Source organism: Gymnodraco acuticeps, unplaced genomic scaffold (assembly GCF_902827175.1).
Source record: "Gymnodraco acuticeps unplaced genomic scaffold, fGymAcu1.1, whole genome shotgun sequence".
NCBI classification, from domain to species: Eukaryota; Metazoa; Chordata; class Actinopteri; order Perciformes; family Bathydraconidae; genus Gymnodraco; species Gymnodraco acuticeps.
In genome coordinates this window covers 969,112-1,113,290 of record NW_022990743.1, presented here as the reverse complement: position 1 = coordinate 1,113,290, position 144,179 = coordinate 969,112, and the positions used below count along the sequence as shown (strand labels likewise).

Below are 144,179 nucleotides of genomic sequence, written 5' to 3'. Positions count from 1 at the left end.
TTCCTATTATACACACATGCATTTCCAAACATTTGGACTACCTATGTTGCAAAGTATTATCTTTTCAATTTACACACGGCATCTATTGCACGTCTGTCCGTCCTGGGAGAGGGATCCCTCCTCTGTTACTCTCCCTGAGGTTTCTCCCATTTTCCCCTTTAAACTGTGGGTTTTCTCCGGAAGTTTTTCCTTGTACGATGTGAGGGTCTAAGGACAGAGGGTGTCGTATTGTCATACTGATATTCTGTACAAACTGTCAAGTCCACTGATACAAATGTAACATTTGTGATATTGGGCTATATAAATAAACATTGATTGATTGATTGATGTTATAGTTAATCTCAGAGAAAGTCAAATATCAATGTTAGTCCCTGCATGGATAATGTAAAGTAATCAAGAAGAAGCACACATATTAAACAAACAAGGTTTAACATGTTAAATGAGCTTTAGATGTTCTGGTAGGTAGAATTATTTTTATTTTATTTAGTTCCTAATCGTTAAGCTAAGCTAACCAGGTAGCTTCTTTATATGTGTATATGTGTATGTAGCATAGTAGGCTACATAAGAGAGTACTGTCAGTCTTGTTGGAGCTATATATTAATTTGTTATTAAATGGTTAATATATATTTTCTAGCTTTTTTGTTTCTAATAAATGTACTATTATGTAGTGTAATTATTTAAAGGTGGGGTAGGTAATTTTAGAGAAACCAGCGCGAGTGCGCTAGAATTTGAAAATACACAGCCGGAACAAATCTGCCACTTCCTTACAGAGCCCCTCCTCCAACACACACGAAGGCGCACATGACCAATGAGGGCACGAGATAAGTTTGAAGGCTTAGGCAGAGGAAGGCTGACAGGCAGGTAGGCCATCCAATTATTATCTCGAGCCGGTTTCTCAAACTCAAACTCTCAAACCCCACAATTAAAGTAATTCTTTATGATTTTATTTTGAAGGCGGTTTTGGGAACTCAGTTATTTGGGCACCAGGTGATTATTATATATTTGAGACAGGTGGTGGTGCATTTGGCGCACCAGATGAACATGTGTTTTTTTCTAGGGAACATATACAGGAGAGCCACAGGAAAGGCATCGGTAAAACCATTGTTCTGTATATGTGTATTATTGGAATACAAGAGAATAAACAAACAAACACAACGTTCTTGCCTGGACATTGACTATTCACCTGCGTTAGGATTTGCTTTCTGGTTCCCCAGAGGCAGTTTTAGTTTAAGTTACATTTTCTATTGAACTTCTTTGTTTAGCCTTTACAATTGTCATCAGGTCCCCAACACAAAAACTGAAAATGAAAATGCACCTTGTCAAAATATTTCTGTCCCTGTTGAATCAGAATCAAAATCAGATTTGGGGTTTTTTGCTTAGTAGGTTTACCATACAATTAATTTGCTTTGGTGTTGAGAAACCACAGCAACATAATAGTTAAGATTCAGTTGAAATGTAATACTAATCTGGACAGAATTTTCCAGAAAGTCCATATTATAAAATGCATATTATGTGCATTGCCATCCACAACTTTAATGCACATATTAGGAGTTGGTTCACTGATGGTGCCGTTACAGAAGAGTAAATTGAAGTGTGTCCTTATTAGTGTATGAACTGTTGAGTTATTGCCAAAAGAAAGTGTTGTTTTAGGTCACAGTGACCTCTGACCGCCACAATATAATCAATTTGTCCTTGAGTCTAAGTAAACGTCTGTGCCAAATTTGGAGTTATTCCCTTAACGCATTCCTTAGATACTGCGTTCTTGAGAACAGAGTGGACTGACGTGTTTCCGCAGCTTCTACGGAAGTTATAAACAGCCATGGTTGAAACGTTGTGCCTCAAAGACAAGATATACACATTTTGGGATTTTCTTTTTATTTACTTGAAAATAATCAGTTACCTGAAGAAAACAGCCCTTAAATGAAATTAACTTATTACATGAAAGTGAGGAAATAAATGACCAAATAAGCCTTGTTTAGAAAAATAATATAAATATGGCATTTATATTTGTCTCATGCATATCATTTACCTTACATTTAGTTTTTAAATGATGTCTACATCCACCTAAACCAAGCAGAACAAAATCTACTTTCTAACATTCAAAAATGTCACTTCAACAGACTTCACGAGTCAGCGCTCTCCTACCTAACTGTAGCATCTTTAAATTGTTTCCGGCTGGCTGTTTATCATCATAAATGAGAGATTATTTTAAGAAAGGAGCCTCTAGTTCTTGTGTGTTACACCTGTAAACATGCTCAAGTGCCTGAGACGATTATTCCTCTCAACATGAACTCCTGATCCAAACAAACAGAAGCCCCGCCAAATCACAGTGCAGTCGACCTACATTCACACACCACTGGAAGGGGACCGGGACCCCGGGGAGACAGGATCACAAGGATGAGCCGCTGCTGGTAATGCTGCTCATTGTTCCATTAAGACGGGAACAGGCCAACAGAGTGAATGTTAAAGGAGATAAAGGGAGGGGTGATTTGTTCTTCTTCTTTGACTCTGTGACTCCAAGAGTCAGCTAAACTTAAGTTGTGTCATTTGAAGACGCTTTCAAGTTCCTGTGACAATTGTTTATTTTAGTGACCTTTTTGGTGCTTTTTTGGTTCTAATAAGAGATAGCGTATAACTTAAAATACGCGTTCTCTCTTGTTCCATGAAATACCCATATTCTTTGCCTGCAGGAATCTATTGCCCAATTGAACGGGGCAAGTAGAAAGACACATCGGGATAATGAATCTAACTCAAGTGGTGAAAAAAAGTATAAAACACAGTTTTGTTTCTGAAGCTAATGAGGGAAATAGCTAAGGAATTAGCTATATTGCTTTATTTACATCTCTGTTGTTGAGAGTAGCCAAGCATGTTACTGGAACATTAGCAAGAAAATGGTGTTGATAAAGACAACTTTTAAGAGCCAAAATGCAAGTAAGCATTCCAGTTATTTTAGTTTAGTTGGGCTATTTAGGATGTGGGCGAAACTATTGCAAAGATTTCCGTAGTATGTGAGCAAAGCTTAGGTTAAATACCTAAAGAACAATATTAAATTATAGGTCTACGTGTTTAATGTGAAGAATAAGCAAGGGATATATTAGCTTAGCTCAGTTTAGCTTAGCTAGAAGACAAGGAAACAAACAGCTAGCTTGGCTCTGTGAAAAGGTTAACACATTATACACCTACCGATTTAAAGCTCAGATTCCACCTCAACATTATTTTTCATATTTAACGGACAGACATGACAGTAGTTTCAACCCTCTTATTTAACTCTTTCTCTTCCCAAGTGTCTTCTTACGCTAGGGATTATAGATGGAGAATATAATATGTCTCTGGTGGTTATGAGGTCTAATACATTCATTGTATTTCATAGAGTTTCTGGGAAACAGCAACCTTTTCATATCGCTTTCTAAAATTGGAAGGTTTTCCCATCTTGTTCTAGAGACTGCAAGAAAAAAATAAACTGCAGATGAACAGGGAATACTGCCGTCAAAACATCCTTACGTCCTTGTCAGGTGTGTTCAGTCTTATGTAATTCCAGAGGATAAACACTAGGCAGAGCTCATGAGCTAAGACATGAAACCAGAGGAGTAAACACACCATCTGCCTGTCCCTAAACGCCAGACTCGGTCTCTCTTTCCATAAACCCCTCAGTCACAGCTACCCTCATTAATATCCCAGCTTCTGACAAGGAATAAATATTCAAATATACAGCGCTATCAGTTTCCTTGGACGCCTGATTTAAAATTCCTTGCCCTGAGGCACAGCAGGCACAGCATGCACAATCCTTGCAAACACACAGGGGCCATCTGATGTCTGTTGGTGGCGTTACTGGGATTGCTCACTGACACCAGGGTTCTCCCTCTAAAGGTCCCTACACACCAATCCGACACCAAAGAACGCGTCCCAACGGACCCAACTGTTGTGTCGCCTCACGTCTCCTGAAAATTATATGCCCTCTCTGTAGATTTGTTCTGGTGCCGGGTCTGCTCCTGCGTCTTGGCCAACAGTCACACTGGAACACACCGCAAAGACTTCAGCCGACGGCCAAGTAGCACGTACGAACTGAGTGGCAATAACTCTCCTTACCAGCAGGCGGCGGTAGTGTGTATTTGTCATTCAAAAGAGGCAACAACCGGAAGACAGACTGCGTGATACACCGAGAGAAGAAGAACAGACTGCGTGAAACAAACAACAAATAGCGTGTGCGTTCTATTTTCACTCTACAACGAGAAGCTCATGGGGCTTTCCCGAACCTGTGTCAAGAGCTGGAGTTAAATTAAATCTCAGATTTGTCTCCTTAATCGTTTGTTTGGGTCCCTCACTTCCGTTTAGCTTCTTATGCACTGATTCACTAAGCTGAACAGCCAATCAGAGTGATTTCTTTAGCCGACGGCCTTTTACCGACAGCCTACCGATTCAACATGTCGAATCGGCGGCGGAAGATGTTGGCACGGCCAAAAAGACACAACGGTGCGGGACACACCAATCTGAGTAGGGCGACAGGACGCTCATCGACGGCCAGACATCTATCGATAGATGTCTGGCCGTCGATGAGCGTCTTTTCGCTGCCGATTCACCTTGTTGAATCGGCAGCGGAGGCTGTCGGCAAAATAAATCACTCTGATTGGCTGTTCAGCTTAGCGAATCAGTGCATGAGAAGCGAAACGGAAGTGAGGTACGGAAACAAACGATTAGGCACACACAGACGGCTATTATTTTTCATTTTCATCTCACCTGGACGCAAGAATTTATTTTACATCATGGCGATCTGGAATGAAGAAACCGAAGACCAACTCAGTTGCCACGTAATTTGCTGCCACACTTCCTGCATGAGGTGGACAATAGCTTCTTCAAGTATTTAACGGACAGGACCCTGGACGATGTGGCTAATTTTGATTTTTATTGTATTATTTACTATTTTTATCTTATTGTATTTTAGTCGATTCTTTACATTGTACAGTTCTACATTTGATAATAAACCACTTTTTACGGCTACTGCAAAATACAAAACTGTATTTCGTACCTTCATACTATAGCCATTAGATAACACAACATTAGAATGAGGATAAAATTAGCTATACTGCAATAAAAGTCAGAAGATACAGATGTACATGATGATAGGCTACATCATTTGCCTGTCAGTGTTATGATGTTCTATATTAATATAATCTTGGATTATAATTACTGATGCATGGAATGTGGTAGCTGCAGTCAGGGCCGCCCCTGGCCAACTTGGGGCCCCAAGCGACATTGTGAGATGAGGCCCCCCCCCCCCAACCGACAGGAGTGAAACCATTTTTTTTTGGAAACAAAGTAGGCTACTTAAATATACTCAATATAATTCCTGTTTATTATTATTATCAACACTTTTTTATGCAGTGAGGTAAATGGTTATGCATGTATGTCGTTCAGTATGCATTTACAGGTGAATACGTCTGCATTTCCGGCCAAATACTAGCCTCAAAAAGATTAAAATATAATTAATGCAAATAAACAACTTCTACTAATAATCATAATCAATTCAATAATATAAATACTATATTATTTTATTATAATATAGTTGTATAGTCAAGACAAAACATGCTTATGACATGCTCAAAAACTGATATTTCTTGTATTCAAATGTAGTTCCCTCTGTCAGCAATGTATCAACAACTACACACACATTTCGATCAGTATTTCTCTGTGTTGTGGTTGACATGATGACTGTTAGGAGTTAAGGGGAGAGGCTGAGCATCACCATGAAATGTGCAAATTGACATAAAAATGAATATAAGGGGGAAAAATGCTCCATGTTTTTTAGGCTGTAAACTTTAACTGTTATGTAAGCCAACTAGACAGACAGTTTATCACTCTTCCTCCTGTAAATTAGCAGGTAAAAGGCATCACATACTTGAATGAATGGTAAATAAAGAATGCTGGAAATAACTGCATCTCAGCCTATATGCTATGCAGAGACTGCCTTCTTCATGTCGTGAATTGCAGCTGATGTTTTAATATGGCAATTGGCAATTTGACTTATACAACATTCGCAAGTTGTACATTTGACAATAACCCACCTTCGAGTGATGCTCTAGTTTCTTCAAGTTTTTTTTTTCTTTCCTCTAGCTTGCGCCGGACTGAAACTGTCTTTTCACCGACATCTCTTCACCTGCACTCGTGGCCGTATCAAAGCCGTGATTGGTCAGATGTCGATTCATTGCAACGGTGTCGGGTTACAGACGTGCTCCCCTTGTCACCTCTCACTCTCGCGGGGGGTGCGCGGAGAACTGAGCGGAGAACTGCGCACAGCAGCTGAGGCCCTCTGGGCGGGGCCCCCTGCGCAAGGCGGGGCCCCATGCAGCCTGCGTGATTGGCCTGTAGGGAGGGGCGACCCTGGCTGCAGAACTTTAAGGTTGCCAGCCACAATGCTTAAATAGTTTCTTTCTGCTTCAGAGAGCTGAAGTTTGCATCACACAGTCTGTCTTCCGGTTGCCTCTTTTGAATGACGAATACACACTACCGCCACCTGCTGTTAAGGAGAGTTATTGCCACTCACGCATGCGCAGTGTGTACGTGCTATTTGGCCGTCGGCTGAAGTCTTTGCGATGTGTTCCAGTGCGACTTTTTGGCCAAGACGCAGGAGACGTGAGTCGACAAAACAGTCGGGTCCGTCGGGACGTGTTCTTTGGTGTCAGTTTGGTGTGTCAGGGCCTTTAAACACTAAGGTCTGAAGCTGCTGTTCTGCACTTATGTTTAAATGTCACTCTCCCATTTTTTTTTTAAAAGAGTGAAAGGGATATAGGATAAAGTGGAGAGAGGTGAAAGACTGAGGTGGAGAGTGGGGATAAGAAGGAACTGATGGAATGAGATATTAGATGGAGTCAACAGGGAGATATGTAGAAAACTTTATGGGAACTGGGGGCTGAAGTTGAGTGTCTGAAGAAAGAGAATAGAAGATGACAAGAAGAGAAGGGATTGGTAGGAGAGGGGAGAGGATGCAACATATGTCCTGACTCTCTGCTGCGCTCCAATTAGCATCCATATGAAGCCTCTAAGACAGTGGTTGTCAACCGCTGTGCCAAGGAAATGGGCTGTGCGACAAACGGTTATTGGCCCTGACATTTTTTCCCTGTGAGCAGTCTAAAGCAGAACGAGGTGACTATGGAAAAAGTGTTTTTGTTGATGTAATTCTAGTAAATATTAGCCAGTGAAATATACACACTCAGTCCCGTAAACTAAAACATGAATCTGAATCTCAAGCAGTCTCAAACTAATTACACTACATCTCAGGGGGCTTCAAAGACTGTACAGAATACGAAACCCTCCTGAGATCCTACTGCCAACAAGAAAAAAACTCCCCCTAAACTAAAGAAACCTTACATTTAAAGGGAGAACAATTGAAGAAACCTCAGGGATCCCTCTTCCCTGGATGACATATGTGCAAGATATATACAGCATGTTGTGTGTACCGAGAAAAAAATCGAATAAAATCACGACATAGACAATCCAAGTTGCAGTTTACATCCATGTCTGTCCAAAATGGCCTAAAACATTTTTTGTGAGGTCAGGTCATAGTGACCTTGATGCTTGGCCACCTAAATCTAATCAGTCTATCCTTGTGTTCAAGTTGATGCTTGTGCCAACTTAGAAAGCATTCTGAGATATTGCATCCACGAAAATGAGGACGGACAGACAACTGCAAAATAAAATGACAAGGTAGAGAGTGAAAGGGAACATTTACCAATTTTACAAAGGAAAGTCAGTTTAACTAGCCATGCTACTCTGGCTATGAAAACATTTGAAAACAGCCTGAGTGCTTTGTCAAGTAAACCTAATGATGGTATAGTGATGTCATCAGGGTGAGAGCAATTTAATGGATTCACTGTTTATCCGACAATAACATTTGAGAATAATTAGCTAGCTAGCGCACACTAACCCACGTCACTCCCCGCCGCTAGGAGACTAGTTCGTTAATAGGAGACAACTCAGCAACTCCATACTCTCCTAGCAGTGAGAAGTGACAGACTAGCAGTTTAGACGGACCAAAAAGCTTGCTGTTCAATATATCTCCTGAAACCAGTATAGTAGTGTCTGTGTGATGCTAGCTAACTAGCCAATTCAACAACTGAATGACCAACAATCATACCACTTTTCCACCACATGACTTTTGTTCACAACTTCTGGACCGCTTGAGTTATGCCTTTGTAAATCAAACTGAACCAGTTGGGAAGTTAAAATAAGGTATCCTCCAATACATGCATTTGTTTGATGAGAAAGCGGACGATTAGTTGGGAACGGGCCCATAGGGAATCTAGTTGGCGTAACATGCCACAACACTTTGGATACGTTTACTTTATTCTTTTCCTGTTATTGGTCACCCATATGTAACTAAACACACACACACCCACCCTAACCACGTCTTCACCCTAAAATGAATGATTCCATTGTGTCCCCATAAGGGAAGCCAGTCCCCACACGTGACTGTGTAAACAGATTTAGGTCCCCACAAGGATGTTAACGCTAGGCCACACACATACACACACACACACACACACACACACACACACCCACACACACACACACACACACACACACACACACACACACACACACACACACACACACACACACCACACACACACACACACACACACACACACACACACACACACACACACACACACACACACACACACACACACACACACAAAGTGCTTTATTTCTGTGCTATGCTGGTGCAGCCCTAATATCTGAGTCAGATTCGTCACTGTACTTGACATATTTTTTACTAAATCTGTCTGAGCTCCATATAATCTGAGAGTTTGCGGGAAAAAAACTCAGAAAGACTAAGCGCACTCACTGTCTCTGAGTAGATAAGCAGCCACCTGCCTGCCAGTCAATCGAGGTACCTCCTGAAAGAGAAATTAAAGAGTTAAGAGCTTATTCTCAAAAAGCATTTTAGTCGTACTGCTAAAATTAGCACTTGTGCCACTTTCACAATTTCTTGTCAAGAAGACATTTTACACTGTATGGCTTCATAGGTTCAACCCCACAGCGGCAAAAATACTTAGGAGGCAACCGTAGGGGTTAGTAGATCAACAAAACACAACCACCAACATTGTGGTCTGTTTTTCTCCTTCAATGTGTACACTACACAGAAAAACAGATCCACACAGTCTAACTCTTTCCCTATCTCAACCAATAAGAGTCACATGTCTTGTGAAGGCATGAGGCTTCATATCACGCAGTAATCTGCTGAGGGAACAATCATACCACTGTTGCTGCAGACTGTCAGAGGTGAGAGGCCAATCACAACTCTCTTCCTCTTTTTCTCTTGAAAGACACACACTCCGCTCCACTAGTACAGTCTGACACAACTAATGGCAGCTTGCAAGGAAACTAACATTTCAAAGAACATGCATCAACATAAGTGTGATCTTGGCTAAAGTCTTCTGATTATAACCTACTTATCCCATTCAGAATGTGTGTGTTATGAAGACAGCTCATTGTATTGTGAAACAAAAAAAAATACTACTTGTCATGCAACAGAGAAGATCAGATTTGTGCACATCAATAGGGAGCATTAGGAATTTATATTTTATACAATGGTGTCTATAAAGTCTATAATCCACCCGTTAGAGGTGCGCAGCTCTGAAATGCAAACCAAACAAACCTGTATTCATTCAGACAGAATGACACACGCAAAGTTTGAAACCAACCGCATTTGGTCCACTATTAACAGTGGAGTACTCAGTGTAATCAGTGGCGTTTTTATATGTACAAAAGTGGTGGGGCACAAAAAACGTAGATGTGTATATAAGCTTATACAGTGACATGCAGTGAGGTTCATGCTCATGGCTGGTGAGGCACTGGCACTGACTCTTCAGGTTTACAAATATTATATTTTGACCTAAATCAAAATATTATATTATTTTCAAATGCTTTTTTAGTCTAATGCTTCGATTAATTTTAAACGGACAGTTCAACAAAAGGATACCCAAAAAATGTAATGTTATCATATTGGATTGTTCTCTCTTACTAAGATCCCATTTTCATCCATTTTGTGGGTAGCTCGTGACGTCACTGTGTGTGAATGATCATATAAAGATGTGCCTTAACCTCACTGGTTGTAGAAAAAGCTTCTTATATTCGTTAGCATAGCTAGCTAACCAGATGCTAATAACAACAAAGTTATTGACTGTATGATCAGTATGACAGATGAACAGATCACCACTGGGCTTACAACTAAGACACAGCCACGCAAAAACTGCGGCATGTGTACGGCTACACATAAGTAAGTGCAATTTCTGAACTGCCGGAGCCGCGTTCTGGTGCTCTCCGTCAGAACTGCACCCGTCAGACGAGACATATACAACGTGTTGTGTTCAAGGACCCTGACCTTGGCCAGGAAAAACAGGCACTCGCTTGTTTAATTATTTTGCGGTCTAGATTTCTTTAATTTTTTTTCTTTTTTGCGTGTGTTTATAAATTACCTCGAGGGCCGTACCAAATGGTCTCGCGGTCCGTATACGGCCCGGAGGCCGGAGGCTCCCCACCCCTGCCCTATAGAGAGGCGAAGTCCCGCCCATCTACTTCCGACCCATGGGACCTTATTTCGGAAAAATTATGTATTGAAGTCAATGGGGAGAGAAAACGTATATTTCGATCCCGTTTGAATTGTGCCATGAATTACACATATGATGTTTGTCAATCTTTAAAAAAAAATTCCATGTAAAACTTTTGAAATATAAGACTATGAAAATAAACACCTATCATGACAGGGCACCCACAGCCAAGTAACAATTGCAAATTAATGAAGTCGGCACGGCGGCCCACATTGAAAATGACTTAGGCCTACCTTTGATGATAAATCACTGAAACACAAAGTCCATCCTCCTGTCCTTTTGGATGAAGCACTTGATGGCGGGTCATGCAGCTGATCCTTTGCCACTCCAGTTTATCATTGTAACTCAATCTTGAAAATGACTCGGTTAATAATTTCGCAACGACGTCATCACTGAAGTGAGCCATCATGAACAAATTTATGCTAATCATAAATCTATCGATCATAAATCTATCGATCATAAACCTATCGTTTCGATTTATGATTCGAAAATAATAAAAGTAGGGTAGACATGTGGATATTATCCGGCTGAACAAAACGTGCATTTATCTAACAGGTTCGTTTTCCACAGACCTTATTTCGAGCTATTTTCCAAAATCCTATGGAGAAATCCCATTGCTTTCTGACGAGGGAATCCGAGCGAAGCTTACTTCCGGGTTTTAGGAGGCGTCACTGCACCACTTGCATAGACCTCACAGCGGGCGGAACTTGTCATAAAGTCCCCGAAAATAAAGCCCGCCCATTTAGAGGGAAGATATGATTGGTCAATTGTACTGTCATTTGACATTACTCTCTCGTTGAGTTACGATAGCTGGCCCTCTGTGAATGTACAGAGGGACCAACAAGCTCTCCCGTCTTCACATAACTCGCAGATACGGCATTTAACCAATTCAACATGTCGAATCGGTGGGCAGACGGCCAAAGGCTGTCGGCAAAAGAAATCACTCTGATTGGCTGTTCAGCTAGCGAATCAGTGCATGAGAAGCGAAACGGAAGAGAGGGACCCAAACAAACTATTAAGAAGGCAAATCTGAGATTTCATTTAACTCCAGCTCTCGACACAGGTTCGGGAAAGCCCGATGAGCTTCTCGTTGTAGAGTGAAAATGGAACGCACACGCTATTTGTTGTTTGTTTACAGTATATCACGCAGTCTGTTCTTCTTCTCTCTGTGTATCATGCAGTCTGTCTTCCGGTTGTTGTCTCTTTTGAATGACAAATACACACTACCGCCGCCTGCTGGTAAGGAGAGTTATTGCCACTCATGCATGCGCAGTTCGTACGTGCTTCTTGGCCGTTGGCTGAAGTCTTTGCGGTGTGTTCCAGTACGACACATGGCCAAGACGCAGTGACGCGAGGCGACACACAGCCCGTCTGTGTCAGTTCTTTGGTGTCAGCTTGGTGTGTCCGGGCCTTTACGCTATGTGATTAAAAGAATAAACACAAATAGCAGGATAGGCACACATATTTGCTATATCTTTCCCCACTGAAAAGGCACCAATACTGTTAAAATATTGGCATAGTTCATCCCTATGCTGCTTGGCTCGAGAGTGCGCGGGACTCTATGCCCAACATTCGTTGTGTCCAAATGGCGGTACTTCAACTTCCGTATCAGTCCGTCACGTCACCCGGCCCAAAACAACTTTTTCCCATTGACTAACATGGGGAAAGAGACGTCTGTAAATCGGTGGATACTTTTTTTTTCACTAAATAAACTACCCAGTATTAACTATTGTATAGCCCTTATTAGAATAATTCAGTCCTTAAAGTTGTAAAATGCACTAAAAGCCAAATCTAGATTTATTTTCTCTCTCCATTCATTCTAATGAGCCGAGAGTGGGAGCTCGTGGGGCGGGGCTTAAGGGGTGCATGCTCTGTGAGCGCACATACGGGTCCTTCTGCTCGGTTATGGCTAGAAAGGATCCGTCTTGTGTAAATATGACTTCACGTTCTCGTTGTAACTCTCGTTGTAATCGGAGCGGCTCGGAAATACATCTACAGCAGTAACATGCAACATATACATTAATGCAGCAGCAATATTAATGGAGAAACATCAGACATAATAGTAAAACACTGAAAGGGAACATTTTATTGCACCAGGAGCTATCTTGGGACTTTTACTGTGACAACGTTGACTTGCCTGAGAATAAAAAATAAACCAGAGTGTTGGTGATCTACAGTGTTGTCATTGTTCTTTGAATAGCAAGACCGCTAACACCCTATTTCAACAATCGATAGTTTAGCTTCTCACCATTATTTGCTTCTCACCATAATTTGCTGTGGCCCACTGATGTTAACGATCGTAACTGAAAGGCTGCCTGCCAAACGTAAACATTCAGCCACGTGACTTGCAAACTCTCGCGAGAGTTTTACACAAGACGGATCCTTTCGAGCCATAACCCTTCTGCTCTGGCAGATGACGGGTAATCTGTGACGTTTCGCTCTCTCAAAAATTGGGCCATTTTGACTTCATGCGCCAATGAGCAGTTCTCATAGGAAAGAACGAGACCTCGCCTCCCACGCTGTATCCAGTTATACATCCATGGTCCCGCACCGTCGTGCCGACACCTTCCGCCCTCGATTTAACCAAGCCCCCAGGAAGTGCGCCGGAGTCTGATGAGAATATTCGTGCTGGCCAAACGGCAGTACTACACTTCCTTTAGGTAGCTGGGCCCGGAAACACTTTTTCCCATTGACTTACATTGGGAAAGAGTGGTCTGTAAACTCGTTGGATATTTTTTTTTAACTAAATAAACAACCCAGTATGAACACTTGTATAGCTCTTATTAAAAACATTCGTTCCTCAAGTTGTAAAAATGTGCTAATAACGTTATTCTGAGAGTTATTTCCCTCGGCATTATGAACGCGCATCTAACCCACGGGACCGCGCCGCCCGGCACGTTCATGTTACATGTTCAGCACTACATGCGTTTATCTTTACCCACCCATGGATGCACAATAACAACGGACCCATATCGCCTTACTGCCAGCCCACGGAGCTGTAATAATGGATATATTGCACGTGTTTGCTGTAATTCATCATTTGTAAAATATTATACGACATGGGCTGTATGATGTAAATCTTGTACCGTAAATGTTGTATTAAATAAAGTTAATATTACCGACGTAGATTAACGTCCCTGTAGCTTATTATTGCACTAAGAAGCTTATTGCACTGTATATATATATATATATATACAGTGCAATAATTATTTCATGCTAAATGAAGCTCTGTTGCTTGGATATCACTAGATCCTGTTACAGCGTAATATAAGTAGCCTATACGATTTATGAGTACATTAGCATAATTACTAGCTAGCCGCTAGCTGCTAACTGCCGCCTCGTTAATATCAAATCCATCATAATAACAAATCATTACCATGCGGTCATGAACGCACGGTGCTGTTACGTGTACGCAAATTAACGTGCTTGATGTGAACGAGCATTTTGGTTAAAGTTGCGCATGCGCTATGAGCGCACATACGGGTACTTCTCAGTTCTTATTATACATCCATGCTCCCGATTCAACATGTTGAATCCATGGATGTATAATAAGAACTGGATACAGCGTGGGAGGCGGGGCCTCATTCATTCCTATGAGAGTTGCTCAATGGCGCATGATGACAAAATGGCCCAACTTTTGAGAGAGCGAAACGTCACAGATTACCCGGCATGCCTGAGAAGTACCTGTATGTGCACTCATAGAGCATGCGCAACTTTTACCACGCCGCCCAAAAGTCTCGTTCACATTAAGCACGTGAATTTGCGTACACGTAACAGCACCGCGCGTTCATGACAGCATGGTAATGGATTTATATTAACGAGGCGGCAGTTAGCAGCTAGCGGCTAGCTAGTAAATTATGCTAAATTACACATCAATCGTTATGTACTTTTATATTACGCTGACATCAGGATCTAGTGATATCCAAGCAACAGAGCTTAATTTAGCATGATACTTGTGTGGGTTGTACATGAAACCTCTTGGTAATATATAAAAATGTATATGTTGAAGCCTGTTATGATCAATTGTGAGTTAAAACTTTATCTAAAAAGTAAAGCTGATGATGGATTACTGTGGTGGAGTTAAAATAACAATAACCTATTTCTTTTTGAAATGTGATGGAGTAAAAGGATAGTAACTGTGATTATTCATGTTAAGTAGCCCACAAGTAACTAAAACAATTGCAAGTGCAATAAAAAGCTACAGGAACGTTAATCTACGTCGGTAATATTAACTTTATTTAATACAACATTTACGGTACAAGATTTACATCATAGTAGTATGTAGTATAATATTTTACAAATGATGAATTACAGCAAACATGTGCAATATATCCATTATTACAGCTCCGTGGGCTGGCAGTTAGGCGATATGGTCTGTTGTTATTGTGCATCCATGGGTAAAGAGAAACTCATGTAGTACTGAACACGTAACATGAACGTGCTGGGCGGCGCGGTCCCGTGGGTTAGATGCGCGTTCATAATGCTGAGGGAAATGACTCTCAGAATAACGTTATTTGCACATTTTTACAACTTGAGGAACGAATGTTTTTAATAAGGGCTATACAAACGTTCATACTGGGTAGTTTATTTAGTTTTAAAAAAATGATCCAACGAGTTACAGACCACTCTTTCCCAATGTAAGTCAATGGGAAAAAGTGTTTCCGGGCCCAGCTACCTAAAGGAAGTGTAGTACCGCCGTTTGACCAGCACGAATATTCTCATCAGACTCCGGCGCACTTCCTGGGGGCTTGATCGGGAGGCTGTCGGCAAAATAAATCACTCTGATTGGCTGTTGAGCTTAGTGAATCAATGCACGAGAAGCTAAACGAAAGTGAAGAAGGCACACACAGACGGCTATTATTTTTCATTTTCCAGTACCGCACTAAACATGTTTTCGTCGTTATGTGAAACAGTCTGTGATGGACGAGAGTGAAAATGGAACGCACGCTATTTGTTGTTTGTATATCACGCAGTCTGTCTTCCGGTTGTTGTCTCTTTTGAATTCAAATCAAATCCAGTTTTATTTATATAGCACATTTATAAACGATTTTTGGTCGAGCGAAAGTGCTGTACATATAATAAAAATAGCCTACAGTAGAGACATTTTACAGCAAATACAACAGCACAGATTGTTCAGAATTAAGAATACACACTACCGCCGCTTGCTGAGTTATTGCCACTCACGCATGCGCAGTGCGTACATGCTACCTGGCCGTCTGCTGAAGTCTTTGCGGTGTGTTCCAGTGCGACTTTTTGGCCAAGACGCAGGAGACGTGAGGCGACACAACAATCAGGTCCGTCGGGACGTGTTCTTTGGTGTCAGTTTGGTGTGTCAGGGCCTTAAGAAAGACTGAGGCACCAGAGGTTGGGAGACTTCATTGATCTCAGAGAAAAAGCCCTTTGAGCCATGTTACTGAATCGTTAAAGGTCAGTATTTATGTTATTTGTTTTTCCCTCCTATTACTTTGCATTCAGCAAAACATACCTAGATAGGTAAACTACTATTGATGTATTCTCCTTTTTTATTCATAAGTTGTGCAGTGCAAATGTGTTCTTTTCATGTTTGTTTTGTCATTTACATGTGTGACAGCTAAAAATAATCTCACATTTTCACATATGACTGAACTACACCTGCTTTTGCAAAAGTAAATCAATAGCAGAATGATGTTACTGATCTTTTATGCATTCAGTTTATTAAACTCCCCTCAAAGGAATGTAGAAACTGCCCCAACATTTGGTTTGTATTTCTTCAGTCCCACATGATTACCATCTGGGTCAGGCCAATCTCACTACTCTTCACCCAGGCTTGTAGTTAAAAACATAAAAGTGCAAGGACAGCAAGAACATATATGTGGAGCATTACTGCATAGCCTACAGTTTAAATACTTTAAAACACATGCTCAAGCCAAGGCTTAGTCCACACCAAGCTGCAACCTCCAAGTCTGAAAAGGGAAGCCAATGCAGAAGTCTCTTACACTTACAGTATAGTATTTTTGATGGCTAGCAGGGGGCAATTTAACTAGTTGCCAAATAAGTCTGATTGCATAGAAGTATATAAGAAAAATAACCTATTCTCACTTGATTTATTACCTCAATAAACAAATGAAATTGCTAGTCCGAAGCTTTCTTGAATTCAGCAAGATGTTCTTCGAGTTAATTATGGTGCAAAAGGTAAAAGAACAGGATAAAGCATCATCTGCTGTAGGACCTTTTTATCTGGCGATAGACAGGCTGTACCAAGGATTGTCCGGTTTGGGTGTTCTCCATGTTTCATGTGTTTTCAGGTCTTCAAATATAATTGTAACCTTTTGGGTCACCTAAAAAGACTTGTTCAGTGCATGGTTGAACAAGTCTTTGAACAAAGTAGTTATCATGCTCCGGTTAGTACCATAAAAAAGGAAAAGCTGCGGGCCGTTCTACTCAATGTTGCTTAGTTAGCGATTTCCCTGCGCTTGTTTATTTCCATGTTCACCCCTTATTATTGGGTACATTTTTTAACTGTGAAACCAAACCAGACTTAAAAGAAAACTATAGTATCAATTTAGCTCTCATGGACTAGACTAATAGACTCTGGCTTTTGTAAGAGCCCACTTGGGCTACCCATTTGTTTGTAGCGAGGACGACAGGGAGTACAGGGAGCTGACGCAGGACTTCACCCTCTGGTGCCAGAGGAACCACCTCCAGCTCAACGCAGGGAAGACCAAGGAGCTGGTGGTGGATTTCAGACGGCGCCAACACTCCCCCCCCGACACCAGTGAACATCCAGGGAGCAGACATTGAGATTGTGAAATCTTACAAATACCTGGGCGGCGTTCATCTGAACAATAAACTGGACTGGACTGATAATTCTGCTGCTCTGTACAAGAAGGGACAGAGCAGACTCTTTCTGCTGAGGAGGCTGAGGTCTTTCGGGGTGCAGGGGGCACTCCTTCAGACATTTTATGACTCTGTTGTGGCATCAGCCATTTTCTATGGTGTGGCCTGCTGGGGCAGCAGCATCTCGGCTGCTGACAGGAAGAGACTGAACAGACTGGTAAGGAAGGCCTTGTCCTGGGGAGTCCTCTGGACACTGTGGAGGGGGTGGGTGGGAGACAGGAGAATGGCAGCCAAGCTGTCCTCCCTGCTGGACAATATGTCCCACCCCCTCCAGGACACCCTGTCCTCACTGTGCAGCTCCTTCAGCGACAGGCTGCTGCACCCCCGCTGTCTCACAGAGAGATACCGCAGGTCCTTCCTTCCTGCAGCGGTCAGACTATACAACGAGCACAGCCCCTAGTAGAACCCCCCCCACACACACATACCACAACACAGACTATATCACCCATTGCTGCTAAATACCAACCAACTATGTGCAATGTGTGATATATATATATATATATATGCCGTTAAAACTGTGCTATATATACACCTGGCTGCTAAATCCTAAGAACTGTTACAAGATGTGTATTTTGAAAATTATGTAACTTTTTTTTTTTTTATTATATTTTTTATTATATCATAACTTAGTACTTTTTAATGCATCTAACATATATAACATATGTAACATTAAGCTGTCTGTGGCTCTTTTTTCTGCTGTAACTACGTACATGTCCCCTCTGTGGGACTAATAAAGGTATTCTGATTATGATTATATATAGAGAGTGCTATATTGTTGTGTTTTTCTGCAAAGGAAGGTGATAGCATGATGAATGACTGTGCACAATGTGTGTGAAACAGAAAGAGAGAGTGACAGAGGGGGAGAGGAAGAGCCCCCTTTGTGGCATACTACATGTACTAAGCTGCTCACTGTGCACTGCTTACACCATGTGCACACTATCATGCGTTAAGTTTCACTGCAGATGAATAGTGTTATAATTATTTTTGAACCGCCTTAATTACTGTGAGGGTGTCACTAAAGGACAAGGGACAGAGAGGGAGAAATTGAATTAGGGAAAGTCACATTCCCCCATAGATAATCCTTTATAAGGATTGCAAGTTCAGAAGACGTTGAAGCAAAATTGCTGTTCCACTGCTTTCTCCCACCGGATGACTACTACATCAAATCAAGTTTTATTTATATAGCACATTTATAAACGATTTTTGGTCGAGCCAAAGTGCTGTACATAAAATAAAAATAGCCTACAGTAGAGACACTTTACAGCAAATACAACAGCACAGATTGTTCAGAATCCCTTAGACCAGGGGTGTCAAACTCAAGGCCCGGGGGCCAAATCCGGCCCGCAACTTCATTTTATGTGGCCCCGCAAGAGCTTGCAAAGAATATAATACGGTTACATGCCACTTTACAGAAGCAGGTTGCCCATAAACTACATGTCCTACAATGCATCTCGTTTTGTGACATGCGCACTGAAGAGACTTGCAATTATTTGCCCTGGACTTCTGCTTTCAGACGTAGTTAATTACTATGTTATTATCCTATCCGATAATAATCCAATTCAGGGGCAATAATATAATATAATACATTATTTTATATATTTATATAGTTACAACCGGCCCTTTGAGTGCAACCTTTATGCGAATGTGGCCCGCGATGAAATTGAGTTTGACACCCCTGCCTTAGACCCTCACATCGTACAAGGAAAAACTTCCAGAGAAAACCCACAGTTTAAGGGGGGGAAATGGGAGAAACCTCAGGGAGAGCAACAGAGGAGGGATCCCTCTCCCAGGACGGACAGACGTGCAATAGATGCCGTGTGTAAATCGAAGAGATAATACATTTTACAGCATATAGACCGAATGTTAGGAAATGCATGTGTCTGTAATAAGAAGATGAATCCACGAGGATGTCAGCTACAATCCTGTGGAAGCCATCAGGGAAACAGCATGACGAGACACAAGGCAGGACCGCAGAGACAGGTTCAGCCACGACCCGATGTCCACGACTTAATCCAGAACTCAGGATAGAGGATCCAAGACACAGGACTACAGCAAGAGGATCAGCCTCGACTCTGGTTCCCGGCGTAGATATAGATACAAAACAAGAAAAAATATTTGGTTGGGTTAATCGGAACAAGAGAATACACAGACACAGACAGAGAGGGGAAAAGGTCATTGGATAAAAGTTATTCTTGATAACCCTCTAGAAAGATCTCATTATTATCTTTTGCAAAGATAAGCACGGCTTCGGTGGTGATCCTGACCCCGTCCAAGGTGAAAGTGTGTCTTTAATAATTTCACATGCTGGTGGTGCTGTTATGTGCCTGTGTGAGGCCGTTTACTAAATGAACACTCTGATTTCCAAGAAAAGAGGGCAGTTTAGATGAATAATTTCTTTCAGAAGTGAGGGAGTGAAGAAGAAGAAAGACATGAATAAGGGAGGCAGGCGTGTTTCTGTGAAAGAGTCCATAAGATGGAGTACACAAAATCATGTGTGGAGGAGAGACCTACAAGAGGAAGGAGACTCATTGTGGGAAAAAAGACCTGCGTACTGTTTGAACCCCTGCAGACAGGTTGTGTTAGGACGATCACATGGACATCTAACATCCATACTCAAAGCACATACGTCATACACATGCATGCAAAACACACACCATGTGAAAGCTGATAACATCAGATCAGAGCTTTCTAGCACATGTTGTCCGAACAAGCGTGTTTGAGCGAGTCTCTCCTGCTTCTGTGCAACCTTAGCATGTTATGCACTCAGAGTAGCCGTGTTCCATGTGTAATATGTGGGAAACTTATACACATATCATATACAGTATGTAGGTCATGTCATATGGCTTCTCTGAAGATTCTTTAAGAAAATTGTTTAGTGGTTTTGTTATTTCTCTAAATAAAAAACCCTACCAGAAGAGATCAAGAAGAAATATGCTTACTTATTCCTAGTAATAAGGGTACGGGTAATTACACAAACGACATGGAATTGGTCAAGATCATATTATCAAACGCTGCACTTGCTTGCGGTTTGCAGGGACAGGCCATTCAGAGACATCATTAACCTTAGCCGGATCCATCAAAAACATTGCCCACTGACACAATAAAGCCCAAAAATGAAACCGTGGAAACATCAAACTCACACTTCTCGGCCTTGACAAAGGGGTGGTAGTCCAGGAGACGCTGTAGGACACGGCGTACATGATCTCTGTGGGTCGTTTTGTCAGGGGAGAAGATGAGGATGTCATCCAGGTACACGAAAACAAAGATGTTAAGCATGTCTCGAAGTACATCATTGATCAAAGTCTGAAAAACAGCTGGGGCATTTGTGAGGCCAAAGGGCACGAGATACTCGTAATGCCCACTTGGGGTGTTAAAAGCAGTTTTCCATTCATCCCCCTCCCTTATTCTCACCAGATGATGAGCATTTCTAAGATCTAACTTGGTAAAGATCTTAGCACCTTGTAACTCAGGGGTGGGGAACCTCCGGCCCCCGGGTCGTATACGGCACGCGAGACCATTTGGTTTGGCCCTCGAGGTAATTTAGAAACACACGCAAAAAAGAAAAAAATTAAAGAAATCTAGACCGCAAAATAATTAAACAAGCGACTGCCTGTTTTTCCTGGCAACGGTCATGGTCCTTGAACACAACACGAGCCTAACGTGTCATCACGTGGTATATGGTCTCGTCTGACAGGGTGCAGTGCTGACTGAGAGCACCAGAACGCCACTCCGGAACTTCAAAATTGCAGTACCCATAATAAGTCCGTAGGCTACACATGCTGCAGTTTTTGCGTGGCTGTGTTTTATATGTAAGCCCAGTGGCGATCTGTTCATCTGTCATACTGATCATACAGTCAATAACTTTGTTGTTATTAGCATCTGGTTAGCTAGCTATGCTAACGAATATAAGAAGCTTTTTCTCCGACCAGTGAGGTAAAGGCACATCTTTATATGATCAATATAGTTATCAAAAAACAAGAGACTAAAGTAAACCTGTCATCAGATTGTATTTGTTGTTGCTGCTGTAGCGGAAGTTTAGTACAATTATTTTTTGATGAAATACTCCAAATCTCCACCCTACATAATTGCACTTGCTTCAGTTGCTTGCTACTTTCTAACGGCGGTGAGAGTGATGCTATCTATCTTCTATCGATTAGATTTATGATTCGAAAATTATAAAAGTAGGGTAGACATGTGGATATTATCCGACTGAACAAAACTTGCATTTATCTAACAGGTTCGTTTTCCACTGACCTTATTTCGAGCTACTTTCCTAAATCCTATGGAGAAATCCCATTACTTTTTTGTCGAGGGAAATATGAGGGAAACCGAGCGCAGCTTACTTCCGGACTTTAGGACGCGTCACTGCAACACTAAGTTGATGCGATTTGATTGGATTGTGAGGCAAGGGAAGCCAGCCGCCTCTGGCTTCCCTTGGCATGGCCCTGACCAATCACAGGTTGGCAGGGGCATCACGTGAGCCTCATCTGATTGGTCAATCCCTCCATTTTTTTTCACCAAGGGAAGCCAGATTCGGCTGGCCTCCTCTCACAACAGTGAGTGCAATCTACTGTTTCACCATAACATCTAGAGGGGCGCTGTTTGTTTCATTCTTTGTAAAATACTCAATGAGAATGGGGGAGAGACGGGCCGGCAGCAACACACAGCAAAGGAGAATTATCGAAACAAAACAAAGTGTTTTTATTTATTTATTTAAATTATAACTACAATCCGAAAAAACAGGGGAAGCCTGGCTTCCCTTGGCCTCCGGGAGAAAACGCCACTGATAAAGACGACCCCTGGGTGGTGAAGAGCCTGGTAACAAGTCTATAGCACAATCGTACACACAATGAGGGGGCAGTGAGGTGGCTCTGGTCTTGTTAAAAACCTCCTTAAGGTCATGGTAACACTGAGGGACCTTGGAAATGTCAGGGTAATCAGGATCTGACATGTCTTGAATTACAGGGACAGCTGGAGGAGCAGTCAGGGAACATTTGGACGGAAAACAGGTACTTAAACATCCCTTACACCAAGCAATAATCTTGCCAGTCGACCAGTCTATGTGGGGGTTGTGTAGGGTAAGCCAGGGGTACCCCAAAATGATTGGGTGTTCCGGGGACCGAAAAACATGAAAGACGAGAAGCTCAGTGTGACCGTCCTGGAAACTTAGCTGAAGAGGTTGGGTGTGGTGAGTTACCCTACAGAGAAGACGGCCATCCAAGGCACTTGCTTCCATTGGTCTTGGAAGAGGAAAGGTCTCAAGGTTCAGCTTCTTAGCCAACTCAAAGTCTATAAAACTGGCATCTGAGCCAGAGTCTACCAAAACAGGATGCCTAAGAACCACAGAAGACGAAGACAGTGACATTTGGGAGACAACGTGAGTGACTAACATTAGGTGTAGTGCGGCTCACCAGTGCCCTCTTCTTTACTGGCGAGCCAGATCTTTTAGTTGGCGACTGAGTGTCCCCGTTCACCACAGTAGAAGCACCTGCCCTCCCGCAGGCGGCGCTGTCGCTCCTCTGGAGTCAGCTTGGTCCTGCCGAGCTGCATGGGCTCCTCCGGAACAGCAGGGGGCGACAGAGGCCCAGTAGACGGAAGCCAGGGCCTGGGGTGATTCCATGAGGACGAAGACTGCCTCTTGTGGGAGAAATAGGGAATCGCAGTGTCTCTCTCTCTCGCTCCCTCTCTATCAGTTGCTTGTCAATCTTAATAGTCAATGAAATTAGGGAGTCCAAATCAGCTGGAAGCTCAAGGGGAGCTAACTGATCCTTTAATGTGCCGGACAATCCATAAAGGAAAGCATCAAACAATGCTGATTGGTTCCAGTCACTGTCCGCTGCCAGGGTACGGAACTTTATAGCATAGTCAGAAACCCTCTGCTTACCCTGGCGCAATCCAACGAGTGCTCTGGCTGCCTCCCACCCTGGTGGGATGTGCTGGAAGATCTTGGTGAAGGTCTCAGAGAAGAGATCGAGGGAGTCACAAACAGGAGACCTTCGCACCCACTCTGCCGTTGCCCAAGCCTCAGCTCGGCCAGAAAGGTGGGAGACAATGTATGCCACCCTTGAGCGCTCAGATGGGTAGCATGCAGTGGAGCTCAAAGTGGAGGCCGCACTGAGCCAGGAAAGCCCCACAATCACCGGAATCCCCAGAAAACCGCTCTGGTCGGGAGAGGTGAGGGGACAGGGTCGGAGTTGGAGACTGGACTGGAGTAGGATCCACTGGGAAAACAGGCAATGGGGGAGCTGGAGGACTTGGCTGGAGTAATAAATAACAGACTTGCCCACCAAAAGATGATAAAACAGACTCCTGTCTCTCGGCCATCAACTTTAATTCCTGGCGAAGCCCGGTTAGTTCCTGCTCTTGTGGTGGTAAATCCTGCTCCCTTGACTCTGAAGAGCAGTCCGCACAGAATCCTGGTCGGCTGAGTCCATGCTGGCCAGTTCGTACTATCAAGCACAAGTACGGGCACGAGCAAAAAATAGGACTCAAGAGCACAACCAGGCAATAAGGTCTTTTAGTCAAGCGTTTAATCCAAAAGGTAAAAATAAAACAGGCAATGATCAAAAAAATGTACTGACTTGAAGTAACGAAAAACAACCAACTAAGTTGGCTGAAAACTACTAGAGAAGCAACAAAAAAACAACCAACTAGGTTGGTACAAATGCTAAGCAGCTAGAACAATAGCTTACGTCAGAAGAGAAACATGGAGCACTTTCTGCTATACAGACAAGACGAACTGGCACTGACCAAGGAAACAGCACAGACTAAATACACAGGTGAGGAGTGATCATTAGGGACAGCTGAGGCTCATTGAGACCAGGCAGGTGATTAACAGGGAGCGAAAATACACAGGTGAGGGAGTGAAGCGATCAGCCAGGGCCAGGATGTGACACATATCTAAACTTGAAATGAATGGCTCTCTTAAATGGAATGAAAAAAAGTTTCTAGGAAGATTTGAAATCAAGTTTATATCTTTGAAGAAGAGAAATTAAAAATGTGATAACAAAGGCCTTTTCAATCCCAAAAAGGGCAGTTATATGCTCATTTTAGGTTTATAATTGAATGTGTGCCTTTACTGTGAGATGTTTACACATGCGTAAATGATCAAACAGTGCTTTTTCTTCTCTGGAGGATCTTTGGGATTTTAGCCTTTGTATTTATATGCACGCAAACCTATAGAGCACACTACAGGAAGAGAAACCCCAGAAAGCATAATAGAACCCCTTCAATGAGTAGCGCTAAATAAAAGTGTCTATTTCTTTTCAAACACAACAATTTATCAGACATCAATAATGGATCCAAAAGAGGAATCAATCATTTAATCTATGCATGCTTCGATATGACGTTTCATTGTTTAAAGTCTAATGCATTTTCATGCTGTTAAAAGAATCTAGGATGCTTTAAAGTGATTATTGTGTAAGATGCCCAATACATTAAACACTTCAACATGAAAGTGAATCTATAATGTTGTAGACATTGCAGTTGCATGAGAAAGCACTATGGTGTTCATTGGTTTTTAAAGATATCATTTACTAAAATGCCTCATAATGCCTTCAAAAAGAGTGTCTATCTAAACGTATCTCCATCTTTTCCTTTTTCTGTGTTGCTAATGAAAAACTATGTCTGTTCTCTTTTTGAAGATTTAGGGAAAGGACTTTGAGACATTGACACGCATATAAGAGTGTATTGTGTTGATTTCTTGACTTAACTGCTAGGACTGTCTTAGGGAAGATAGCTTTTAGATGCGCAGCTCCTCTGTCTTGGAACAGTCTGCAAAAGTAATGGAAGCTGAGCAATTTGGTTCCACTAAATGTTTTTAAAGCAAGGATAGATACTATCCAATCGGAAAGTGTTGGAACCTGTAAATGTTACTAGCTATGTAAACTGTAGTCGCTGTAAATATGCTGTATGATGTCTTTTTTGTTTTTCTGTTATGTTTATATGTATTCATGTGGAACCTACTTGCAGCAAGTCACCCTTGAAAAAGAGATCAATGATCTCAATGGGATTCACCTGCATAAATAAAGGTTTGAAATTAAATGAAATTTCAAGAAGGGCTCAGAGTCAACGGCCCATTATCACAGGAGGACAGCCACACAGAGAGAAAAGAGAGAACAGAAGATGGCCTGAGGGGGAATAAACCCGCACAATGACATACATACACAAGCACATGCAGCGTTGCATCCTGGGTACAGGGGTAGCCCGAGGGCTGCAGCTAAGTCGTTTCATTATGTTTCATCGTTTAAATGTTGATGTGAAGAGCATCGGAGGGGCACAACGTCTCCTTTTTGTCTCTCAACAGAGGGGAAAGTCAAATTGGATGATGAATTGGAAATGGGGGACCCTGATGTAAACAAGACGAAAGTCTTTCTCTGGTCTGCATCCCCTTAACAATTGTATGTTTTGAGCTGTACTGTACTGTACCCAATATACAAGCTGTTAATAAACTTTTCAATCAATCAATCAATCAAACCGTGGAGATGGTAAATGACATTTCACAACTACCTGTGGGGACTGCAACTGCGCCTATCATTGTAAAAGAGCTTTAATTACCGTCTGTTAGCCTTTCAAGTTAAATCATTCGTCATTTAGAGAGGAGGGGACTGGCTCCGTCTGTGATGTATGTATCAGTTAACATGGTGAAATCTACCTACATCCAGGCCTTTTCTTTCCTGCCTACATCTGGCAATATTTCTTGGCACTTTGACTGTGCAAACCCCTCTCAGAAAGACTCTATGATAAAAAAAAAGTACTGCATTAAGTACTCATCTTAAAAGGGTATATGAAGAATAAATCACACACAGTATAGTGTGGCGCAGCAATTACATATTTTGGAAAGCTAACCCAGAAGATAGCATCGTAGTGCTCCCTCGAAAAAAAAAGTGATAAACTCTGCCGCAAACACACGTTTTTTATATGTAGGCTAAATTAAATCCACTTTACGATTTTTTTAAAAGCGTAAATGCAATAGCCTGACGTAAATAATTATCGTTAGGCTATAACCAAACTAAATCCCCACGGCTAAGCTAAAGGCAAATTAGTTTCGGTGTGATGATGCTTATTCGTTTATTTAGCTACTTGTTGGTAACACCCGTTTTTAAGACACATTGAAGCTTCAGACATTCACGGTTGGGGTTATTTACTGATGCATTTTATGTTAAAACGTTAATATGTCTTAAGCCTGCATTAACCACAGATCATTTCCGACACCTAACGAAGACCTAGTCAAAAATCTATTGACTTTCGTAACGAGTAAACGTAAAATGCTAACTAATTTGCGAATTGCAGCACTTAAACTGTGATACTGTCCTTCAGGAATATCGTGTGACATACTTCAAAGGATTTTTATCAAGCACTGCTGATTATGCCGGAGAACAAAACGTGAAAAACTCAACAGCCTTTGTTAACTAAAAACACGTTGACTTTGAGACAAGGGAACCGGGAGTGAGAACCGCCAGAGGGCGCTGTATACCTAAAACCGCCAACGGGTAAAATGTACCCGCTATTGATTTTCAAGGTACAATGTTCTTTTATTTATCATGTTGAACAGTGAGTTTTGATCTCACAGGGATGAAACGTATACCAATAGAATCTGTGGACTCTCAGCTTTTTATATGATATAGTTTGTGCAGATAGCATGAAGTATAACATATCACTAAGAGTGCTGATTTAAACGCTTGATGTTAGATTTGTTTAGGTACAAATCTCTCTATCTATATCTATCTATCGATCTATTTGTAATGTTCTGTTCTATGGACACATAATTGTCTACATAAACAGACGACGCGGACTACTTCTCTCATTCCGAGTGACCATCTTTATTCAACTGGCACGTAACCTGCACACATGCATTGCGTCTCTCAGGAACCGCAGTAGACAAAAGGCGTTATTATAGCAACACGTCATGTTTACGCTGCATTTTCTATGAGGTAAATATACCGCTGGCTTTTTTTTTGGCGATTTTTTCAATCTAACTTCATATTGACAATTGTTAACAACAGACGGGTGCTACATAACAGACTTTCAGGAAAAGTAACGGACTGGGAGACTTAAATATGTTATTGAAAAAAAGTTACATACAATCAAAAAACCAGCTGCGGGTAACATTTAGGCCTACCCGTTTGGCGGTTCTTGTGTTAAAATGCTAACTCAAATTTTACAGGTCTTAAGACTCATTCCTGTATCACTCTATGCTGCTTTTGCACTACACTCTGTGGGTTTAAATTCAACACCTTTCACTTCTGCCCGTATTGCAGGCAGTGGAAACAAGTGCTCTGCTCTTGACGCAGATGTTAAACACCTTGAAGAAATTCACTTTTATATCAGAAAGATTGATATACTGTAGGCTATGTAAAATGTCTGAGCACGTTTTTTCCCCGTCTTTTGCCCGAATTATTTTACAGCTGTGTGATGAAGATGAAGTAACGTTCACATAAAGCACAGAACCTTCCAATAATTGCGATCACAGGGAATCAGGGGTTTATTTTTTCCAGGATTAAATATGTATTTTATTTTTAAACAGAAGCTTCTTTCTTCAATATGCAATTCAATTCAAGGATCCAGTGGAAATAAATGAACAAAGGCACTTCGGGAAGCAGAGGGAACAAAGGATTAATGGAGTGAAGAAAGAACCAGGACTGGAGTTCCTTTTTTATGGATGTAATCAAGTGGAAGCTAATTAGTCTCTATTAACCCACCGCCCAGATTACAAGGCTACAGGGCAAACTTCTGCCTGTTCTGACACTCTGAACAAGGACACACACAAGATGTATGCATAACAACACACCGGCAGGCATAATTCAGTATGTCCTGTGTGTAACAGGGTGAACTCAGAGGGTGTATTGTTAGGTGATGTGTCCTCTTGTTGACACCCAGGGTGATGAATTCCCGCTTGTTCAAAACAACTCAGCTCTTTGTGCTCGTTAGATATAACTGAAGATAAGATGCTGCTTCTCCCGTAAAATAGAACAAAAAAACTTCCAAAAAAAAACATAAGAAGAAAGCGTGAGCCCCTCTTAGCTTTAAATTGTAAATGTCAAAGGAGAGCAGTAAAAATCGTTCACAAAAATGGGAGATAGTAAAGCATTGGTTTCTGTGACAGTTAACCCATTCATCTTAGGCTCATTTTAAGGTAGTAAACTGTTTCAGTCCCGTAGGCCATTGTAAGCAGTTAATTAGAATACATCTAATTTCATATTAGTCATTAGTATTAATTAATAAAAACATTCTACAGCAACAGCATTAGCCCCATTGCATGAAGTCCCGTCAAACATGGGTGTAAACTAAACCAGATGATGTAGCGTTACAACGGAAATAAATTAAGGGCGAAAAATTAAAGGAGGAAGTGTTGACATTCTATTCTGAACATTTAGATTTATCCTCAAAATGTTTGATTTATCCTCGAAATGCAAAGGAGAAAAGATCATCCCCCTCTGGTCTATGGTAATGATATATGACTTTATTCTTAAAGAATATCTTCCTCCTAACTGAAAACTCATCTCTTTCGACTCCACTTCGAGCGTTAGAACTATTAACGAAGCACTTTTATACTAATAAAGGACTGGCTTACCTAAAGCCAGTTGAGTAGCACTTGAAATGTTTGGCTCTATGAAACCTGATGTACTTATATGATTCTGTTTTCTTCAAGGTTGTGTCTTCCTGGTCGAATGTACTTATTGTAAGTCGCTTTGGATAAAAGCGTCAGCTAAATGCAATGTAATGTAATGTAATCTAATGGTTTTACCCTTATTCCTGGCCCTATTTCCCTTCCATGCTTTACCTTGATTATAGAGGTAAGAGAACATGAAAAGGGACCAGGCTAATTTCTGTTCTTTCAGTTGTTACTCCACCCCTTTCAGCCCCTGGACTAATCTAGCATATTTCTAGTGGACATGTTAGACTTTTTCTGTCTTCAAATTATAATCTAGCACACTCAGTGTTACTGAAAGAAGTTACTGCAACGCATAACAACGTAATGCACTGCCGTCCAATTCTGCTCCAGGGTAAGTAACATCGAGCCCTTGATACCAAAACATGTATGAAGTGATTAAAAAAGCCCTTTTTACAGTATCCAACTCATTATTAGAAAAATAATAACAAACTGTTAACAACATTAGGTTTTTTGTCCCATTGGGTCCCATTACTGTTAACTCTATTAAACCCCTCTCACTCAATATCCCTTTGTTGTGTGCCATTTGTTGGAGGTTTTTTTAGTCTGTATATGATCCCCAATCAAAAACGTTTCTGTCTCCATTGCAGACCAAACTTTTAGAGTCATGTAGGGTTTCAGTGTTCGATGTTTGATGCCTCCGGGGGCTTGAACCTGAGCCAGAGGACTGTCTCAGTACTCACAAGGCTTGCCTACTGCTCCTCGCATCTTAGGCGTGATATTGAGATAGCTTTGCCATCACATGGCATGGGGAGCATTTCACAGTTCTACATGCCATTTTGGGAAGAGAGGCACACGTGTGGTCGACGGACAAATAGGGATATTGTTGTCGAAAGGAAGAAGGGCGGGTATGAGGGAACGTTTTTGACTAGCTGTGGGATGTAGTTGATCTACAAATCTTAAAAACTTCCAATACAATTAGAACGTAATAGATTGTGAAGGGTCTGAAATCTTTCTCCATTTTTAAGCATTCAGCCACATTTCTGGGTTTAATCAGATAATTGAGTCTTCAGATTTGTTCGATAAACACCATTCAGATATCAATAGCTTACATCTATACTGTACCAGGCCCGGACTGGCCATCGGGAGGACCGGGAGGTTTCCCGATGGCCTGGCCTGCTAAGTGGCCTGCTGGCCTGAGGATTTTTTTTTAATGTATGTATTGTGAACGCAACGCTGCGCAAATGTGGGTCTGACTCTGCCTCACAGAGGGTGACTGGCTGTCTACATGATGTGGCCTGCCCACATGTCCACTTTCATACAGATCATACTAATACCATCGATTGGTCTCTGTGTGTCATTCAAGCTCCGGCGGGTGTGTGTTATTTGTGGCGCGAGCGAGTGAGATAAAGCACGCGCACCGGTTACGTGTATTGTTGTTGTTAGCATCTGGTGCTAGCTAGCTGCGCTAACGGATATAAGGAACTGTTTCAACAACAAGGTGGAGGGCGAGTCCTCTCCTGTCAGACTGAGAGACTGATAACTACAGCTCAGGTGAGGTAAAGGACTCTCTGAGTGTTTAGATAGTTAACTTAGTCTAAGTTATCTCAGTGGGTGTCACGATTATCATGTCATGTCACATTTCTATGTCTAGGTTTGGGTGTTTTTGCTGTTCTCTCTGTCATGTTTTCCTCCTTGTGTATGGTCCCTCTCCCTGGGTTTTTCCTCCCTGTCGTTAGTTTCCCTGGTGTGTCTAATTGTCTGATTGTGTTCACCTGTGGCCCTTGTGTTTCTCCTCCCCTGCCCGGCTGTTTCTCGTCTTGTGATTACCCCTCCCTGTATTTAGTCTGGTCTCTTCCTGTGTTCAGTGTTGGTGCTTCTTTTGTTTGTGACTGAGTTCACCGTGGAGTGTTTTGTTTGTCCATGTTATATGTTAAGATAAGAGCCCTTGAAATAAAGGTATTATCAATGTTATCTGCGTTTGGGTCCTACCTGCTTCACTCCTCGTATCAGTGGGTCTCAAACGGTTTGGTCACCATTTATGTAAACACATATTTCCATTTGAGGGGGGAGTGATTAGTAAAATATGCATGAATAATAATTTAAAAAACGTTAACTAGGTGAAAAAAGTTAAGATAAACTATTAAAACTTGTTGAGAGCTAAAACTAGTCTTTGCTGCTGCCTCAAAGAGGAGCAGGGGGAGAGGAGGGAGACAGGAGAGGCTGATTCAGGAGCCCAGACACACTCACAACTATAAATGAACCAAAAACAAATAAATAAACACGTTTCAGTGTTTTTCATATTGGATATAGTATGTTATTGGTTATGGCCATGTTCTTATGATTTTATGATTATTTAAATGTATACAGTTATGTTTCATATGCGTGTAGTCTCTTTATTTTTCCCTCAAAATGCACCAGATTGATGCATTTAAGTCCAACATTTAAAAAAAAAAAAATGCCCCGGACCCTCCTATAGGATTTGAGGTCCACCCCCACTTAAAATATGTTCACATAGGTTCCTAATAAGATTTGCAATTTTTTTTAAATAGTAACCCATGTCCATATGTTTATTTTTGGGTAGTAGATTTAGAGGGCTATCACTATGGGCAGCAACGCTGTAAATATTGACAAATAAATCCAGGAAAATGGCACAAAAGAAAACTGGTAGTGGCCTGGCTGGGTGTATAATTCCCGGCCTGAATTATTGTCCCAGTCCGACCCTGCACTGTACTGTATATTAGACAATAGACCAGCAAGTGTTATAACATTTTATTTATTATTAATGCATGAGGAAGTACTGTAGTATGTTGTTGGTCTAGCCAGTGATAATCCTAATTAGTTTGTATACGGTTGGACAATTAAATCTATAACCTGTATGCATATTATAAAAAAAGTATTACATACTGCATATTCAATATATATATTTCTTAAGGTACCAGTAAATACAGCTGTCAAAGGAATGTAATATATTCAACTTTTCTCGTAAAATTGCAATTCATCTTTCCCTGTACTGCCCTTACATATTTTCACTGTTACATTACTTCCCCTTTTCTAACCCCGCAATCATTTTCATACAGTCCCTTCATTTATATCATCAGCTGTAGAGGGATCAAGTTGAGCATACCATGCAGTTCAAGTGAGTAGAACACCACTGTAACAACGATAAGAATCACTTTCCCCTGAACTCTCCTGCTGAAGTGCCAGACTGCAGTCAAACAGAAGAAAAATACATAATAGACGTTTTTAGGGCTCCACTGAGATGGTAATCTATCACCAGAGAAACACATCTGGTGCTGAAGGCTGTCTGGCCTGTGAGTAAGAGTTTTCAGAGAAAATATGTGCCTCACAGGGAGGATCAGCACAATGCCAGCACAGGTGTGGTCCAGACAGCTTAAAGGACACACCTAAAATCATTAATATACAGTTATAACACATATTTGTAGCAGAATTACTGTCATAAGGCAAAAACAAAGGACTAGGCAAGAGTGCTACTGTCATGTAAACTGCATTTTACACAGTGTGTCATTGGATCCATATGTGACCAGAAAATTGCTAAACGATGTAGAGAATGGAAGAACTTAAAGGGTGACAGCAAAAACATACAAGCATGTTTACCATTGTCAGTACAGTCAAAGAGAGAAAACAAATGCACGTGGAAAAGATCAGGGTGAAGAGAGGAGAAACCACCCTTAGGAATCGAAAGCCCTGATCATCTTAAACCAAAAGTAACAACGTCTAAAACTCCACCAGTTTGGTCCAGATTGAAATATCTCCAACAATATTGGATGGATTGCCATGATGAAAGTTTTGTAATGCTTATGGTCCTGTTGACTTGTCCTTTCACTTTTTATAGAAATTATTATTTTTGACAATGTTTGGTTTTAAGTAATGTGTTTCAATGGCATGGAAATTGGATATAAACTCTCATTGTCCAGCAAAGAATTCTCCAAATGTAGCACCTAAGTTTACATATATGTCAAATGTGGGTTCCTTTAGCTCAAGGTAAGTACAATTATAGAATTTGTTTTTTCTTAATGCCACTTGAAATCATATATATTTGTTATGGTAAATATTGCCTGAATGTTAATGGTAGCATAACAAATGTTTCCATGAACGTTGTAGCTAGCAGACAACCATTGCTGATCTTGTCACCAAAATGAAAATACTATTTTTGCTACCTACATTGTCTGGGCATTTTTAAGTTTGAAAGATTATTAACCATTATAGCCTTATTATAAGATTTTATGAATTCAATTACTTTTAAGGATCTGCAGGAAGGAACTGCTCTATATGTGTAATTATGAAGCCCAATGCTTTTATAGGCGAGTTACAATGCTACGCAGGGCCAAGAATAGCAATGGGATTTATAATAACGCATACATTATCTAAAGTGCTAATTAGCTAACGTTAACTAGCTAACAAGCTAAACTAAAATTCTTGTAAACATTCAATCTAAATAAATATTAGCTTGTTAGCAACCACTGCTGTGGCAAAGTCCTAGCTAGCTTAGCGCTTGTTAAGGATTCAAGGTGCACCAATCTTCACAGCTTTATATTATAAATGAGTGGACAAAGACATTTATTTTTTCAAATGTGTTTCTTCCCTAAAATGTTCAACTGCCAAACCGTTACTTTTTGAGGTTGTATATTCAAAACTACTTTTCAAATATTTTACTTTGACTACTCAATTTATGTTGTGTGGTCTCTTTTCCAGACATTTGAAATACATTTTGATAACAATTATTTGCAAATACTTAAGATTTACCGGATGAAATGTTCTAGTGTAAAGACTAATGTGTTTTCTGCCGCTTTCTTGATGTGATTTTTCACATTACAATTAGTAACAGCTTGGCCTATATGTTGCAACATCCTGCCTGCCTTCCTCTGTCTTCCTCCACCCCCTTCTCCCCATCAGACGAGGAGGGGGTGGAGGGCAGGGATCAAACTCAGCAGACTCTTGAGACTGTGTACACTGAGACAGTACCGGAGAGCAGTGAACTACGAGAGGCCGACTGGAGCAGAGAGCTGCAGCTTTTTCCCCTTTGACACCAGTGGCAGAGAGGACAGCTGCTGGTGGAGATGACTGCACTGTCACTTCAGAAACAGCATCCCTCCAATTTGGGAACTTTTCTCTGTCCTGAGAGCTTGAAAGTTACTGGGAGTGTTTAAACGAAGAGGCACAATTATTGGAGGATTTCTACCTCAGCTTGGAGTTAGGTAAGTAAGAGCTTAAACGGCGAACTGGAGAACATTGATTGACTGGTTTGGGGACTCCAATAAAATGATTGCGTTGGTTAGGGGGGGGGGGTGTTTCAATTTAACAAAGGTGTTTTCCCAAGTTACTTAACCTCGTAACCTTCTTCAGGGTTATTGATGTTTACTTTAACCTGTATTGACTTGAAACTGCGAAACCCAACCTACATGTCAAAGACAATATAACAGTGGTTACGACTTCTTTAATCATGTACCTATCTTATTAGAACTTCTAATGAACGTCATCAGTGTAAACATTAATCCAACTGTTATCAATACATTTAATTTGTTTCCTTTGAAAAGGTGCACCTTGACAAACTATATGAATGTGAAAATAAAATATTTGGATTTAATTTTTTACGGGGAACCATTTACTTAAAGGGAAGTTAAAATAATGAAAATAAAGATCTTCCCCAACACTCCCAAAAATGTCAAATATTTAGCAAAAATAAAATAAACGATCTTCCCCATTTTCTAATCCCCTCTCTTCCTATCAGCTTTCATATTTATTTGTACATTCCCTCAACGGCAAAATGAAAACTATGTTTAAGCAGGGTGTGTCTTTAAGGGTCACTATTTGATATAAAGCTATTGTGGAGAGAAGAAAATGTGGGAAAATAGAGTAGGTCTGTCCAGCAGGGAATCGGCTCTATGGTATGCACCAAAACATTTGTCCATGGTGTTGTTTGTGTCTTACGGCTCTTAATTTAGCGTTTAAGTGAGTTTATATAAGAATGTCAGCTGCGTTGGCTGTACTCACATAATAAACCCTTGAGCCTAATATCCCTACAACAGATTCAATCGTTTTTTTATGTTCCTGAAGACAAATTATAATAAAGTACTTTCTTGCCATTTGTGTTCCAAGCACATTCGAAGAGGGTCAGTTTCAGACGTGTTGGATAAAAACATATTGACAACCATTTTCCAGGATGAAGACTCATCTCCTATGCTTGGAGGTGCTCCTCTTGGCGGGTTATGTCCTTGTGGTCAGTGGGCAGTTGAAGCCAAAGGAAGTAGCGCCCCAGGACCTTTTTGCTGTCACCCAAAGACCTGAGCTTGTGGAGAGAGATGCACAAGGTGTGGTGAGGCCCAACATGACCATGCCCCGCCGCCGGCTACCTCCTATGTGCACCGGACCCACGGAAATCCGAGACACGTTCAAGTACATCAACACGTTGGTGTCCTGCCTGGTGTTTGTCGTGGGTATTATTGGCAATTCGACTCTGCTGAGAATCATCTATAAGAATAAGTGCATGCGTAATGGGCCGAACATCCTGATCGGCAGCCTGGCACTGGGAGACCTGTTGCACATCATCATCGCAATTCCCATTAATGTTTATAAGGTGAGCTGGGTTTATTATTTTGGCCTTAAAATGTTTTTTTTAATCCAGTCAGTTCAAAGTCCCTTGGATTTTCAATGGAATGTTGGTTATTTAATGTTCTTAAGTTCATTATAGTATATTTTAAAGTCATATGCAAATTATTGTGCTGCATATTGGATATTAAACCCTTAACAAACAGACACAACCTTTCCTAATGCACACAACATGTGGGTGCTCACACAGTCTTTGAAAGGGGGCTTTTGCAATGTTATTACTTTACTGGATTCTGAGCCCCTCCAGATCCCCTTATGTCTCCGGTATGTTATTATCTGTTGGGCTCATTTTGTGTGTGAGAGAAAAAGAGGGAGTGAGAGAGAAAGGTCCAAAGTATATTTGGGTAAGGGGGCAAGCATGTTAAAACAACTGGCTGCTGTTGCATACCAGAGCAGAGACAGGAGAGACACGGTGGTTTGGGGAGATACCACGCTACATATGATTCCAATTGATCTATACTCCCATTCCAGTCGCTCATCCAAACAAAGTAGACATGAAAAGTCTTAAGACTGTACGGGTTTAGCATCGTTTTGTTCTCGAGGACCTACTGTACCTGTCTGGGTTACCTTGCCTTGAGGCTAAACAGAGGCCTCACTTTGTTTTCATGAAAAGACCAGAAGTATGTAACCGAAAAACGAGGGAAAAAAACGTTTGTGGTCAACACTGGATGCCTGAGGGATGGGGAGAACAGTGTGTAGGCCAGACAATTTGCTTCACTCCCTCTCATGGTTTCAATCCATCATCAACTATTCATGCCTCTTTCTTCAGCTCTTGGCAGAGGACTGGCCTTTTGGAGTGACTCTGTGCAAGCTGGTGCCGTTTGTCCAGAAAGCCTCAGTGGGGATCACAGTGCTGAGTCTGTGCGCTTTGAGTATTGACAGGTAATCATGACACATGATACTTCCTCAGGTGAAATCAACAGTAAGGAAACATTGTCAGACAAATTACTTTTGACCTGATTTGTGACCCGAGTTAACTTTGCTGATCAATACATTGCCACTTATTTTATCGCATGTGTTAAGATTGTCTGTATTTGACTGTCAACTACATTCCTATAGAAGGCCTACTTTAGAAAAAGCTGGAATGTACAGTACATATCAGTTTTGTCTGTGGAGAAGGATGTCTGATGCTATAATTACTTAAAGGGGACCTATCATGCAAAATGCACTTTTGTACGTCTTTTATACATGAATATGTGTCAGGGAACTCACCAAGTGTCAGAAAACACAACCCTCTCTATTTTCCTCTATATCCAAATCTCTAAAAACGGGCCTGCAACGGATCTGATACAGATTTGAATTCTTCTGACGTCAGAAAAGGGGTGCTCCGCCTATATGGGCAACTCACCTATCAGGGGAATGGGGGGTTGGGCCACAGCCATTGCCGCTCGAAAGCGCTGGAGACGCTGTAGTACATATGCCAGGCCTGTAAGTTGCGCTGTAGTCTGCCACAAAAGCAGCGAAGAAGACTTCTCACAGAATCAGCCCTTGCAAAAACAGGGCTGGAAAAGAGCAAATAGAGCGAAATGAGGCATGGCTAAAATGCATGATCTGTTTGGTATTTTGTAAAAAAAACTTCACAGACATGTTTTATATAGGTACTGTATGGCCCTACAATATATTATTCAAATATAGCATGATAGGTCCATTTTAAAGAATTAGTGCAAACATTTTTTAAATACACAATACCTTTCCGACTACCCTCATGTCAGTATGGTACATTTAATGTTATCCTTTTTCGGAACATTGTCGATTGGTCTAAACGTTGCTGCTGCTAATAAACCATCACATTGTGCAAAAAAAGACCTCTGGGTCTGGTCCAAGCCAATACCACAAACTTGATATTCCCTTCACCCAGACAAAGGCAGCCTATACCAGATTCATCTCTTCCGTTCGTGCCTTTCACGAAAAAAGCCCAAAACAAATAAACCACACAACTGTTTACCAGAGGGAGCTCAAATTCACTCATATTTGATGTAGCTACAACAGTTAGCCTAGGACAGACTGCTCTGGGTCAATATGATTCTGCCAGTTGGTCAACTGTCTGAGCAAATCTATTTGATTGTTTAATTGAAGAAACTGTATGAACAGTTTTTTTTCGGGTTGCTTATTTGTCATGAAGTAATCAATCAATTCACAAATTGTATCTGGTTTCATAATCAGGGGTCCAAAAAAAGGAATAAATAGCATGTAGTGGTTTTGGGTAGCTTGAATGTGCTAGTTAGCTCAGTTAAGCTAACTCACTGCTGGTTTATGAAACATTTAATGTACAGAAATGAAAGGGGCATCGATCTTCTGAGTTATCTCTCATGAATTAGCTCAGAAGAGCTGAAATGATTATTGTTTCCCAAAAAGTCAAACCATTCCTTTAACTTGTAATATTTGGAAGGTTGACTGACTGCAAATGTTGAATATTCCAGGTATCGTGCAGTGGCCTCGTGGAGCCGCATCAAAGGGATCGGAGTTCCAAAGTGGATGGCTATCGAGATCACGCTCATCTGGATAATATCCATCATCCTAGCTGTGCCCGAGGCAATAGCCTTCGACATGATCACCATGGATTACAAAGGAGAACACTTGAGGATCTGTTTGCTGCACCCCATGCAGAACACGAATTTCATGAGGGTGAGCTGTGACACACAGACCCTATGAAGCTTATAATTCAGTGTGGGGAAAAACCGGTGTGTGTTGACACAGCTGTGCATGCCCCAAACCTGCACATGCACATGTAAAACATACTGACACGTAAAGACGCAAGAGGAGAAGTGCACCCATGCTGATTTGTGTGTGAATATATGTGCATAATAACTATACTGGGAAGGAGTTCCTGGCTAGATCAGGGTTAGACTGAGTTGAAAGACAGAGGACTATGTAACATAAAATAATGTATTCCAGCAGTTATCGCTCTTTTGGCTGACATAAAACAGTGTAGTTCCTGTGAGGGTGCGTAATGTGTTCAAGAGGCTTCCATCCAAAAAATAACAACGATGATCCACTGAGGTACTTTGATGAATTGATTTTTGAATGCAAGTGAATTTGAGATACGCCCTTGACTCCCTTAATGCGGCGCAGGTCAGACTGGGGATACACGCTGTTACATTTTCCTCTGACATGTTTCACCTTATGCTCCCTCCTACAAATGCTTGTGGATAACTCATTGCTGCTCCTATTTCTTCCCTGTAGTTTTATAAATCAGCGAAGGACTGGTGGCTGTTCAGTGCATATTTCTGTCTGCCGTTGGTCTGCACGGCTATTTTCTACACCTTGATGACCTGTGAGATGCTGAGGAAGAAGAATGGAGTCCAGATTGCTCTCAGTGACCACCTCAAACAGGTTCGCTGATGGCTTTTTATCTAATTTAGTCACCATTTTAGTCATCACTAACAGTCTTCATATCTTGGGTTAAAATATTACATTTATCAACTATAGTGGAACAAAAACAATCTTTTGTGTTCAAAACTTGACAGAAGACCATTCATACACTCTCAGTGTGTTAAATTAGAGCTACAAAATACAGTTGTGTCTTTTTCACTACCCCAGCTTAAAACTTTAATGACCTTTAGGCAAAAATATCTCAATGATGTTAGACTTCTTTGTCCCTACATTTCACCATGTCCCCATCTGGCTTAGAGCTGTCAGGACAAACTGTACTGATGTATGTGTGTTTGTGTGTGTTCAGCGAAGGGAGGTGGCTAAGACCGTGTTTTGTCTGGTTCTGGTCTTCGCTCTGTGCTGGCTGCCGCTCCACCTCAGCCGTATCCTGAAGCTAACTATCTACGATGAAAAAGATCCAAACAGATGCGAACTGCTCAGGTATAACAAGACAACACATAATCTGCAGTACACAAGAAAATATAGGACAGAGAAGACTGGAGAATTCAGTGGAATAATGATTCACCCTGCAGGAAGGCAGAGTTATGGTACACTAATTTGTCTCTGTAACCCTTTTAGTTTCTTTTTGGTGTTGGACTACATTGGCATCAACATGGCATCTGTAAACTCCTGCATCAACCCAATCGCCCTCTACATTGTCAGCAAGCGCTTCAAGAACTGCTTCAGGGTAAGGGTGTACCATATGCAATGTGCAGAGTCAAAACGTCCTAAAGAATAGATCGACATTTTGAGAAATAAACTCAAAACAGATTTCCTGCCAAGTTTGCCAACAGACACAGAAAAACAGAGGTGACTCTCTACTTTTGAGTTAAGTCTGAATATGTTTCCATGAGAATCCTCTTTGTAAAATAATCAAGCCATTTTTTATAACATTTAATCCAAGTTGTGAACATTGTCATGTGAAGTCCATTTCTCTCAGCTGACTGAAAGAAAAAAAAATACTCATTCTAGTTATTTTTTTAAAGTATATTCTTTCAGATTTTTTAGCGATGGAAACACATTAAATTATTTCTATGCTAAGCTAAGCTAACCAATTGCATGCCCTATATTTATTTTGAATTTTCTTGAAAAAACAAACAAAATACTTGTATTGGTAGCCTACTTTTAGCTAACCTTAAGCTTTCAAACTATTTCAACTACCTCTAGGCCTCAAACCACCAAGACACACAAGGTGATGTGGTGGTGTTTCGATGGTAGATGTGTTAGGTCTAGCCAGCAGCTAGCTTGTTAGCTGTTTGACTTTGCAAGAGCTACAGAGTATGAGATAGGTAATTATTATCTCATGTTGTGATAGTGTTGTTTGAGCCACTGTTGAGAAAGAAAAGGAGGGAAAGATAGAGAGACAGAACATGTGCACCTCGCTGCTCGGCTGATGCGCTTTACCAGCTGTACATGTTAAGAAATTACGTTTGTAGCGACGCAAGTCGGAGTAAACAGCAACAAAAGAGAAAAAGGAACCACTTGCTTTTCTATTAGTTCTGAACAATGTATGCTAAACCTTTCTCTCAGCCTATACTTCATTATTTCTCTATCCACGTTGCTCCCTCCTCTAGTCATGCCTGTGCTGCTGGTGCCTACCAGCTGAGATGTTGATGGATGAGAAGCAGTCGTGCATGAAGCTGAAAGTCACCGATCGAGCCTCCGACCAGAGCCACTCCCGCATGACCAACAAGTCCACTACGGCTCTGAGGAGGGACCGGTAACGTAAAAGAGGAGTAGATATGATGACAAAAATAAGTATGGCTGACTGAATGAGGATACATGCCTATTCTTGTCTCGTCAAAAACATCCTAAAAAGTCTCCTCCATTTTTAGAAGACATCATTTGGAAATCAGAGAGGGGAAACTCCTTTAAACAAAAAACTCTGAACACTTGCCATTATGGACTGCTGCACACTCTCCCTGTTCAAGAAGAAACATGTGCTCTCCAAAAGCGGTATTTTTGGATATAAGTGTGAGATGTGTATGAAGCAGGCAAAATAAGTGTTCGAAACGACAAAAATTGAAAACTAAATGGTGGGGGAAGTTCAGCACAAGTGTTGTGTAAAATGTGAGGATCAAGGGTCTATTAGCCAAGACAGCTTATCAGCCTTGCAGCTGAATATTACTTTGACGTTTTGAATCTTGCAATAACTTCTGCATTGTACGGATGACATTATAGTGTTACGCTGTGTTGCTACCACTCACTGCAGCAACTTTGAACATTTTAAACAGTGAAACTTTGCTCTTCTTCGAGATTTGTTTACGCTTTTTTGTATTTCCTTTATATTGAATACTTTTCCGCATGTGACATTATTGCCTTTAAATGCATCGTATTTGTAATTTTTCCACCAGTTATTGAACTACTGATGTTGATTTGTGTGACCATTCCGCTATTGTATGATACTGTTCAATATTTGGCCTGTTCTTGAGGCTTCATGTGTTTTGTGATTGCATTTGCTCCACATTATCTTACTCTGACTCCTAAACTATAGCTGGTACAAGACGTAAGGGTTTCTTTTTGGAATAAATACAACTGAATATAATAAAGAAAAAACTAGTCACTTGTCATTTTGAAATAAAGAAAAAAACATACATTTTCAAGCAGATTTGTGTTCAGACACACCATCGTAATCATTTATGACTGTGATTGTTCTAGCTTTGTCTTTTTATCTTGGCCTGACTCTGGTTGTGTATGAGAGGGTTTGATTTAAGTGTGACGGCAAGCGGCATCATGTGATGGTGCATGCTAACAGAGAACATTACTGTGATCACTCCATTTTTCTCCACACACACACACACACACACAGCTCTGACCTGGGAATGTTCCTTCAGGCTAAACCAGTGTCACACATGTCACTTTAGCTCAAAGAAGCTCTCTGTCCTGTGATCTCTAACCACCTCGCCTCGGTTCATGCCTTCTCCTTCTCTCCACATTGATGTCTTCACTCCTCCCAATAAACTCTGTTGCCTCCGTTCTTCCATTATGGTTTCAAACAATTCAGTGTGGTTGGACATCAAATCAAACCCAGTGCTGTAAGCAGACTTTAGTAAAATAAATCAAATTCAGTACATTCCTCCCTTAACTCACTCCTTTCTTCTCTCAACAGAGTTATTGATGTATCTGCTTTTGGATACTGGCATCGGCTCTCTGCTTATGTGATTGATTTTCCTCTTACGATCCCTGCTACAAAAAGAAACAGGCCTAGAAAGTTGCAAACGTTGCTTAGTGAGCTACTTACCGAACGGTCTATTTCAAAGTGTAATTAGTTCAGAGTCAATTTAGAATCTCTTAATTTGCTTTACAAAATGTGTGACTGGTGATTTAGAAAGCAGTAAGAACAGTTAATCTATTATAAATTAATCTATGATAGAGTGCTAATGCTTACAGATTCATTGGGTCAATTTGCATTAAATAAATAATTAGACACGTTTAGAAATGTGCTTATTTGCTTTCCGGACGAGATAATACATCAGATAATGGATACCACAAATGTATGTTCTGCTACACAGAGGAGCCATTTAGCCTATAAAGGTAACATATTTTTGCGTTTCATACATTTGAACCCTGATTAATCTGTACTGAAGACATGAGTTTGTGGTTTTAATGAGTTATGTCACCATTTCTTGGATGGGTGCAGTAACTGACCCTGAGCCGCCGAATCCCTCGGAAATCATAAAAGCCATTTTCAACGGTTTTCTGGTGAAAGATTAACTAGGCTACTGGATGAAATAATATGATTGGTATAGGTGCAAAAATTAAACACTTTTTGAAAAAAATATTATGATAAAATATTTTTATATATTTATAATTCTGCAAATATTACGATAAACTCACAGCTATTTCGCGGCCCGGCAGTAACACCTCCGCGGCCCGGTACCGGTCCGCGGACCGGGGGTTGGGAACCCCTAGAAGGCCCGCTAGTTAACTGGCTCGGGACAGAGGATCTACATGAATGCGACGAAGCAATTCATGCCGTTTTATTGTTTTTAACGTTAAAGTGACAAGTGCAACAGGTGAAGATGAAGTTGTTGCGGAATTGTTGTGAGTACCCTTTTCAAGACGACAATTCGGCGGCGGGGTGTGTGTGTGTGTGTCTGCAGAAGGTCCAGTTGTGATAGACACGGTTCGCCACTGGTAGCCTATACACTCTCCACAAATCAGCCAAAGCTAACATAATGTTACAGCAATCAATCAATCAATGTTTATTTATATAGCCCAATATCACAAATGTTACATTTGTCTCAGTGGACTTTACAGTTTGTACAAAATATCAGTATGACAATACGACACCCTCTGTCCTTAGACCCTCACATCGTACAAGGAAAAACTTCCGAAGAAAACCCACAGTTTAAAGGGAAAAATGGGAGAAACCTCAGGGAGAGCAACAGAGGAGGGATCCCTCTCCCAGGACGGACAGACGTGCAATAGATGCCGTGTGTAAATTGAAAAGATAATACATTTGCAACATAGGTAGTCCAAATGTTTGGAAATGCATGTGTGTATAATAGGAAGCAGTCTTTGTAGGGAGTTAATTTCACTTGTATTGCTATTGGGAGCCAGAAAATAGAGACGAGACCTTGCAGCGGATCAAAGCCAAAAGGTTAATGACATAAAGTGCTATATAATTAGCCATAAAAACTACTGTAAACTCCTCCCCACGGGTATAGAAGCCATCATAAATCACTCAAAAGGATTGGATGGTAGATAGTTGTGGGTTGTGTGTCTCAGGGGTTGGGGTGTGTACAGACCTGGTTTGGCCCTTTTCTCCTCTCTTCTCCAAATATTCTTTCATGTTATTGCACCACAAATAAAGAATTTCTAATATTTGGCAGTAGTTGCTCCTTCTCATGGAAAAATCCTGCATGGCAGACCCAGATATGCAGATATAAGACACGTATAGTTCTATCGGTTATTTAGGAAAATATCACATCCTTCTGGAGTCCTCATTTTTGTATTCATTTATTCTGGATTAATAGCACAAGGAGTCTGGATTAGCTTCGTTTTGGAAGGCCCTAAGAAAACATGCTTTAATAACATTGAAACAGAGTGTGTGTGTGTTTGGCCGTGTGTGTGTTTGGCCATGAAAAATCTTCATGGGAAAATGTCAAACCAAACTGAAGTGAAGACCCTCATGCTGCCTACAAGAAAGCAAAACAAATAGTATGCGAGTGGGGGTCTCTGTATCAGTGCGTCACTGAGTGTGTGTCGACACCAAGGTCTCTGTGCATGCTAGTGTGCACGTTTGTGAAAAGTCTTTCTGCGTATTTGCCTCATTTGATGTGCAGTTTATGGTCACACGCCATTGATTTCACACTTGAAGGAATGGCTGATAAATGACACAAAATCAGGACTCCTCACTTTCACAGATGTATAAATGTCACACGGTTGCATACATGGATAGACAACACACCCACACACACACATGGTGCAGCAGTAGAAGCAACAGAAGGTGAGCAGACGTGGCCAGCAGAAGGAATTCATCAGACTGATGTACCATGGACTCTGGAGCCTTTCTTTCATCTACTTCTCCCTCAGTTTTACATCCAAACGTGGTGTCACAATCCTACACTGTTACTGTTCCTTCTATGTATTGCTTGTGGGACAGTGTGATGACAAATATATGGAGCTGTGTAGTGTGTAGCAGTGTGTCTGTTAGTCCTTATTTACCAGACTTTGATCAGTAAAATCTGTTGAATTCCGACAAATTTAAATAGTTTCCCGTAAAAGAAAAGCACAGTTTGAATCATACTCAAAACATTATAATGTATTTTTGATTATTAACAAAGCAATAAATTCTATTTATTTGTATCTAAAAATATTTAGTACGGAAAGTTGAGGGAAATTATTTGTATTAAGAGTTTGGACGTAGCCCTTTGTAATATGTAGTATTTTGTAATATAATGTTGTCTTTTGGATGTTACAATCTAACCATTTACTTTATTGTAGGGAAGGTTAACCTGTTAAGCCCTGAGCCTGTTGTTCAGGTCTCAGACTCGAAAATGACATTCCCAGAACAAATGTCTATAACTTCACTTCTAAAAGGGGTAAATTAATAATATTTTTTCTCAAAGCAATGATAAACCTGTGAGTTGGATGTAGAAAAGTCAGAATCAATATAAATCGTTTTATTTTAAAGTAAATTCAGATTGAACAACATAGTAAAACAATTAAAATTATAGTATCCGTCAAAAAACATTACTCATAGTGAAAACCACCCTTGAATGATGGGATAGTAGACTAAAAGCTTTAGGAATCCAAACTATAACATATAATAACCCTGTATCAAGATTGATGCAAAACAAATTTGACCTTTTTAGAGAGATTTAGAAGAAGAAAAAAAACACGTTTGGGGTCATTTGGGTGGATTTGCCGTTTCTTTGGAACCCATTGGTCAATTTTGGTGATTGACATCTCTTTTGAACCGTTACAGCCAATAGAATCGAAGGGGGAGTTCCACTCGTTACCATTGAGGAGTGAGAGTGACGCGCACGCAGTCGAAAGCTATGTTACGCTCTGGAAAACTGAAACCTAGACTCAAACTAGTAAATATGAAGATGGATTATCAGTAATCATTATCAAGTGACACAGAGACATTGGATTAACCTTCAGCAGCGTTTTTATCGTTTTGATGCCATTGAACACAACTGTTGATCAGAAACAGCAAAAGGTAAGACAAATTGGCCGTTTGTGCAGATCTGATATGTAATAAGGGTATTTATACCTATAGAGTTCTGTGTTAAAAGTGTCTTGCCCAGGGACACAACGACATGCTGACTGCAGTGTTTGAACCTGTGCTCCCCTGATCCGAACACCAACGCTCTAACCACTGCGCCACACGCCTCCCTGACACATTAATAGATTTTTAAATGATAAGAAGCCCTGAGACACAGTTTCGTGCGGGGGCCTCCGGGTTGAACAGGTTAAAGAGATTACGAAATGAAGGACAATACTGTTCTTATTACGATAATATACACTATTATTAATGGAAAATCATTTGCCTTTAATGACAATGATACCTCTCTGACGAACCAGCACCTTACCGTGGTAGAGAGGTTTGTGTGCCATGATGAACCTGGGGGCTGTGTTATCTGGAACCTTGTGTTCCTGGTAGGGTCTCCCATGGCAAATTGGTCTCAGGAAGGGGCCAGACTAAGATTGGTTCGAAAGACGACACAAGAAGTGAGGATACCCGGCCCGAAGGAAGCCCGGGGTCCCCTTCTGGAGCCAGGTCCAGAAGGAGGACTCGTCGGTGAGCGTCTGGTGGCCGGCTTGCCACGGAGCCCGGCTGGGCACAGCCAGAAAAGGCAACGTGGGCAACACCTCCGCTTCTTCATCCCGTGGGCCCCACCAACTACGGGAAACAGAGATGGGGTCGGGTGCGCTGCCAGAAGGGTGGCAGTGAAAGCAGAGGGTCTCGACGGACCAGACCCGGGCGACAGAAGCTGGCTTTGGGGACGTGGAACGTCACCTCTCTGGGGGGGAAGGAGACGGAACTTGTGCGGGAGGTGGAGCGTTACCAGTTGGATCTGGTTGGGCTCACCTCTACGCACAGTGTCGGCTCTGGAACCTTACTTCTGGATAGGGGTTGGACTCTATTCTTCTCCGGAGTTGCTCAAGGTGTGAGGCGCTGGGCCGGTGTGGGGATACTCACAAGCCCCCGGTTGGGTGCTCCGTTGTTGGAGTTTACCCCAGTGGACGAGAGGGTTGCCTCCCTATGCCTGCGGGTTATGGGGGTTCAGAGTATACAGCCTTCTTGTAGACCCTGGAAAGAGTCCTGTATGGGGCTCCTGAAGGGAACTCTTTAATCTTGCTGGGAGACTTCAACACACATGTGGGCAATGATGGAGACACTTGGAGCGGCGTGATTGGGAGGAACAGCCCCCCTGATCTGAACCGGAGTGGTGGTTTGTTACTGGACTTCTGTGCTAGTCATGGATTGGCCATAACAAATACCATGTTCGAACATAAGGATGCTCATAAGTGTACGTGGTACCAGAGCACCCTAGGCAGAAGGTCCATGATCGATTTCGTTATCGTATCATCGGACCTGAGGCCGTATGTTTTGGACACTCGGGTAAAGAGAGGGGCGGAGTTGTCAACTGATCACCATCTGGTGGTGAGTTGGGTCGAGTGGCGGGGGAAGCCTCTGGACAGACCTGGTAAGCCCAAACGTGTAGTTTGGGTGAACTGGGAACGTCTGGAGGAGGCCCAAGTTCAGGAGGCCTTCAACTCACACCTCCGGCGGAGCTTTTCGGGCATTCCTGTGGAGGTTGGGGACATTGAACCAGAGTGGGCGGTGTTCAAAACCTCTATTGCCGAAGCCGCGGCAGGGAGCTGTGGTCTCAAGGTCTTAGGTGATTCTAGGTGCGGTAACCCTCGAACCTCCTCCTGGTGGACACCGGTGGTCAGGGAAAACGTCCAACTGAAGAAGGAGGCCTTCAGGGATTTGTTATCCCGGGGGACTCCCGAAGGGCAGCAGCCTCAGCCGTGGCCGAGGCAAAGCAGCGGGTGTGGGAGAAGTTCAGAGAAGACATGGAAAAGGACTTTCGGGCAGCACCAAAGTTGTTCTGGAAAACTGTCCGACACCTCAGGAGGGGGAAGCAGGGAACCATCCAAGCTGTGTACAGTAAGGATGGGACGTTGTTGACCTCAACTGATGGAGTGTTAGGGCGTTGGAAGGAACACTTTGAGGAACTCCTGAACCCGACAACTACGCCCTCTATGTTAGAGGCAGAGCTGGAGTATGACGGGGATCAACACCAATCTCCCGAGCAAAGCCACGGTGGTGGATGAGATCCGCCCAGAAATGCTGAAGGCTCTGGGTGTTGAGGGACTGTCATGGTTGACACGTCTCATCAATGTTGCGTGGAAGTCGGAAACAGTACCGAAGGAGTGGCAGACCGGAGTGGTGGTTCCCCTTTTCAAAAAGATGGATCAGAGGGTGTGTGCCAATTACAGAGGCATCACACTACTCAGCCTCCCCGGGAAAGTTTACTCTAAGGTACTCGAAAGGAGGGTCAGGCCGATTGTCGAACCTCAGATTGAGGAGGAACAATGCGGATTCCGTCCTGGTCGTGGAACGACGGATCAGCTTTTTACTCTCGCAAGGATCCTGGAGGAGTATGCTTATCCAGTCTACATGTGTTTTGTAATTAATAATAATAATTCCTTACATTTATTATAGCGCTTTTTCAATGACTCAAAGCGCTTTACATATACACACATTACACATATATCATACATGCAATGGTCAGATACTATGGACAATACCCACAGGAGCAAGTTCAGGTGAAGTGTCTTGCCCATGGACACACCGGCTTTACAGACGCAGCAGCGGCGGGTTTCACCCCTTGATCTGATGATCATTGCACAGTGCACTGGGCCGCACCGTCCATCTTCACGCCTTGAGGTTATCGAGGCGCTTTTACAAGTACACATTGGTATTATACATGTACTGTGGACAATACCCACAGGAGAAAATCCGGGTGAAGTGTCTTGCCCAAGGACACAACGGCCTGACGCAGTGGCGGCAGGAGCGGGTTTCGAACTGGAGTTCCCCAGCACTCCCCCTTGATCTGATGATCGGATGCACAGACCACTGCGCCACCCGTCCCCAGCAAAGTAGACTTGGAGAAGGCGTATGACCGAGTTCCCAGGGAGTTACTGTGGGAGGTGCTGCAGGAGTATGGGGTGAGGGGGTCTCTACTCAGGGCGATCCAATCTCTGTACTACCAAAGCGAGAGCTGTGTCCGGGTCCTCTGCAGTAAATCGGACCCGTTTCCGGTGAGGGTTGGCCTCCGCCAGGGCTGCGCTTTGTCACCAATCCTGTTTGTAATATACATGGATAGGATTTCGAGGCGTAGTTGTGGGGGAGGGGGTCTGCAGTTTGGTGGACTAAGGATTGCACCACTGCTTTTTGCAGATGATGTGGTTCTAATGGCTTCATCGATCTGCGACCTTCAGCACTCACTGGATCGGTTCGCAACCGAGAGTGAAGCGGCTGGGATGAGGATCAGCACCTCCAAATCTGAGGCTCTCAGCAGGAAACCAATGGACTGTCCTCTCCAAGTAGGGAATGAGTCCTTACCCCAAGTGAAGGAGTTCAAGTATCTCGGGGTCTTGTTCTCGAGTGAGGGAACAATGGAGTGTGAGATAGGCCGGAGAATCGGAGCAGCGGGAGTGGTACTGCAGTCTCTTTACCGCACAGTTGTGACGGGTCATTTTCGTTCCTACCCTCACCTATGGTCATGAAGGATGGGTCATGACAGAAAGAACGAGATTGCGGATACAAGCGGCCGAGATGGGTTTTCTCCGCAGGGTGGCTGGTGTCTCCCTTAGGGATAAGGTGAGAAGTTCAGTCATCCGGGAGGGACTCGGAGTTGAACCGTTCCTCCTTCGCGTCTAAAGGAGCCAGTTGAGGTGGTTCAGGCACCTAGTAAGGATGCCACCTGGGCGCCTCCCTAGGGAGGTGTTCCAGGCACATCCAGCTGGGAAGAGACCAAGGGGTAGACCTAGCACCAGGCGGAGGGATTATATCTCTTCGCTGGCCTGGGAGCGCCTTGGGATCCCGGTCAGAGCTGGTTGATGTGGAAAATAAAGTTTGTGGCTCTCTGCTGGAACTGCTACCCCCGCGACCCGACCACAGATAAGCGGGAGAAGATGGGTGGCTGGATGGACAATATGCCCGTTAAATCCGATCATGCGGGCGAGTCTAACGTGGTGGAACCATACCAGTTTGAGCCACAGTATTCAAGTAGCGGTAGAAATACAGACGGGAGCGAACATGGGGATGATGATCCTGGATTTGTCGGAGATCCGGTGCGGCAACAGAAAACAGACTGGTATATACAATTGACTTTAATTCATAGAGATTTTCAATAAATAGTAAATCAATAATAATACATCGTAATGTAGCAGGCACACTTGGCGCAGGCAACAGAACACAGACTGGTATATACATTTGACCATAATTCATAGAGATTCTCAATAAATAGTAAATAAATAATAATAACTATTTAGCTCTTAAAGCTTACATCAATTTAGCTGGTCAGGCTGGTGTAAATTGACCAGCCAGTAGATATTAGGCTTATTAGGATATGAGGGCTTTTGGACACTTTAGCTGGCCAGGATGGCTGGTTTATCCATCTATCACCAGCTTATGTTTAATAATAGTATTAAATACACCATGCTGGGAGCTTACCAGGATTCCAGGTGACCAGCATACATTAAATACTGGTATGATTATTTAAACAAGAGAACATAAATATATTACAAAGATTCATTGTGTCATGTCTTCTGATATCTACCAAAATAAAGACATTGTATAGTGTTCATTACAGTATTTTAATTTAATAAATAGCTAGTTAATATAATAAAATACACAGTACATTACATTGCATTTAGCTGACGCTTTTATCCAAAGCGACTTACAATAAGTGCATTCGACCAACAAGATACAAACTTGAAGAAAACAGAATCATATAAGTACATCAGGTTTCATAGAGCTAAAACATTTCAAGTGCTACTAACAATACAATAATTATACAAATAACAACCAACCTACAAATCAAGCTATACATCAAAATAAATATATTATCTAAAACTGGTGCATTTGATTTAAAATAAAAGTAACACATAGAATTCAATATTTAAGTGGTAACAAAAACAGTAACACTATGATAAGAAAAAGGCAACAAAGAAAGAGTTTTTGGCTTTTCCTTGTTCATGTCCATAATAGGGGTTTCACAACTACCAATATTTACTAGTCGACGCGTTTTTCAAAATAGCAGTCGACTAGTCGTTACGTCATAATAAAGACACACAAAGAGAGGTGTACAACTGTATTTTATATTGGAACTCATATTGGCCCACCACTCCAGTGGGTTATCCATTGTGGGGATATGCGGTGTCCGCTGGCAGTAATCCCGTAGCTCATCATCCGCATCACTGTTGACCCGTTTTTTCTTGCTGCTCGTCTGCCTCTGTCCTGTGCTGACGCCGGTCCGTTGCTCACTGGTGCTAGCATTACTGCTAGTGCTAGCTGTTGGCAGCGGGTGTCTCATCTTCAGATGGTTGCGCATAGCAGATGTATTTTTGTTGTACTTCAGTACAGCTGTACACCAGGGTTTCCGCTAGGATTTTTTCTCGCCGGTCAAATGTCCGGGCAGAATTAATTTTATCGGACAAATTTGAAACTTACCGGTCATATTTCACTAATAATAATAAGAGTTGTGTAGCAGAGTTTCCGTTAGCAGGTAATTACCGGACTATGAACGGATATGCTGATGTTTAAAACTCAGTTAATGGGGCTCGTTTTTATATTGCTTCAGTTTATAATCGTAACAGATCGAAAAATTCAGATTCATTTTCCAATAAATGATTCCACAAACAACAAACAACATAATTATTACATTCAAACAAACTACTTGTAGTAGATGAAGTACATTATTCAAAAGTTTACATCAACTTTGAATAATAACACGGGAGAAACGGATGCTCTCTTTTCCCCTCTCCCTCTCTCTCTCTCCTGACAGCCCGTCAGTTTCTCATGCAGCTAAACAGAGGCGGGGCTTCAGGTGATCATGCAGAGCTGCGTGTCCCTGTCTGACTCAGCAGCTGATCTGATCTCTCTCTCGTGTCCGGTTATACTTCACTCGCGTTTATGTCCATATCGATCAGATCCAGCTCTCCTGATCGTCCTTTATAGAGAGCACCGATCAAACTATTAAGAGTGAATATCGGCCGATAATGACCGGCGGCCGATCTATCGGAGCCTCCCTAATTATTACCAGACATTTTGACCGGCAGGTTTTGAATTTACCGGTTTTTAATAAATGTTACCAGCTAAAAACCGGTAATTACCGGCTAACGGAAACCCTGCTGTACACAACTGACACTTCACTGTGGAGTTGGTTACATCTTTGTTGAAGTACTGCCATACATAAGAATGTAGGACGTGTTTTGAAGCATTTTGCAGCACCTCGTTTTACCTCCATTTTTTACACTACTAGTCGACTAGGGCCTACAGCGCCGACTAGTGGTAAAGGTAGTCGACTAGTCGATTAGTTGGTGAAACCCCTAGTCCATAATGTTTCCTGTTGTATAGCGTCCAGCCTTTCCCAATCTGGCCTGCATTTCTGTCTGCTTGAAGCAAACTGAAAATAAATATACAGATATAAGTACACTTGACATTTACGTTAACATTTGGGCTGCTGTGGTTGCCAGAACTTGACCGTTAAAGTATAGTAAAATACATTACAAATTACAGTCGATTGCCAGAGACATTAGTCAACAATTGCTTATGGTTATTTACAATGGCAAAAAACAATAGAGCTAATGTACACTACACGGTGCAGCTGTATTATCTGGGAAATAGAAGAATCGGATCAGGATTCGGTATTGGCAGACAATCAATATAAAATGAATCGGATCATTATTAGCATCAGCACTTGATCACCTTTGTCGAGCCTAAATACAAAGATAACTCCACTCCTCTCCTACCACTCTTACCTCCAATAAGCCTTGGTAGAACTAGTGTCCGAGTCATAGGGTCCAGAACGGACTGAAGACATGTGGAACAGAGGACAGGCATGGTTCCATGTACAGGGAACTGGAACTTTGAACCTGCCTGAATATTCACAAGTTCTTGATCAGGTGTTTGATGTGGGCTGGCATGATCCTTTCTGCAGTGATGAATAAAGAAAACAAAGAAAACATTTTTAATAATAGTAATGATGGTAACAACAATAATATTAGTATAACTATTTATATAGCACTTACACAATTGCAAAGTGATTCTCACAACAAAAATAAAGAACAAAACAATATCAACAATAAAAAAACTAATTATTAAAGGAATGTTAAGAAACAAAGAAATGCTAAACATTCTGAGAGGCCGACTACAAAAGGTAGACTCAATGGCTTTTGATGACATCAATGAGCAGTCCCAATAGATACTGTGGTATAAAAATAAATAGGTCCAGATTTCTTCTATTTTGTGTCGGATGATTTGTTTTATTGATTGTGGATGGATGTTAAGATATGTTTTACAATTATAACACAAATATTATTGTAATTGGAATCAAAAAGATTGCAAATCATAGTTTTAATAAAATCACTAGCAATATAGGGTTTATTCAACAGCAGTAAAGCATTAAGTTGCTAAATTAACGTACACTGAACTTTCGAACAATTTACCACTATTTAGGAAAGACTCTGATCAGAAGGATTGACTAGTAGGACAGCAAAGAGATGGAGAAGGTCTCTGTCATGAACAACCATTGGTAGATGTGACACCTGAAAGAAAGATAAGGAAATAGGAGAAGACAGGAGGACAAACATCCTCTTAATTAAAAGAACAAATCAAGTCAAGCTTTAACCTGTTAAGCCCCGAGCCTGTTTTTTCAGTCATTACAATGCACTGTAGGAAATGACCTTCCAATGACTAAATTCAAACTCAATACCATAAATAACTGGGTACCAAAGTGCTTTACCTGATAGAACACGTTCCACACGGAGCAGCAACCATCCGGTTGGGCTTTTTGCTGCATATCATCTCCTCTCTCTCTCTCTCTCTCTGATGTTAGGTTCCAGTAGATCTCTACTGTCCAATACAACTGAAATTACCCAAAAAATCATATTAAAAAAGTTAAAAACAATAACTTGCTTTTGGCATTGAAATGGATTAGAATCTCACCTTTTTCCTTGATGCCAGGAAGGCCAGGAAGTTGTTCCCTTCAAGTCAGCAACCAGTCATATGAGTTCAAATGCAAAGCCTGAACGATGACAAGAGCAGGAGACTTACATTTTACAATTATAATTTTAACTCATACCAGAGCAGTGTGTACACGTACGACATGCAGAGAACAGATAAAATCCCCTGACAGACTCACACACTTTGGTGATGTCCTCATCTGATAATGTTTCATGTTTTAGCAGCAAAGTAACATTACTCAAAGTATATGTCGGACCCAACTCATTTACAGTATGTTTTGCATCTCCTCAACAATGGTCTGTATCATTGAGTAGAAAAAAAACTGTCCCCACAATTTCAGGTAGATTTGACACATTTGTAAGAAAAGTTTACAATGTGTGTTAATCGCAATGAAGCATAAAAACCCTCTTTGTATTAAGCGTACAGCTTAACATGCTAACCTTTGGTGAGCTACAGTAAGCCAACTTCATGTTCAACACAAAACCTTTAACGTGCATTACTGTACATTGACGATTTTAAACAAAACTTAACTCTCTCTACTTGTAAGATAACGTTTAGTTAACTTACCCTTAAATAACTACATCACGTTTTTCAGTGGAAACACAAACTGCAAAAAACGTTAGCCGCTAACTGTTGTTAGCTAAGACAGCTAGCTATAGCCTCATGGTAAACTTAAGGTTGAGTTAACATTAACGTAACGTTGTAAGAAAGCAAAACGAACCTTCGAGAAAGCTTTTACTCTCTCTCCATAGCGAGCATTGTTGATTGTTCGAAACACGATCTCTCGAAGTGCTGCCCACAAATCGTCGGTTTCATCGACCCCGGATTACCTGGTTCAGCACTTGTTTTGCAGTTTGCGAAATTTTACAATTTTTTGGCCACAAAAACATCCCATAGTCAGATGTTGAGACGGCCCCACATCCCCATACAACACATCGCTTGCCGATTATTCTTGGCGTCTTATTGCTGTGCATCCTTTGTCATAATATTGGGCCCTTTAATGCATTCAAACGGGACAGAGCTCAACTGTGTTCTACTCATGACGTCACCGCCGGAAATGACCGAAGTTGATGTTTCTGGCGCGACGAACGATTGTTACTAACTGACAACTTTTGTATGCTGTTATAATCGTGATTTATTAAAAATACATCAATAATAAAAAAATCATATGGCACATTTCACAATATAAATGCAACCTCTATCATATACCAAGCCCACTAACATGTGCTAATAGCATTTCGTAAGCTCTTTAAGGAATATACAAAAATGTTTTCGTTTTTCTCCCACCATGATCATTTTCATACAGTCCCTAATCACTTCAGCTTTACACATGTGAAATGTAATCACTGAATAAAACAACTGGACTGGATAAAGACAGATGTGTTTATACTTTATGTATCTGTCTTCCTGTAGATGACTTAGGTAGTTACAAATTCAAAGATATCAAGACTTTTTAGTAAAAAAGTCCTGAATTTCATAACAATGTTCATATAAAATAAAAAATGCTACAGAAAAATAATGTGTTGTCAAAAGATCAGATAATATGCAAGTTATTGAAAAATATATAAATTAAGGACAAAGAATGTTTGTATTTTTTCCGTTTTCTGAATACGACAATCATTTTCATAGAGTCCCTTATAGAAATGGCATGTGAAATATAGGGTCTCTAAATAAAAACAAGCTTCAGAATTGTGATGATTACCTAAACTGAATATAATGACTGGACTTTAACTTGGGGTCCATTGGATTACTTGCAGGAAATTCATATTTTGTTCAGTGATAATACCTTTCTCCCTTGTACTCACACATACACACATTGCAACAATAAAATACCCTCTGCTTCTGTATAAAAACATTATGGGAGTTAAAATGTTTGAGCCAAACCAGCACATTCTTGAAGCTGCCTGGTGTTGCAAAAGTGAGGGGGGAAAAAGGGGATACAATTAAGGAATGAAGCTTGATTTATTCTGCTTTATCACACACCACCCACCCACAGATAGAAAATGCTGTTCCCTGCACATATTCAAAAGATGAAAATGTTAAAATCCTCAAAACCCAGTTTTGTAATAAATAAGTGACTATCACTACTAAAGATCAGTTTCTAGATCCAGTCATATGACACACTTACCACAGCAAAAATCATATGAGAAGTTTTATCAAACAAGTTCTCACACTACTACATCCATTCTTTATCTATTTGCGGACATATGACTGTAATGCATGACAAGCTATAGCTTCTCTTATATGAGGTTCACAGACAGGGTAGTTATATAACCGGTACAGCTATGACGGTATACAGAGACAGCCTGGCTGGCTGCAGTAGGGCCCATTCTCATGAGAGCGCGGTAGATTTTTAAGAAACAGTGTGAATCAGTGATCATAAAGCCTGTACCAGACCCATGAGAAACACTTAACCACAGTGGCGGGTTTTTATATACGCTTTTTCATTATTAAAAAAAAAGAGGGAGGAAGCGAGGACATAGGAAGATTGCTCAGCCTTGTTGTTAGGGTGTTAGTGCAGTGTTTTCCCACTAGGGCGCATCAGGGACTGGATAAAGACAGATGTGATTTTTACTGATGTATCTGTATCCTGAAGACTTTGTGGTTAAGAATAAACAAAACAAAAACAATTTGATCTTTAAATCAAAAAAGTACTGAATTTTCCCAACAATATAAAAATAAGAATTCTGTATTGATTTGGAGTGATAATATGGATGGAAGCAATACAAAAGTCCTGAATTTTGAAAGAAAATTGCATATGTTTTATATATATAAGTATATACAGTGTTTCCCACAGATCTGAAATATACTTGGGGGGGTGGTGGTAGCGGGGGGGTGGGGGTTGAGGTGACGTGCCTTTGTGACGTGCAACAACATTAACACTAACCTTTCTGTTGGTCGCTTGTTGGCAGACCCTTCACGCGATGGCAGAGCGAACAGGTACAGGCAGGGCCCATAGTGATAGCCCTATAGTTTAAATCTACTACCCACAAATAAACATATGGACATGGGTTACTATTTAAAAAAAATTGTAAATGTATTTAGGAACCTGTCCATGTGATTTTAAGTGGGGGTGGACCTCAAATTCTCTAAGGGGGGCATGCTCCCCCGGTAAGATTTTTTTAAATTTTGGAGTGAAATGCATCAATCTGGTGCACTTTGAGGGGAAAATAAAGAGGCTAGATCTATGGGAACACCTATATGAAACAGAACTGTATACATTTCAATAATCATAAAATCATGGCCATAACCAATAACATACCATTTCCAATATGAAAAAACACTGACACCCTCAAATGGAAATATGTGTTTACATAAATGGTGACCAAACCATTTGAGATCCACTGAGAACTTAGACTAAGTTAACTATCTAAACACTCCGAGTCCTTTACCTCACCTGAGCTGAGGTTATCCCGAGCTTGAATGACACACAGAGACCAATCAAGGGCTTTGATTTATGATCTGTATGACAGTGGCCATGTCGGCAGGCCACATCATGTGGACAGCCAGTCACCCTGTGTGAGGCAGGCCACTTAACAGGCCAGGCCATCGGGAAACCCCCCGGTCCTCCCGATGGCCAGTCCGGGACTGGGTACAGGAGGCGTAGAGCGAGGGATCATTGTCCACAAGTTAATCGATCGCAGATGGCGTCGTGGTCACGGACGAATACAATTTTTAATTAAAAAAAAAAAACCTAAATGGGTTGTGAAATATACTTGGGCGGCCGTTAATATACCTGGGCGGCCCGCCCAAGTAAAGTCTATGTGTGGGAAACCCTGATATAGGTAATCCTAAAATGTGTGTATTTCATAATGAGTTGGTTTCTTTCTTCTTCTTTTTTTAAATACATTAAGGTAATGAAAAATAGAATGCAACACAATTGAATAGTACTTTCTTTTAAATATGATTTACATAAAAAGCCCTATCTCTTTGATATATTTCATTTTTATTTATTTTATATTTTATTCTCTTCCTAAATTACAATTATCGACTGTATTTGATTCATGTGTTTTGCACCTGATCCTAATTAGTCTATTGTAAAAAAGATTTTCCCCAAAAAAGTCTGCATGTCTTTTATTTCATATTTTGATCCTTATTTTTAACCCTTATTGTACCCAGTTTGTTAAGATTAACTGTCAAACATAACCCCTTCATATTCTATCATACAAGGCTTAGCTGGAGGTGACCAACTGATCTAAAATGATATGTAGGGAGGTCATCACACTCCACAGGGCTGTTTACAGATAGGTTGCTCTGCTCTCTGCTGCTTTACATTGCAAATACACCCGTGTTTACATTTGCTTCACACTGACAATGGTCACTATGGGTTACCTTGAGTCACAACACAGGTAACCAATCAGAACTCACAAGGGGGGCAGTTCTCTGGGAGAAAAAAAAAAGAGGAAGCAATAACTGGCAAGGTCTGAAGGCAAGAAGGAAAACTAAACCTACACTGATCTAAAGCCAATGTGGCACCTTCCTTGGTGACAGTGTATTCTCGAGAGGAAGCTAATCCAGGTCTGTACGCACATGAAGGTTCACTGTTTGCCAAAAAGGTTGAGAACAATTTCCGTTCCTCTTCTGGATCCTGCGGCCAGCTGCTGCTCTGTCAGACACATGCTGTAAACACAAGGTAAGCCCACTGCTTCTTATTCAATAAAACAGGCCCACTACTCTGTATAAAGAAGAATAAAGCTACAGAAAGTGCTAGCCTTGTGCTGAAAGGAAAGTGAAAGTATTTTTCAGAAAGTGAGTGTGAGTTTTTCAGCATGGCTTTTTCATACATTTGACCCACATGTGTTTTGTAAAAAAGTACAATTTCGCTTTCAATGACGGCTAAACCACAAGCATGTGTACACAAGGACCCCCCAAAAAACAGAGGTGTGTTGTGACCACCTCCACCAATCTCCTGCTCTCCGCACACAGACACCATTTTTCAGTGTGTTCATTTAACAAGGCCCGAGAGCAACAAGAAGGGCTTATCAGCAGCTCATTTGCTTGCCATACTGTTATCAGCCTGGCCTAGTTCACACACACACACACACACATGTACACACTCTCTCCCCATTTCTGTCAAACACAGCCGCCGCACTCTTTCTATCGCTGACACTCTCACACACACATGTACGTGCAAACTGGGGAATGAATGTTATGGGGGGCTTATCAGTGTCCTTAGGGGCCTGGCAACCACTTCACAGACTCAGATCCCAGAGCCGAGGCCACAGAGAAGAACCTATGTGACCGGAGTGCTGATGAACAAAGGCTGTGTGCTGTTCAGACTCCTCTATAGAAGCAGCAGGCTGCAGGGCACGCTAACAATGCACATACTGTATGTACACACGGCACAAAGGCAGGCAGTAGTGGCTACCACTCGAAAAAAAGTAAAAAGCCAAATATGCAAGCAGCTTCGTGTATGTTTATTGATAGTAAAAACACATAGAACCGGATTTACAGGTTATGAAGTGGAGAGTATAGCTGTTAATTAATGTTGTTTAACCAAACTTGACATACAGAACACACAGGGAAAAATCTCAGTTTCTGTTAAACATTAAAAACATGATTCATATTAAATAATCTCCCTTTGGGCTGCAACTTCAAAAACAAATCTAGAATAGATATTGACAAAAGCCTTTGACTTTTTCCCAAAGCCCAAAACCCAACAAATTAAGATGAACTACTATGTTAGTAGACTATTGTATTCACATTTTGTTCAGCTTCAGCTGTAATCGTTCCACCAGTACATCTTTGTATACAGCATACAAAACATTACAGTAAGTAGTAGAGAACTCCTGATATGTCTTATCTTTAAATTAGAAAGACGAGACATATTGTGCACATTTTTAGGCTATTATTTGTATTTTTAGGTTTCAACTAGATCATGTTTACATGCTTTGTTTTTCTCATACTGTCCGTCTGAATATACCCGTAATCCCCCCTTTTCTGAAACGCTTCGTTCAAACGCCTGTCCATTTAAGAACTTGTTCGAAAAGCACAGTAAAATAATTCTCAAGTCATTAATGGAAATGAAGATTCTAATTAGCCTTCATGTGACATACGAAGTAAAGCCAAGTCTGAATGGCTCGTTTAATTTTTCTGACAGTGGCAGTCCATAAAAGAGTGTTGTTTTTTTTCAGAGTTTGTCATGGGTGGGCACTCCAGAGAGTTGATGTGCACAAGCAGTGAAAAGGAGTTTGTTCATAATAAGTTCCCCCTTTAAAGATTTAATCATCACGAAAACTGTTGCGGTTTACATTTGTCAGTTCCAGCTCTTGTCTCTGCACTAATAAAGCTTTGCATATTGAATACATTACATTCAAACAAAGGTTTATTTATCCTCACTAATTTGAAAACAATGCTCAGAGAAACTATCCTCTGTTTAACTTGTGTCCTAAATCATTGAGCACAAAACACATCAGAGGAAGCTGAAAAATGTAGAAGGCCATTGCTGGCAGATGATGTTGGCAGCGGTTTGGTACAGGAACTCAGGAAGTGGTGCCTCCTAAACTGAGCTGTGCTTCCTGTGTGATAACTGACCCACACACACACACACACACACACACACACACACACACACACACACACACACACACACACACACACACACACACACACACACACACACACACACACACACACACACACACACACACACACACACACACACACACACACACACACACACACACCACACACACACACACACACACACACACACACACACACCACACACACACACACCCACACACACACACACACACACACACACACACACACACCACACACACACACACACACACACACCACACACACACACACACACACACACACACACACACACACACACACACACACACACACACACACACACACCTTGATGTAGCAGCTCGATGATATTCATCTCCTTAGAGGCTTTGGCTGCTGGTGTTATCTTCAGAAGAGGAAGGTAAGCAGGTGTTGCAACAGTGTTTACAACTTGAATTTGACAGTTGTGAGGGGGAGGGAACAGAAAAGAGTAAATTCACCCAAAGGTTAACTTAATATCAGAGGTACAAGCTTAAAGGGATTAATGTTATTTGAATTGTCAGATTAAAAAGGAATTGGCCAGAGGAAGTGAAGAACATCAAGTAACGGGTAGGGAACAAGGGGGGGTAGATAAGGTTTTTTTGTTCTAAACGGCCGATTCACAGTCATGTTGGAATGTGCTCATAACGCCCCTGAAACCTTGAACGTCGTGCAAAATGATGTTTTAAGTTCAACGCCAGCTGCCTCCCCCTGCTCGTACCACACACACAGACACATTGCAGTGCAAACGCTTCCTTCCTGTTGCTGGTTTAGCCTCTTTTAGAGACAAGATAACAGCAAAAGCATGATATATATCAAGGGGGAAGTTTATTGGGCTGTTTTCCCCGCCCTCTCAGATCAGAGTGACCAAATGTTTTTTATTCAGACATTTTGTTTGAAAACTGGCAACCACCTGATACTCACTGAAGGTGTGGTACACTCACTTTTGACATGTTTTTGTATCAAGCAGCTCACACATTTCCTCTTGTTTCTCTCTTTTGCTATCTCGCAGGTTTGGTCAGACCACAGGGTTGTTTAGCAGCCCCCACTTCCTCATCGAGAGTCGAAGCAGAGCACCAGCTTCCTGTGACGCCTCTGAGTCTCTGGTCAATTAGTTTACGCACATCACTGCTGGATTGAGCCGCATTGAAGAAGATCGGCCTCATCGTTGCATCCTGTGTGGGGGTTTCTGCTAGATCTGCACTGGCATTTTGATTCTCTTCAAAAGCTGGATCTGTCGGGAGTCCTCGGGACATACAAACACATTCATTAGTAATCTTCATATGACAGCTGTGATGCTGTTTTCACAGAGTTAAGGTTGTGTGTGTTTGGAATATTCGGCCATGCTCCAGCAGTCGGAGCTCATCTTTGACTTTGCTAGTGACCATGTTAACATGTCACAGGTAAGCAACAGTTTCTCTTTGTGTATTGAAACTGAGCACACATCTAAATCCGACAAATTGTAATCTGATTAAATCTAATCTGATTGTCTTTTTGTTGCAGTTGGGGCCTTACTCGGATTACCCTGCGGTGATTGTGGAGCAGCTTCCCCATCCACACCTGCTCTCATATGGAGGGCTAGCGTGTGAACAGTCACAGCATCACCAGCAGCTGTTCAAAGGTCAGTACAAACAACACAAACACACACAACCCCGGCCTTTCTTTACCTGTTGCTGCACATTTGTTTTTATTATTTTTAAATCTTCTTTTAATTTGGGAATACCTATCAAATATGCTATGTTAAGCTTGGAATACACCATTAGAATAAGGATAGCCTCAAGGTAACTGGAGGAACCTAACAACTCAAAAGGGCCCCGGAAGAAATGTGTTTATTCTGAAATCTATTTATGAGAATACAGAAGGACTTCCTCCAGTGAAATCTAAACAGAATAGTAGCCGTTAGAAAAACAATTAGGCAACAAAATCTTTCTGAAAAGACATGGTTCTATTTATCTTAGCTTCTGAGGTTACTCAGGTAACAGAAATAAGAAAAGTGTGGTGTTAAAATGGCATTTTAGCTAAGGTAAATCATTTGTAAATCTTGCGTAAATCAATTAAATAGATATTTTTTCCATAACTCAAAAAGTCATCAACGACTTGGCTCTAATACCACTTGTTGACTTAAACAGCATAACTACAAACAGTAATCGTGTCATCAGGGTGTCTTTAAGATGCCTTGTTACAACTGTGTGTCCTTTTTCAATCTCTAAACAGCATGCCCTGTTTCTGTTTCTGTTCTGATGTATTATAGGCAGTGGTGTATGGTAACTAAGTACATTTACTCACGTACTGTACTTAAGTACAATGTGCTGTGCAGGTACTCTTACTTTACTTTAGTATTTCCATGTTCTGCTACTTCTACTCCACTACAATTCAGAGGTGCATCGTGTACTTTTACTCCACCACATTTATTTATTACCTTTAGTTACTTTGCACATTTGTATTAATGATTTGAATTATAATCAACACTTCAATCAGACTTTAGTCACACCTGGAGTAAATACACAAGCTACCATGCAGTATACAAAGTCATTACAACTAGCTGCACCTTTACCATCTTTGATAAACACATTAATGCATCAATAATTATAATCAAAACCTGTAATGTATATTATTCTGAATCTGCATAATGAATACTTTTACTTTTATATATATAAAAGTATATTTTGATGCCAATACCTTTTTACTTTAACTTGAGTAACATTTTGAATGCAGGACTTTTAACAGAGTATTCCTACACTCTGGTACTTCTACTAAAGTACAAGATCTGAGTACTTTTCCCACCCCTGATTATAGGAGGCCTTTTGTAACACAGGTGAAAATAGACTTTAAGCTAATGCTGGCTTTCATTATGTATACATGTACCATTTGTATTTCCTCATTTTCATGTCATCCGATAGTCCAATTAAATAACTATTATCGGTCTAAACTTTATTCATACTATATTAAAAGTCCCACTAGATGTATACCATGGATGTATGTATAATAACAACATAGAAGAGAAGCAATGGACGCATATGCGCAGTCGCAACCCTCGCACATGGATGAAACACCCTCGGCAAAAAAAATCAGGAAGTGAAACAAAACATTCCTGGCTTGTGTTTGGGATAGACCGTTAATGAATCACATAAGGATGTAGACTTGGTCATTTCGGGCTACAGCACACATGCTATAGCTAGTTCCTCACCCGTGCTGGAAATTAAAAGTAAGTTATATCACTATATCGTGTTGTCTTTCGACTTTACTCCAGTTAGAGCAAGCAGTTGAAGTTGGGCATGGCAAGGCTCGGATAACAAGCTAATAGTGAGTGTCATCGCTTGCACACCGTCATGGACAATTTACTTCAAGATTGCAAAATGTTTTTAGGGCAGCAACTTACCTGCCGTGTTTGTATAAACATGGCTTTCTGTTTTGACATATCGTATGCTGGTTTTATCGGCGGCAGAGCGTGTTAGAGCCCACGACACACAGCTGTTAGCTAGCATATGTTCACTAGCCCACCGCCTCCCAGCCTGTTCACGACGTCACATACATTAATGCGCAGAAAACAATTCACTCCCTTTGATGATGTTAAGCTTCGGGACATGCACATGCATGTGGAAAATAACTACGCTGATGTGTGATAAACTACAGAAGCCCAACGATGCCAATGTTTTTGTTGAAGTAAAAACAATATAAGCAGTGGTGGAAGAACTATTCAAAATCTTACTTTAGTAAAAGTAAAGAAGTATTATCTGCAGTATGTACTTTAAGTTTGAATTATTCAGGAAAATGCCCTCCTTGAATTATTTCAATTATTGAAACACTTAAACAGCTAGGCAATGTGTTTATTGTTTAGAAGATGCATTCTGTTAACATTTCTGAAAAGTTGCTAAACATGTTGAATACATGTAGTGGGGGAAAAGTACAATATCTACCAATGAGATGTCTTGGAGTAGAAGTATAAAGTAGGCCACCTAAACAGGACACACTTACTTTCATACCGATATGTGCCAGTTTTAGCACCTCGACCCTAATGTTGTGATTGAGAATGTGTTAAAACTAGTTAAATAGCAGAAAGGTCTGACAAGTAAGCTAAAGGATAAACGGTGTATTGTCCGATTTCTGCCTCCGCCAAGTGGCAATTGCATTAATGCTAACTTGCCCAGGTCTACTGTCACAGAAACAATATATGTGATTGCCATCTTGCACGCATACATGTTTGCGCAACCGTAGGTACATTTTTGCAATCATTTTCTCTGTGGTGGATTACTCTGGAGGTGGAAATCCCAACATATCAAGATGCTTCATCACATCAATGTTGCTTTCAACCTTTCATAAATGTAATTCAGTTCTACCGATTTGTATTGGGGTAGCAGGACAATGTACACAGCCACTTGCGCTGCTTACTAAAACCACCTGCATTGCTAGATATCTCTAGCTGTGAGAGGATGTTTCTTGTAATTTGTCTCAACCTTAAACCTCTGTCCTCCCAGTTTTTCTCATATTGAATTATTACTAAATGCCACCCTCCTACAACTGGTAATAAAATGTTTTTGTTTGTCACTCCCTTCTCTATGTCCTGCAGTGGAGCAATATGAAAGTGGAGAGGAAGAAACCATGGAGACACTTGTTGCTGCTGACTTGCTTCTTAACATGGACTGCCCTGACACCTTGTCACTTGAACACTACTGTAAGCACACAAGCACACACACCTATGTTAACATACACATGAACAGAGTGAAGATGAATAAAAGCGTGCCGCTGCTTTTTGATGCATGACATGTTTGACTGTGCGTTGTTATTTTTAGACATGGTGGTCACAGTGCTGTTCTCTTTCATTAAATCTGTTTGTGCCCCCCTGCAGCCCAGACCTTCCTACCGTCACTGGGTGATGTCATCACAACTCCTGTTACCCAGGTGACCGTCTCAGCAGAGGGGATTGTGGGAGCTATTGACCAGCAGCAATGGCACTCGCTGCACACCAAGAAGCCTGTGTCACAGCTGCAGTCAAAAAAGAGAGGTCAGATACTTTCAAACGTTGTTGGCGTAATAATAAATAACTGGTATTATATAAAATATCTTGTAAATGACTTCTGCTTTTGTTCTCTCAAAAACTCAGCGAGAAAACCACGACATAGAAGAGCAGAGTCTCCAACACCGGATATTGTAGTGAAGAAGGACAAATACAACAAAGGTATTTTCACATATGACACCTATTATGCTTTTTGGGGTTTTTCCTTGTGATATAAAAATTTAAATGTCACTAAGTCAGCCCCAGTAAAGTTTCCATAACACATCCGCCCAACATCAGTATTGGCCTATTGCCTCAGCCTATCGCCTTGTTAAATGCAATCGGCAAAAATCTGAAAACAAGATGCCATTCGCAGATAGCAGTGACTGATATTAATCTTTTGTGTGGCAACATTTTCCACCTAGTAATGTGGTTTTACACGAAAGCGTGTGGTATTGGACAAAGCTCGCATACCTAGCTACTAAGCAGAAGCCACTCGCTGAACACGACTCATGCATGACCTACATCGTATCAGGTGCCGGGTTGTCTGTGGCTTGTTTAGAAAATAATTAATGAAAATGATGGTTGGGTTGTATCAGTCAACGTTTTTTTTTTTTGAAATGCATGATGAGAAGAGCAACAGGAAGAGATACTCACAGTGTATTGTATAGCTCGCTAAGCATAACTACTTGTAAAGCAGGCTAAGAAGACCTAATTTATTTATCAATTATTTTTAGAATCTTGTGTATGTGGAAGGTTGTTTATAAATTTGTATGATTGAAATAGTGGTCATACAAAGAATAATGTTATTATATTTGTATATAGGAAATGCCAACATGGGGATCATCCTTGATTTATACTGGCTCAAGTCTGAAATAAATGCTGCCTGTGTTACATTAAGGCCACTGCGGTACATGCTCAGTGAGATGAAAGAAACCAATGTGCATCCCAGGGGTTCAATAACCTTTCAACAAAGCTTTTACAACAGTAATTCCTAATGTTGTTTCTTCGTCTTTCCTTTTCCATCATGTTTCCTGTGTTTGTGCTTCAGGAGGAAACACGCTGTACCTGTGGCAGTTCCTGATGGAGTTGCTCCAGGACCGACAGGTCTGCCCCCGCTATATTAAGTGGACTAATCCCCAGACGGGCATCTTCAAGTTAGTCAACTCAAAAGCGGTGGCCAGACTCTGGGGCAAACACAAGAACAAGCCAGATATGAATTATGAGACGATGGGCAGAGCTCTTAGGTAAACTACCAAAATAAGTCTAATGCTGCTTAAAAATACCAACACATGCTGTGTCTCAAATTGCGTACTTCTGAACTTACATGTGCTGTTTTTAATACATAAGTGCATCCCAATGTTAAGTGTGGTAAATGCCATTGGTACTCAGATTGTGCACTCGTAACATTCCAAACGTTGAGTGTGGAACGCTGGACACTTCTTGCACTAAACAATCACAATCTTGGCTGTAGCAGAAATGACACGGCTATCTGCGAATGTGAATGCTTCAGTAAACACAGCACAAAAAAAATAAGAGTTATGCATGTTTTTTATGTTTTTTAAATGTAAGTCACAGAACACCATACTGGTGTTGAAAGGATGCAACCTATATTTTTCTAGGGTTAATCGAGAAGTCTGTAATGATTTGGTACCACAAACGTTAGTTGCTAGCTAGCTAGCTAACAGCGGCAATCATCGCTTCCGCACACACTGCATAAGTGTTCACAGTGCACAACATGGTGATGTAGTAACTAAAGTATTCAATGTGAGACGCAGCAACGGTCATAACTCTACTTTATGGAAAATATTTGTGTTTATGCTTTATATGTTTTTGTTAACGATAATTATTTCTGTTGGTGTAGGTACTACTACCAGAGAGGCATACTGAATAAAGTTGAAGGCCAGCGTCTGGTGTACCAGTTCACCTCTCTGCCCAATCATATGATCTACATCACCGATGGAGATGGCATCAAAGAAGAAGAAGAAGACGATGAAGACATTGATGAGGGTGTGAGCGATGACTCAGATGACAGCACCGTGCCTTCTAGCGACCAATCGGTGGAGGATGAGGAAGATTCTCCCCCACCGCAGAAGAAAACTTCGAGCTATGTCCGACCCCCGGCTCCTCAGCGGACCAGGCCGGCTCCCCGGTCCTCAGCACTGCGAGACGGTGTCACGCGTTCTGCCACCAACAGCATGATCCAGGAACAGCATTTGCCTATCGTGTCAGCAGAGATGCTGCGGACCCTGCAGAACCTGCAGAAGGTCCGGTCCCTGCAGCCTGCTGGTCACGCCTCCGTCTTCAAAACCGCTCAGCTGCTGGGCAGTTTGTGCGAGCGGCAGGCTGCGGCTGAGGGGGGCGTGTACGATGCACCTGATGGAAAGTCATACCCGGGACTCAAAACGTCACAAGTGGAGACGCCACTGCTGGTGCCTTTAACTAGCTCTGACCAATAGAGTGGTGCAGCGAGCATTTATTTAGGCAAACCCGGAAATTAGCATAACAAGGCGGTCCCTCAACAACAAGTAATTGGATTTTTCCATTGGATTTTGGAATATTGCCAGAAATTAGATCATGATACTTTGTTCAGCAGGATAATATCCACATCTTAACACCACTTTTATGACTTTTGAAGCGTTAATGCAATCAGCAGAAGGGAAAAGCTATATTAGGCCATAAACTAACAACATCCATTCCTAAGACCTTGGGTTTGGTACTCTCATTTAGACACTTGTTAGCAACCGTCGTTTTATGACACATAGAATCTACAGACATTCACAAGAATTATATTTCCTTACGTATATTATTTCGTGGAACAAAACCTGACTATCTCTTCAGGTTGTGTTATCCACAGACCTTATTTCAGGCCTCTACCCAACAAAAACTCCATAAAAACATGAAATTATTGAAGAAGGAACCAGAGGTGTTCAAATGCCTACTTATTCCCGGGTTTTAGGACTCACTCCTGCACCACTCTATTAAAATAAAAGCTTATACACACACACACGCACACGCACGTACACTCCACTGACTCAGGACCAGTTACAGAGCTGCACTCCGCTGGGACGATGTGGCACTGATCCTGGATTATTTTTGTATTTTAGAATACATTATATTACAGTAACAAAAGTAATTCTCGATCACTGCTGCCTCCCTCACATCTGAGTTTGCAGGAAACCAAAATTCCACAACATTTAGCAGTTTATCTTGTAAGAGACTTTAAATAAAAGCTTGTGCGCCTTATCTTAGCCTTTCAATCTCAGCAGCCGTTAATCATAAGACACCAAAGACGACATGCACTGGATCCTGCAGCCGCTCTGCAGACACACCCTCCGCTTGCACTCCACCTCCAGCGCCATGGAGCCAATTATCTGAGCAGCACACTGTGGCCTCCTTCTAAGTCTTCTCTCTCGCTTTTCTTTTTTCTTTTACTATCACATGCTGAATCATTCCTCTGCCTTAAAAGTGGCTTTGCACTAATGTTTACCCCTGCTGTACGTTTCTTCTCCAAGTGCCTGACGATTCTCAGTCCATCCTGTCCCTGCTTCATTGTAATCTTGAGGTTATTAAGGGAAAACATTCCATATTATTATTGTTTTTTTATACATTTTTCTATCAATCTAAATTATGTTTGTATTGTGACATGTTGAAAACAAGGGATCACTGTTGTTTCTAGAATAGTAATTTAGCACTGCTGCCGTCTGTAGGCGATGAATTACACAGTGGATCTTGCTTTTGTCAACAATCACCAGTGAGACCGCTACTATTTAGCCGTGCACACAATCTGTTCTTGTTATTATTACACGTATATATATATGCATATATGGACCTGTAAAGCCTTGATATCTGTATGTATTGTGTGTTATATAATGTATCTTGTCTGTGAACATGCTCGACGTTGTGCCTTGTTGCCATTTTCTCCCTCAGGTTCGTAGAAAATTAGTTTTACTCTATGCAAGGAGTAAAACGGCAGACCCTTTTTTTTATAATGAAGTAATGCTTCTGTGTTTTCCCTTCAGTTGATCGTAGTTTAGCCTCACAAACCTCACTCCAAATTAAAGTGTGTGAGATTCAGGCCGACCGCTGTGAGGCTAAGCTTCATTCTGGAGATGCTTGTAATTGTGCCTTTGCACCCAAGGGAACCCTATGCAAAACAGTTTTCACTTTATTACCGAGCAAACCATTTATTTGGAATCCGCTCTCTTTGCTTTATCTGCAGGCCTCTTGATACTGTAAGTTTTACTGCTATTGATAAGTGAGCTTGTAGCAGAGGGAGAGGTGGAGTTTATTTTGCCTTATTGGTGTTTGCTTTTATACAGAAACGTTGAAAAGATAATGTTCTGTTATATGAAATAAACTTAATTTTGTCATTGTCTGTGAGAAATTCATTGTCACTCATTTATCAGCATATGTGGTTTATTTATGTTCTGCACATACCAACATTTTGAGGTATTTGTACTTTATTAAAGTTTTCTGCTACATTATACTTCTATTCCTCTTTACACATCTATTTTATACTTTGTATTACATGTCAGTTCTTTTAAAGGTGAAGATACTTTGCAGATACAAATAAAATGTGTTTATACAAAATAATCAATGTATTAATTATTATATTTAAGTTATAACATTATAACTTATTTTGTTTGATTAAGATAATGTATTGATTCCTATGAGAAAAATTAACTAGCTGCAAAGTAGAGAAAATTAGCCCCACCTCGAGTAACTGCACCATTTAAAGTGATGTACACATGAATGCATCAATACATATAATCCACATTATTCATATTATTCTGAGGACTTTCCATCTAAGTTAGTATTTTACTTAAGTTAACTTGTGAATACAGTGTTTTTATTTTATCAATCAATCAATCAATGTTTATTTATATAGCCCAATATCACAAATGTTACATACATTTACAACATAGGTAGTCCAAATGTTTGGAAATGCATGTGTCTGTAATAAGAAGATGAATCCACGAGGATGTCAACAATCCTGTGGGAGCCATCAGGGAAGTAGTAGGTGAGAGTCTGGCAGGACCATAGAGACAGGTTCAGCCACGACTCGAAGTCCAGGACTCAGATCCAGTACTCGAGGATAGAGGATCCAGGACACACAAGTAAGAAGGAAATTACATACCAAGGATCTATTCTTGAGGCAAACCTCTCCTGTGACAAAATGGCATCCAATGTAATAAAAAAAGTCAATCAAAGAACTAGATTCCTATACCGGATCTCCTCTCTGGTAAACAAAAACACCCTGAAAACTCTGGCAGGAGCACTCATTCAAGGGTACTATGACTATGCTTGCACGTCATGGTACCATAGCACCTCCAAGGCACTAAAAATAAAACTTCAAACATCGCAAAATAAACTGGTCAGACTACTGCTTGACCTTTCATCTAGAACCCACCTCACCTCTGCCCACTTTGACAACCTAGGATGGCTTAGAGTAGACGACAGAGTACAGCTACTTGCAATGGGCCTGGTCTACAAGATCCACTACACCTCTATGGTACCCATGTACAAGTAAGAAGTAGAAGTCTAAACTTCTGGCTTCTTCCACCACTGCTATTTTTTAACCAGTTTAACATTAATCAATTAAAATGTGAATGACCAAACAAGAACCAGCGTTTACATTATGATGTATTGTTATAGACCAATGAAACTACGTTATGTAGGAGACAAATCAGTCGAAATTAGCTCCCCTTTTTCTCAAACTATTAAAATTAAACAGTCGAACAGTTTCATATGTATTGTTGAACATGTTTTTGAACATGTTTTGCCTTTTTAATATGTCTTCATGAATAAGCAATATATCTGCTAAATTCGTGCTATTTACACCATAACCATGTCCGTTATTGTTGTCTGTAGACTAATGTGAATGTTGTACTATTATATTGTTTGTATTTGTATGTTATTTCATGGAGAGGTTTGCTGTCCCATTAAAAGCTGCCCTGTCGTACCCCCTCCCGCCTGTGGCGGCGCTGTGGCAGAATGGGCGCTGTGCCCCCGGATGTTGACAGGCCTGCTGCTGTGGCTGCTACTGCTGCCGCTATCACGTTTCCAGAAGTCCCCTCATCTTACTAGAACTTTCCTGTCACTCCAGAAACACTGCACACACCCACAGCAAACCCATGGCAACCGAAAGGCAAGTTAAACGTAACATATGAATGAGCTTTTATTACATTTTATATCATAGTTTCTCCTACTCTGGTTAACGTGTGGTCTCTCTTTTTGCTTTAGTAGCTTTCCCGATAGCTTCATTGACGAAGACCCACAGAAAGCTCTGGAGGTAAACATTACAGTTAGCGAATCATAAATATATACTAAATATCAGATACATATTTCTTATCACATATCCCTGTTCTTCTGACTTGCTGTTTTTCAAAGGAAATGAGGGCGATGTTATTGTTTCTGTCGGTAGCACCGGTTTTGACACTGTAACTAGCTAGCCCAGTTAGCTAACGTTTCCTGCTAGCATCACTGAGAATAACTTTATAGCAGTATTATTTCTACCTTTGCAGGACACTTATTTACTTAAAATTGAGCATCATTACAAATGAAATAGGTTTTAGTCATAAGGCGCTATTACTACACACTGGTTAGTGATAAGCCTTCGTTTTTTAGACATGTCATTATGTTAGCATGATTAGCACACACTGTGAACAGGTCCGACTACAAGTCAGTGACCAACTCTAATTCCTAGATGTATTGACTTGTGAAACACCTCTGCTCCTTTGTTCATTCTGTCAATAATGGAGACTGTTGAGACTATGATATCTCTTTGATACTAATCACCTGCGTTTAGCCAGGTAGCTGTAATTGGCCCTGTCATAGTCTATATTTGACAGATAGTCTACAGATATGTATCTTTTACTATATATTTATTTTAGTTCCGTTTTATTTAGAGATTTCTTTGAGTTTGTCTATGTTCTACTCTTTTTTTAATAGTATTTATTATTTTCACATTATGTGCAATGCCTTGTTGCTGCTGTGACAAAAACAATCCAAAATTAGGATCAATAAAGTAAACCTAATCTAACTGTCAACATAATGGTGACAGTGCAACAAATATAGAACTCAAAAAAACATGTCAGCCCTTTTGTTAATGTTAGGATTCTAACATTGCGACAACTCTCTGAATCCAACAGTACTGTGAGCTGTCAACTTAAATCCCATGTATGTCCTTGTAGGAACTGAATGAGGCCTTGCAAGGAGACTCTGACAACGCTCAGTGGTTTTGCCAGCGTGCCTATGCCCACATACTCCTCAAAAACTACAGCTGTGAGTCTGAGATTACTCGTTTTAAACAAAATACTTTAGTATGCATGAATGTTATTCTTTGCTAGGAATACAAATGTCTTTATATTCTATTGTAAACAGTATTGTTGTGTTTTTGATAACTGCCTAATGCAGACTTTAGAAAATAACATCACCTAGGAGATCCTTGAAATAATAATCTTATACCGGTCAGCAATCACTAGAGGAGATTAGGGTAGCATGAATATTCATTCTCTAAGTGACACAGGCTGGATGATCGTATCATAAACAGTGTTGTTTCCTCTCCGCAGGCGCTGTTGGTGATGCCAAAAAAGCACAGCAGCTAAAACCCAGCCTTCCCCTTGCTTTCATGCGAACAGGGTGTGTACTATGATAACAAGAATGATCCATTTATAGCTGTTTCATGTATGTGTTCAACATAAGCTGCTGTTGATAGACCTATGATACTAGTTTGTTCCGCACAATCCGAAATATATATTCACATTCCTGTTATGCACTTTTAAAGAAAAGCTAAGGTCAACATTTCTCTCCAACCAGAGATAACGTTTGTGAACTGTAATTGCTTTAGTTATTTGACTTATTTCACAAGGAATATGATCCAAATTGTGGCAAAATAAGTTGTACCTGAGACTGTCTGATCTAAGTATTTGTTGTTTCCTCTCTTTATTGCAGAATAGCAGAATACCACCTGAAGCTCTTTGAGTCAGCACATGCAGCTTTCACTCAGGGACACCAACTGGATGGTAAGTACACTTCCCATCATCCCACTCTGTACCAAACCTTGTTTGCAACAATATCTTGTCTGTTTCACTGTCCTCTTTTAGTATAAAATGATTCAACTCTGTCGTTTAGCTTTACAGATTACAATTCTGTAGGAATCTCTAACATACAGATTGTATTTATTACTTTCACTATGACTATTACGTGCTTTATTAAAACTGTGCGCGCTGTGGGTCAAACTCAAGGCAAATAAATCTAGCAAATGTGTAATGTTTGTTTTGATAGTTGCATTGTGGTAGTATTTGTCTCCACCTTGTCCATTATATTTGTATACCATAAAAAAGGGAACAAAAAAATCTCCATAGCATATAGAGTTCAGAAACAGTGCTTTTTTATAGAGGCTTTAATATTCTACATATTGATATATGTATTATGATCACACACAATAAATACTTGAGCATGTGTTGTCAAGCCAGATGCAGCTGAATGTTTGCTACTATAATATTTTACAGTTTGCAAACATTGACCTTAAGTTGGCCTTTTATATTGTGCAAGCAGCTGCAACCAAATATTGATCATAAGAAGTGGACTTTGTCACTGTTACATTACCCACTGGTTTGTGGACTTTTGAAGCCTCAGTTTATGTTTTTGGCCGATGCGATATTGGTTTTTTGACCAGAAGTCAAACAAAAGGGTGAAACAAAGTATGAACAAACACTAGACGGCATATTTTTTGTTGATTAAAATGAAAAAAATTTACTTTCATGCATTAAAAGTACCTTTGGAAAAGGTTTAAGTTAAGAATCAAAAGTGAACAAAAAATAATAATTTTGTTATGCAATCTTATAGACTTCTATACAATCAGACTTCTTGTTGTAATCAGTGGACTCGCCCCTTACTGCTGGACATTAGAAATAATTCAGGTTGGTGCTTCGGTAAAACCAACAATTATTTTCAGAAGAAGTCAGTGGGTGCGTCTCACTTTGGTTGTTTTTCATTTCCCCGCTCCTCGGGCTCGGTCTCACCGGAAGTGGATTTGTCTGCGCCATCTTGAGTAGCGTCCCAGTGGCCTTATTTTTGCCGGAGGATCGAGGAGCGATCAGACCATCCTCCGGTGAAATCCTCAGACACTCGCCCCGCCCCCTTACTGTGTATCGCTCACTGATTGGACGATGCAGCGCATGCACTGATCTGGCTGCTGTCAGACGATCAGCTGTGCGGCGTCATCACAAACGGACGTCGCTTCACGTGGCGCTCCGGAGGAAACGACGTCCCATTGCTCTTAAAACTCATTTCCCTGCTTCTCGTGGTTTCCTTGCGTCCCTCCATGCTTCCCTGGTGGGAGGGACTAGTCGCAGGGAAACGACGCAAGTGAGGGACGCAAGGAATCCATTTAACCGAAGTGAGATGCAGCCTTAGACAGCACTGTATTAGTGGACACGCCTTAAAGCATACCCTGCTTTATTGTCTATTCTTGCATAAATGGCATCATAGTGAACAAAATGAACATCATTTTGTATTTAAGACTTCAAATGAACAATTGAGACCATAAACTCGTTAGCAAAATGTTTCATTTTTTTATAGACTTCTTTACAATCAGACTTCTTTTTGCTACCAGTGGAGTCGCCCCCTGCTGGATATTAGAAATAATTGAGGTTGTTAAAGTCAGATTAAAAATGTTTCACTACCGACTTTTAAATAATTGTAAAAAGTTAGATTCTTTCCTAGCTGGAGGTATTGCATCAAATCCTTTAGCAGGACTGAATGGGTTTGATGGCTTTGTTTGATTTCAGTTAAGTAACATCAGGCCACATGACGATGTTATAAAAGAGCTGTTGTGCTATTTAGACCTTAAGATCAAATGGAGCCAGATTGGGTTTGGCCCGAGGGATCCCTCCAAAATAACAGATAAGCTTTCAAATATGTTTTTTAGGAAACTAAGTGTATTAGTACACATCCAGATCATGCAAGCCAATAGAGCCTGTGTCTGTTTGTCAACACTGATAACAACTGTAGCCACGGTCAGCCTATAACTAGGGCTGCTCGATTATGGCAAAAATCACAATTTCGATTATTTGGGTCAATAATTGATATCACGATTATTAAAAACGATTATCCATTTACTTTGAAAAAATCAATTTATTGAAAAGAAAAATGTGAACAGTATGTTTTTAACAGTTGATTACCCTGAACTTTAAGTATAACTCAACTGAAAAACCAATCATTTTTTTTATTTACAAATAAAATAAATAATCGTTTTATTTCGATTACGTTGTTTTCATGATCGTTGCAAGCCAAAATCGTAATTGCGATTTAAAATACGATGAATTGAGCAGCCCTAACTATAACCACTGTTTTCAATGTAAATTGATGTCTTTGACTACAATTAATTATTCTCTGTTCATTAAACTGAAAACACAAAAGCAATGGCTGCAACATCGTCACTGTCCTTAGTCACATGAATACATTTGAATAGATATATATCTACAGAAATACCTAACAAGCTGTTATTATGTTAAAAAATGTACTTTTTTGGATTGACATCTGGATAAATAGTTAGACGTAAATCAATGATATTGTGGAAAATTCATGAACACAAATAACCATCACTTTCAAAAGAGCTGTGAATCCATTTTCCAACACATTTTCAGTTAATGCAGTTTGCTTGTAAATTGTACATCGCCTTAGGCTGCTGATAAAACCAGTGATAAGGTATCAAACATGTCTTTGAGTAGTATCTGCTTTGTAAACAGACCTAGAAAATGTACAACTCCAGCATTCTCAAGCAATTAATAAAACCAGTGTAGCCAGGAATAACTCATCAATATTTATATTGAATACTCTAATTAAGCTTCTTTTTGTAATAAGATATATTGTAACCGTTATTGTTTTTGATGATTCCTGCAGTTTCTGACAAATCATTTGAGGTCTGGATCAAGCAGTGTGAAGAAATGATGGGGGGTAAGTAGAAAATCTGAGCTGCATGTATTTTTATTAAGGTTAGACCAGTATTTAGAGCCAATGGTGGTCCCACTTATGGTCCCATGAGGTATAATAAGATCATCTGAACAGGGTCCGATCTTATGTCAAGCTTTTATCACAGACATGGAGGTATGGTATTGTGAATCTGTCCTCTGAAAGTCTGGTGACAAAATAAAATGATGCAAAAATGTTCCAGCAAGGACATTCAGGGTCTCCAACTGTGAATACAACCCTCCCTTTGAACAGAGTGTGTGCCACGCCATGCAACATCTTCCATGCTCGCCTTTTATGGTGTGTGGAAGTGGACAAGTTGAAGTCCCATCCACATGTTTACCCATCACATCGTTTATTAGCATAATGTGTATCGAAGTGAAAGAGAGAGTGGCAACGGGTAAATGCCCTCAGAGCAGATTAGCTGTTGGCGAGCATAGCAGAGAAGAAATATGCTATAAAGTTGTTATTTATTAAATAAACAGTGTGTCACACAAGCACTACACACACATTTGTTGGCCCTGCCACTTTTTGGCATCTCTGATTATCAGAGAAATAAATAATGTGCGTCAATAGTAATAAAGACATCACAACATCAGTGATAAACAGTCTTCTTAAAGTTGATTTCAAATGTCTAAAAGTCATAAATATTGGTCGACAATATTGCCTAAGGCTCTATTCAAATAGTTTCAGACTTCCAAACCCATTACCAGTTGCACTCCAGCTTCAATATGCTGTTTACTCCCTATCATCAAACACTGCGCTAAATGGCCCAGTCAGGGAGCTCATCAGCCCGTCTGATCAAGCAAATGAGCTCGCGCACATCCACCAGATCCACAGTGCGAGTGTGTTTAGGCCGAGCGGCTCGGTCCAATAAAAGATGCATGCCACGTCTGCGGTGGTGTGTTTCTGTTTGCAGGCGATGCCGGGGCCCTCTGGATCATCTCGAGTAAACAAGAGCACGAGTTTTGACAAACGCGCTTCACACCCGCCTGCACACGCACTCCCAGGAGCGGTGTGATTCATCAGAGTTAACGTTACTGATGTTTGAACGCCTCCCGATGAGACCCCACTCCTTCACAGACGGCATCCACACACAGGAAAATCACCAGGGTGCACATCACCCTCTACCCGCCTTAAAACTTTAAAGTACCCTACTTGCACTTGCTCACACCAGCAGCAGTAGTTTCTTCCGGTGACAGCATGTTTACTACACCTGGTTATTCCGTCACATGTGGCTCCCTGCATGTTTAAAAAAAAACAACCTCAGAAATGCAGTCGTTCTCTCAAAACAGCCCCCTCCTCTCCTCCTTTCAAACGCGACCTCATTAAGACTACACTAACACTCCTCCCGTCATCGCTCCCTCTCTGTAATGAAGTCAGTGAATAATGTATGATAGCATGCTGCTAAACGGTGATCAGGCCTGCTCGGGCTCACAGGGCTTTTAATGGGCGTGGATGGACCAGTAAACAACCTGGTGGAGGAGAGAGTGTATGTGGGGGTGGGGGTATCTGTCAACAGATAGCAGAATCTGCTATCTGTTGACAAATGTGTTAAAACTTATGTTCTTGCCATTTTGCCATCATCATAGTTAAAGAGACTGCAATTAGATTCGGCAGCTTTAGGGGCTGTATTAAATGTTCCCACCTGCCACTCACAACAAAAACCTTTTTTTTTCTGTATTTCCAGAGCAGATCAGCAGCGGCGATGACATGGTGAGTGTCTCTGCACGGCCACTAGGGGGCAGTGTTGCTCTCAGCATCAGACTTGTTTATGCTCAAAGAAGGGAGCCTTACTAAACCTCTTTTGTTATGTTTTTCTCTAATTTTGTCCCTTTTTTGTTTCATCCTTCTGTCTTTTCGCCACATCCAATTGTCATCCTTTCTGGGGGGGGCGGAGCAGACGCCAGCAGCTCCACCTGTGAAGTAAGTGCAGAAATTGAAATACTAGGCATCTTTGTTTTTTGTTATGATTAACCAAGGCGTAGAGTGTCAAGATGGTCTGCTTTTTTTCTTTGAAGTTCTTTATGGAGTTTATATATTCATAGCAGTAGTGGTGGAAAAACAAAAGGTCTTCACACTTGCTTATCTGTTTTATTTTGTTGTGTGTTTTTCTTGCAGACATGACTGGTACCAAACAGAGTCTCAAGTCATCGTCACAGTCATGGCAAAAAATGTACCCAAGGATGGTGTGTGTGTCAACTACATGGAGAGAGAGGTATAAACACACTTAGAGCAGAGAGTGTTCTCTCTATTTGTCTGCAGCAGAGATGGGTTAGCTTTCCTCAGGGGGGCCCATTAGATGGGTCTCACACACATGCACACAATAACACACACTCCCCATGGACCCAACTATGCCTCCAGTGGTGCCTTGTTAACATTGCCTCCAAAGTACAGATCTAAGAACAATTTACCATCCCCAGCTTCTCCAACCTCCTAATTGTCTGGAGATAGACGGCATAACTGATCTAGGATCAGCTGCAGAGCCCTCCGGGGACCCCCTCCCTTCTTTTGCATTTTCTCTTTTTCCCTTCTCTTCTTCCCCTCTCTCTCTGAGGGGTAACTGCAGGGCACCCCAGGGAGCGCCTTTGTCTTTCCTAATAGAATAACAAACTGAGTTTACCCCCGTTTCAAACAAAATAGTTAACTCGCCGAGAATCCGACAGTCACTTCACAAGCTCCCTCCGTGGTGTGAAGTACAGATAAGTTCATATATTCTTTACTAGGTCAGTATATACAAAAGAAATTAAAGATGAAAGGCGGTGGTTCCGGCTCTGCTCCCGGGTGACTGAGCATGCAGAAGCTGTATACCTACAGACGGCACAGGAATTCAACTGCAAATGAATATTACGCCTTTGATAGTTTTGTGCAATTGCCCAAAAGCTACTTTAGCTAACTTTCTAAGCTTTCATCCCCGACAAACTACTTCTTACATAAATGTAGTCCCAAATCAGAAAGTCTTCTACTTTAACTGAAGGTGTTAGAAAACGGAATGTTCCTCTGCGACATAAAAAACCCAGATTGAGACAATAGCAGTTATTCTCAAGTGGGCAGGGATTTTTTATATATGAGGGCAGCGTTTGCCAAATGACAAGTGTGTGTGTGTGTGTGTGTGTGTGTGTGTGTGGGAGTTTGAGGATTTGGGCCACAGCCGAGTCCTTGTCCCTCTAAACCAACAAGCCACCCACCCAGCCCCAGTGAGTGACAGGCTGTTAGGAGCTGTCTGACCCCCCCAACTCATCTCTGGTCACTCTGGGGCTGCAGGGGACAGGGCGACGATACTCCTGGCCGACAAAGCAGCCACATCAGATCATTATTCTCACAAGCTGACACCTGCACCCCCCTAACAAGCGCTACCCCCACACACACACACTCCTTTTCTTTCTTTTTCTTTTGTGTGTTTTCTTATGACTGCAGTTAAGGGGATGGATAAGATGTTTGGAAGTGGTGTTGTTGTTCTTATATGTAGTCAATATATTACCTACAGTAAAGGAAGCAAAGCATTGAAGTGCTGCAGTAGGGAAAAACATATTTTAGCTACTTTAAACAATGACCACCTCAAAACTCAATATCAGTTTAATTGCAAGTGATTTTTTAGCCTTTACCTTGCTGTCAGACATCTCTTCCCACCACGAGGAAATGAAGCCCTAATATCCATCTATGCTCAGGCCAAAGCCACCAGACTCCCTTCAGAAAAACTCATTTTAGCTCACTGGAGAAAGGGGTTGCTTGCCTCGATCGGCTATAGTTTGTTGCTGCAGCTTAATAATAAATGAAGCAGCATCTTTAAAAAATGCTGATAAAACAGGGCTCAACGCTAACTTTTAAAAGTGGTTGCCAGGCTGGCAACCAGGCATCAGCTTTTGGTTGCCAAAACCGAAATACGGTTGCCATTTTTAGTCACCTTATATTTTAAATAATTAAGATACCATACAGTCATACATCAACTTAATAATGAACATGTGACACAAAAGAATGTTCAAATGCTTTACAATAAGTACTTAACACAATTATTTGAAACTTAAGTGGTAGTAAACTTGTCCACCCTCAATTGCTGGTATACAGAACACCAGTAGTGCAGTCTTGGATTGGCCAGACTAATACATTTATAATGTTAAATAAATGAAAACTATTGCAGTTAAGAATTAGATATTAATTATTAATGCTGTAAATTACCTTTAATATGTCTAACTATATTTATTTATTTAGAAGTGATTATATTTTTATGCCAATATGTTCCTATGGTAAAGTTTCGTTTTGCACTTTTATTTTGGTAGTAATAAGATCGGGACTCTTATTTTGAAGGAACCTTTACCGGAAGTGAATGGACAATGGAGCAGAATGTTTCGCCTGCCAAGACTTTACACATTTCCTCTTTGCTTTTCGTTCGGGTTCATCTTGCGCTTTATCAGTTGAATCACTATGAACATTCGTTTGAGATGTTAACGGGTTGGCCGAACTTTTTACCGCACAGTCAAACAACTTAATTTGCTTCTCCGTTTTTTGTCAAACAAACACACGTCGCACTGCGCACGCGAGTAAGCGTGCATCGCTTTCTGGCTCCGTAATCACACCAATGCACGTCCAACTTAAGTATCAGGTCACAACAATAATTAAATATCACTCTTAATACAACAAATAATTAACATTTATCTATTTTGGGGTGCACATTTTGCTATTTTGCTAGTTCTTTATGTTAAAAACTGGTTGCCACTGATGGAAACCAAAGGCCAAGAAGTGGTTGACATTTTTTGAATGGTTGCTAATGGCAACCTGGCAACCGTTACTGTCGAGCCCTGTAAAAGAACCAATGATTTCTACAATATGTTGTTTTACTAATTGCCAATGAGGCGTGGTGTCTAATCCCTGGTGTCTGTGTTCTCTTCAGCTCTCTGCCACGATGAAGCTGGCATCAGGGGAGAACTACAACCTGGACCTCCACCTCCTCCACTCCATCATCCCTCAACAGAGCAACTTCAAGATCCTCACCACCAAGGTACCACACTCATTCAGCTAGTCTAGTCAGTGTGTTGTGGAAACGTTCTAAATCAACAGGAAGTGCCATTTCTAGAAAGATAATGTTGATATTTTGCATTCTGGCTAGGGCTGCTCAATTAATCGTATTTGTATCGCAATTACGATTATGGCTTGCATCGATTACGAAAACAACGTAATCGAAATAAAACGATTATTTTTATTATTTTTATTTTTTGGGTTTTCAGTTGAATTATACTTAAAGTTCAGGGTAATCAACTGTTAAAAACATACTGTTCACATTTTTTTTCTCCAATAAATTGATGTTTTCAAAGTAAATGGATAATCGTTTTTAAAAATCGTGATATCAATTATTGACCCAAATAATCGAGATTATGATTTTGCCTTAATCGAGCAGCCCTAATTCTGGCATACATTTGTGTTAATTTGTACTGGTTTTTGACACATGTATAATAAATGTGGCCTTGAAAGATGACATGCTAAAACAGCAGGAACAATCACCAGTTGTGTTAAACCAGGGGTCTCCAAACTTTCTTCATCTGAGAGCTACTTTGAAAAACACATAGCACTCATCGGTTGAATTAAGCTACTTTAGTACACGTGTGAAATTGCAATACCCAAAGCTTATCAAAAATCTTAACTTCCCATCAAGGTCCCAGAAAACGACAATTTCTCACATATTATTATGGCCCACATAGTAAATACATCACTGAAGATTCAGATAAATGTCCTTGATCACCACCTCACAAGCATCTTATTGCACATGTGTAAAATAAGTGGCATTCACTCAAAAAGAGTGACACACATCTCACAATTAGTGAGATGACTGGCACTGCATGGAGTCCACCATAGAGTGTGTGCTGGAGTGTACCCACTTAGGTTCACTCTAATAGAGTCATTTAAATGTTCATCAGTCAGTCTTGTTCTGTATTTAGATTTCATGACATTCATGTCAGAAAAAGCTGCTTCACAAAGGTCTGTAGAGCCAAATAAAGCAGACATTATCAGTGCTGCTTGGTGATGTTCTTATAGTTTTCTGGGTCTACAAGGTTCCAGAAATGTTGTGAGTTTTGCTGAGACTTAAGCTGAACATGAGTTTGGAGATTTATAACCTCCATCTCCACAGGATTGACACAGAACAGTTCAGCCATCTTCTTCTTCGTCTTGACATGAAATGAACCATAATAAATCAACTGTATAGGTCTAGCCTCCCTATATCTGTGTGTGAAATTGTTCCATCCTCAAAAACAAAAAACTAATACTTCTAGCTTCTAGCAACGGTCTTCTGTTAAAAAAAGGACACTGAATGTGGCATCACAAACATGACTTAAGTCTGAACACAGCAGACAACAGGAGTATTTACAACAGCATTATAAAAACAAAAATACTGCATGTGGGTGCGCATTTCCACTACAGCGCGGAGCTCGCTTTAAGCGTGCAGTGCCCGTTTTCGGTTGCGTTTCCACTTAGCGTAGTACCGGCTAGCGGGTACTATTTCATAGTTTTTCTGGCCCCATAAAATCGAGGTTCTTTCCGGGCCAACAACCAGGCTGAGTCGGGCTGAGTATGCTAAACTAGAGAGAGAATCGCTGGCAAGGGGGCTACAACTACAACAAAATGAACATATTTGACCGTGATTTAATTGTAATTGAAGTAACAACATACTGATACCGGTTAGTAAAAACCATGAATTAATGCTTTGACAAGTCTGCAGACAGACGGCAGGTGAAAAACGGTCACTAAAAGGAACATCAAAGCTTTATGAAGTGTGTACTCTGAAGTCAAGCACACAGGATTAATAACTGCTTGTATTTTCTGGGGTAACAGTGACCAACACCCAATAACTAAAGACGGTTGGCAGATGACGTGGCTGTGTTTACAGTGGTGCATTCAAGATGAGGGGCAAGTGTGTAAATATTGAACTTACTCTGTGTGGAGTCATAAAATAACCAGGGAATTTAACAAATGGGTCATTATACAGATCTTATATATATTGTATGAGATGGAGGTTTAAAGATATTTGCAGCCCAGCTGTAGTGGAATATAGAACTGTTTACCACTTTCTGAACTAGAGAACATCAACAAACAGGAAATAAACAACATTTTTAGGTCATCGACGCACTCCAACTTAGTTTTTGAAAGACGAGTTATTAGATTTTACGCAGAATCACAGCGAGGAACACCGCATATAGCCTTGGCGTCTCAACAATAAAGGAGCAGACTATTAAATATGTCAGGGAACTGTTTTTACATCCCTATAAAGAAAATATGATGCAGTAATGTCACACACTGGAGAAACGCTGGTACTTTTCTGACCATGCTTCGAATCTCTGAACTGCAGTTTTGCCAGAGAGTGTCAAATGTCTGTAATATTATATCTCTGTGTATCTGGGATATCATTGTCTTAATAGCTCATCATTGATCATTTTTGTGTCTTCGTTACCAACGGTAATTACTCAAAATGTCACATAATCGTAAAAAAGGCAGGGCCAATGCGAATTTAAGTAGCTCGCTGATCATTACTCGGGTTACCACTCTGAGATTAACTCCTTAATCTCTTCAATAATTTAAGGCAGCGTAAAGTAGGCTGCCACTACCTATAATTCCTTAATGCTAGTAAAGCTTACTGTAGAATGGAAATGAGGAAATCCACTCTCGCTGTATACAAAGACGTTAGCGCAGTTCATCTGAGCGGCTAACAGGAGATTCAAACACATTTATTATAGTCGTACTCTCTTACAGTTCTTCAGCACTCTTTAACGTGATTATGGGCCTAATGAGTAGGAAGGGCACTCCTTACTATACACTAATTAGTGTGTATTATAGATGATGTGGGCTAATGAGTGTATACGGGCAAAGTGTGCTGATTCAGGGTTTAGACCACTGTCAGGTTTTAGCCCGAGGATCAAGAGGCAGGTTTTTGTGTGAGTTGTTTTGATTGTTTTTGTAATCGTTAAGGAGCAGGGATTCGTCTTTAGAGGCATTGATCATGCTGCTCTTGCCAATACTGGAAAGCTCTGCCTTCTTCATTAGGACTCTGTGTATTGCTAAGAACTAAATCTCTGATGGTGATGGATTAACTTTCCACAGTTTTTTTGGACAAAGCCTCTTCCAAAACATAGCAATTCAAGAAAAACTCATTAGATTGGAAATTATAGTTAGTAAAAGCATAATAAAGGTAATATCTTACACACGTTTTACATTACTGTTCATTTCCTCAGCTGCTTTATAATTTAGTCTTAGTCTTAAACCTGTATAAAATATCCTTTTTTGTTGTTTCATATTTAGTCAACCTTATCCTGTTTTTGTACATTTTACTTAAAGTCTGGGCATTTAAATCTTATCTTGTCAAAGAAAACCAACTAGTTTTGACATATATTTGTCGCTCAAAGCTGTAGACATTTTAGTATTTTTATTTACAAAAAGACACATAGTCTGGCCACAACTCAAGAATTCATCAATAATTGATACAATTTCACACAAATGTCTAATAGGATAAAACATAGATGTGATGACATCTTGAACAGATAGTGATATGACCTTTAACTTGACTTGTTGGTAGAAATACAGTTATACTAATATATTAATTATTTTGTTCAATCTAGCCTCGTTACAAATCAATAATTTTGGCAGTTTATAGATTTGTTTCAAATAAGATATCGTCTCATCATTATCTGCTGACAAAGACATGTTGAATGATAATAATTCATCCTCCTGCCCCTGACAGTACTCACATTAATACATATCCAAACGGATAAGGGAGAAACTGCAACGCTATATATCACACAGGCTCCGCCCTCTACTGGACTCTATGGATACTACTCTCTATCATGCTATGCCGGCATTTACCTACTGAGTTGCATAAACGTAGCCGGCCAATCGGGGCGAGCCTACCTGAATGCTCGTGCAGGCCCATAGTATAAGGCGGCTACGCCTCCCGACTGTCATCCTTTTTCTCTTCAGCGAGCAGCAACAACTGAAGCTAAACGTAGCTAAAGAAATAGGAAAAGAATATGGACTCACCACTCCTTGAACCTCGGCCTTGCCCTACATGCCCTGGCTTAATTGTGCGCGCTGATCCCCACCGCTTGTGCTTCAAGTGTTTGGGGCCCGACCACGCTGTGGCCACAGCAGGGTCCTGCACGGGTCTGATTTTCAAGACCCGCCCCGCACCCGCGATGTGCAATACCGAACCCCCCCGCTACCCGCACATATTGCCAATTAGTTCCGCAACCCGACAAGATCCGCAACCCGATCCGAACCCGCATATATATGAGCAGTGAAAACGTGCAATTATTAACACACGCAGTTGTATATTTGTCTCAAAAAGCGTGGGATGTTGGTTATTTTCTCCATCTAGGATGACACCAAAAGCCTCCCAGACGTTGGATTTCGGTCTTGAGGAAGTGTTATTGAAAATGCTGTATTCTCCGCTAGAGAGCTTCACCTCAGCCATTTAGAATGTGGCGCGCTCAGCAACAGATTGATAAGCTGCAGAGGTTATGATTATGCGCGGGGGAGAAGTCTGAGGAATTTAATATATTAATTATGCAACACCCGCGACCCAACCCGCATCATCTTTGTTTTACCCAGAACCGAACCCGGAAAAAAGCAGTAAAAAAAATACCACCCGTTAATCACCTTTTTTGCGGGTCACCCGGCGGGTACCCGACCCGATGCAGGACTCTGGGCCACAGTGGGATCATGCCACGTGTGGTTGGGACTCACGCCTCTCTCCAAGAAGGACCGTGATGATCTCCTTGGAGCCCCCGTATCCACGGAAGGGCTCCTCGGATCGATCACCTCGGTCACGCAGCGCTTCAACCGTTTGGAGGAAGAAAGAGCTCAGCTGGCTCTTCCTCAGCGGGGTGAGCGCGAGCGATGGTAAGAAGGAGAGAGAGAGGCGCAGGTACAGAGCACCCACAGCTCCCGCTCCCTCTCCTGCTCCCTCGGGCTGGTTCTGCGGGGCGGGTTCAATTCCAGCACCCGCGGGGTCAGGCTGGGCCATTCCGACGGGCCTCCGTCCCGGCTCCGCGTCAGCAGAGGGCTTCGGGATGGGGTGCACCGTCCTCCCTGAGATGACGGACGGTGGGAGGTGTCCCGGCGGAGATGGCTTTCTCCACCCAGGACGCTCTATGATGTTTCAGTGCTGAAAAATGCCTTTTAATAAAGATGATTGCATTTATCCCAGTCTAAGAGTAATTCCTCTCCACAATTACACACTTCACCATAATGTTGTCTGTACAGATTCCCCACTCGCCGCCCCAGTTGTAACTCCAGTAAAGGAGGCAACCAGCGGGCGCGCGCATGTGAGTGTGATAAACCGCAGGAAGTGCTATCAAAGCGCTATGCGAGTGCAGGGGCATTATGACTGGCGTGTTGTTGTTAGGAGACGCACCTAGCATAACAACTCCGATTAATGCATTTTTCCCTCTGGGTGGAAACTGCATTATGGCGGAGCGCGCGCTCCCACAAGAGCGTGCCGCGGTGCGTTCAAGGACCTCAGTGGAAAATCGGCCCTTTCTGTGTCAGCCCCCCATGGGCCAAACTTCCTTTTATGGAGGGTTTGGCGGCGGAGTGGGCCACCAGAGAATACCACAGCTTCTTAGCTGCGGCTCCACAGCTGATTGCATGTCCCCTAACGCAGTGTTAGGGGGGGGTGGACGCATTTGCACACGAGCCATGGCCAAGAAAGCTGCTTTACGCCTTTCCACCGCTGCATCTCATTCCCCCCCTCCTGAAGAGGGTGAGACAGGAACGTCTGTCAGTCATCCTAGTGGCCACAGGTCGCCGCTTGGCGCCGTGGTACACGGAGGTGACACAGATGATGGTGGGCCAGCCCTGGACGGTTCCTCAGGTCTGGGGGGCGCTCTCTCAGGAAGCAAGTGCAATAGGGGCGTTACCCACTCTGGGCCAACCTCTCCAGGCTTGGCCCCTGAGAGGGACAGACTGAGTACAGGTGGGGCTATCTGACAAAGTTATTCAGACTATCCAGGCAGCAAGAGCGGGATTCCAGCGATGGTGTGAAGAAAGGAGTCTAGAGCCTCCATCGTTTACGTCCTACTTACAGATACTGGTGGACAGGGGGCTGGCTCATTCCACAATTAAGGTGTATGCAGCAGCCATTTCGTCCTGCCATGAGAGATCTGACGGCAGGTCAGCCGCTTATGTCGCGGTTTTTGCAAGGGGTCAGGAGGCAGCGCCCAGTAGTGCACGCCTCCTCCCCGCAGTTGCTCCCACTTGAGGCTCTGGTCACAGCACCATTTGAGCCTCTGGAGCTCTCCTCCCTGAAAGCACTGTCATGGAAGACAGCGTTGCTACTTGCCTTGACTTCGGCCAAGAGAGTGTCCGAGCTGACTGCTTTGTCGGTGCACCCAAGTTGCTTTTTGATCTGGGGTGACCATAGCGGGGCGACACTCAGACCGAACCCCTCCTTTTCTCCCAAGAGCCTAAGGAGTTTGTTTAGGTCAAGGGCTATTCAGTTAGGTGGCTTTAATCTTCCACCCCATATTGGGGCCAGGGAGGCTAAATTGCACCTCCTCTGCCCGGTGCGTACGCTGGCATGTTATGTAGAGCGCACGGCTGCCATTAGGCGCACTGAACAGCTGTTTGTGTGCTTTGGGGATGGTGTGGCTGGAAAAGCTCTCTCCAAGAGGCGCCTGACAGGATGGCTCTGCAAGTGCATTACACATGCCTATGGATGGCGGGGAGAGCCCTCCCCACTGGGGTCCGTGCACACTATACGCGGGCTATGTCAACAGCATTATTCAACAGTGTGAGTGTGGAGGATATATGCACAGCGGCGTCTTTGTCGACCCCAGGCCCCTTCATAAAGTGTTATCTCTTGGACATGTCTGGCTCCTCGTCGCCTGTGCTTGGCGGGGCAACACATGACTGGTGAGAGGGAGGGGGGCTGTGGGTCAGTAGTTGGCTGACCACCCCCCCCCCCCCCGGGATAGAGTGCACTTAGGTTTTTCCCATGCTCCTTAGGGACCCGAGGAACATGATGCGCAGTAAGCTCCATACAGAGTCTTCCGCACAATTGTTTCCATGCACACTCCACACGAGGTAAGTGTGTGTGAGTGTGCCTTATCCAAGCTGCGGCCCCGACTTCTCCACGGTCACAACCGGATGGGAGAAAGTGGAGTTGCGGTGGCTGTTAACCAAAGGCCGGTCAGGGGCAGTGTGATGGGTCGATGTTGTTGGACGACATGGCGTTTATACATCGGGGCTCCACCCACTGTACCCATAGAGTCCAGTAGAGGGCGGAGCCTGTGTGATATATAACGGGGGGTTACGTATTGTAACCCTAGTTATATAAGCACAGGCTGAGCCCTCTACCTGGAGGCCCTGTCTTTCCTATGCCGCTCGCTGAAGAGGGTGTAGGATGACAGTCGGGAGGCGTAGCCACCTTATATACTTTGGGCCTGCACGCTCATTCAGGTAGGCGCACCCAATTGGCCGGCTACGTTTATGCAACTCAGTAGGTGAATGCCCGCATAGCATGATAGAGAGTAGTACCCATAGAGTCCAGTAGAGGGCTCCGCCTGTGCTTATATAACTAGGGTTACAATACGTAACCCCCCGTTTTGCGCAATCAACTATCTGAACCATAGAAGATCTGCACATGTTATGCTTGATAGTAGCAATTGAGACAGACTTGGCTGAGGCGTACAGTACAGATAATAATACGAGATGTTGGTAGTCTGGTCATATTTTGTCTGCAGTTTATCATGATATCGTCATAATTGGTGTTTAAAGACGTTGCTGCCATTGTCGCAGCAGTTTTCTTTTAATTTTTCGCTTCAACTGCATATATTTAGGTCCTTATTTATTTAGGCAGGATCTTATAACACCTTCAGGTCCTGGACTGATCCTGGGGCTGCCCTCCAGGTTCTGCAGCCTAGAAAAAATAAATGTTAATTTCGTGTTCTTCTTGACTTCACAAAGTTTGCCTTGACCTATGTGAAACTCCACATGAGGAAAAATAAGTGTTACTCATAAGATTATAATATAGAATTAATGTAGGGAGACAGGTGACCTTTATGAAACATGAAATGCAATGAGACACACAAAACGTACATAAGACACGTACACGAGTATAGCAGAGTGAGGATGACATTGATACAGTTGATAGTGAGATAAATGCATTTTGTAAATGTCAAGAAACGGAATAGTAAAGCCTGAAGTTATTTTAAAAGACTTCAAAAACCTTAAAGAAACTAAACTGGCCTACTGAACCACTTCAACCACTTGGGGAAGCTATAATAAGTTGTGAAAACATATTGACATATCACAGACTGAATAAAATTCCTATATTCTCTCACTTTTTGCTATTTTTTTGGTATCCTCCCTCTGCTGAGGGAAATATCTGTCTCTTTAGCTGCTGAATGCTCCACTGTGTTATTCAGCTAGTGGCTAGTTGTGTAGTGTGGTTCTTAGCAGGTAGTGTACTGTGGGTTCTATAGAGCTTTCACGCTGAAAACACCTGCATGCTGTGGCTAAACACGACACTATGAGAGCTGTGAAGCGAAAGAAAAGAGTTTGTTAGCTGGCTGGTTCTGTTGTGATTGGTCAACTGCTTAGAGCCTTGTCAATTAACTACAGGGGTCCCTCAGGGCTCTGTTCTTGGTCCCCTCCTCTTCTCCTTGTACACAAACTCGCTCGGATCTGTCATTAGCCCGCATGGTTTTTCATACCACTGCTACGCTGACGACACCCAATTAATTCTGTCCTTTCCCCGCTCAGAGACCCAGGTCGTCGCACGCATCTCTGCTTGTCTAGCTGACATCTCTCAGTGGATGTCTGCTCACCACCTCAAGCTCAACCTTGACAAGACTGAACTGCTTTTCCTTCCGGGAAAAGATTGTCCCACTTTTGACCTAACAATCAACATCGGCACCTCTGTTGTTTCCCCGACTCAGACTGCAAGGAATCTGGGTGTGATCCTAGATAACAACCTGTCCTTCACTGCAAACATAGCTGCTACAACCCGTTGCTGCAGTTACACACTTTACAACATCAGGAGGATACGTCCCCAGCTGACCCAGAAAGCGACGCAGGTTCTGGTCTAGACTCTTGTCATCTCACGCCTAGACTACTGCAACTCCCTCCTGGCTGGTCTACCTGCATGTGCCATCCGACCTCTGCAGCTCATCCAGAATGCAGCTGCTCATCTGGTCTTCAACCTTCCTAAATTCTCCCACACCATGCCGTAACTTAATTAATTAGTAACTGCTAGAATCCACTTCAAGACAATGGTACTTGCGTACCATGCTGCGAATGGATCTGGCCTTTCCTACATCCAGGACATGGTTAAACCGTACACCCCAGCACGTGCACTCCGCTCTGCATCAGCCAAACAGCTCGCTGCACCCTCACTGCGGGGGGGACCCAAGTTCCCATCAGCAAAAACACGTGGGTTTGCTATCCTGGCTCCAAAATGGTGGAATGAGCTCCCCATTGACAGCAGAAAGCTTACACACCTTCCGGCGCAGACTGAAAACTCATCTCCTTCGACTCCACTTCGAGCGATATAATTACTAACAAAGCACTTATATACTAATAAAGGACTGGCTTATCTAAAGCCAGTTGAGTAGCACTTGAAATGTTTTTGCTCTATGAAACCTGATGTACTTATATGATTCTGTTTTCTTCAAGTTTGTATTTTGTTGGTCGAACGCACTTATTGTAAGTCGCTTTGGATAAAAGCGTCAGCTAAATTTAATGTAATGTAATGTAGAGATGTCCCGCCCCTTAGCCTATCAACTACAATGTGCTTGACCACTAGCAAACAAAGGTGCGGCTGTTACATTGTGATGTCATTATGTTACAAGTAAATAAAGTGTATGGATAAGTGTGTGGGAGAGAATCTCCCTCTGGAGGAAACTTTGGGATTTTAGCCTTTTCAGACCAATGACATGCATAAAAACCCATAAAACACAAAAAGGCATAATAAGGCCCCTTTAAGGATAGCGGTTTTAAGAGGTTAGGATACTTTTGTGAAGAAGAAATCCTGAAAAAACATATTTCTATCTTTATATATGCCATGGTATTAACTTTCATGAACAAGCCAAGACATAGAGCCTCTAAAAGCAATGCTAATATTTATTCTAGTTTATTTTACAGAAGGCCACAGGGGAATGGAAAGGGCAGCACATTATCACACAGGTGCTGAAAATATCCCCTGTATGGTGCCACGGTAGCAAAAATTTGATTAGCAGCGTTACATAACTTGACATCTATATTGTGTGCATTATATCCACCAGCTACACTGTGCAGACTGACCTGCACAGAAACTACCCCCTCTCAACAAAAAAAGCACTCACTCACTTTCACACTTTTCCATGGCAACAGCAGATACTGCATACCAGAGGTGCACGTGGGTTGCAGCTTAAACAAGGGCTCAGTCTTAGAGAGACCACAGCTGAAGACGGTCTCACACTCTCTCATCACTCTCTGCTGTCGCTTTTTTTTGCTTTTTTCTTCCTCATTTATCTTAGTTTTGTCCATCCCTCACAGGCGCCTGACACACACACCTTATTTCTGACTTTCTCTCTGTCTTGCACACACACGCACACATCTCTACCTCTAGGATAACGAGAGAGTGTTCAAACCCTCCTCCTCCTCTCCCACAAAGCCCTGACTGTTCCCTGGTCCACTGGGCTCCTCTGGTACACATGGCCCTTATATATATACACACATACACACATACACACACACACACACACACACACACACACACACACACACACACACACACACACACACACACACACACACACACACAACCACCCAACCAAGCTCATAAGCCCCCATAGCAGCACTCAAATGTTCAAGATAGCAAAACGGCACCTTTTACATCCCCATAGAGATGTGTTCCCACAATGTCAGAGACCCCGACAAACTGAGCAGCTTTTAACTTCTGTCTCATTTAAATATTTCAGAGCTGTTTCATTTTCCTGAAGCCAGGGAGCCACTGGGGGAAAAAACCAACATTGAAATGAACAACAGCATCAGCAAATCAACTTTCTCCAGATTGGCATGCATCCCTAATGAGCGTTTTGGGGGGAAAGAAAAATATGCATTGCCCTCGGAGCTGTTGATTCCCAACCAATGCCGGCCTCTGTAATAGGCTGCCCTGCACTCTTCGCTCCACAATGTTTACGCTTCATCTCCTCGCTGTCTTTAAAGACAACTTAGCAGGGGGAGGCTAAGCCGGCCGTGCGTGTACAAGCGCGCACACACACACACCCAGTTGAAAAACAAGCTGAACAGTAATCTTTCAACACACTTGTGTCATTTACACAAAGTATTTGCAGTGTGTGTGTGTGTGTGTGTGTGTGTGTGTGTGTGTGTGTGTGTGTGTGTGTGTGCGTGCTCACGCCTGTGTCGTCCGTAGCACATTATCGTCAGAGCGACCTCCTCCTGTCCTCCACCACGACAGACATTCCAACCGCAGGGGTCACCGCGACAACGGGGAGCCAATTACACACCAGCGTGTTTGATCAGAACAGACGGCTGACGCACACACGGCCGACGCATGCTCAAACACACTTCGCGCACATTTTCGGATCCACACTCGCTCCAAACTCATCTCTCTATTTTGGCAAATAGCTAAAGTGGCGTCTCTTTAATTTGCACGCCTGTCAAACGTCTAAGAATGTTTATATTTATGAAATGTTTGCCTCGTGTCTTTCTCGCCGAGTTTGTTTTGAAATCAGCGGGGATCTGGAGAAAAAAAATAGGAAGGGAGAAGATGCTGGGTGAGGAGTCGTGGCAGGGGGGAAGGAGGGGGGTCAGGGGGGTGACGGCTCCAAACACATGTGACAAACGATGCGGGGCCCCACTGACCCTCTGTAAATAGCATGTGTGTGTCCACATTTGTGTCTGCGTATGTAGTGCAAGATTGTATAGTCGGGGCCCTGGGGTCCTGTGGATGGTGGCCCCTGTATGTGGCTCTGCTGTCACATCCCTTTACGAGCCATCTTTTCGCCTGTCACACACACAGAAGCGCACACAGAGACACACACACGGCGCCTGGCCTGCCATGTCCCTTAAAAGCCAGGAAGCACAGATGTGGAAGCAGATTAATGTTGTTTGGCACACTAGGATCATACCATTATGTGAAAGAAGGGTGGGGGGCAGACGCTCCAAAGACAGCAGGTGTAGTGGTACAGGCCAGCTACAGAGCGACGGGGAGCCGGATTGAAATGCAAGCGCGTCGGAAAAAGTCAAGAAATGAGCGAAAACCGAAAAAAGAAGCAGCATCTGGCTGCATTTGAATGATATTGGAGAAAGCAAAGCTGAGTGCAGGATTTGTAAAATGAAAATAACCTTCAGAGCAGGGTTTTTTTTTTTGGTAACCACTCAGGATTTATTGTCAGAGGTGGGAGAAGTTCAGATCTTGTACTTGAGTAAAAGTATCAGAGTGTAGGAATCGGTTACAATAAAAAGTCCTGCATTCAAAATGTTACAAGTAAAAGTACAAAAGTATTAGCATAAAAATATACTTAAAGTACCACCTGCAGAGGGATCTAGATTCAGGTGTTCTTTTCCCCATAAAGACTGCCTGGCTGCACATTATCCCTTGCATAAAGATAGATTGTGGGTCCCTTATAACAGGTTGTACACAGTGGAAATAAACATTCTGGTTACCTCAACATCAGGGATCTTATACATTAAACTCCTTCTAAATCAAACCGTCACGGTAGCCTCTTAAAATAGAAAAAACATGTTACTTTACCAGCAGAGAGAAAATTGATTATTACGGTATTAATGAGACTAATAAAGAGCAGTTTGATTATTAAGTATTGTTCTGTTGATCGATGTCATTACATTTGGTGAAAAGCACATAATGACTTGTTTAAGACTTGTTTTGTCAAAGTTTAGGACTTGACTTGACTTGAACTTGCCCATCCTGACTTGAGACTTGACTCGGACTTGAGCGCAAAGACTTGAGACTTGACTCGGACTTGCAAAACAATGACTTGGTCCCACCTCTGGAGATTACCCATCATGCCTGGCTGTCAGAGCAGAAGAACCCGTATGTGCGCTCACAGAGCATGCACCCCTTAAGCCCCGCCCCCCCGAGCTCCCACTCTCGGCTCAGTAGAATGAATGGAGACAGTAAATGGTAAATGGACTGTACTTATATAGCGCTTTATCCAGTCTTTAAGACCCCTCAAAGCGCTTTACATACTACATGTCATTCACCCATTCACACCCATTCATACAGAGCAGTGTATCTTACTCTAGGACCTATGGCCATGCCATCGGGAGCAACTCAGGGTTAAGTATCTTGCCCAAGGATACATCGACATGTTGACTACATGGGCTGGGATCGAACCCACAACCTTCTGGTTGAAAGACGACCGCACTCCCTCGCAGCCACAGCCATAAATCTAGATTCGGCTTTTAGTGCATTTTACAACTTTAAGGACTGAATGATTATAATAAGGTCTATAAAATAGTTCATACTGGGTAGTTTAATTCGTTTTTTTTAAAAGTATCCGCTGATTTACAGACGTCTCTTTCCCAATGTTAGTCAATGGGGAAAAGTCTTTCTGGGCCCAGTGACGTCACGGACTGATATGGAAATTGTAGTACTGCCGGTTGGACACAATTAATATTTTCATCAGAGTCTGGCGCACTTCCTGGAGGCTTGGTCAACACAGCCAAGCTATAGGTGGGCTTGTGTTTGTCGTGGTGATGTTTACAAGCTTCAGACACTCATGAATGGGGTAATAACTGATGATTTTTCTTGTTAAATTAAACCACATATCCAAAATCACTTTTTTCTCAAAATAATAGAACTCTTTCACAAAATGTAAGAAAATACATGTTGTGTATGTTTTTAACATAAGCTTAAATCTTACTGAAACAGTCATTTAAGTCCAGTGGTTAATTCATTAATTACATTTAATTAATTAATAATTGAGGTGAATAGTTGCCACATGCACATTTTGAGAGATTAGTTTACTAAAACGAGAGACAAGAGAAGGGCAGAGAAAAGTCAACAGGTGTGGTGACTCAGTATATAGATATATATATACTCAAGATATATGAGAAAATTCAATCTACAAGAAAACAAATGTTCAAAAGCATTACAGAATGCCTGAGAGTTTTACTTTTACATAAGATATTTACACTTTAAATTTGTGCACAAATTCATCATAATGTTGAAAAGAAACTCGCAACAGCCTGCTGTTTCCGATTAATTAATAACACCTAATTACATGTCAATGAGTAAATATGACATTTCTTACTTTTTGTCTTTTTGCTCCCTGGGAAACTAATGATTTTGTTATTCCATCTGTCCAGTTTAGCCAAATCTGTGATTTGCCATTCAATGACATGCTTTTTTAACGATTTAACACAGAATGATTCTCAACAGTGATATGCAGGGAAAACAATTAGCCCACTTTTTTGATCGATGGGGGCGGTAAGGGACCTCGATCAGGGATGGGGGGGCTTGACGAATAATGGGTGAGAACCCAGGCCTACAGTCTTTCCATCTTTCATCTTCTTTGACTTAATTTCTGCATTTATGATGATTGACTGTTAGGTCTTTAATTTAAACTCAATCTATATAGGCCAGATAGTAACTAGGTTAAGATTATTATAAGAGTTAATACCAGAATATGTTCGTCTACTTCTAACAACTGCATCATAAAAAAATCAAAAAAACATTTTAAAGAAATCCAACCAACAAATGACACATTAGTTTGAATGCCAATTAGCAGTATTTGTCAGCCATTAGAGCAGGTAGGAAAATCTGCCCTTTGATAATAACTGAAGTCTTGAAAGCAACACGAGACCCCTGACAGAGCTCAAATGAGCTTCTGTGCCCTGAATGCAGGTGCATCTGTCAAAGAAATTATATAATATTCCAGGAGGAGCTGTCTCAAAAATCGATTGAAATCAGTTTATAAAACACAAACAGTCCCGACTGATGAACGGAGTTTAATGAATCATCAGAAAAATACTACAATTCTTCTGAGAGGCTGGAGCTAGAGAAGGTTTGGCATTTTCTGCTCGGGAAAAGTAGTGATTAATCAATTTAAAAAACATTGCAGATGAACCATCTGCTGATCATCTAATAATAACCATTATTTTCTTGTCATAAATAAACATGGTACATCACTGGTGCACAGGGTGAGGAAAAAGTGTGTTGTCAGGGCAAGCCAGAATAGACTCTGATAAACTCATTTTTAAAGGGGCCCTGTCAACCTTCTTTGGGTTTCCCTTTCCTGTAGTATTTCATATAGGTTTTTGTGGATTTAAATGGTATGCCAAGACAAAAGTTCCCGGAGTTCCCTTCAGAACTTCCCCCTGCCTGAAACCCCTCGACTGGACACCTTACGATGTGACATCACACTGTTACACTTGCGCTTCTATTAGCTAGAGCTCCAACACATTGTACACATTTTATGTGATATACAAAAGGGGGGAAATCACAACAGAGCCGGCCAGCTAACCAATCAGAGCAGACTGGGCTCTGGTTTCAGACAGAGGGTGAAAAGAGGTGCTGCAGCACAGGCAGTATGAGAAAAATAAAGAGCTTTTTGAGCACTAAAGCATGGAAACATATCACAGTAGAGGTTAAGCATACAAATATGAACCTGAAAATGAGCAGAATAGGGCCCCTTCAAGTTTATTTATTTAAACCAAACACAGGTACATAGTTGTGGAATCAATCCGCATTCAACTTAAAGGGGACATATCATGATATTTGAACAATATATTGTAGGGCCAACCTATATAAAGTATATAAATATAGTTTTTTTTTCAAAATACCAAACAGATCCTGCATTTTAGCCATGCCTCATTTCGCTCTATTTCCTCTTTCCAGTGCTGTTTTTGCAGGGGACTGATTCTGTGAGCTGCAGCTGACCACGCCCCCCTGCAGGAGAGGGGAGCGTGCTTTGAGATCAGCTGCTAGGCTGTCAGAAGAGGGGGAGAAAAAGAGATCTCCGTCCTCCGTGTTTTATTCTTATCGAAGTAAGAAGAGAAGTAATGGGGCAGAAACCCTCCTTTTTACGCAGCGGCCCAGACATAGACATCAAACGGCGACACATATTCAGTTGCCAGTTACTTTGGCATTAGGGCAGGGATATCTAGATACTTCCCAAGGTTTGACATCATGAATTGTGCTACTTTTAAAGCAAGCAACGATGTTTTCAAATCTGTAATCAAAAAGCTCCTCAAAAACACTCTCGAAGCAGTTCCTGCCGTTGCTACGTTAGTTCAAACAGCAACAACGGACTACTTTTCTTAGCGGATGCTTGTCAATTTAAATCAATACATAAAACTATTTTTTAAATCAATAAAATCATTTTCTAAATCCATAAAAGCATTTAAATTAATATTGGGAGTCATATCGTTACTTTGTTGAGAATGTGGCCATGTAATAAGCGGGATAATAACCTTCATGCCGATCTAGATCCCTCCGCTTCGCGTCGGGCTCCTAATCAGCCTGTCGGTGTTCTTTTCCCCATAATGACCGCGTCGCTGCACATTATCCCTGACATATGATTATAGAGTCATTATTCATTTGTTTTAAAGCAGGAGGCGCAAAAGCTTGCCTCGGGGAGGGAGAAAAAGAGCCACAGCAGAGAATAAACAGAAGGGCAACCATGGCAACCATGCAAGGGAAGTCTTCTTTGCTGCTTTTGTGGCAGACTACAGCGCCACTTACAGGCCTGGCATATGTACTACAGCGTCTCCAGCGCTTTCGAGCGGCAATGGCCGGCCGTGGCCCTACCTCTCATCAGAGTCCTGCATCGGGTTGGGTACCCGACGGGTGACCCGCAAAAAAGGTGATTCGCGGGTGGTATTTTTTCAAACGCTTTTTTCCGGGTTCGGTTCTGGGTAAAACAAAGATGATGCGGGTCGGGTCGCGGGTATTGCATAATAAATATATTAAAATAATAATAATTTAGTTTAATGTTTAAATCCTCAGACCTCTCCCCCGCGGGACCGCGCATAATCATAACCTCTGCAGCGCATCAATCTACTGCTGTGCGCGCCACATTCGAAATGGCTGAGGTGAAGCTCTCTAGCGGAGAATACAGCATTTTCAATAACACTTCCTCAAGAGCGAAATCCAACGTCTGGGAGGCTTTTGGTGTCATCCTAGATGGAGGAAATAACCAGCATCCCACGCTTTCTGAGACAAATATGAAACTGCGTGTGTTAATAATTGCACGTTTTCACTGCTCATAGGCTATGCGGGTTCGGGTCGGGTTGCGGATCTTGTGCCGACGGGTCGGGTCGGGTTGCGGAACTAATTGGCAATATGTGCGAGTAGCGGGGCGGGTTCGGTATTGCACGTCGCGGGAGCGGGTCTTGAAAATCAGACCCGTGCAGGACTCTGCCTCTCATTCCCCTGATAGGTGGAGAGTTGGCCACTAAGCGGAGCACCCCTTTTGTGATGTAGAAAATAATTCAAATCTGGATCAATCTGTATCAGATCCGTTACAGCCCCTTTTTTAGAGATTTGGGTATGGAGGAAAAGAGAGGGTTGTATTTTCTGACACTTGGTGAGTTCCCTGACACACCGGGGACACATATTCATTGGTAAAAGACGTACAAGAGTGCATTTTGCATGATAGGACCCTTTAAAATCCGAAAGTGAACTTAGTTTAAGATGCTGAATGTGTTAAAATAGTTTTAAAACCTTCTTTCTGCTCAATGTTAGCAGTGCCTTTCAAAATGCAACCTTGAAAAGTTTTGTTAACTTCTCTTCTCAGATTTTTAAGCACACAATTTACACACTGCCGTTAAGTTTGATCAAAGAACCAAACATTTACTGAAAGGGTAACACTTTTTTCTATTGATGACTCATCCAAAAGTTTCAGGCTTATTTCATCTTTTGAAGTTCTTCAACAGATGGTAACCTTACTTTAAAATGTATTCATAAAACAAGTGTCCTCCAGAACCCTGGACACCCAAAATAACTACCCCCTCGACACTCTTTGGGGGTTGACACGCTTTTTGTTGGCCATTTAGTAAAATCGGAAGTCATTTCTTATGCAATGTTTTGTCCTTGTATGGACAATGTGTTATGCTTGGATGTCAAAGATCTAAAACTGATCTAAACAGCCATTTGAAAGCGGGTTGAAATGAGGGGCAAGATGTGATGAATTATTTAAATATCGCTACATCGACACTGTCGCTACATCGACACACACTGTCAGGCAGTCTTTCCTTAAAGGCATTCACTCCTGTTGTACAGTTAAACAACCTGCTTACTTTCTCACCTCTTCACACCTTAATAATCACGGTGTGAAGTGTCAATGTCTGATTATTGTTTCCGGAAAGCACCGGAACATTTCAGAGGGATGTCCTAAATTAACTCACAGAATCAGATTTAAACTTGCAAAAAAAGTTATTTTGTAAGGACACCTATAAATAATTGGGCTATTTTCTCAGCGGAGCCCCAATTCTTTTGTTTCAGTGTCTTAGCCCTCTTCGCAGGTGAGCCAAAACGTTAATTTCGGACACTGCACCGATGCCTCGCTGTGCACCAGGCCCCGTCGTGGCCCAGAAAGCGCTGACGCACGCCAAAGCGATCCATCAGAGTGCTCTTCGCTCGCTCATCACCCCGGTGGAGAAGGCAGCGGCGGTGGGGCGATGATGGCGTCTTATTCCCCTCAATCAGTGCGCCAGTCAACCCTCTCTAACCTTGTCTACCTCTCGGCTCCCTCTCCTCCTCCGGCACACTCATAAATGAATCATCGCACAGCAGAGCAGAAATGTTCCGTAATTGCAGCAACATAACCAGCGCCGTCTTTCACAAGCACGCATATCAAACGCACCCGCCGCTAATGGGTGATGGGGTGTGTGAGGAGGAGGAGTGGGGTGCGCGTGTGTCGCTGGTATGTGCCCTGTCAATGCTGCTCAGTGTTAAAATGTCCTCTCTCCCCTCATTGTGTTTTTCTTTTTTTTCTTCTGCTTCTCCCATGTTCTCCTGGTGTAATGATTTGGATCAGAAGCTGCTATGTGGAATTAGGATCTCCCCCTTCTTCCTCCCTCCCTCCCTCTCCATCTCTCACACTGGCCCTCTGGCTGACAGGCATCTCGTTAGTGCAGTATGTCTGTCAGTGAGGTTCGAGATTGAGCTGTGCCCCCGCATATCCCTGATGTCTCTCTCTCACACACACACACACACACACACACACACACACACACACACACACACACACACACACACACACACACACACACACACACACGCACACACACACACACACGACTTGGCTCCGAAACAGACGGACTCTGGCCTCCATAATGATCTGATGTCCTGTACTTTTTTTAAGTGTTATTTTGGTCACACAGAAGATTATTTGTCTCTAAACATTATCTCCCTTGTCCCCTCTTCTTCTCTCCCCCCCCCCCCCACTCCTCATCATCCTTCTCTTCTGTCAGGTGGAGTTCAAGATGAAGAAAGCCGATGCCATTAGATGGGAGAAGCTGGAGGGAGAAGGACAGGAGTCCAACATCAAACACTTCAATCCAAGTCAGTCCACAGCGTCGGCATTATACACTCTTCCCCCACAACGATCCTCCTGTCTCTGCTCTCATCTCTCCCTCGTCTCCCTCACCCTCTTTTCTTATCTCTCCCTGTTTTCGCGCTTTCTCTGCAAAGATCAATATAAGCTCCTGTGTTTGTCTGAAATGAGAGTGGGCAGGCGAACTAGTCCTTCATTAGTCTGACGGCCAAAGTATACAGAGAGAGCGAAAGGTATGACAGCGGAATATGACTCAGTATTCTAGCCCACACGTTCCCATTACTGACAGGATTAATTGCTTATGTAAGTGTGTGTGGAAGTGGGAGTCGAAAGTTAAAGTGGGCAGCAAAAAAGAAACCCATCCTGTCCATGCATCAGCTCAGCCTCCAGAACGCCCCGGTTATTATAAGTGTCTGCTTATAACTCGGACTACGCTCACATTTTATAACACGATCGTTGACATCTGATTTTTATGGGATCACATCGCCCGCATGTCCACCCTTGGCCTGAATGTGTCTACTGTGCGTCTGGCAGTGTGTTTATGTAAATCTGCGTCTGGATTACATTTCCCCCATCTCTTGTCGGGATTACAGTGGGCGTATTTCCGTCCTGGAAATGAAGGAATCACAATGCGATCCTTCAGCGTCCGAGTCGATGATTCAGTGAGCAAAAATAACTCAGTTAATACATGATTAGATGATAAAGAGGAGGTAACTGGATTCCATTTAACGTCTCAATGAAAAACAATTATAAACACTTGTACTGTTTTACAAACGCAAAAGGCTGTTTGTTTCTGTGTGATTAAAATGCTCTGCCGTCCGTCTAGCCCAGGGGTCTGCAACCTTTTTGACCAAAAGAGCCATTTTGCTCCCTTTTCGAAGAAAAAAATGTTGTCTGAAGCCGCAAAACATATTTCATAGCTTGATAGCTTATAAAGTTGTTTTTATTGTTATATCATAGACAAAAACTACAGTTTTGTTGCATTTATTATTCATTACATTATATAAAGGCGTGTGGCGTAGTGGGTTAGTGTGTTGGTGTTCGGATCAGGGGAGCACAGGTTCAAACCCCACTGCAGTCAGCATGTCGTTGTGTCCCTGAGACAAGTTGCTCCTGTGGGGATTGACCACAGTATTGAGTATGTAAGTCGCTTTGGATAAAAGCGTCTAACAAGTATCATGATATAAAACTGTTAACCTCTAATAAGAAACAAAGAACTCTTATAAGGAGAATTAAAAATAATACACAGGCCTACTTTAAAATAAATTAAACACAGCACTTGGGGAGTCCTCTGCACATTTGAAGGAAAAAATATATAATTGAAATGGGCCCACTTTGAAATAAATAAAACTAGGGCTGTCAAACGATTACAATTTTTAATCAGATTAATCACAGCTTAAAAATTAATTAATCATGATTAATCACCATTCGAACTATTTTCCAAAATATGCCATTTATTTATGTATATTGTTGTGGGAATGGAAAGATAAATGAAAGAAGGCGGATATATCCATTTAACATACAGTATCTATGTTTATTATAACATTTTCTGCGTGTCAAAATGAAAGACAACCCACACACCTATCAATCATCAAACCGTGGGGTCTTAATTCATTACGTGTTGATTTCTATCAACGGGGGAGTACTTCAGGAAAGTCGACAGAGGTGGGGGGGGGCGGCTCGTGGAGTACTTCTTGACCACAGAGTGTGAACAATTCCGTTGAACAGACCGACGTTAACAGCAGCCCTGTCTCTGCACACGGAGACCGACTCTGTCGTCCGGTAATCTAACCGCCTTCTGGAAAAGCTTCACAAGTACGTCGGTACGCAAATGCGCTTTGTGACACAAGTGACGGTACGCATTTCAGATTACGCACATAACCTGCGTACCAGTTATGTGCACCCCTGTACTACAGCTAAAGTATTCTCCGTCGGGACTTCCTGCAACAACACCACGCCGTTATCAAAGATGTTCTATTGAGAAGACGATCACTACGTGACAAAAGTTTTCAAAACCGTGGCTACTGAAATCAATCTTACTAACTGCTGTCTGTGCAATATACTCCGCGAGTTGGCAGACTTTATTTTGCTTACTTTAACATCATTTTTCATGGTGGGGCTTAGCCATTTCTTGGTATGGGTGTAGCCTACCCCAGCCATACCCTGGCGCTGCCACTGGTGGCACGTATGGGGCGGGCCATTCTGCACATGCGTTAAATGCGTTAAATATTTTAACGCAATTAATTCAAAAAATTAATTACCGCCGTTAATGCGATAATTTTGACAGCACTAAATAAAACATATAGCTGCACCCTAAAAAGAGTTAAAGGTAGGGTAGGTAAGAATGGAGAAACCAGCTCGAGTGCGCTAGAATTTGAAAGTACACAACCGGAAAAAATCTGCCTCTTCCTTCAGACTTTCTTACAGAGTCCCTCCTCCAACACACACGAACGCGCACCTGACCAATGAGGGCACGAGATAAGTTTGTGCACACATGGAAGGCTGACAGGCAGGTAGGCCATCCAGTTATTTTAGCCGGGCCGGCTAAAATGATTGGTCGTGCTTTTTACAGCACTACGGCTTCCAGAGATTAATTTGTGTATGTATTTATTGTCAAAGCATTTAATATATTCTTTGCTATCTGGACGTTAAGAGCATTCCATGGAATATAACAAAAAGTGTTTTCTGAAATAAATTACATACCCCATTGAAATATGACTGAAGATCGTCAGCTGTCTTCCTCTTCAGTTTTTCTCCTCGATACGTAAAGGCTGCAGCACCGTTGACAACTTCTCTCTACATATCAAACATACCGGTAAACCAGCATCGTTTGCTGTGAAAGCATATAACTCTGTCCACACATAATTAAATCCTGTGTTTTCTTTGATTTATCCATAGTGCGCTCATCTAGCCGGGGGTCAGGTTATTCACCGGCAAGAAAAGGTGCTGGAGCGGGACCGTAGCAGGATGTTTAGTTGACCTAATTAAAACCGTTTAGTTTTTTATTTATGTGTCACAGTATCACCTCAAAATACAAGATACGAAACATTTTCAACCATGCAACAAAATATAAATAGCCCTACAAATACTTTTATTTTATTTCCTTCTTATTTAGAGGGCTCTCGAGCCGCATGCAGCTCGAGAGCCGCGGGTTGCCGACCCCTGGTCTAGCCAAATGCCTCTCAGCTGCTTTAAAATCCATCCTTCTTGGTCTTAAGTCAAATGTAATTATACAAGAGCTAGAAAATGGTTGATTAATGCCATGATGAGATGATGAGAATCTACTCACTCACGTGAGGACTGCATTCACCATGGTGATAATTAAAGGGGCCATATTATGTCCATTTTCATCATATTTGTATTTTGTGTCTCTACTGTGACATGTCTCCATGCTTTAATGTTGAAAAAGCTTCTTTATTTTTCTCATACGGCCTGTGCTGCAGCACCTCTTTTCACCCTCTGTCTGAAACCAGAGCCCAGTCTGCTCTGATTGGTTAGCTGGCCGGCTCTGTTGTGATTGGTCAACCCCTTAGAGTCCCTCCCCTTAGCCTTTCACATACAACGTGTTGGAGCTCTAGCCAAAAGAAGCACGAGTGTTACATAGTGATGTCAATAGTTTTTTATTCATTTCATTATTATTTTTTAAAGTTACTGTTTTTTGATTACATGTGGACATTAATTCAGTTGATCATTTTTTAAATTCTAAATAAGTGCATTCTGGACTCAAACAAATGGAGACAATGCAGACAATAACAGTGGTAAATAGATGTTGCGGAGGGGTTGGTGTTCGGATCAGGGGTCACAGGTTCAAACCCCACTGCAGTCAGCATGTCGTTGTGTCCCTGAGACACTTCACCCCAAGTTGCTCCTGTGGGGATTGCCCACAGTACTGAAGTGAGTCGCTTTGGATAAAAGCGTCTAACAAGTAACATGTAATGTTGAGCATCTTTTTTGTCTCCTTTTTGATTATTATTAAATAATAACTTTTAAGCTGTTGCATTGTTAACACTGCTTACGTTCTCCATCAGATGACTACCCATCATCATCCCAAGGCGCACGCAAATGGGACAAGATAATGGTGGACATCGGCGAGGAGGAGAAGAATGAGAAGCTGGAGGGAGACGCAGCGCTCAACAAGCTCTTCCAACAGATCTACTGCGATGGAACAGACGAGGTCAAACGAGCCATGAACAAGTCCTTTGTGAGTACTTTATACTTCAGTTACGAGTAGTCACTTAAACCAGGGGTTCTCAAACTTCGATAAGCCAGGAAACTCTTGTATTCCTCAAGGTACCCCTGATAATCGTGACAGCCTACAAGTTAGCTTATTCTTTGTTCGCTTGGATGCCATTTAAACCCTTTTTATTCTACAGTCTTTTTAAATCTAAATATTTTTCATATTGATAAACTGAAACATATTTAAATTAATTTTGGTCTCCCGTCACTGTTCACAAAAACCTAACTCTATAGTTTTTGTAATTGATGTGTCGATCAGATCAAAGCTAACGTAAGCGGGAGCAATGGGCACAATATGTTTGTTTATTGTCGTGAATGATCCTTATTTGTGGAAATGCAATTTTTAATCATATAGCACATTTTTATAATATAAGACATTATTTTGCAGACCCTCTGAAAGGTTGCCACAAACCCAGAATGTGTGGATCACTGACCTAAAAGACAGTGGCCATAGTAGCCAACGATTGTTGCTACCAAAGATTTAGTAAGACTATATTTTTTGTCATAAACTTAAGCGACAAATGAAGCCATCGTGGAGGGCCAGAAACCGCAACAAGAAAATAGAAACCTGAAATGGCTCCAAAAATGATGTACAACTTAAAAGTGGTGTTTTTGACCTTCAGTCATCATTGCACTTGGTTTAAACCAGCTATTCTCATTCTCTTATGTTCCTCACTTCAGCTAACATAACACATATTTACAGCACAGTTTATTTCACATGATGGTTTTTTTCGTATCTATTTTATTTGTTAGCAATCAGAATAGGGCATAGGGTTGAGAACCCCTGGGTTCACTTGGCACACTCAGTACAGTAGAGAATGTATAAGGTGAGTTCATATAGAAATGCGCATTTTTTATTAATTATATTCCTACTTTTACAGAAAGCTAGATATTTGTTACCGGTAAAGAAATCCCCTTTTATATTTAATACTTGTGGAGTCGATGATGAGTAATCTCAGCCCTGAGCCTGTTTAAGTAGAGAGACGGTGTTGCATAACTACAGTACCCCTCCTCCTTGTGCAGATGGAGTCGGCGGGAACAGTCCTGAGCACCAACTGGACCGATGTGGGCAAGAGAAAAGTGGATATGAACCCACCGGACGACGTAGACTACAAGAAGTACTGAGCACCTCTCTCCCTCCTCCTCTCTGCCTCTCTGTTTGACATCATCTTTCTTCACATCTGTCCGGCGGGAGTCCTTGTTGCCATGCGATCCTCTTGGGAGTCCTTGTTGCCATGCGGTCCTCTTCCCAACCCCTCAGTTGTGCTCCGGTGTTTTCACTAAGTGCTGTGTTCCCACTTTTCACTCCTGGCCCACTCTCTGCAATAACTCGCCTAGTATGAAAAATCTGTTGAACAGATTGATTTGCAGATTTTTTTTAAAGGCCAAAGGAAAGTCTGAATTCAAATGTGACTGACAGACATGAAATTCTCCAATTCCACTTTCCCATCACTCTCCCCTCCTCTGCTCTGCTTTTCCTGGTTTTCTCAAATAATAAACGCCCGCAGCCTTTCTAGTCGGGAGCCTTTTACAAGTTCCTATTATCAGCACTTGTATAAAAATGTAAAAGAAAATCAGAACAACTTGAGATGTTTAAATGATAACTATGATTGCATTTCTTTGCTCCTGCAGTTTCCTTTCTGTACGCTCAGTAAAAAGTCAACAGCAACACTCTGACTTGTTGGGAATGTTGTGTGACACGTCAGCTTAGCACCAGTCGTTCCTTCAGTGTGATTCAAGCTTCAGTGTAAATAAAAGATTTGTTGTTTGGCTCACAAACGCTGCCTTCTGTTTTGTGTTTTTCTCTCTGGAAAGGAAAGAAAAAAGAAAAAAAAGGCAATATTTGACGACATAGTGCCATGCTCTGTGATTGTGTGAAATGTGGTATTGCTGATATGAGTGCGGCAGGAGGGGGTTTAGGTATCGTGGTGCGATAAGTATCAACACACAGAGCCGTGAGAGTTTTGTCCAGCAGGCTCAGTGGTGGGGGTGGTGATCTACAGCAGGCACCTTTGCCCGTTCTCCAACCACATATATCCAGCTGCAGCAGTGAGGGGGCGTCCTGCCGCGGCATGAGGGCATTAATATGGATCAGCCCCCTAACCGCATCATCAAGCCTCTCGCGCCGAGTTAAATGTTAAATGCATCACACATCGTTTCATCTCTCGTGACGATCAAAAGCCCGTTTGTGGCTCTAGATGGAACTCTGAGCTCCACAACACACACACACACACACACACACACACACACTCCTCCACGATCCCTGACACACACACAAAAACACACCGCCCCCATCCTTACCCCCTACCCCTGCCCGAGGCGGCTCTGCGACATCAAAAGGAGCTAAGCGCTTTGCATCGTGGGTAAGATCTGGGAGCGTGACGGCTACAGAGTCTTTAGTCTCATTAAAGAGTTCTAGAGCTGCAACTCTCACATTAAAGAACTCTGAAAACTTCATTCTGCTCGTCACTTCGGAGCAGCACCCAGATGTGATGCATCTCAAAACTGAGAGAGATTCTGGGATGTTCCCACATGATATGATAGGTTATTAGCAATATGTATTAACAAACAGGATATGAGGTCAATAACCAAAGGAAACCGGGGTGACACTTAAAAGTTTCCTTACAAAAAGTTTATTCAGTGATATTGCACTTTGAGATAGCGTCTTCAATGCAGATGAAAGAACATTGAGATGAAAGTTTGAGAGACCGTACGGTACATTGTTTTAATGAGCCACTCATGAAGATTTAAAATAAATGGCTTGAGAACACACAAAATATTTCTCAATAGACTGAAATTGAAACAAACAATAGGTGCTATTTAAGCCAGCTGACTGCTATTGAAATACATTGCACCATATACATTTATTTACATTAGAGAATGAACTAAAATAAATGATTACCAGCTCTATAAATACAAGCTTACCTGCCTCTTTGTCTATGAATAGATGGCATTCTACATCAAATCTTTGGATGTTTTGTATCATAACCTCTGTTCTCCTGACAGCATGTTGCACTGCAGCTGAGCTGGATCTAAATCCATAGCAGGTATGTTTTTTTAATAAGACAAGCTGTGCAGCATGCAGCCACTGCTTACTCCTACTGTACATGTGAGAACATGTCTGTCCTAGATTCGGCTTCATGCATTTCAAATGTGTGGGCACCACTCAGTTCTGCTCAGACTGGCAGGTAACTACAGTAAATTACAAGAAGAAGCCACCAACTCCCTTGCATAGACTTATCCCACCATCCCCCCCTTCACTTAAAATCCCATCTGCGTTGCCATATCGAAAATGTTCATACCAGAGGCGTAAAATCATTGTAAATGAGTTATAATGACGAATACAAATACGTTAATGTGTACTTTTTGTATTTTACCAAACGTGTGTTTAGATGATTTGTTTGTGTCTTCTTTAAGCACGCTAATGTAGCTATGATGTAGCTATGTCTCATGCAAACTCGTCAAATGAGGTTGGTAGAGAAAAAACCTGTTAGCGTTTATAAATATCCTAGCTTACACCAAGCATGTGAATAGATGCGTAATACAGACAGCATAGATGAAAACCAACGACTCGTTCAAAATATCGTACATTTTGGCACTTTTGGTATATTTGATAATACATTGTATGGAGGGCATAAATCGTACAAAGGCGATAAATATCGTACATCTGGCACCGCTGAACCCCGCCCCACCCTGGTATCTTCTCTCCTGGACTCTAGCATCTCCCAAGGTCTTCGGGGGTGCTTACACCAGGCCCATAATGCGGGCCACCCACCAGTTGCAGGGCATGATGACTCTACATGCCACCCTGCAGCCGCGGTAGTGGTACGGGTACGGGTGGTACCCCCCCAGCGGCTCGCAGATCCTCTGGCAGTGGGTGTAGCTGCGGCGGCACTCGTGACAGCAGATGCCCTCGTGGTCCAGCATTGGGTCGATGTTCATGGAGCCCTGCTCGCCCTCCAGGCCGCTCTGAGAGGAGAGGGAGAAGACAGCGGTCAGAGAGCGCACAGTGTGTGTGTGGCACTCTGCCATGTACTGTACGTCTTTAGCGCCGGGGAAGACTCTTCTCAAACCAATTAAAAATGTATTTCCCACAGGCGGGGATGGGGAGGAGGGGATGTTGTCAGATGTTGGTTTTTGTTGTAAAAAAACAACATCTGACCCCCACCCACCCTCTGTGGTTGTCAGGAGTGTGTAGCAGGGGATGGGGGATGCTTAGAGAGGGATTAGGAAAAATGGGGGGTAAGGACGGAAGGGCAAGGGGAAGGGGGTAGTGCATGTATGGGGAGTCTGTGTGTGCTCAGCAGGGCAAAGGGCTGCAGTGGAGTATGGGGGGGTGTGATGGGGAATTATTCATACAGCCCAATGCTGAAAGGAAAGCTTTGGACAGCCTTACATAGAGAAACCCATGCTTTGAAAACACACCCACGCAAATACTCAGATTTGCAGTGACACGCCGGGCCCCTCCGCCGTGACCCCGGCATCTGCTGCCGCTCGCACAGCTGTGAGAAAGTCCTCGGTGAAAGTCTTCTCAGGTAGCCCTCAGATGTGAATGGACAGCGGGACGAGAATGGAACAGTAGAGGAGTGTGTGTGTGACTCACCTGATAGGGGTTCTCCGGGTTGATCTCTGCCTCCACGTCCTCTTCCTCTGCAGCTGCCTGGCGGCGGGGGGCTGCCCTCCTCTTCCTCTGTCCGCCTGCACACATCACAGTCTCAGTTTCTGACAGCAAACCAAATGTAGGAGCCGAGTGGCACTAATGTGGCTGATTGCAAAGCCGTCTCTCCGGCAGCATTTTGAATTTGTCAGATGAAATAGAATAAAATTGTGTTTTGAGAACTTTTGACCCCCCAGCACGCTAAAAATGGTAGGCTACACTCCGTAGCTCTGCAACTTCAAAAGGACTTTTTCTTTTAAGCCTGTTTTCCTTTCTGTGGCTTTTACAACTGCGATGGTAAATGGAAATGTAGAGACCGTTTGACCCATATCCTCTTTGTTTCACTTTTACTTTTCTTAGGATTTACATTTGAATGTCTTTGCCACAAGCTGTTTTGTTGCTTACTGGTTGAGTAGGTGGGTCGGAGCCAGAAGATCGGCAGCCCTCCACACAAGTCCTTTATCTTGCTGCTCAGGAAGGCGGAGTCTGAGATGGGGGCGCCAGCGGCCACCAAGATCAGATCTTCATCAAATTTGGCCGGCATCACCTCGTCCTCCTTTAAGAAGTGAAGAAAGTGAGGAGAAAATTAGCACACACTCAAACAAACATGACAACAAAGCGTCTGCTGAAGGCTTAAAATCACACTTTTTTACGGGTCTTGTTAGCCTTCCCCTTTAAATAGCCCACAGTATTTGCATTCTGTCCGAGTCTAATCTGCATTAATGCCGTGCTGTTAATGCTCCTTATCACGACATAAAAACAAGTAGTAATAAAAAAAGCCCTTGAGGCTTCAGTACACAGATTCCCTCTTCAATAACATTTAGCTATATACAGGATGTCAGCACTCATCAAGATCAGAAGGGGGGAGAGATTGGATGGCCTAAATGTGCAGTTTTCTGCAAATAAACTAATGAGGTTTCCAGAGGAGAGGCTGTGTAAACATATAGTCTGTATCAACAGCCTGCAGGTACTAGGGGAATTCTGTGGGGATGATTTGCCCGGAGGCGTTTGTTCCTGAGGGGTGCAGCGCACTAGCCACAGCCATGTTTAAGGGAACGATATCCTCCAACCTTTCAGAAATGCAGTTTTTTTTTCTTCTCCCCCAACTAAAATGGTTTGCTGGAGGGACAAATAGAAGCGGGGGTCCTTCTCCACTGATAACAGATATCTGACCCACTCTCTCTGGATGGGGACGCATATGTGTGTGTGTACATGTGTGTGTGCTTATCTAACCCATATTTGCCATCACTCTAAATTATAGCAAATGACCAGCCTGCAGCTATTACAGCAACATCTCCCTGTCTCCACACGCACACACACACACACACACACACACACACACACACACACACACACATGAATGTGAGCCAAACGATCATTTATGAGGCAAAGAGAGGCGATAACACAAACACACACAAAAGCACAAACGTGAAATAAATGATCTGTTATGAGGCAGAGAGAGGCAATAAGAGCAGCCCTGCGTGATAATGAATTGTGTGTGTGTGTGTGTGTGTGTGTGTGTGTGTGTGTGTGTGTGTGTGTGTGTGTGTGTGTGTGTGTCTGTGTGTGTGTGTGTGTGTGTGTGTGTGTGTGTGTGTGTGTGTGTGTGTGTGTGTGTGTGTGTGTGTGTGTGTGTGTGTGTGTGTGTGTGTGTGTGTGTGTGTGTGTGTGTGTGTGTGTACATGCGCATTCACGAGGGTAATTCTGGTGATGTGGATTTATGTGGATGTGCGGCTTATGCAGCGCTAAATGATTTTAATTATCAGACAGCCTCAATTGAGCAATCACAGGCGGTGGTGTTGGTGGGATGTGACAATCCACACACACACACACACACACTCACACACACTCACACACACTCACGTATGGCATATTCAATGTAGTCTTCTGTTTTGTTGTTGGAGCCCACCAAGCTGTTATGTGCTGGGAACCCTCATAAAAGTCGCCCATGTGCTGCCAGTTTATCGTTGGCTTGGGTGAGTTATACTAATACCTAAGCATACGCTATAGCTTTGACCTTGCAGGGTAAATAGCTTTAAGTATATTGGTTTTACAAATACGCTCTCTAGATTTATTAATATAGATATATATTATAAATGATCAATAAGCAATTTTGAAGAATCCTCCAGTCGCAGTATGTGTCTTGTAATGAGAAGGTGAAAAATTGCCCTTTAATATTGACCTACTAACATTTGTATTTTCAGATTCAATGCTTTTGTTAATAAAGGGTGAATGTATCTGCGGCTGTTATTATTGTTTCTGAGAAGTGTTTTTTTTTGTTTATTAATGAATACTTTCAAACCAAGTTCAAATAGTAAGAAACAAAAAGGTAATTCAAATGTTTCCAGAATCCTTTTAACCTTGACAAAGGCCGCATTTACACAATGCTCGTCTCACCCTTTCACAATAATAGCCCTAACCTTTAACATAAACTGTAACGCATTTTGTCTCGTTTATTCGTGATAATTTGAGCTAAATGCATTCAGCAATATGCTAACATTATCACAGCAGCAATGCTAGCATGCTAATGTTCATAAGCTGAAGTGTTTACCATGTTCTCCGTCATGAGTTAGCCTGTTGGCCTGCAAAAAAAAGCTTTAAATGTTTCTACTTTTTAAGTCTACGGTCATAAACTTGAGTATTGGACACATTGAAATTTAGACTGACATTTTCTCTCAGGGGTGCTTGAATCTAAAGTTTTCGGTAGCAAAAGGAAAGCCTGACACTAACGCCCTAGTTCGTAAAATGTATTGGAAACATAAGTAAGCAATTAGTCGCAACTCCGTAAAAAAACTGTTAAGCTTGTGAAGCGGTAATTGGCTATTGATGAAAAAAACCTTTAAAGCACTTTGGGGAAAAGCTGCTTTTTTCAGGACATGAAACTAGGGCTGCACGATATATCGTGTCGTGACGCTAATCGTGTTACGCGCCTGCGCGATATTGACATCGCAGGACGTGCGATTTATTTTTTAAATGTACATTTTTCTTTTTTAGGAAGTGCGATATTAAGTAGGCAAATGAACTCAAACACGTCATGTTACAATTATTTTGCTGCTTGCTACAAAAGGAAAACTCGCGCGGCTCTCATGTCAGGGGTACTTGAGTGAGTGACATGCAGGCTCTGCATGCACAGCAAACCACCAATCACAATCATTCTTGATCAGATCACAGCAAGATAACCGAGCTAACTCAGCTTGTTGCTCTGATAACTTCAGATCCAGAAGTCCGTGACTAAAATCCTTCATCCGTTTAAATATTGTTAAAAAAATACCAATTGTATAGCATTAAAGTTCAAGAAAGGATGGTTTGCGGACCAAAAAAACTGTATTTTCTTCAATTCCTGTATTTTTTCATATCGCAATATATATCACAGGGGAAGAAAATATCGCAATGTCAGTTTTTTTCCAATATCGTGCAGCCCTACATGAAACCCACCAGGTCGAATGTCATGGAGTCCTTGTTGAGAGCCTCCACATCAGGCAGCTGGGCCTTCACCTGGGTCTTGATGTAGCACTTCTCTCCTCCTGAGAAGCGGATCCCTGTGATCCCCTGTAGAGGTCACGAGACAAACAAAGAGCAGCAAGTTAGAGCCTAATGCATCTCTAAGTGTCTGGGACTAGAAATGTGAACATATCACAGCTGATTTTGATACCACTTTGAAGCGTTGCTGCATTACGTTCTAGATTTTCACAAAAATCACACCATGATTAAAGGTCAAAATTGTAATAATTAAAAGGCCAAAAGTGCTGCTTCACTAGTCTGATTGGCCTGATTGGGGTGCAATAATTAAAGGTCAGAAACCACCAGTCCGCGTTTAATGAAAAATGGAGGGACGATCATGCTTCTGACACTGATTGGCCTAAAGGGGGGATAATGTTTACTTGCTGCAATCTACCCACAAGGGTCTTCAACATGTTCAAGAAATCTGATCCACCTCTTCTCTGATGCTCCTGAATGAAGTTCAGAAGAGGACAGATCAATGTGTTGATGATTCAGCTGTAATGCTTCCACCTCCAGATATTTTAGGATTATGTTGTGCCTGACTCACAATCTGGAAGTCATGGACCTCCACAGCCTCATCCGCCCCGCTGCCGGTGCTGAATCTCTCCATGTTGTTGGCAGCGTCGATCTCCATTGTGCCTTCCTCCACTTTGCCATTGATGCTCATGCTGTAGTGGACATTGTAGACCTAAACACACAAGCACACACAGGGTTTCAGACTGGCATGTAAGGTATGAGAGTCCTGAGTCACCCCACCCCCAGCCCCCCTCTATTTCAACACTCCTATTCAACCTCCCCCTCTGACTTTTCCTCACATACAGCCTCTCTTTTCTTGATTTTTCTTTTAGACTCGCACTTTCATTTAAACTTGGTCAGAAGAATACAATCTGTGCAGCTCTGGGTTATTATTATGACCCTTCCACAGAGCCGTTTCATCATGTCTTAATAGCATTTTCTAACTTGATACGGTAAGAAAAAACGCTCGCAACGGTAAAATTTTTTACTTTCATCTCGTCCACCTCTTGCCCCCGGAGCATCAGCCGGACCAAAGAGCCCCCCCCCACACCTCCTCCCCACCACCACCTCTCCACCCTGCCAGGATCCTCCACACATACACACACAACGCCTCCATTCACCAAGGAGGGTTTCATTTACATTTTGCTGTTTGCCTACACTGCAGAAAAAAATCCATATTGGAGAACTGTTTTTCTTTTGAGTCTCCTTTTTAATTTCAAGTTAAAAATCACTGAGAACTTATTGACACAAAAGAAGCTTGTTTCAAGGATTTTTCCTTTTTAGTCAAGTGACATTTTTATAGGGTATGAATATGTTTTCCTCTATAGCTGTGGCAGTCATTTTAGATAAGGCGTTTTGAAAGTCCACTGATAGGACAAAATATAGGATTATAAAGGATTGTACAGAAGTAAATGTGGTAGCAAGCGAGGCATAACCCTATAGTTTCCTTTGTAATAATGATAGAAGATTAACATGTTTCGTACGTGTCACCAATGTATCCCACTGCATAAAAACCTGACTCAGAGACATTACACTACAAAGTGCATTTTTATTAACCATGTAGCAAGTTTAAGTTTTCTCTTTGATCCATCTAGGAAACAAAGGTTGACAAAACCTAAATACATAATGACAATGAACTCAAAACACCCACCCAGGTCTCCAAAAAAAGTAAAAGTACCAAATGACAACCCCCATAGGCTATACCTCCCTTCAAATAATTTGTGTACAGTCCCTAATAAAACCCTTCATTTGCCGTGTAGGTGAGCATTGATATAATAAATATGTCTTACGTGTTTTTCATTGTTGTTCCAGAAGTAGAACGCTCCGACTGCCCCCAGTAGCAGTAGGAGAGTCCCGGCGATGAGCACCGCGATCCCGGCCTTCAGCAGGCAGCCGGTGGCGGCGGGCTTCACGGCCACGGCAGAGTATGCCTAACGTTAAACAAACACCCCGAGAAAATGACCTCGTGTCAAAAGCCAAAACAACCTCATGCTCTGATATAACACAATCAACATTAATTTGTCTCGTCTGTCCAGCATATGGAAGATCAATGTCAGAACGACGTGGCCTCTCTATGATCCCTTTGCATGTACCTAGGCACCTTTTTTATTACATAACTCCATATCCCGGGATAATCCGGTCCCATTGGTCCTGTATGAAAACTTACCGGGGGCATGAAGTTATGCAGATCCTCTGGTCCCGCCGAGGCGATCGGTACTTTCTCTGAGTTCCCGTCCATGACTGTAGCTAAACACCTAAATGAACCCCAGTCCACTAACTTTTCTTCCCCCCCCCCCCCCCCCCCCCCCCCATTCTCTCTCCCTCCCTCCCTCCCTCTCTCTCAGGAGGAGGAGGATGGGCAGTCCGTGTTTTGCACTCCACTGTTGGAACTGCGCATCCAAATTGTGAAACCGTGAAACATACAGTAAACTCCAGCTGGTCGCTCACAGTAGCCACTAATTAAAGCCAAAAGTGTGTAGCTTTCTGCCATAAAAGCACTCATCGTGTTTTCCCTTTGAAGAGCTGCTCATGCAACTTCCATGACTTTGATTCCTGCGAATATCCTCAGGAGTTTCATATCATTAAGCTGTGGCAACCTCGGTGTGTGGACTATAAGATCTATTTGGTAATTAAGAAAAAGAAGATGATGAAGGGTGAGGTTGTCTCCTCAAATCACCTTAGCAGCCCCCCTTTTCCTTTCTCAATGCCCTCACAATGCCCTCACAGACGGCTGCAGGTCAAAGGTGACTTTGGCGGAATGTCGCATGTTTTCTCCAGTTTGGAGACAGTGTTGGCATGAAAGCAGCAGATTGTTGGACAGATTTAGATCTTGTTGATGGATTTTTTTTTTTTTTAATCAGAGTCCAGACCTGCGATTCTGTCGTGAGAAATGCCCTGAACCCATTAATGGTAATAGGGAGATGACGTAAAGGGCGAAGCGTGCGTGTTTGGCAGATGGACAAAAAAGCATCCTGACAGGACAGCAGGAGGATTTGCTCACAGGGACTTCTTGTTCCGTGACAAAAAAATCACCTGTGTTTGGTTTTGGATGTTTATCATCATCGTTGTTATGCTGTTTAACTTCCTCTCGTGAATGTTATCGAAGACGAACAGTAAATGCGCATTTACGCACAGACAATCTCATTATGACCTCTTCCATGCGCACATTTCAGGTAGTATTAATGATTTATGTAACAGGGAGTGAGTAAAATGAGAACGACTAAGTTTGAAGGTGGTCTCTCTTGATATGCATGAGGAAAATGTGCTAGAAAACCTTGGCGTCTGCTCTGGCATCTCCCCAGAAAAATCGTAAAAAAAAGGGAAGCTAAACTGACCTTCCTCGGGCTGCAAGGACAGAGGCTCGCTATGCTGCAATAACAGCGACGCCTGTTGGCTTTTACTGTAGTGACTGGCCTGACTCATGCTCCTGAAAAAACACTCAAGTCACTCATATGTTTCAGAACAGTATTTCAAAGTTTATTTCCTCTCCGAATATTGTGATAATAAAAAAGAAATCTGTACAATTACTTATTATTGCATTCAAATAAATCCGTATTGTTATCAACTTGATACATTGTGGGTCACCGGCCCTCCAACTGCACAGTTTATGGGGCCATTTTTAAATAGTCAGCGTGCTTAAAGTTCAATAATTACAATTCCTATGTACATATCTTTCCTTAATTATTACTTTTATAAAAAATAAAACCTCTGTATGTACAAAACTTGCATATAATACACTTCATGTCCATCCAAATGTCTCAAAGTGATTGAATGGCCATCACATGTGGCTTTTTACAATTACAATTAAAAGAAACACACAAATATTAGGATATGAACTTATATATGCAACAAAGAACCTCCAAAAGGTTCAGTATTTCTCATTGTCATTGAATCATAAATTAAAACATTGAATATACATTTCTTTTAGAGTGAGCTTGTGCAATGTCTGTTAGACCTCCTCGATAGGACAGTGTGTCAGGGTGGGGGTGTAGACGGGGATGGTGATGTCGCTGATGTCGCTGATGTCGCTGATGTCGCTGATCTCCTGCACCCTCACAGGTGGGGTGACCAGAACGTAGTCGTACTCCCTGTGCAACACCTTTTCGTACACACTCTGCAGACCCACTGTTTTAGGGATCTGGGCCGGGTAGAAGTTGTCCCGGCGGTTGGGGTCCCGGGGCAGGGAGGCTGTTTTGGAGTGGCTGCTGAAGGAGGAGAGGGTGGGGGCTGGAGATGGAGCTGCATGGGCTCTGACTGCTGAGGGGCTCCAGCAGCGATCTGAGTGACCCAGGACCTTACATTCACTGGTGCAAGCCCACAGAGCTGCAGAAGAGAAGAAAGAAATAAGTTAGAACTAACCAAAGCATGAATCAACATGTATTCATTTGAAATCTAATTGTTTGTTCTTTTGCTCTTACCATTTTGGCCACCCATGGGAGGAACCACTGCTCCATCTTTCTTCAGTCCAGTGTCTCCACTGACATCACTGTCACTGTCATTGAAGTCACTGTCCCCCTTGCCACTGTCTTTGCCACTGAAGGCGGGGTCCCTGGCAGAGATGGTGGTGTAAGAGTTCCCCTTCCAGATAGTGATGGGCCTCACTGCCTCTTTACCGTTCCCATAGCCAGGCAGAGTAGAGTATCCCTGCAGGAGGAGAGAAATAAAGGAAGAAAGGTTAGCGTCTGGTTGATAAACACATTTCATATTACTCATTGTTGTGTGTGTGTGTGTGTGTGTGTGTGTGTGTGTGTGTGTGTGTGTGTGTGTGTGTGTGTGTGTGTGTGTGTGTGTGTGTGTGTGTGTGTGTCCTCCCAACAATGTCCTGAAGCTGCCTCTCACCTCGTGTTTACTCCTTCGAGGCTTGCTGTTGGTGTCTGAGTCATACACACAGGGCACCTCGCTGCCGTCCTCTGAGGCCGAGCACATGTCGATTCCCCCGGGGTGAGCCGAGATGAAGCCCCCGGGCTGGCTGCTGTAGGAGTGACCCTCAAAGCCAGCTTCTCCCCCGGCCCCGTGCAGAGGCAGGAGCGGATTGTCTGCCACGTGGTTCCTGCCCCGCTCCAGCGTGCCCTTCTCCCCGTATGAGTCGCTGTCGTCTCCGCTCTTGTCGCGTTTGCGCCGGTTGCAGGTGGTGGCGATGAGGATGATGGCGAGCAGCAGGAGCGTGCAGCTCCCCGCGAGGACAACGATAATCACCACGGACAGGTCCCACTGCGCTTGCACATCGTCCACGCTGCCGGCCTGGTACACTGTCCTGTCGCTCGGCGGGGAGCCTGCGATGATGAGGAAGTGGAGCGTGGCGGTGGAGGTGAGCGCGGGCCTCCCGTTGTCGCTCACCGTTACGGTCACGCTCAGGGTTTCGTCCACGTCGTGGCTGAGCACCTGGTTGAGGTAGATCTCCCCGGTGCGTTTGTTCACGGAGAACACGGAGGGCTCGCCAGTGGCCAGCCCGTATGACAGCTCTGCGTTCACACCTTCATCTGCATCCCGCGCGTCCACTCGGGTGATGACGTAGCCAGTCGGTGCGTCCCGGGGCAGCAGGACTTCTGCGGAGCCGTTATTGAGAGGTGGCTGGATGATCACCGGTGCGTTATCGTTCTGGTCCACTACCCTTATGTACACGTTGGAGCTGCCGGTCAGAGGAGGGGAGCCGCCGTCGCTGGCCGTGACGCGCAGCTCCAGCTGTTTCACCACCTCATAGTTGAAGCTGCGCAGCGCGTAAAGCGAGCCGCTGGCGGGGTCCAGAGACACGAAGGTGGAGATGGGGGAGCCCATAAAGTATGTGTCCGCAAGTTTGTAGCTGACCTTCCCGTTTGACCCCATGTCCATGTCCCGCGCCACTACAGTGGTGATGTATGCACCGGGCGCGTTGTTCTCCACCACGGATACCTCATACACAGGTTTACTGAACACCGGAGCGTTGTCGTTCTCGTCTGTCAGTCTGATAGTGTACTGAGTGATGGTCCTGAAGGGCGGGGAGCCCAGGTCCTCCGCCACTACTGTGAGGTTATATTCGGGGATTTTCTCCCGGTCTAAGGGCATCGTGCTCACGATCATGAAGCTGTCCTCGTACGCCTGCTGGAGTCTGAAGTGATCGTGTCCGTACAGCGTGCAGTGCACCTGCCCGTTAGCGCCCGAGTCTCTGTCCGAGGTGCTGACCAGAGCCACGAAACTCTCTCTGGCCGCAGTCTCGGTGATGTACGCAATCCCTGCCGTGATGGACGTCATGGGGGTGATGGAGATCTCCGGTGCGTTGTCGTTCACGTCCTGCACCTGCACTACGATTTTGCAGATGGCAGGGCTCGGGTTCGGACCCAGATCGGTTGCCTGGACGTCAAACTCGTACGTGGTTTTACTTTCAAAGTCAATCTGACTCTCCAGGGTGAGCCGTCCAGTCTTCCGGTCGACTCTGAAGAGTTGCCTTATATCTGCAGGCACCTGGTGACCGAACCCGTACACCACCTCTCCGTTCATCCCCTCGTCCGGGTCCTCCGCGTTCAGGTCCAGCAGGAGGAAGCCAACTGGTGCGTCCTCGGTCAGATCCACGGAGAAGCTGGCCCGGTCGAACACCGGGCTGTTGTCGTTGTAATCTTTCACCTTGACGTTGATGCGCGTTGTTCCGGTGCGGGACGGGTTGCCTCCGTCCATAGCGACCAGCTCCAGCGCGTAAGAAGCCTGCGTCTCCCGGTCCAGCTCCTTCATAAGCACCAGCTCTGCATATTTAACCCCGTCGGCCCTGCTGAGCACGTCGATTGAAAAGTGGCTGTTAACTGAGATCTGGTAGCTTTGGATGTAGTTCGAGCCCACGTCCTCATCCACCGCAAAGTCCAGCGGGATCCGCGTGCCCACCGCTGTGTTCTCGGAGATCTCCAGACTCGACTCTTTCCGGGGGAACTTGGGGGAGTTGTCGTTGATGTCCTTGACCTCCACCTCTACGTGTACGAGTTTGAATTGCTCCTTGGAGAAGCTGACCACGTCGAAAGCGATGAGGCAGTGCAGGATGTGTTTGCAGATCCGCTCCCTGTCTATCCTCTCCCCGATGCTCAGCTGCCCATCGCTCTCCCTCAGACGGATGAAAGAGGAGTTCAACTGTTTCATCATCCTGAAATTGGTCCTGGGGCCCCCCGAGGAGAAGGCTGTGGAGGAAATGTCCTTGGCCAAGTTTCCAATCACTGTCCCCGGTGCGTCTTCTTCAAATGTCTGATATTTCACCGTTTTTCCCTGCGTGATAGCAGCCAGGCTTACCAAAGAGACGCACATAAGCGCCAACAGCCCGTTCCACCCTGCTTCTCCCATCCTGACACCTTCACTCCAGAATAATCTGAGAAAACTGTCCGAATTAAAGTTGAAAAACAAAACTGCAAAAAGCTATTCCTCCCCGGCTCTCCGGGTTGTTTGTTTCTCTATATAAATCCAGTAATAAATATTCCATATGTCTTTCAATGCGCACTCTGGATGCGCTCCTCTCTTTCTCTTTCTCTCTCTCTACTGGAGGTGTGCTGCTCTCTCAGCGCAAGAGGGCTGCAGTGTCTACGGGAGGGTTTATACGGCGAGGCATGCAAATGAGCCGCACTGTGACCAATCCGGGCTTTTGAGAGAGGAGGGGGGGGGGAATGGGGACTTCTGAAAGACCTCTAAACCCTGTTTAGAGATTCCTGGACTGTGCAGGGACACTTGGCACCCAATATGTGGGCTAAACTCGGGGCTTGATTTAATACAGCTATAGTTTCCGTTGCTTGTTTATGTTCCTCTTGCTGTTAAATGAGTCTGCGCACTGACACTTGGGGGGGGGGGGGGGGGGGGGGGGGGGAGGGGAGCACAGAGATGCGCAGTGTCCCTGAGCTAGAGGACAAAGCTTTTGAATAGGAGTATCTGTTCAGGATGCTATAGCACATATAGGCGTACTTTCACTATAAAGAGATTTATGCTTAAACACAGTTCGGTTGGATCCCCACACGTGCGTAAAACAGAGAAAGGCAGAGCTGTCCATGCCCTCTCCAATAGTGGGGAAAGCACTTCATGCAGCAGGAATATGATGTGATTTGTCCTTTTCTACAACTTTTAGAGTACCCTGATCCACTCACCCAGACAGATAATATTTCATTACTTCTGATGGACCCATAATGCTGAGACAGCATGCTGAATAATGGCTGTGCCATTCAAAGAATGTGGTGTAACTGGTGGTAATAGCATCATTTTATTACTAATTTTACCCTCATTAATAAATTCCATATTTCTTTCTCCGTTTTATATTATTCAACCCCCCAGTGTGTTGTAATCCAATAATTGTTTTCTTATCAGATCATATCTGGAAAATGACTATATCCACTTAAACATTGATTTTATTCAAATTCTCTCCCAAGCTCAGATCGGCTCACGAGATGTCCCGTGCGCAAAGAGGGGATTTATGTATAAGCAAGTGTAACGTCCCGGCTTTACATGGGACTCGGAGTGGCCTCGCCTGCCAGAACAGAACAGGTGAAGACGACACACACACACAGGCGGTTATGAACGCACTCACACAATCTCCCGCACACCCGTTACAAATGGGATTTGGCTGTAAACGCAGGGGGGATTTATCAGGATTTCAATAGTGAGATTATATCAAAGGCGTATGAAGCCCTCGTTAGTAGCGGTGGGATAATGTCATGGCAGGGTCTCCCTTTGCAGACGGCTATGCCGGCATTGTGGCCCTTTAGGCTGGGTCTGTGGGGGCCCCTAACCCCCGCTGCCTCCATGCATGCAGCCCTCCGTCTAACTGCAGCATAATGAGGCTAAGCCACATGCAGCCTTTGTATCCTCTATCCCCACTTCCCCCCCTCACCCTCCATGGTCCAGGCCACGACTCCTTTCATTACAGGGAGATTGGAGATGAATTGCCCTGGACATCAGGGTCCCTCCTATTAAAATACATTTAGAGAGAGACCAGGGCCCCGTCACGGCTCTTAAGAGATGTTCTCATTCTCCCTTATTGGACGTTCCCTCTCTTCCTTACTCACCCCGCACCCTCCCCCCCCACCCTCACACAGCTTTTCAGGGGCAACACTTGCCTTGCAGTAGAAGCTAATATCAGTTGACATGTTCTATAAAGAACCCATCTGCCACAGAAAGTCAAATAGGAGACACCTGAATGGACAACATCTAGTCGAGCAGCTTGCATATAGTTAGACACAGTCAGGCCTGTCCCAAACGATAAGGAGACGTTATTCTCTGATTAATTAAGGACATTACAGCAAAAATATATCAGCCCTTGTAATGCGTTAAATATTTATTGTATAATTATTTTACGCCAGGCATGAAGAGATCATGAGAAGTGACTCAAGTGACTGACGGGCAATACATCTTAAAATATAGCTTTTTAGATCAGTTGTGATCCTGGATAGGGTATTTCTCCCCCTCTTATTCTTAATTAGCATTTTTTTTTCAGACTTTCTGTTAATGGTTACATATTGTTACAGAAAAAAATCAAAATGCCACTTGCCACATCCCTCATATTGTTGCTCGGCAGACCCAGTATCAGACCTTTTGTTTTCGTGTAAACTTTGCACAGAATAAGACTATAAATGATTGATTAAATACATTTTTGACACGTTGTTGGAGGACGTTACAGTTTCTCTCTAACACAAGATGACAGTTGAAGATAAGTATTAATAACACTGCAGAGAGATTGTCTTTCTCTTACAAAGTGAAACATAGAAAGTTAAAGGGATAGTTCACCAACAAATGATAATTTGAGAATCAATACTCACCAGTGTTACATTGAATTTGTGAATACAAATGTGTTTTTAAATAGTAAATGGAGAATCCAAAAACTGACAATTATTATTATAATTATTGATGCAATTAATGTGTTTATCAAAGCTGCAAAGGTGCAGCTAGTTTTAATTACTTTGTATACTGCAGGGTAGATTATGAATTTTACTCCATGTGTAACTAAAGTCTGATTTATGTGATGATTTTATTTTACATTATTGATCAAAATATGCAAAGTAACTAAAGGTATTAAATAAATGTAGTAGCCTACTACACAATGTGCCACTGAATTGTAGAAGTACAAAGTAGCATAACATGAAAATACTCAAAGTCTAAATTGTGCTTAAGTACAGTATTGAGTCAATGTACTTAGGTACTTCCCACTTATAACTGATACCTGAAGCCTAAGTAAATGATTTATAAATGGTGCAAAGCATCAGTAACTGCTGAATTAGTGTCAACAACAACATGAAGTCTGATCCCAAAGATCCCACTATCCCTCCAAAGCTTTATGAAGAGTGCATTGTGTCCCAGCTGAAAGCAGTAATAATAATAAGGCGCCCACAGTGGGGCAGTTTGTATTCCGCCCTGTGAGAACCGTGCTGTTTATTCTCATCCCTGTACGTGTTTAGAGCACACAGGACTCTAATACCGCTCAGCATTCTCTCACACAGACAGAAAGACAGAGCAATCAAAGGCAAATTACACTAGTCTCGCCTCGCGGATTAAACTCCCTGCACGTGCATGTGCTCCTGCATTGGACAGACTTTTTGTTTCTCTCCCCACAATGTTTGACGGGCTTCTCCAGCCTCATCCAAATCTGTCGTTTGAAAGAGACACACACCTAACAAAAAAATATATATCTCACGTGACCAGCGTGTCGATCTCGTCCGTCTGCACGCGAGTTCAACAAAAGCAGAATTAGAGGTTCTCCAAAATCCCCTCTATTCTTCATGAGACATATTAGCATTTTCTTTAACGTATATAAATATGTCTTTAGAGGACCCCCCTCCTTTCCCTCCCTCTCCTCTTTTTCTTTATCCTCCCCACCATTGTGGTCCCATTTACTCTAGTGATCGCCGGGTATTTGGGGTCTGAAGCGAGTCGCCCGATCCCTTGCCTCTCGTCGGGGCTTAACTCTTTGAGATGGAAATCGGCTATTTGGTGTCTTTTGTCCCATGCACAGATAAGCGATGGAAGGAGAAAGTGGGGGAAGAGAGAGAACATGAGGGTGAGAAGGGAGTATGTGTGTGTATGGGAAGGTGGGGGGGGGTTTAAGATGATCGATCAGAACCCCCTCTCCCCCCCTCCTCCTTCCCCACTCAGCTAACCTTTGCTTAACTCGCGTGCCATCACAAGCACAAAGTCCTAATTGGTCGCCTGCACTAATTATCCAATTATCACCTCTCAGGCGCAGCACCGCACTCCAGGGCCCTGTCTGCCTCCGCGCTATTGATGAAAATGATTAGCAGTGAATGCGAGCATTAGCTGCAGAGTGCAACACTTGAGAAACTCGTGTCAGGCTCCTGTGTGGAGGTCTTAAGGCCCCGACACACCAAACTGACACCAAAGAACACGTCCTGACGGACTCGATTGTTGTGTCGCCTCACGTCTCCTGCGTCTTGGCCAAAAAGTCGCACTGGAACACACCGCAAAGACTTCAGCCGACGGCCAAGTAGCACGTACGCACTGCGCATGCGTGAGTGGCAATAACTCTCCTTAACAGCAGGTAGCGGTAGTGTGTATTCGTCATTCAAAAGAGGCAACCGGAAGACACACTGCATGATATACAAACAACAAATAGCGTGCGTTCCATTTTCACTCTCGTCCATCACAGACTGTTTCACATAACGACTTATAATCAAAAACATGTTTAGTGCGGTACTGGAAAATGATAAAATAATAGCCGTCTGTGTGTGCCTTCTTCACTTCTGTTTCGCTTCGCATGCACTGATTCGCTAAGCTGAACAGCCAATCAGAGTGATTTCTTTCGGCCTTTAGCCGACAGCCTCCCGATTCAACATGTCGAATCGATAGCGGAAGGTGTCTGCATGGCCGAAAAGACACGACGGTGCGGGACACACCAATCTGAGTAGGGCGACAGGACGCTCATCGACGGCCAAAATTGGGTTGGTGTGTCTGGGCCTTTAAGAGAGGATCGCACTTCATATACAGAGGGCTAATGGGTCCATTCAACCTGCATTATTACTGAACCCTTATCGAAAATTGGACGCATGATAAAGTGGTGTGCAGGTTAATTAGGGCCCTTTGTGTGACCCTACAAGGTGACAAATAAAGGTTATAGCCTGAGACCCCTAGTATGACCAACCCAGTCTCATAAAAAAACGTGTAATACCTACGTTGGTCCACAACGTAGGACGTAGTATTTCTACAAAAACGCCTCTGAAATTGTAGGATCCCTACGTTTTTTTTCACCATTCATTCCAATGGCTGGCGTCTATGTCACGTGATCTTCACATTTCTCCCTGCAGAAAAAAAAAACATGGCCAAACTTCGTTTTATTCTCGGTGTAAAATGCCTATTTTAAAGTTAATTTGGCCATTAAAATGTGTTTTGATGTCATTTGATGCGAGAAATATGAGTTTTTATTTCAGATTATGTGTGCAGTGGATCATGCCCGGCGCCGTGGGGAATGTCAAATGGGAGGGCCAGGGAGGGCCAGGCCCTCCCATTTGACATTCCTGTCCTCCCCGAATAAACACGTTTTTTTATTATTTATACAAATTAAAAAATATATTTATTTTATTTTTTTAATTATAAATAAACTGTGAACTTTTATGCTACGATGTATGTGATGTCAGAACTAAAAAAAAATCGCAGGCGCCAGGCTACGTCAAATAAATGCATGTGTCTGTTGTGATTTGTGATTCGTCCCCATTTAGACCAATCACAGCGTCACACTCTGCCGCCTATTCTGGATTTGTTTATTGTGCATTCTGTAGACTCCCATTTCTGTTTGAATTACAAAATGGACATAAAAAAATGGCTTAAAGGGTCTAAGAATTTATTAAAACGAAATAGCGATGAAAGAACTGCAGCCGATGGTGCTGCTGGCGACCCTGCACCTGCCGTTGCAGCAGCACGCCTTAATGTCACAAGCTTGACCTCGGCAAACCCCGGGGCTGAGTTAGCGATGATCTGGGGTTAATAAACCCAAGCAGGTGAAGCTGGATCGTTATCCAGGGAGATTGTTTTCAGGAAAGAACCGCACTTTTGCCGCTGCATGGTACACAACAGACTGGTCTGTTGAAGATTCGTTAAAAGCAGACGCAGCCTTTTGTCTTCATCTGATGCGGCTTTTACTGTCAAAGGTTTTTGCGACTGGAAACACGCATTACAGACTGATAAAGGACTGCTAAGGCATGCCGCATCAAAAGAACACATTTCATGTGAGAGTGTGTGGAGAGAGAGACAGATACGCGAGGAAACAAATAAGGAAATTAGAACTTTGGTGCAGATCAGCTAGACGGAGCCGTTATTACGTGTCAGCTGTCGTTGATATTATAGCTTTTTTAGCTGTCAACCAACTCCCCCTCAGAGGTGACTCGATTCACTCCACAGCATGTCCGAGTGCAGTGCATCGGAACATAAACCATGCCCAAGGCGGGCTAAACAGCTCATTGACTCCGTCTCTACTATTTCTCTCCGAGTGCAGCGATGAGGAAGCTGCCATCCTTAACCAGTGTGGTTGCTCGTGATTTACCAGTGTCTGTGCTGCCACGCACACTATGTTTCAAAGTGGTTTCTACGTTGCCCTTTATTTGTGTATGTTTCCGATAAGTGTGCGTCTTTACGCAATGCCGTTGGCCTTGCTGTTTGATATATATTGTGCCGCAGGCCCGCAGCACGTGACGGTTTTGTGGGCCCTCCCATGAAAATCATAGGCCCTCCCTTTAGATTTGTTCTGGCGCCGGGTCTGCAGTGGATGTACATGATCTTTAGTTTGCTAGTTATTACGAAGATTACTTCAGGAAATTGTGTCTATACAACGTTTTCATTGTCACCAAGGTGGTTGCTAGGGATGCTGCTATCGATATTATTTCTGTTATGTTGTGTAACAGTTTAATGGTGTAATCTTTATTGCTACCCCCTTCCCCGTCAAAGTATAGTGTTGGTCCACAGCGCAAACGTATTAGTTTAACAAAATCCGCATCTAAAATTGTGGCATAGATACGTTATTTTCCCCTGTGCAATTCCAGTCTCACATCTCACATCACATCGTCATAAACAAATACCGGAAACAGACCGAAAACACTTTATTCCGAGTGTGCTTGCTTTTCTCTTTGGAGGTCATCACATAACGTCATTGTAATACACTGTTCGGCTGCATTAAATATTACATATCTGCCGTAGTTCTCTATTTATAGAGCCCTGATGAGAAGACTTCTAGACAAACATGAGGAACTGCCGCCCACACTGAAAACGTGACGTGGATCATAAATATATCAGCCATTAAACAACATCTTACATTTCTTTTCACACAATACGTCTCCTTGCAGTATCAACACTAATTCGGCTGACTTTTATATTTGATCCAATTGGTAGATAGGCTGTATTTACACCATAAACGTGCACAGCTGATATAAGGGGACACCTAGTGGTTAAAGCATGTTATTGAATTTCATTATTTTTATTATTAGATATTAATAGGATCCCTATAAAGTATATTCATTACTCGTTATTCTCTACTAATAGTGAATTAAACACTGTATATAATGACTATTTTGCACATCCCTTTCAAGATTTCAAGATTTTCTAAGGTTTATTGACATAATTATCATATAGGCCCACACAACTATGGTGTAGTTATGCAATGAATGAAAAACTTTGTGTATACCTCCAGCAATGTTAACTATGTTGAAGCACTTAGTTTAACTGATATTATACATATGTATTATACTCTTATATAAGATGTATGTAGATAGTATAAGAAATGTGCAGAATTCGACTCATCAATAAACAACAGGAGGGGTCACAGACATAAGACCAGCTGTTAAATAAAGCTCTTCTGACCTTAGCTGGCATGTGGGTAATGCTGCCCATTATGGACACAAGCAATTTTCACCCATCTATTAATTATATGTTTTACATTTGAGTGTTTCCTATCCCCTAAACTTCCAGGGATGGACACAGTTTAATACTGGCCACTTCTTATTATGGGAAATACGAAAACGTCTTTTAAAACTACAACTCCCAGTAGAGGAGTGCCATAGAGCATGTTGCGAAGGTTGCGAAACACAATAGCCAGCATGTGTAGTTCTGGGGACGGGGTGGGGGAGGGGGGGACGGGGTGGACCCGTTCAAATCCAGTTTTGGACAGTCTGCCGTGGTTCCATCCCATTTCAAGTGCTGTTCGACGCTCGGCACTCTCCAATCACAGAGCTTGAGGACTATCACGGGGTTTGTCAAGCGAAGCGAAGAGAATACTTACTTCCGGGTGTAATATTCTGTAAAGCAAATGAGCTGCTCCGACCCTCGGTCCTGACCATGGGAGCCTGCCTGTGCCTGCAGACCTCCACTCTCAGGACAGTTAAATAAATAAACACAAGGATAATTATGTGTTATTGTTGAGTAGGCTAAATGGAGAATTGCACAGGGGAAAATAACGTATAACAGAAATAATATCGATAGTAGCATCCCTAGCAACCACCTTGGTGACAATGAAAACGTTGTATAGACACAATTTCCTGAAGTAATCTTCGTAATAACTAGCAAACTAAAGATCATGTGCATCCACTGCACACATAATCTGAAATAAAAACTCATATTTCTCGCATCAAATGACATCAAAACGCATTTTAATGGCCAAACTAACTTTAAAATAGGCATTTTACACCGAGAATAAAACGAAGTTCGGCCATGTTTCTTTTTTCTGCAGGGAGAAATTTGAAGATCACGTGACATACTGTAGACGCCAGCCATTGGAATGAATGGTGAAAAAAAAACCTAGGGATCTTACAATTTCAGAGGCGTTTTTGTAGAAATACTACGTCCTACGTTGTGGACCAACGTAGTTATTACACGTTTTTGTGTGAGACTGGGTTGGTATGACACACGTGCAAAGGTCATCTCACGGTGAATTAGTTAGATAGGCCTATGTAATTTCTTGTGTCAAAAGTGACAACTTATTTGAAAATTGTTTAAGAGATTCTTCCAGGGATTTGTAGATGTTGCCTGAACCTTATAAGGCGTAAATCTGAGATGATAAATGGATTAAAAATCTAATAATTTTTCACTCAAGCAAAACAACAAACATTTGCTCAAGCTTTTCTGCTGTGATAATTAGATGCTTTTCTTTCATTTATCGACAGCTGGTTGAACAAAAGAAGGGATTTAGAGATGTCACCTTGCTTTTGATGATATTTCTTTGTGCTAATTCTGACATTTTATCGACGTAACATTGAATCAAGTTAATACAAAAAATGGGTACATGCAGCCCTAACGTCGTCCTTGAATCTTTATCTTTACATATCCCCGATAGTACATTGAAAATATTCCTGCTCATAGGACTGTGTATTATCATTAACTCATAAATATTCATAGTGCTCTTTCACAATAATACAGGAATGGTATTGGACTTAAGGTCCAGAATCGTACTTCATAATTGCATAATTGTGCATTTACTAATATTTTAGATTTAATAAGCACTTAGGGGGACTTGATATATCTGCCTCTGGAATTTCAGTACTTCCCTTAAAGCAACAAATGAGCACTTGCAGTAACTTATAATCACATTGTAACATTGATTGTGATGCATTATAACTATGGGACTTATAATACACTCAGCCGGTGACAATGAAAAAGAGGTTTGTATCTTTTTGCTTTATATGTGGTATAATTCATGTTATAGAGAATTGTGAACATTTGCTTACAGATACAGAACACTTTAAAGCATGCTATACTTGGGTTAATAGAAAGTGCAAACATAATACATGGAGCACTCCAATTTAAACTTCATATCTTAAAGGAATTTTGGACAATTGAAAAAAGAATCCAAAAATGTCTGACTCAGCCGAATAAGAAGTTACAACCCCTACCAAACTGTGTTGTAAATATGCTCGATTTAATGAAGACAGCCTTATTGACAATGCTAGAAATATACAGGGCTTCTATTCGATTTCACCAACAGAGTACATGTGATTGAGCCACATTCAGGTCTGAATGCAGCAGCAGGCATGGACTGGCACCAGAACGCCACCAGATTGATAACGTCCAGTTACACTAAACATTTATTGTCCTTTCTCCATCTCTTTTTCCTTTAGTTAACTTCTGTTCCGATCCATCACCCTCCAGCCCATCTGTCGCTGATAGCAGCAACACTTTGAATAAATTCCTCCCGACAAACAAAGCGGTTAACATCTCATGAATGCAGCTTTTTACACCCCACATACAGATTGTGGGGAAACTTTAGGGCCAGTGGAATAACCAGTGCAAAGAAATCTGTCCTGGGACACTCCCTCTTAGCTTCCACTTCATTACCGGTATTGTGCTCGGGAGCGCGCAATCTGTGCGGCCGTCTCCGCCCGGCCCCGCCAGCTTTCTAATGACTTTCCAATGGTGATTTAGAAGCGCACAGGACGGTTTCCCCTGCGAACTCCTCCCACCTCCCACCTCCCACCTCCCCTCTCCATTCTTCATTCTTCCTTTCACTGCTTTTCAGTCTCATCTGCTTTTGTTTAGCTGTTTCCAACACTGGCATGTGATTCAGTGGAGGTCAGGAGGAGCGCACATACAGATTCACACATCAGGCACGAATAAAGGAACGATATATTGGGGAGTAACACGTTTGGCCCCTGCCTGTCTAGTGGGGGAATCAAGAGAAATAATTAGTTGGGGTCTGGTCTGAGGATGTTTTCTCCGAGTGCTTTGTACCCTTATTTTAAAGACAAACAGGGGCTTAAAGTCGGTGCGTGAGGTAATAAAAGGCTGGAGGGGGGGTTGTGCGCACACCTGATAGTTGTAGTGCGCCAGATTGTGCCGTGCTTCGACTGAACAGATGGTGGTGGATGAGTTAAGAGAAGCACGGGGGGGGGGTGGCAGACGTCTGCATATCATTCATGTGAAGTTATGTCTCCCCTTCTTCTCCCCTCTTTGCATCGTCTCTGTGCATTCAAAAATAATCAGGCACCTGCATATAGATGAGCTTTCGTGTGTGAGGTTGATGTAGCCGGAAGAAGATTGGTGGCCATAAGTGCCTGTGATAACAATTCATCAATCAATGAGACATTGTCTGAGGCTCATAGGGATCTATAGGGAAGCATTTAACTGGCCAAATGGCTCACTTAACAGGAAATTAGTAATCTATAGACACAGCAGTAACACATCGCTGCATGAAAGATGAATATTAAGCTAAAGTGTGACTGTTAGATTCATGTTTATGTAAGAGTATTAAAGTAACACTTCTCAACAGCTGTTCCAGAAACAGATCAGCTCTATCACATTTTATCCAGAGCTGACAAGTGTTAACTCTGAAATATATTTGTTTCCTTTTCCTTAGCTCAATGACCAGTGAATGAGATGGAATACAATTTTGAACAGACATTCACGGTCCCCAGAGAAGTCCAGTCATACGGCACAGTTTAGAGTGGAGCAAAAGATGGAAAGGTGACACCTTTTTGCTTTTTTGTTTTCTTTTAATGTGAGTATAATGTATGGGTATAAATGTAATGTATAGGGAATAAAGCTTTTTTTGTTTTTAGTTAAAGGTGGGGTAGGTAAGTTTGAGAAACCGGCTCGAGATACACTTGTTGTTATCCATGGAATGCTCTTAACATCCCGATAGCAATGGATATCTTAAGTGCTTTGACAACAAATCCATAAAAAAAATGTCATCTGTGGAAGCCGTAGCGCTGTAAAAAGCACGACCAATCATTTTAGCCAGCCCAACTAAAATAACTGGATGGCCTACCTGCCTGTCAGCCTTCCATCTGTGCACAAACTTATCTCGTGCCCTCATTGGTCATGTGCGCGTTCCTGTGTGTTGGAGGAGGGGCTCTGTAAGGAAGTAGCAGATTTCTTCCGGCTGTGTATTTTCAAATTCTAGCTCACTCGAGCTGGTTTCTCCAAAATTACCTACCCCACCTTTAAGTAAAAAAAAAAATGAATGTATTATCCTGCTTCATTGTTGACCAAGTCTACAGTTTGCCATGATTTATTCTCATTACGTTCATCCTTTTTGTATTATAATGAAATATCCCTACAAAATGATGGATTGCAGTTCGGTTGACGGGTTCATGGTGCCAAGATGAATCCAAGTAAACTTGATCACACCTGGAATTTCCGTCTGAAGTCATGGGACAACAGATCAGTAAAATATCTTCTTCGCACAAAATACTTTTTAAATATTGAAGTTAAAAGCATCAATCTGGTGCATTTTGAGAGCAAAATGAAGAGATCTGGATACATCTCAACACCCATATGAAACAGAACTGTAAGCAGGTTTACTATTTCTTTATGGATATTTTACAAATCACTCCCCTTTCAAGACCGAAATGTCTACATGCATAGCAGAAGATGGCATCTTTTTTAGAGGAATATTCCAGCCAATCTCTGTTGTGAAACCATGAGCTGCAAAATGAGCGCCTGTACAGGCGAGTTGGGTACTTTTTTTTTTAAATATACCTCGGCAGGCTCTGTTTTGCCGAGGTCCTCTGGCACTTGCGGGCCGCCGAGGGGTGGCGGTGTTTGGGGCAACGAAGACGGCTGCGGCTGCTCCGCCTCCGTGGGCGAGGCGGGCAAAGCCGGCGAGTCGAGCGGGAGGACGTTATTGTGCACGACAGTGGCCGTAATCTCCCCATGATCTGAACTGTTATTACCTGCAGTAGATGCAGTGTTACTGCTGGCGATTAGGGCTGGTTGTTTTAACCATTTTCTGATGTCCATCACTGACTGCTGTGTAAGCACCTTGCAGATGACGAACGCGCAGAGGTCACGCGCACCTGACATAATAATGTTACTTACCGTTTAAATTGACCAAATAAATGCAGCAGACAATGTTATTTAACCACAATTACAATTTATTTTATTGCAACGAGAGGCGAGCGGCGGCGGGCGGGCGGAGGCGGCGGCGGAGGCGGCGGCTTCGGAGGCGGCGGCGGCGGCGGCGCGGCGGCGGCGGCGGCTGCGGCTGCGGCGGCGGGTGGGGGCTTCTTCTTCTTCTTACTATATATTATTATTAGACGATTATATTATGTTATTATATATGTAATATTTTTCACTTTTAATTAATATATATATTTTTTTCACTTTTATTTTTTAATTTATTTTTCACTTTTAATTTTTCAAATGAGGGTGCATAACAACTCAACTGAGGGTGCAATGCACCCTTATGCACCCCCGTAGAACCGGGCCTGCCTTATACCTTAGTGATCCCCAAACTATTTACTTCATGACGTTTATATTTGTGGATATAATGAAATTACATTCATGCTCCTCTTACGATCTTGTATGTTGTATGTGAGGGGACTGCGGATGGAAATTAGCTTAAAGCTAAAATCCGGCTCATTTATGCTTGTAAGCATTGTTTTGTTTTAAAGTGTTCATCGATGTGCACTGTCCCGGTTGAAATAAACAATAAAGAAATAAAAAAATGTTATCATTTTGGTGATCTCTAAACTTTGCATCAAGCACAATCATCCTATCAAAATGTTGGTCATTTATGACCAAATGGCTGCAAAACAAAGGACATTTGTGTGAGCTTCAACTAGTTTGTGTATCGCGATAATCAGAGAATGTTAGCATGATACAAGGCTGCACTTAGATTTTATGCATATTCCAGGCTAAACACTTGCTGTGAGCATGTTAGCATTGTTACTGCGCTTGTCAATCAATCAATCAATGTTTATTTATATAGCCCAATATCACAAATGTTACATTTGTCTCAGTGGACTTCACAGTTTGTACAGAATATCAGTATGACAATACGACACCCTCTGTCCTTAGACCCTCACATCGTACAAGGAAAAACTTCCGGAGAAAACCCACAGCTTAAAGGGAAAAATGGGAGAAACCTCAGGGAGAGCAACAGAGGAGGGATCCCTCTCCCAGGACGGACAGACGTGCAATAGATGCCGTGTGTAAATTGAAAAGATAATACATTTGCAACATAGGTAGTCCAAATGTTTGGAAATGCATGTGTGTATAATAAGAAGATGAATCCAAGAGGATATCCATCCAGGACTTATGACCCAGGACCGCAGCAACAGGATCACCCATGACTCCGGATCCCGGCGTATATAGACACCAAAAAGAAAGACATTTGGGGAAGCTGGGTTAATCGGAACATGAGAGTACACAGGTATAGACAGAGAGAAGGAAGAAGTAAGATGTCCCCCGACAAACTAAGCCTATATCAGCAAAACTAGGGGCTGAATCTAATCAGCCCTAACTATAAGCTTTATCAAAAAGGAAGGTCTTAAGCGCACTCTTAAAAACGGATAGGGTGTCTGCCGCCCGAACACAAACTGGAAGCTGATTCCACAAATGTGGAGCTTGATAAGAAAAGGCTCTGGCTCCCATTGTACCTTTAGAGACTCTAGGAACAACCAACGTAGGATAGTAGGGTATAATGAGTTCTTTAAGGTAAGATGGCGCCTGCCCATTGCTTGCATGCTTGTAAGCATGTTCATGTTACAGCCTGTCCTACAAAAAACGACCATATAGGCCGATTGTTCATGCCCTTATTACGACCCAGAGACACGTTTTAAAGTGTATGTTGTTTCTTACACGACCACTAGAGGTGCTCTAGTGGTCGTTTAAGAAACAACATGCTCCCGGCCCGTTCATTGCAAACGCTCCGGAGGGACGTTTGTTCACAAATAATAATCTATAGTTTGATAGATATTACAAAGATGATTTGAGGTCTCGCCAGGATAACGCATATGCAGCTTTCATGTAAAGTTAGCGTGGGTGAAAACAGTTTTTCCGGTCTCAAAGTTTTCATAATAAAATCGGATATATTCCCCATACTGTGAAATGATTACACAGTGATATCTGCATTACTCATCCACTAAAAAACATCAGTTTATCCTTGTTGATTAGACACTATTGATTGGTTTAAATTGTGTACAATGCTTTTGTGTTTTCAACCTTCGATTCAGAGAAACAAATAGTTTTTTCGGAGTTTAGACGCTACAGTTTCCGAAGACACTACACTACCCAGAATCCCCAGCTATCGTTTGGGACTACAACATCCGCCTTGCTTTACAAACCCCGTGATTAGTCATCAAGCCCTGTGATTGGATGTTGGAGTGGCAGTGCGACAAGGTTACGCTGAGCGTCAAACAGCTCTATGAAATGGAATGGAACCATGGCAGACTTTCCAAAACTGGAATTGGACGGGTCCCCCCCCTGGAACTACACATGCTGGCTATTGTGTGTTTCGCAACATGTTCTATGGCACGTCTCTTTATAAGACGTTTTCGTATTTCCCACAATTATAAGTTGCCAGTATTAAACTGTGTACACCCTGGAGGTTTAGGGGATATGAAACACAGTGGTGTTATCAAATTTAAAACATATAATTAATTATAATTAATCATTTGATCATTAGTTTTATTATGAAAACGTTGAGACCGGAAATACTGTTTTCAACCCGTAACTTTACATGGAGGCTGCCGCATATCTCAAATCATCTTCGTAATATCTATCAAACTATAGATCCTAAATATCGACTGGACGTGGATTCTAAAAGTACAATATCACTTCTCGCTAGAAATCTAATCAAAAAGCGTTTTAATGGCCAAACTATCCTACAATTTAGGATTTTACAGAGAGGGTTATTTGTGAATAAACGGGAGCACTAGAGGGCGAAAACTTTAAAACGTAATTATAGGACGTATTAAGCGTTTGAACAAACAACATATTTGGTCGTAATAAGGGCCTGAACAATCGGCCCATTTGGTCGTATGAGTTGGAGGACTTGTTGTCATGTTAGCATGGCTTTGTTTGCATTTAGCTCAAAGCCCCGCTGTATCCATTAGATCTTCACAGAGCTGCTAGTTGTTTTGTTGGGTGACTTATGACCCTGCTTTTGAGTATATAATTGCATTAAAAGGTCCACTTACTAGCTTTTGTGGCGTTAACTACATCCAAGAGCCATGATTCAGCGCATTACGCTAGCTCAGATGTCACACAGGATCTAAGTGGGGTCTAACTTTGGTTCCATAACAACCATAGTATGCGTGTTAATAGTTTTTCTCCCTACTGAATAGCTTCACTGCTCTTGTGTCAGATTCTCCATTTTAAAAGGCTGTGAAGTGCTACATTTGTCATATGGCAGTGCTCCGCTCAAATGCCTTCTTTATTCTGTTCAGAGACATAAAGTGCTCCTGATGAGACAAACATTGCCATCTGCGTCTAACAAACAAATAAGTCATGTTTCTGCTGTGTGGGCTTATAGCATTTTGTTTTTAATGACACATTTCATCATCACAGACAAGCTTTGCGACAGATTTCTTTACTGCTGGATGACTCCCATCATGAAGAAAAACATTCTGAGGCTTAGCCTATACCGGTATTAGCTCTTAAACTTTAAGCAATAACCCACTAACCTACTTTATAGCTTTTATGAGTCACAGAAGACAATCACCGAGTGCATTAGCAGCTAAGGTGGAAACGCTTCTTAAACTTTTGATAGGCAACAGAACACCCACTCTCACTTACTTTGTAATTCCTCTCTCTTATCCCCTCTCCCACTCGTCTTCCATCTTACCTCTTTCTATTTCTCTCTCATTTGCCTACTTCTGCTTGCTGTTTCAAGTCCCCGCAGTGCTATTTACAGCATGGCGCGGGGCTATATTAATGTGACTAAAGAGGATTGTACAGGTAACACAAGTCCAGCTGGCAGTAAGCTCGGCGATGCGGCTCCTCTCTCAGAGAGCATTAAAGCTGCCCTGTTTATGGAGTCACCCTCCATAAACAATACTTTATAATTCTCTTTGAACTTTGCAGCACATGGCTCGTATAAAACAACACAAAATATGAGGGGACACCATGCACGCACACACACACACACACACACACACACACACACACACACACACACACACACACACACACACACACACACACACACACACACACACACACACACACACAGAGAAGGCAGGCTGCACAAAAACACAACCGTGGCATTATGTGGACTCTCTGCATCTGCCAGCAAGACTTTGAAGGGAAGGCATTGTTTTACCCCCGGGAGTAAACAGCCACACAGACAAATAACTACAACAAATAGTCCATATGCACCAAAAACGCCCCACACCAAAAAAAAAGTAGTTGCTGCTCACTATAGATCTAATCAATATTTCAGCAGCCCAGCCCCGATTGTTCATGCGGGCCATGAGAGGGCTAATGAAGCGAAGCTGCAAAGACAATCTGTGCACCAAAGTAGGCCATCTACTAAAGGACAAAATGATCCTTAAGATCTGCTAATGCACTCTGCCCACGATGCGATGCCACTGAAGTGAACCACCCGAGACCTTCCACTGCATGACAGCTCATGAGTAGGCATATCTGTCTGAGCGAGCACAGATGTGGTTTCCTCTGATCTGGTGTGTCAAAGTCCTCTTGCTTCATATGCTGTTTGTTGTCAGCGCACTTTGAATTGTACTTTATGTGGGAAACGTATTATTCACATAAATGACACTTGATGGATTGACACCAAATTGAGAACTTGGAAGTTTCAATCAAGGTTCAGTCAACCACAAATGGATCTTTGGATCTTGCATAGTTTTATATAGTTTTAGTAGTTTTAGTAGTTTGTATGTTTATAATCTGAAAACGTTCAGTCCAGTTTTGCTAAGCGACAGAACACACATTTATCAGGGTTGACAGACAGGCGAAAGAGCCCTGTCTGCATCAGGGTTTCTCTTTATTTTAGCACTGCAGTCCAAAACATTGTATTATAATGGTGCTAAATCAATGCAGCAGAACAATATTGCAACCTCTATGTATGAAAAGTAAAGCTAATGCAGAAGTATCTTAAACATGCATTTGTTGTCATATCTAGCACAAGCACTTGTATTTGGGGGTATCTTACCCCTCACTTGATATATGAACTCTGTAAACATGTTCGTTATAAGTTTATGGTCTAATTTGTTTGTTTCAAGTCTCCTCAACACAGCAATATGTTTATTTAAAAAATGTGGTTGCAGGACTGTATATTCAGTTATGAAACACTGTTAGCGTTCTACACTTGGGGTCCTGTTGCTATCAAAGTGAAAAAATAAGAAGAAATAAGAAAAAAGCTATGTAAACACAGATCCTTGCAGGCACACTAAGACACACAGCAGGCTACATCCAATTATCTTAGCTCACAATAAATGAGAAATAGTCAAATTAGTATTGGGTCTGGGAAGAATCTTTATAGATTAGAAAATAAAAAGTGGAGGAAAACATCCTCTCTCACAATTCCTCACAGACCCTCGACAGAAAGCCAAATGTAGGCTATTTCATAAAACTACAACCCTGTGTCATCAAAGCTCTCCCTGCGGAGACGTTATTCTTGATCGCTCCTCCCGTCTAAGCGCCCTATTTCTGTTCACAGTCATCTTTGTTTGCAACACTTGTCTCGCGTCACCAAGAGGAAAAAAAGCCCGCGTTCGATTCATCTTAACAGTTTGTGTGTCACTAGGGGGGGGGGAAAATGGGTGAAACTTAAAAAAAATGCAGTCTTTGTTGCCAGAGAACAGAAGGCTGATAAAGTTTTATAGAGGCAGCCATGAAGTTCTGCCTCATTAGATAGAATAGCTGTTCTATATTCAGGGTCTCTGTGGGGCTAACAAACGCAATGAGTGGGCCAAAGTCGGTTCGTTCCGCCAGAGCAAGGGCCCTTTTGTTTGTGTTTGGTGGGCGGGGTTGGCTGGGCTTCAGGGGCCAGGCGGGTCCTGCAAAACCTGGATATCACCACAGCTGAGCAGACTATTGGGTAGGGAGTGTATGTAATGGACTACATAAGAAAACCCTGTAGGATTTGAAGTTGCACAACATGTCCTTAAATGATCTAATTCAGTTAGTTACGTCACTGCAGAGACTCAGATTGATATTTACCAAGAAGCGAAAAGTAAGGCAGGTGCTTTCCAACAAAGGAACCAGAATACTTCAGATGGAGACGTTAATCAAAGACTATGACTCAATTGTGTCTTGTCAGGTGCAGAGATGTCCGAAACAAAACCCATTGGATTTTAAAATACTGAATTGAAACCTTAAGTTTGGACAGTAGTAGGTAAGTAAGTAGTGACACTAGCTTTTGAAGCAAGGTACAATTAAATTAACAAGACATTTTTAGGTGACCAACAATGTTACAATTCACATTCACAAACTAAATACAAGCTGTGAAACTGGATAAAGTCGTGGTAGTAACCCATCAATCACAAGTCAGCCCAGCCCAAAAGCATACGCTGCTATATTGTCTTTTTCACTCTGAATGAGATCATCATTTACTAAATAAACATCATGATTCATGCAGTATTGAAAAAGTTGGAACTAGTGCTTGATACCATAAACTTTAAAAGAAAATGTTACTAAGGTAACAGACTGAGTGAGTGATCTCATAGACTTCTATACAATCAGGCTTATTTTGCAACAAGGTGAGTCTTATTCTGTTAGCTATTAGAAATGATGCAGGTTTGAGGCACCTCTGCATTGGTTTCACTTTTAAGACCCCAATCGTGCTGCTTGTTTACTGCCCAGGATAGTGTTGTGTGCAGTGTTTCAAACAGGTCAAAGGTGAACCTTGAAGTTGGTCTTTAAACTGGGATGGATGTTTACATTGGACATTATGGGTCGTAGTTTTATCGCTTGCATTCATTTTCTATTTTGAGTCCATTTAGTGAAATGGGGGGGGGTCTGTTTCAAACCTGCAGTATTTATACAAAAACGCCTCTGAAATTGTAAGATCCCTACGTGTTTTTTCACCATTCATTCCAATGGCTGGCTTCTATGTCACGTGATCTTCACATTTCTCCCTGCAGGAAAAAAAAACATGGCCGAACTTCGTTTTATTCTCGGTGTAAAATGCCTATTTTAAAGTTAGTTTGGCCATTAAAATGCGTTTTGATGTCATTTGATGCGAGAAATATGAGTTGTTATTTCAGATTATGTATGCAGTGGATGTACATGATCTTTAGTTTGCTAGTTATTACGAAGATTACTTCAGGAAATTGTGTCGATACAACGTTTTCATTGTTACCAAGGTGGTTGCTAGGGACGCTGCTATCGATATTATTTCTGTTATGTTGTGTAACAGTTTAATGGTGTAATCTTTATTGCTACCCCCTTCCCCGTCAATGTATAGTGTTGGTCCACAGCGCAAACGTATTAGTTTAACAAAATTTGCATCTAAAATTGTGGCATAGATACGTTATTTTCCCCTGTGCAATTCCAGTCTCACATCTCACATCACATCGTCATAAACAAATACCGGAAACAGACCGAAAACACTTTATTCCGAGTGTGCTTGCTTTTCTCTTTGGAGGTCATCACATAACGGCATTGTAATACACGGTTCGGCTGCATTAAATATTACATATCTGCCGTAGTTCTCTATTTATAGAGCCCTGATGAGAAGACTTCTAGACAAAGATGAGGAACTGCCGCCAACACTGAAAACGTGACATGGATCATAAATATATCAGCCATTAAACAACATCTTACATTTATTTTCACACAATACGTCTCCTTGCAGTATCAACACTAATTTGGCTGACTTTTATATTTGATCCAATTGGTAGATAGGCTGTATTTACACCATAAAGGTGCGCAGCTGATATAAAGGGACACCTAGTGGTTAAAGCATGTTATTGAATTTCATTATTTGTATTATTAGATATTAATAGGATCCCTATAAAGTATATTTTCAAGCCTTTCAAGATTTCAAGATTTTCTAAGGTTTATCGACATATCATATTCACAAACGGTGTAGTTATGCAATGAATGAAACACTTTGTGTATACCTCCAGCAATGTTAACTATGTTGAAGCACTTATTTTAACTGATATTATACATATGTTCAAATCCAGTTTTGGACAGTCTGCCGTGGTTCCATCCCATTTCAAGTGCTGTTCGACGCTCGGCACACTCTCCAATCACAGAGCTTGAGGACTATCACGGGGTTTGTCAAGCGAAGCGGAGAGAATACTTACTTCCGGGTGTAATATTCTGTAAAGCAAATGAGCTGCTCCGACCCCAGTCCTGACGGACTCCAACTTGTGTTTATTAATCAAACAAATAAATAAACACAAGAATAATTATGTGTTTTTGTTGAGTAAATGGAGAATTGCACAGGGGAAAATAACGTATCTATGCCACCATTTTAGATGCGGATTTTGTTAAACTAATACGTTTGCGCTGTGGACCAACACTATACTTTGACGGGGAAGTGGGTAGCAATAAAGATTACACCATTACACTGTTACACAACATAACAGAAATAATATCGATAGCAGCATCCCTTGCAACCACCTTGGTGACAATGAAAACGTTGTATAGACACAATTTCCTGAATTAATCTTCGTAATAACTAGCAAACTAAAGATCATGTGCATCCACTGCACACATAATCTGAAATATAAACTCATATTTCTCGCATCAAATGACATCAAAACGCATTTTAATGGCCAAACTAACTTTAAAATAGGCATTTTACACCGAGAATAAAACAAAGTTCGGCCATGTTTTTTTTTTTCTGCAGGGAGAAATGTGAAGATCACGTGACATAGACGCCAGCCATTGGAATGAATGGTGAAAAAAAACGTAGGGATCCTACAATTTCAGAGGCGTTTTTGTAGAAATACTACGTCCTACGTCAGGGGTGCCCAACCAGTCGATCGCGATCGACCGGTCGATCGCGGGGAGATTCCCAGTCGATCGCGAGATGTGTCTAAAAATAGAACAACAATATTCTGTTTTATCGTTAATGTCCTATAACATAATCTTCCTGTGCCAGAATAATGTACATGATCGCATCAAAGCTTTGTGATTGGCCGGCGTGACCCCATGTGTCTGGGCGTGGCTGTTGGGCAGTGGGCACTATTTCGCTGATGTTGTCCGTGTCGGAGTGACAGTCCGCACACACACAAGACCGCAATTATGGCAGAAGCAAAAAAGCCCAAAATATATAATTTTCACTCCGAGTGGGAGGATGATTATTTTTGTATCTATTCCAATTCAAAGTCCATCTGTCTCATCTGCAATGCGAGTGTGGCTTTATCGAAGAAGGGTAATTTAGGAGCGGCATTTCAAAACAGTGCACAAAAGCTACGAGACGGAATTCCCTCCTAATTCTGCCCTACGCTCCAAAAGGGGAGGGGCCCTGAAAGGACAGCTAAATGCACAGCAGTCCATTTTCACCAGGCCCAACAACAAGAGCAAGGCTGCTACCATAGCATCTTATCGTGTCAGTCACGTTCTTGCGAAACACATGAAGTCTTTCAAAGACGGCGAAGTTGTGAAAGAAACATTCCTGCCTGGAGGCTGCTGACGCGCTTTTGGGGGACAGTACAAATAACAGTAGCATTTCAACAGGTTTTTGATATAATAAAAACTCAAGTTAGATACCGTTATTAATCAGCTGTAAGTTTTAGTTTGTTTGAACTTATTCATTATAATTATTGTACAAAATGGTATAAGAATGCAAACTTAAATTGATTATAGTCTATTATCAATTCAGGTTAAGAAGCTAGTGTTGCTTGCATCCTATTTTAAAGGCATTTATTTTTATAATCTACTAAAATGCAACAAAAAAAGGGTTTGATTCTAATAATTTTGTCTTTTTTATTGCACTGTTGCAGCAGATTCCTGTGTAGCTTCAGATCTGAGTTGTCTTATTAGTAAGCCTCATTTATACTTTTGTAGCAACACTATTTTTATATAATGGCAAAGAAAGGGTTCAGAGTCTTTCCTTTTTCCCTGTGTCATATCTGGCAGCACTGTTCAATGTTTCTTGAAAACATTACCCACTTGTAGTATGTGACGTGTGAATAAACTCCAACTCCGTATCAACAACACTGTTGTGTAACTTCAGTTAAATACTTGTATGTGTGTAGATTAGAAAGAGGTAAGATAAAGGATCTGCAGTATTTTATGAAGTATTAATCATACAAAGGTCAGTTTTATTCAAGTAGAAGTGTGTATTTACCTGGTAGTAATGGCTACGCCTCTCTATTTGGACTGGTAGATCTCAGCAGACTGGCAACTTTAAAAGTAGCTCTCGGTTCAAAAAAGGTTGGGCACCCCTGTCCTACGTTGTGGACCAACGTAGTTATTACACGTTTTTTTGTGAGACTGGGTTGGAAAAACACGTCACATTATATTGCAAGTTTGAGACAAAGTTATAAATAAATGACATTTTCTCAGGTATCATCATTAAAACATAGAATCTGCTGTATGGTGATAGGCTCTATAGAATAATAGATGTCGTATCATGTACTAAAACTGCAGAAATGTCATGAATGTTTTTATCGTGTTCATCAATTTATAAGGGTCTTTCATGGCATTCATCAGAATCTGAATCAGAACTCCTTTATTTGTCCTGCAACAAGGAAACGTAGGCCTACATGATAACAACAGCAGACAAAGTGAGGGAAATAATAAAAAATAGAGGACATTTCAATATGTTTGAGAAGTAATGGGGCCAGTGTGTTTATTCTTCACATGCACTTATATTTTAAGAGTAGCTCTAATTCTAGCAGGCAGAAGCACTGAATATTTTTTTTTAAAAATCCACAGCCGGAGTTTAAGGACACATCTCAAAGTTGTCCTTCTAGAAATAGATTAGAGGATTAGGAAACCATCTCCAAGTTGCTGTTTCATGTCTGTGTCCCAGATTTAGCTTGATAGCCTTTGATTGCACAGAGAAAGCCACTCAGGCTGGCACTTTGGGCCAAGATAAGGGGAAATGTGCACTGTGTCATTATTTTCATCTTCCTGCAGCTATCATTTATTATAGGCGGTATTTCAATGATAACAAAATGGGTTTATTCTCCATTAACGTCGGTTTGCTCATTAGGGGCTCATAATGCAAATGTTATACAGGCTATTAGGGGTGTTTAGCAGGCTTGTGTCTGAGGACGTGGGTATTTGTTGGGCAGATGGACGCAGTTCCAGGTTTGCCCTCACCCCTGACCCCCCGCAGATGTCCCTAACTCA

At 42.2% G+C, this 144,179-nt stretch overlaps 5 protein-coding genes and 1 long non-coding RNA gene across 9 annotated transcripts; 3 read left to right on the top strand and 3 right to left on the bottom strand.

Moving 5' to 3' along the window:
* Positions 1–34,064: 34,064 nt before the first annotated feature.
* On the top strand, positions 34,065–41,652 carry ednrba (endothelin receptor Ba). Of its 2 annotated transcripts, XM_034231966.1 has the most exons (9): positions 34,065–34,313; positions 35,278–35,692; positions 36,494–36,606; positions 38,145–38,349; positions 38,908–39,057; positions 39,404–39,537; positions 39,676–39,784; positions 40,671–40,812; positions 40,930–41,652. In XM_034231966.1, the coding sequence occupies exons 2-9, from the start codon at positions 35,279–35,281 to the stop codon at positions 40,983–40,985; spliced, it is 1,323 nt and encodes a 440-aa protein (XP_034087857.1). In that variant the 5' UTR covers positions 34,065–34,313; position 35,278; the 3' UTR covers positions 40,986–41,652. The 2 variants fall into 2 exon arrangements, with proteins under 2 accessions (XP_034087857.1, XP_034087858.1); XM_034231967.1 differs by having other exon boundaries at positions 40,671–41,652.
* Positions 41,653–59,208: 17,556 nt separating this feature from the next.
* On the bottom strand, positions 59,209–63,916 carry LOC117556635. The gene is made up of 3 exons (XR_004570605.1): positions 63,753–63,916; positions 61,318–61,619; positions 59,209–60,341 (listed from the first exon to the last, which is right to left on the bottom strand). It is a non-coding gene; the product is annotated as an uncharacterized LOC117556635 (long non-coding RNA).
* LOC117556634 (ETS-related transcription factor Elf-1-like) lies at positions 61,492–69,744 on the top strand. 3 transcript variants are annotated; one of them, XM_034232077.1, is made up of 7 exons: positions 61,492–61,776; positions 61,877–61,994; positions 64,941–65,045; positions 65,220–65,375; positions 65,475–65,549; positions 66,418–66,613; positions 67,231–69,744. In XM_034232077.1, exons 1-7 carry the CDS (start codon positions 61,717–61,719, stop codon positions 67,823–67,825), a joined length of 1,305 nt encoding a protein of 434 aa, XP_034087968.1. In that variant the 5' UTR covers positions 61,492–61,716; the 3' UTR covers positions 67,826–69,744. The 3 variants fall into 3 exon arrangements, with proteins under 3 accessions (XP_034087968.1, XP_034087969.1, XP_034087970.1); XM_034232078.1 differs by lacking the exons at positions 61,492–61,776; positions 61,877–61,994 and adding an exon at positions 63,424–63,578; XM_034232079.1 differs by lacking the exons at positions 61,492–61,776; positions 61,877–61,994 and adding an exon at positions 63,427–63,578 and having other exon boundaries at positions 64,932–65,045.
* A 1,638-nt stretch (positions 69,745–71,382) lies between these two features.
* sugt1 (SGT1 homolog, MIS12 kinetochore complex assembly cochaperone) lies at positions 71,383–106,867 on the top strand. Its single transcript, XM_034232081.1, is given in 14 exon segments — positions 71,383–71,445; positions 71,447–71,517; positions 71,613–71,661; positions 72,563–72,653; positions 72,941–73,010; positions 73,323–73,393; positions 76,278–76,331; positions 78,034–78,059; positions 78,247–78,269; positions 78,465–78,561; positions 81,232–81,339; positions 100,770–100,860; positions 104,881–105,053; positions 106,112–106,867. Coding segments are annotated over 14 exon segments (1,089 nt in total). The 3' UTR covers positions 106,214–106,867.
* Positions 106,868–107,692: 825 nt separating this feature from the next.
* Positions 107,693–115,540, bottom strand: LOC117556645 (leukocyte cell-derived chemotaxin 1-like). Its single transcript, XM_034232096.1, has 7 exons — positions 115,429–115,540; positions 115,052–115,192; positions 113,794–113,934; positions 113,181–113,294; positions 110,151–110,301; positions 109,692–109,786; positions 107,693–109,057 (listed from the first exon to the last, which is right to left on the bottom strand). The coding sequence occupies exons 1-7, from the start codon at positions 115,498–115,500 to the stop codon at positions 108,833–108,835; spliced, it is 939 nt and encodes a 312-aa protein (XP_034087987.1). The 5' UTR covers positions 115,501–115,540; the 3' UTR covers positions 107,693–108,832.
* A 1,176-nt stretch (positions 115,541–116,716) lies between these two features.
* Positions 116,717–120,798, bottom strand: LOC117556588 (protocadherin-8-like). Its single transcript, XM_034231980.1, has 3 exons — positions 118,101–120,798; positions 117,680–117,905; positions 116,717–117,584 (listed from the first exon to the last, which is right to left on the bottom strand). Exons 1-3 carry the CDS (start codon positions 120,555–120,557, stop codon positions 117,211–117,213), a joined length of 3,057 nt encoding a protein of 1,018 aa, XP_034087871.1. The 5' UTR covers positions 120,558–120,798; the 3' UTR covers positions 116,717–117,210.
* Between the last annotated feature and the right edge of the window lie 23,381 nt (positions 120,799–144,179).

Bases quoted from the DNA above. Each gene is read 5' to 3' on its own strand.
- LOC117556634 (XM_034232077.1), top strand. From the start codon at position 61,717: ATGCTCCAGCAGTCGGAGCTCATCTTTGACTTTGCTAGTGACCATGTT. The intron at 61,995-64,940 runs GTCAGTACAAAC...TATGTCCTGCAG, and splicing joins TCACCAGCAGCTGTTCAAAG to TGGAGCAATATGAAAGTGGA. The intron at 65,550-66,417 runs GTATTTTCACAT...TTTGTGCTTCAG, and splicing joins GAAGGACAAATACAACAAAG to GAGGAAACACGCTGTACCTG.
- LOC117556645 (XM_034232096.1), bottom strand. From the start codon at position 115,500: ATGGACGGGAACTCAGAGAAAGTACCGATCGCCTCGGCGGGACCAGAG. The intron at 115,193-115,428 runs GTAAGTTTTCAT...GTTTAACGTTAG, and splicing joins TGCATAACTTCATGCCCCCG to GCATACTCTGCCGTGGCCGT. The intron at 113,935-115,051 runs GTAAGACATATT...TTGTGTGTTTAG, and splicing joins GGAACAACAATGAAAAACAC to GTCTACAATGTCCACTACAG.
- ednrba (XM_034231966.1), top strand. From the start codon at position 35,279: ATGAAGACTCATCTCCTATGCTTGGAGGTGCTCCTCTTGGCGGGTTAT. The intron at 35,693-36,493 runs GTGAGCTGGGTT...CTCTTTCTTCAG, and splicing joins TTCCCATTAATGTTTATAAG to CTCTTGGCAGAGGACTGGCC. The intron at 40,813-40,929 runs ACCGGTAACGTA...TCCTCCATTTTT, and splicing joins CACTACGGCTCTGAGGAGGG to AGAAGACATCATTTGGAAAT.
- LOC117556588 (XM_034231980.1), bottom strand. From the start codon at position 120,557: ATGGGAGAAGCAGGGTGGAACGGGCTGTTGGCGCTTATGTGCGTCTCT. The intron at 117,906-118,100 runs GTGAGAGGCAGC...CTCCTCCTGCAG, and splicing joins CTCGAAGGAGTAAACACGAG to GGATACTCTACTCTGCCTGG. The intron at 117,585-117,679 runs GTAAGAGCAAAA...TCTCTTCTGCAG, and splicing joins TCCCATGGGTGGCCAAAATG to CTCTGTGGGCTTGCACCAGT.